Below are 109,576 nucleotides of genomic sequence, written 5' to 3' on the forward strand. Positions count from 1 at the left end.
TAAAGCAAAAAGAGGCACGTTTTAAGAACGTTTTGCTGACTTTTTAGGAGCACGCTTAGGGCCGATCGCACCCTCGCTTGCGGCTCCCGCAGCCCCCGCTCCGCACCCGGGGCCGGTGCGGGCTCCCCGCCGGCCGGGGCGGGGCGGTAGCGGAGGGAGGGGGGGTGAGTCCCGTCCCGTCCCGGCGCTGTCCCCGCCCGCAGCGCGGCGGCACCAGACGCCTCCCTCTCCCCGCGGCGCCTCCGATCCCGATCCCGGCCCCGCCGCTCCCGCTCCTCCTCCGCTCCGCACTTTGCGTCTCTCCAGTCGCCGCCGCTCTTCAGTGAGCGGCGGGGCCGCGGCGCGCAGTGTGCCCCGGAGCCGGGCTCCCAGCCCGCCGAGCCGCCGCGGTCCCCCTGCATGGCGACCGCCCCGCAGCACTAACCCGGGGCCCCGGGGAAGGCGGTGCGGGAGTCGCGGGGGGCGGGTTGGAAGTGGCCCGGAGGCGGTGCCCGCGGCTCTCCCGCCGCGGCAGCATGGCGCGGGGCGGCGGGCGGCTGGAGGCCGCTGCCCGGGGCCGCCGCCCGCGGGGTCGGGGTGCGCTCGGCCTGCTCTGCCTGGCGCTGCTCTGCGCGCTGGGCGCCGCCGAGGCCGAGTTCTCCATCCTGGACGAGGCGCAAGTTCTGGCCGCGCAGATGAGGACGCTCGCCACCGAGGAGCTGGGGGTCGTCACCATGCAGGTACGGCCTCGCCTGGTTTTCCCTCCCTCCCTGCTTCCCTCCCTCCCTCCTCCGCACGCTCTTCCCGATTCCTGTTTTGCCCTTTCTTTCTTCATTCCTCTCTTTTTTCCCCCCTCACAACTCGCCCTCTCTCACGGTTCTTTTCTTCTTTGCGAACTTTCCCTCCCCTTGGTGAGGGGCCGCCGCGCCCCGGCCCCGCTCCCCTCAGCCCCGGCCCCGCTCCCCTCAGCCCCGGCCCCGCTCCCCTCAGCCCCGGCCCCGCTCCCCTCAGTCCCCGGCGGCTCCGCTGAGGGGAAGGAGCGGGGAGGGAGGTAAAGCGGCCGGACTCCCGTTTTGTTCGTAATTTACACAATAGAAACGGGCAGAAAACGCCTCCCCGGAGTCCTAAGGGGTGTTTTCTTAGCGGAGGGGTCCGATCCCGGCCTTGGGGGCGGCTGCGGGGTCGTGGCTCGGTGCTAAACCTGCCCCCCGCCCGAGCATCCATCCCTGTGCCTGCTGGCGGGGAGCTGCGGTGAGTTCAGTCTTGTCCCAAAACACTCCGATCGGGATAAAGAAACGCTTCCTGGCCCGAGCGTGCGTTGGGACAAATATATTCAGATGCTGTAGTGCATCTCGGTGTCGGGGTGAAGGTGGGGATGGGGAGTTGTTTGCATCTCAGCCTTAGAATTGCGTCTTAATGGGGCGTTTGTGTGGGGACTGGTGGTTCTTGCAGGGGGAGCTGGTACCTGCGTTACAGCTATCGGGCTCTCTGGGGGCGGCAGGGGGGGAAAGTGAAATCAGATCCCAGGCGGCTTCCCGGGGAAGGTACGGTCAGTAGCAAATGCACTTTTAAAAGCCGCCCCAACTGAAAAGGAGACACTTTCATAGGATCAGCAGGGGTCTCTACCCAAATGGCCTTTTATCTTCTCTAAACTGGCTTCATTCTCTCACCTCTGAAGCATCATTGTGTTGGCCGGCCTCCTAGGGCTGCGTTTTGTCCGGGAAAACACTGAGCTGTCTCTTGTCCCTCATGCTAAGAAGACGTGGATTTAAATGACTTCACTTAACAAGGTAGATTATTGATGTACTGAATTCAAGGAAGTCACTTTTTTCCCTGACGCTGTGCATATGCATGTATGTATTTTCTTCAAAAGATATGAGCATAATCCTGTAACTGGTGGAGTCTCTGGTTAATGCAAATTAAGTCAGTATAATTGTGTTGCTAAATCTGTTGTGGGTGTTAAAAAAGCCCTAATTCGATCAGCTCAACACATACTGTCTTTAAAATAGCAACTCACAGATCTATGTTGTTACCTTGCTGTGTTACACTAGCTAACCATGGGATGAGCCAGGTTTTCTTCCCACGAATTGCACCGATGTTACAAACTCGGGAACAATCTGAATGCCAGTGCATAGGGATGCAGATAATGTTAAAACTGAGTTTGCTATTAGTTGGATATTTAAGGCCCCAAAGTAATTTAATGCGGTGAAACCGCTAGTTAAACTCCGAAAACCCTTTCCATACCAAGCTCTATTTTTATATGCTTAATATTTTGGCTGTCTTAACTCCCATCAAGCTAATGCACAGCCTGTCCTTTGCTCTCCCCTGTAACATTATTACAGCTGTTAAAGATTAAAAACCGGTGGGAACAAACCTCTCCTGATTTTAGAAGCTTCTTTGCCGACCTCCTACAGTAGAACAAAAAATGTTATGACATGTGTCACTTGCAGCCTGTGCTTCTCACTGGGTTTTAGGGTAGTAATTCCCTAACCCTGCTCAGGCAGGACTGGGTGTAGCTGGCACAGAATTAAATGCCCTTTTCTTGGTATGTGTAGCTGTTGGTGAGGGGTGGTGGGTGCCTGGTGCTGGGTCGTGGGTTGCTTGTGCTGTGGGACCATCAGTGTAGCTGGGATGCTTGAGGTGATGCAGGCAGGTGCCGTGGTGTGGCTGTGCCTGGACAGAAAGGATGAGAAAGAAGAAGAGCGAGAATGCTTTTGGGTTTTAATTGGGTTTAAATCAAGGGGTGTTTTTGGGTTTACCATGGTGACAGGCCCCAAATCAGGACCTGGTGAGAGGAAGTTGCGATAGCGAGAGGAAAGATTAATACCCGACAATTTGGGAGCTGCGGTTTTGTTTAGCTTCGTAAACTGTAGAGGAGGAAGAAGTAAGATTTAATGCTTCTCTTGCATGCTCTCTTCATGCTTTGGTCCTCTCCAGTTGTCTGCACACCCTGGTAATAGGCAGGAGGAGGTGTCGCCAGCTGCCGGAGTGGGACGCGTCTGTGGGAGAGGGCTTTGGAGGAAGGGTAGGTCTGGGCTGGAGGAAGCATCCAATGAGTGAAGGAGCAGGTGGAAACGCTTGAATAGAGTGAAGGTGAGAGGTTGGTTTGGGTGTGTTTCCAGTCTGGAAAAAGAGGAAATTGTAGACAGATCCTCCATAAATGCAGGAAGGGAGGATGAGGTGGAGCCTCCAGAGCGGGCAACAGAGGAGCAAGTGGAAGAGGTAAGAGGAGAACCACGGAATTTGTGAGCCTTAAATGCTTGCGGAAAGGGGCAGGCTGTAACGTATATGGAAGTTGTGAGGTAGAAAATGAAGTAGATTTCTCCTGGAGCAGCCATCAGTGCTATCCATGAGATCCGTCTCCTCCGCGCAGTATCTACTTCCTGCGATACGCTCTTCTTCCACCAGTGTTTCATGTCGTTAGTCCAACAGCAAGAAGGACTTAGTGGTTTTAATCAAATCTTGTTGTTTGCATTCTTGAGAGGAATGAGGTGCCTGTTCATCCATGTTGTAGTGTATAGGCTGAAGGTACAAGAAGAGTGAAGATAAGAGAGATTTCTGATGCCAGCATCAGCCTGACAGTTGTTTTTGGCACTCGCACCACAGCTTTCTGTTTATAGGCTCTTGTGTGAGTGCATTATCTGACTATTACCTTAAGTAATGCTTTTTCTCATCCATGTAAGTGCTCTGATTTCATACATAAATTTATTCCTTGAATGGTACTGCATAGAGCAGTTGAGGATAATGTAGGCAACAACTTGTGAGATGCATTGTTTGCAGAATGCATTAGACAGTGGTTTAACAGTTTCTTATTTAAGTTTCAAATTAGAAAATACACATTTGTATCATACGAAGTATTCACTCGGTGAGAACACGTGTTGGGTGATGCAGGCAGAAGGTTCCTGTGTGTTTCTGTCCTGGGTGTTATTAGCTCCTGTGGGTTACTGTTACCTGTGTGCCCTTGTGTTACTGTCCTGGGTGTTGTTTCTCCAGGAGTGCTTAAATATAGAAAGTTCATTGATAGTTTGACTTCCTCCATTGCACCGTTTAATTATTGTTCCTACTCCAAGGAGAAGCTGCTGGTTGTGGTGGGTGCTGTTCCTGCAGCAGGACACAGGTACTGTACCTACAGTCACCCGTCACCGTTACCTTCTCTTTTTGTTTGCTAGAGCATGTGTTGACAGCGCTCATATCATTACAGGGAGCAGCTTTTGGCAGCGGGCTGCATCCTTGGAAGACAGAGTGCAATCACATCTCCACTTGCCAGTCTGAGCAGCCGTAATACTTGTCATTACTCAGTAGACTACATCTTAAATAGCCTAATATCATTTGCAGAGGAGATGGAGCTTGGTCAATGAGTAGCTTGCATGACAGTTCTGCAATGTATTCTCCTGTGTAGATCAGGCACTCAGCAGCAATTAAAAGCTAAGCATCCCTTTATACTAAAATTATAACTAAATTGGTGGCTGTGGCATGACCTGTCTGCTGGTGGAGTTTCACCATCCTTGTTACCTGGCTGACTGATCCTGGCTTCTCTGACCTGGTTGAAATTACAGAGTAGGTTGTTGGCTGAAATAACTGAAATTCTTTGGTTGGGAGGCAAAGGCAGGAAAAGAATAAATGAGAACTTTTGTAAGCATTTTGTTTCATTTTGGCCAGGTTTAACCCTCTAAAGCTGCACGGGGTGTCCAAGGGGGAGGGCTATTTTGTGATAATGTGGGGCGAGGTAACATTTCCACCTCTAAAACAGAGGGATAATACTTGCATCGAGAGTTGAAAGGATTAAGCAATACTTTGAAGATGAAAAGCATTGTTAAGTGCTTCTATAACTTTCAAAATACATGTTGATGTTTCTAGCCAGGTAGTAACAAAAGTTACAGGCCCAGAGGGCCTTGAATGTTTTCAGAGGCAGCTCTGCCGTCTTAATCCTTTACACTGACTCCATGAAGGAAGCACAGCCCTTTGTCATTGTCTGCTACTGATCTTGGAGCTTGGAAGGAAAAAAAAAAAGGCATTTTAAACCTGAAAACAGTAGTTTGCTGGTGGTTATTTTCCTGTTTGGGTTGGTGGTTGTGTTTTTTAATTATATTAGTACTTGCTCAGGTGATATTGTGATGTGTAAAATAGCAAACAACACAGTACAAGCTTCTCCAGGTTGATTGCTAAGCATATTATTTAGTTATTTTACTAATAACTTCTCTGGCCACATGTTTTTGAAGAAGAACAGATTGTGCACAGACCAGAGTGACACAGAGATGGGGAGATGTCCAGGGAGGAATAGGAGATAGGGAGGAATCTCTGCTGCCATTGTTCTGGAAAATCCACATTCTTTGAAGATTTCTGGGTGATGGCAGAGAGTTGCAGTCATCAGAACTGTCCATTTATTTAATCCCTTTGAAAATGGGCACTGACAGACTACAGTATTTTTTCCCTAATGGAATGGTCTTGTGGCTAATTGCTGGATTTACGACTTAGAAGAGAGAAATCCCATTTTGAGCTGCTCTGCAGACCAGTTGAAATGCCAGAACTGGGGGTTCCACACATTTCCCTGCTGTTTTCTGTGGGTATTTACAAATAAATCTGTTAGTGACTGCGAGGTGCTTCCTCAATGTAAAGCGCTTGGTCTGAAACCTGGACCTCTGTGGATCCTCAGCTACACAGTAGCACAGAAAACTGCTTCCCTTTTCTTGCTTTTCCCTTTATTTTCAGGTTTCTTCCAGCTTGTGAAGCTGAAATACAATAGAAAAATGTAAGTAAGGAAGGCTGATAAATATTTGACTGCATCTTTTTTTCTTTTAATTATTATTTGGCAGTAGTGTGCACTTCAGTAATAATTACAGAGTAGAAACCAGTGGAGTAAACCCTCATCTGTTTTACATGATTAAATCTTGGTTTGAATCCAGCTGCAGCAGCCTTATTTAGGGCGCTCTGAAAGCCCAAGTCTGCAGCAGTTTTTCATCCTGTTCCACACGGATTCTTAGGGGTTTTTTTCTGGCATGAAACATTTCAGAAAGACAGGAGAGATCCTGGTGGAAGGGCAGGGAAATGGCTGCACGTAGGAGACCGAATCTGAATTTTTAATTAGGCTTTGAGTTGTTTCTTCAAAGCATGAGGACATCGTTAGGATGTAAGTCGTGTTGCATTAGCACAGACTGACATTTCACTTCAAACAGGGCGAAGGCAGCTGTCCTGTGCAGATAAAAGTTGCGGAGCGTGGTGCAGCAAGGTGGGATGGCAGATAATTACTTGTCCCCTGCACTGCTGTGACCAAGGACCCTGCTAGTCGTGGCAGGGACCGGAGGGGTTATTAGCAGCAAGAAATCCAAGTATGCTGTGAAGCGATTGAGAATCTCTCAGCTGTGGCAGGGCTGATAACACATGTGTTAAGAAGGTGCAAAAGTAAATGTAGCATGTGTTAGCCCACCTTTTTCTTGGCTAATTCAGCAGAGGAGGAATGGTTCAGTGCCTGACAGCTGAATGTAGCAGAGGGGCTGCTCTGCTGCCGGCAGCTTTGCCGGGGAGCAGAGAGGGAAAAATGGAATGCTTATTGCCAAATACCATCGAGTGCTCCACCTTCCTTCAGACAGAAAGGCAAGATGTGTTTGAGAAGGGAAGAAAATGTGAAGTATTAAAAGGATTTGTGTATGTGTGTGTGTTTATCAGTTATTCTTATATGTCTGTGGATAAAAGGAAGTGTTGACAGATTATTCGTTGTTTGTCAGACTGGTTTGGGTTGGGAGGGAGCTGAAAGCTCACTCAATTCCAACTCACTGCCATGGACAGGGATACCTTCCACTAGAGCAGGTTGCTCCAAGCCCCATCCAACCTTACGGTTAAACATTACTAGTATTTGTGCTTGTTTAACAATGATTGTTTTCAGTTCATCAATTATTGGTGAAAAATTGGCAAAGAAATGATTTGAGCCTTGTCTGCTCAGCACCCTCATGTGTGGAAGTGCCCAGCAATGAGGAAGTACCCCAGATCTCTGTATTTCCCTTGTCTGGGTGCTCCATGGTTTGAACTTCCCAAGGCTGGGATATAGGGCTACTTCAGTGTGAGTCTGGCTCTCAGTGAAGCCTGGGAATGGCAATACTTTGTGGATCAGAGGTTATGGGGGCTTTGCTGGGGACTTCAGAAAGGATTGGAAAACGTCCCAGGAGTGATTTTTTTGTATGTAGTTGGATAGGAAAATACTGACTTCTGGTCTTTTTTCCTGTTTTCTTGTACATGGATAATTACTTACACTAAATTTTTTAAGCTGTGCTTGTTTGATACACCAGCCTTTGTTTTGTATGTCAGAGGTTCTGCTGAGGTTTTGACTAACATCTCTATCACTTCTTGTGTCACAGGCTTACTGCAGAATAAAGTGTAAAATGATAAAGTATGAGGGACTGCATTCTGCAGTCTTTGTTTTCCTGTAGTATATTGTTGCTCAATAACATGCAATGTTAATGACATCTGGAAGGATTTCCTCGTGCTCTCTTTCCCATGGAAAACCGAGTTTAATACCATTGATACTGACCCAGTGTCTGTTGTGAGACATGCCTTTTCTGATATAAACCAGAGTGCATGTGAAGTCATGGCTTGAATCTTGCATTATGTGTGCTCTTCCCCAGAACAGATTTCTGTATGATTCGATGAGTCTAATTTAGCAGAGAAAATCTGAGTTGAATTTGAAATAATGATTTCAATGCCACAAATCAATGATATCCATTTCCAACCCCATGAAAAGTTTTAATGGAGTCACTTTTATCAACCACCTGTAAAGTCTCTGTAGGGTCTCCCAAGTAATTTTGCAAAAGTATATTTGCACAACTACAATCATTAGTAAAAACAAACTGTTACCTCTCCCTTTACCAGCTCCTCAGGCAGAAGCAGCTGATAAACCCAGCTTCTCACTAGTGCTGTTTCCCTTTGGGCGCACGGTTTTACTCAACTTTGACAATGTGATTTGAAGCTGCAACCACTCTATTAGAGCAAAAAAGCCCTGACACCTCTTTGAGAAAAGCTGTAATTTCACTTCCAGCATTTCTGCGGAGCTGTCTGGCCAGTGCTCTCTGTCTGGTTTTGGCCATCTTTTGCACATACTCCTGCGATGCAGAAGGAGTTTTTGGCTACGCTTGTGATCGTCGCAGGTGGGAATGAGGCCAGGGGACAAGGCTTTAAAATAGACACATCTGGAAGTTGTCATAAAAGTTTCTAGAAGCAGGGATGCCTTAAGCAGAATTCCTTGCGTAGGGTTATGTGAGTAGTTTTGTGCTGTTTTCTGTGTATTTCAGACCAGATTGCATGTGAAGGTAAGTTCTGCTTGATGGTGATGATATGATGGTACCACACCAAAGGGATTAGGTGCCCCCATGACCACCCTGCCTCTGGTTCAGTCCTTGCTTCTCTTGCTTTCAGCACAGGAAGTATTAGAATTATTTCCTCTTAGGCTGTACTTTCACCTCAGGAGTAATATTGAGCAAAACCTGGGGAGGTGTTTGTGGTGATGGGAAGGGGAGAAGGGACAGACCCACAAATAGCCGTACTGGGAGCCTGTTTGCCTAGAGCGAGTCCAGGCTTTGAGCCAAGGCTGGAAAGAGCTTCCCAGCCCTTGGGAACTTGTTGGAAAATAAAGGATCCCCAAACTGTGCGCATCAGGAGCATAAGGTTTTATCATAGCAGACCCTCCTTTGGTGTGAGGGTAGCATGTGATACTGAAATGAATGGCAAGTTAGCAAAACATCTTGGTTTTAACCAAACAAACAGCAGTCTTCACCAGTTCTTCCCTTGAAGCCATGTTAGCACAAGGAAGATCAGCTGTGGGATCCCTGCAGGCTTGTGATTGTTTCCTCTCCTTTCCCTATCCCACGTGATGGTGGATGGGGGTGGAATAGTGCTACAGCTGCAGGGAGAGGTGTTCAGCAGCATCCAGATGATGGCGTGGCCAGTGATGACAGCAGAGCTGTTCCTGACCAGGGACCATTCCATGTCTGCTGTGTATCAGGTAGTGTGTGACAGAGTGGGATGGTTCAGCTCATCGATGCATCCCAAACCTTGCTGCTGCTTTGGGAATGGCAGAAAGCCCAAGTCCTCCGCAGAGGCTGGTCATGTTCAACTTGCGCTACTGCTATTTTGCCTCCAAACAGCAAGGAAGAGGAACAACAAATCCTGTCATGCTTTTTGGGCTGAAGTAGATGCTGAGATGTTGTATGTGCTGGCAAACATCAGGTGAGGAGTGATTTTTGGGAATACTCTACAACGGGCACTTTGGTTTGGCTACAGAGGTGTGTGCTGTGGGAGCAATGTGAAGTTTGCCTGAAGTGTTTGCTTGCAGTGGTAGCCTAGTCAGTGCAAATCAACACATGGGCAAATGCTGATGGAAGGTTGGTATAGAAAGTTGTTTTCAGGATATTTTTCTTGTTTTGTTCGTGGTCAGTGAACTGGCACATTCTTTCCCTTGCTTTTTCCAATACGAAAGTCATATGGATTTCTGACTTTGGATTTTGGAGATCTAAACACCGTTTGTGGAGGAAAAGAAAGAATCAGGATCTCTCATCATTGCAAGGAGTGCAAGACAGGAGGAAAGGCCATTTCAACACAGTGGATCCTAAACTACAGCTCAGTGTTTTGATAGGAAGCAGGTGCATGGGCTGCAGGTTCCTCTTCCAGCAGACAACAGCCGGCACGGCCAAGTGGGAGACACAAAGAATTGTGTGTAATGGGAATTTCTTCCTTGTCTTTCATTTGTTTTGCCAGTGGCTATTCAGGGCTCCCAGGTGTGACGTGGGATTTATTCCCTTGGTCTAGCTTGGTGGAGGAAACAGTTTACAGGGAAAACTGCACTTTGGTGCAGGCAGGAGGACAGGAATAAGGACTGGGGATGGCTCGTGTGTCACCTTATCCAGCAGTGCTCAGGCAGCTGTTTTTAAACTCTATATTTCAGAGATCTTTGCTCTGTTAGATTAAAATTAGAAAATGTTATTCCTGGATACACAGTCTCTGGTGTCTTGCTTGTAGGAGGTCATGATTTAAAAAAGGGAAAGGTTAATATTCAAATACATCGCAGGAAGAGGATGAAAACTGAAACTTTTCAAGCTTTTTTAGCTTTAGGTTAGCATCTCTGCCCATGGCAGAGGGTTGGAACTGGATGATCTTAAGGTCCTTTCCAACCCAAACCATTCTATGATTCTATGCTTAGGTTGAAAATACAAAGCTAGCATCACTTATGTAGCCTGCCTTATCCTGTGAGTTACTGCCCAGTAGTGTGATTTGGGGAAAAAAACGAAGTCTATTTTTCATTTTGGATTGAAATGAAGCTATAATTTGAGATTATACCATTCTGTCTATTCATTTTGAATCCTGCTGCTGATGTGTTTTCAGTAGCTGCTCTGAGGGATATGCTTGATAGAAATGACTGATCATTTATATCTGTTTGGTAAGAAACTGAATGCAATGAATTTTAACATATTGATTCACCATGATGTCACATAAAAGTAATTTTGCCTCTCCCTTCATATTTATGCATTTATTCAGTAAGTTGTTGACTGTAAGGCTAGAAATACATTTAAAAAAATAGGTTCTGGTAATTGCAGATTACCAGATTTTGAAATGCTGCTTTTTCATACGTATCCAAGAATAGAAAGTCAGCCTCCAAAAATAAATGAAACCCAACATACATTGCCATGGTTTTTGGTGCTTGGAATGGAGGGTTTCTCTTTGAGGAGCAGAGGTGCAGTGGCTATTTTGAGAAGGAAAGACTTGGAGTCAGGATGAAAGAGTGCAGACCTGCTATGTGAAGGCTCATCTGAAAAGCAAGACCTGCTGTGTGTGCTCTCTGCTCCGAGTGTGTCGTTTGGATGATTTAGTAGGGCCTGAAAATTCCTGCAAAAGGAGAAAGAGAAGCAGCTGAAAAAGGATAATAAAGTCATTAAAAACTGTGGTAGAGAAATGCATTGTTTTGGGATTTTGAGCAACCTGCTCTAGTGGAAGGTGTCCCTGCCTGTGGCAGGGGGTTGGAACTGGATGAGCTTTAAGGTCCCTTCCAACCCAAACCAGTCTGGGATTCTACGAGTCTTCGAAAATGTAGTGAAGGCTGTTGTCCGCTCTGAGCCAAGTTAGATAAGAACTGCTTTGCTAGATGTATCTATAGTGTAGGTCAGGCCTATTCCAGGCTTTTACCTGTTTTTTATGAATCCACATCTTGGTGCAGCTTGCATACAAAATAATGTTATTGTGTTTAAGGCCTTTGACCCTGAACCTTGGCTCATTGGGAAGAGCAGGGGATTCCCAGGAAATTGTACTTTGGGCTCTCTTGTGCAGACCAAAGGTGGAGCAGAACTGGTTTCCAGCATCACTCCACCGTTTCCTGAGCTCTGTTTCGCTTGTTCTGTGTTGGTTTTGCTATTCTGTCTCGTGCTTTCCAGTACTATCAGTGGGCTGGAAGCACATTCTCTGCCCCACTGGCATTGGGCGAGCACTTACCCTCCTGTGTGTGATGTGTGTGGTGCTGAGGTAGCTGGTTCTCAGCTCTGGTGTGGAAGATGGACACTTCTCTCCCATCAGCACAAGAAATAACACAGTTGTAACAGACCTCCTGATATTTTGTGCTTGATGGAAGGTATCCCTGCGGGACTGGCAGGGATCTGGATGGATGCCTAAGGGCTGTGAATGCGGAGAGCTGAAGATGTGCAGAGCACTGTCTGCATGACAAAACCCAGCGGCGTTGCAACCACCCGCTCTTCCTCTGTCTGCAGCGAGGAGCTGGACTGGGGGCTTGCCACTGCTGCAAGGAGGTGACATCTCATTTCCGTACTTAAACCAGATATACAGCCTTTTTGGGATTCTTGCTCTGAAAGAAGGTTAGAACCAATATTAGCATCAGGCTCTAAGTCTGATCATCTGCATGTCCAGAAATACATTTAAACTATTAAAATCTTGCTATAGCAAGTCTGGGGCTGTCAGTGTGGCTTGCTGCAGGTCCTGCAAAGGCTGGTATGTGGAGCTGGCTTTTAGCCATACCCACGCTGGTGAAGATTGTCAACTTGGGGCCTTGTTTTGATGCAGAAAGAAAAAAGGTTCTTTTTTTTACCCCGTTACCTCTCAGTGGACAGAAACTAACTTGCTTTCTCCCAAGGCTGTCGGGAATTTATATCTACCTTAGTTGTTCAAAATCTTGGGAGATGCTGAGCCCCATGGACAAAGGAAAGGGAGGAGAAAGATGTAGAAAGGGGTGTAATGGAGAAAGTGGATGAAGATGCTGTTTACTGCTTTGGTTTTGGTGAGAGCAGGAGCAAATGCTGAGGAATGGCAGCTCACCAGTTCCTCCTGATGCCATGAGGAAAGAGCAGGTTCCGATCAAATTTTATCTTATTTAGTCTTTTCAACTACCTAGTTGTCCTCTGAGCATTGTGTTTGGTGCAGGTCAGGGCTTGAACCATCCTTTCTGTTTTATCCCTGAGCAGTACCAAAGTCAGAGTGGTCATAGTCTGAGGTCCCTGTGTGTCACCTAATAGAGAAATGAAAGCACCGAAACATATGAAATAGAGCTTTGGCTGCCGTTGCGGGTACCAGAGCTATTTGAGTGTTACTGCAGAGGAGCTGTGAAGCATTCCCAGCTACTCATTTTAAACCCCACTTTTCTAGTAATAGACTTTAAAATCTTATTGTGCAGTCGAGTTAGTGACTGAGTCTTCACTTTATAATCTCTTTATAAAAATGTATGCACATTAACAGGACGTATTTAATAGACATACTGCCTAGATGAAAGGGCGCTTTGTGGAAGGAGGCTTTTGTGTCCTTTCTGGATCTCTCAGCAATTCCTGCCGAGCTTCCCAAGTCTGGCTGACACCGAGCGGCACAGGAAAAGACCTTCTCGCTTTCAGCTTGAATGGAGAATAATGGGGAGCGGGATGGGATGGGGGAGGGAACCCCCTCCCCAGCGCGGGGCGATTGGTACAGGCACTCACCAGCCAAGCATTTAACACGTTCAGTTCTTCCTACCCCCAGCTGGGGCTTTGCATTTGCAATGAGCTCTGTGCTACCCTGGCAGCACAAGTGGGGCTGCATCAAACAATAGCTGCTTCCCAGCCCGGTGACATTGAGACAACTTTTCTCAGCCCAGGTAGTCCCTTTAGTTGTGGTTTGGGCTGCAGATCAAGTTTGTCTGTAATGGCCACTTACCACAACAGCATTTGATTATTTATTTATTTCTAAATTGAGATCTGATGTTAGTTTTCATCTTCTGTTTAATCTCTCAGCTGGATTTTGGGTATTACTTTTTTTGTCTGTGGTTCGCCACAGATTCTTGGCAAGAAAAAGATTTTCTTTCTCAAAAGATAAGCTGCAGGGTCGTGGATATGTTCGGTTTGACCTGGGGAATGTCTTCATGAGAATAAGAATCTCATGAATTTTTATTCTCGTGGGCATCTAATTCTCATTCTTGTGGGCATCTAATTAAGTTTCCACTAGCAAAAAGAACTGAACTTTAACAAAACAATTCTGAAGTTCTCTGATAAAGGCATCTCCTTTTGCAGTTGTTGCTGATTCATGTGCTCTGTGAGGAAACAAGCAGAGAGCGCTTCATCTTAGTGCTGTTGCAAGGACCCCAGAAAATGTGTTGCAGTTTGGAAACATCTGAGTGAAGATTCACAGAGGTCATTAGTAACAAATAAAAGGGGAGGCAAAAATACCCAAACTCTTTTCATAAGGATGATAAAGCTGGAGAGATGTGATTGGGATCCTTTGGAGTAGAGCTGCTAATTTGCTTAGGTGGTCTGTCCCTGGTGGGAAGGGTGGATGGACTCTGTGGGTCGAGTTAGTTCTTGCTGGTTGCTGTGCAAATGCTGCTCATGTATTTCTAAGATGAAGAGCTGGGGGCTGCTGGTGGTCAGGTACCTCCAAACAGAGGTGTGTTGATAGCAGTACTTCATCCCTGCTTCTTGCCTTGGAGCCCAGCTGCCCATCTTCACCCTATTCCTTGTATTTGCTGTTGGTTTTTCAGCTGCAGTCACAGCTGGAGACTCCATCACTTCATGAAAGAGCATAAGCTGGTCTGTGTCTGGCTTAAGTTGGGTGTCTGCAGGTTCCCCCTAAGGGTAAAGCACTGGGTTGTGCGGCGGCTGAGAGCGAAAGCTGAGATTTACACCCAGGTACCTTCAAAGAGGATTGAAGGTATTAAACTGGAGAATGTTGCAAGAGGAACATGCATGGCCAAAGTGAATCAGGGGTGAAAGGCAGTGGGCTGGGCTCTCTCCGTGCTCCTGTGTGACTTGAAGACGCTTCTTGCCTTAGGAGAAACCAAGGTGTTATGCATTGATGTCATCGTTCTAATTGAGAATTGAAAAAGGTTTTAGAGACAAATCACTCAACACCTTTTTGCCAGCAGCCCCAGCATGAGCACATAGGATTTCTCTGTATAAAACCAAATAAAGAGCCAACCTGCTTATTTTTGAATAAAGGCTTAATCCCTTTCTAGGTGTGCTTGTAAATGGGTGCATTCCAGGTACCGTGCACTTTGCTCGACCTCCTCTTGCCAAAAAAAAGCTCTCGCATAAGTGATACCCTTGATTTACTTCCTCCCCTAAGAGGACAACTGTCTTTCCCTGGTAGTCGCCACATTTAACTCTGTGTTTAATGAAGTGCATTATGTAGGTATATGTGCAACCTTATGGTATCTTTCTCTCTGCCTCTGGCAAAAGACTAAGTCATTCTTAAGTCATTATCTTTGTTTGCCACCCATCTTAAGGATAAAAGCTCCCTGGTTTGTGAGCTTTCCCATAGTATTTCTTTTTTAGCTTTGAGTACTGCCGTTGCTGCCTTAGATAGAATGAAGCTGGAATTTCTAAGAGCCTGTGGTTGTGGTGTGTTAATTTAAAGAAGAAACAGTTGTGTTCTGCAGGGTTCAGGAACTGGAGATGGCAGCACCGGTTGCTGGAATCAGAAACTAAAAGTTTCCCCAATAATGTGGATAAACATAAATTGACAGTTTTCTACTCCAGAGTGTCCCTGTTCCAAATTTCTCCTGATTGGAGTTCCTCAAAAACATGCCACTATTAAAATGATCACTTGGACTGTGACTCATTTAGTAAATAACTGTGGTGTAAGGTGGAGCTGAGGTTTTACATTCAGAACTTGTGGGGAAAAAATCCTTCCCTGTGAGGGTGCTGAGGCGCTGGCACAGACTTTTCCCAGAGAAGCTGTGGCTGCCCCATCCCTGGCAGTGTTCAAGGCCAGGTTGGACACAGGGGCTTGGAGCAACCTGCTCTAGTGGAAGGTGTCCCTGCCCATGGCAGGGGGTTGGAACTGGATGAGCTTTAAGCTCCCTTCCAACTCAAACCAGTCTGGGATTCTGTAAATAAAATAATTTCAGATTAAGATTAGCAGGAACTTCATCAGGAGCATGGAGCAGGGACTTCCCAGCCATCACCTGAGTAGTCTGCTCTATTGTAGTACCTTGCATGTCGGCTCATGATAAACGTTAATGTTGTTAACATCATGCTAGTTTCAGATGAATATTATATGAGCGCCTCACATTGCACTGGCCCTTCCATGTGCATGGGCTTGTTGCACGGATGTGATGTTACCTGTAACCTCAAGCAGCTGGTTGAAATCTGTCACGTATGTGAATTTGGTGTCTTTCATATGGTTTTTTGTGGCTTTACCAGTCAAGTGCATCTCTTTTCTAATACTGAAATTCAGCAAGCTTGATCTGGTTTTGCAGAAGCTAGACGTATTTGAGGTTATTAGTTTCTAAAAGGAGGTATTTGGAATAGATAAAGACCTGAAACTTCTGTGAGTTGATAGCAATCCCCTATCTAACTATCTATCCAATGCTTTTCTATCCTACTTGATAGTGAAATACCTGGAGAAACACAGTGTCTGCTGTACAGTAGTACTGCTAACTACAAAAAGCCTCCATGTTCTGAAAGCTTGATGGTTTACTTTAAATTCTTCATTATTTCATTGCATATTTGCTGCAGGTTTTGTGTTCTTCACGTTTGATCTTCGCTTTCTTTAGGGGAGAGTTGCATGTTGAATTGAAAATCAAGTTTCAAGTTTGTCAGATGAAGAATTCTCATGAAGAATAGTATTTATTTCTTCTTTAATAGCCCCTGCATGCTTTGCAGCCTGGGATAACAAGTCTTTTATTTTGTTTTCATCACAAAACCCCCACTATTATTGTTATTACTATTTTATTTTTGGTGACTAAAAACCGAAACAGGAAATGACCCGAGACACAGTTTCCATGACACCCTCTCACTTGAATCCAGTTTTCCAGAAGATGAAAGGCCTCAGCAGCCTTTTGATAGTGAGCAGCTAATTGGGTGGCTGATAGAGGCAGGTTTTTCTCTGTGGAAAAAAGAAAGGAGGAAAGAAGTGGAACAGCTGTGTTTTGGTACATATGTATAATCCCAGATAAAACTCTCCAAGGACAAGGCAATACAGCAATGCTTCAGTGAAAGGGAAATTAGGAATCTCTGAAAGCATAAATATGGCTTTTTGGGGGGAGCTTGGGTTTAAAATCAAAATCTACTGGAATGAATGTGTTACTAAGCAATGGATTTGTAAAATCAGAACAGAACCTCTTGCTGTGTGTGCAATGTGGTGGTGGGTTTTGTTTCTAGGCAAATCCCAGGGAAAAGGCAACGTGCTCAGGTTGCTTTGCCATTTCCTTTGCTCAGTGTGTTAGAGAAATTTGTCTTTTTGGAATATAAATTTAAATCTGAGAAGTCTCTTCTGCTGATACTGGGAATGCTGGTCAGAGTGTTAACATGTGTAATCTCTGCCTTCTAAGACATGGTAAAGGTGATAAATATTTGAAATAGAGTGAAATACTTAACACATTTTGATAAATGGCTTACATCCTAGGTAATACAACAGATTAAATGCTGGATATTCAGACAGTTTTAAGTGAAATTGATTTTACTTTCTAGGACTTGACATGATACAAAGTGCAGGTTCCCTGTATCCATATAACTGGATACAAAATCAGAGTACAGATCATGCAGTCCTCCCTTGTTCATTTTTCCCTCTGCCATCCCACTTAGTTTGGGATCTCCAGATGCCTGAACAAATTATTTCTCCTCCCAAAGTGGGTGTTTTAAGTTGATAAACCTGTGCGGCTGTTACTGATTGATGTCTGGCATCTAGTTTTGATTTGAGAGACAAGTTCTGAAGGAATCCTAATGAGTTGGGTCGTTGAATGAGATGTGCCCGATGAGGGTGTGGTTTCTATGTGGTACTGGAACACCTGCAGAGGCTTCTCCTACAGCATGTGTAGGTGTTACAGTGCTGTTGTATTTTATATCTCTTAAAACATAGGCAGTGTGCTTCAATTGATTGCTTTTGGTTTATTAACTGTTTGTAACATTGTCCCATCCAGATACTGAAGTGAGAAAATGTGAGGGTGCTGAGGCGCTGGCACAGGGTGCCCAGAGAAGCTGTGGCTGCCCCATCCCTGGCAGTGTTCAAGGCCAGGTTGGACACAGGGGCTTGGAGCAACCTGCTCTAGTGGAAGGTGTCCCTGCCCGTGGCAGGGAGTTGGAACTGGATGAGCTTTAAGCTCCCTTCCAACCCAAACCATTCAATCATTCCATCATACTAGGTTTTAAAAGTTCTTGGTTTAATTTCATGATGACAGGAGGTGTGAAGGACAGCTTCACTTGCGATCTTATTGAGTACAGTTTCAGATTTTCTCCAGTGAAGCTGTGAAGAGGTGTCTTTGAGCTGTGGATTCAGACACAGGCTGTGGTTAGATGTGGCAGATGATGGCACATCCAACCTCGTGGCTGGCTGCTGTGTACAGAGGAGGTTGTTCTCTGGGCACATCCTCCTGCCGTATCAGGCCCGGGGTTGCAGAGCAACTCATAAGAGCTTGCTTTGTTTTCAGCCAGGATCAGTCAAATTGACTCATCCTACAGCCTTGTGGCTTAGTTCTGATAGCAAACCATGTCATGTATTCAGGAGGGCTACAAAAGTTGTGCTGAGCCTGCCTGCTAAGAGTGTCTTGTTTGCCCCTGTGGTGCCACCAGGCCTGTGGTCCATGCCTTGGGCTCTCTGAGGTGGCTGCACCCACCCATGCAGTAAAACATGACTCCTTTCCCCCATCCTGAGATTAGCCTGGGCTTTCAGGAATAGCTGGGTGGTTTTTCATAGCTTCCTCCTTCTTCAGTAGGTGTTTTTCTGTCCAGATGGAGAAGATAATTGCCTTATCCAGTGTGTTTCTTGCCACTGTGCGGGGGTTACTTTTGTTTTCCTGTGAAGTTTTGGATACCGGGAAGGGAAAGCTGTTGTAGGAATGGTTTCAGGTCATGGTTGGCTTGGGACCTTGTGTGCTCTCCATGGCCATGTGGTACCCCATTGGTCCTGGAAGCTTTTGTTTTCTCCTTCTGAACTTTTAACTTTTAATGCAGAATATGCCATCTAGGTTGGCGTACTTCAAACTAAGTGAAATAGTTATGGTAATAGTAATGGTTTTATTGCCTGAATATCAAAGCAATCCTTTTTTCTTTTGAATGCAGGAGATTAGGTTCTCCCCACTGAAAGCCATCTAAGCCAACAGTTGTTAGTCTTTCACAAAGACATTGGTGGTTCCTGAACCTAAAAATCCACTGAACCATTGGTAAACAACCAACAGGAGATGAGTCTGGAGGAATTTGGCACAGCTCTGGCTGATTTATTTAAGACAGTTCCACCACTACATCATGCACTGGTAACTTCTGCAGTTGTAAGGAAGCTCATTAGCTCCCTGCCTGCCTGTGAGAAAGGAGCAAGTAGAATGAATCCAGGAAGAAAGGGCCATGGTGTGACACTATGGGAATGCAGGTGGGCTGGAATGACACTAACGTGCTAATGGTGCTCTTCTCGGGAGGCTGGCTGCTCTCTGCAATTCCAGTGTTTGCTGCTGTCATAATCCCAGTGCGTTTTCACCAGCTCTTCCCAGCTCTCTCTAGTGACAGAGCCTCTAATATTGGGGTTTATGTGAGGATTTTGAGAAATAGGTGCTCCCTGCTTCAGGAATTGGAAAGTATTTCTTTATTGATGAACAAAGCTCAGTGTTTGTACATGAAAGGCAGAGGGTTGTGTGTTCCTGTGCAGCTCTGACAGTCCGATGGGTCCTGCCACCCCAGGGATCATCCCTCTTTCCCTGTCACTTTCTTGTAACAAATCTGTTTGCTCTGAGATTAAATAAAATCAACCTGCAAATAATTGTGAAATTCAGTGCTAAAAAACCCAAGTATTTCATAGAGATGCTGTTGCCAGAGAGCTGCTAAAATGGATTTATTCTCAGGAGTACTTTATATGTTTAGCAAGCAGGAAATATATACCTTTTTTTAACATTTACCTTCAGAACAGGTGGAACAATAAGTGCTTAATAAGGGTGTTTGTTTTAAACACAGCTATTCAGGGCCCTATAGAACAAATAAATTGGAGACTAAGCAAAATGCAGTTTAGCTACAGGAAAGATAAAATTGAGAGGCAAAAATGAGAACTGAGGGCTCATTTTTTGCTAGTACTGGCCTACATCACTGTAATGGTTTAAGTGCCTCAAGGGGGTTGCAAATGTGATTTATTTACATTGGAAGGGTCTTGTATACTTCCAGCAAAGCACAAAGCAATGAGTAAATGAGTGTTAGGCTTAAAAACTGCCTGAAGGACTTTATATTTCGTCAGCTTTATCATTTGGTGAATATTGTTTTTAGCAGTCATCTTTGTTGCAGTATTGCTGTGTGATGATTTCGGACTCTCTGCATGTCCAGCTGCATTATGCTGGTTTCTAGAAGTTACATTGCACTGTGCCACCTCTATTTCATACCAGCTCATCTCTTTGTGTAGTAAATTTGGGTAGAGCCCACCACTTTCCACAGTGCTGGCAGCACAGTGATAGTTATTTAGTGATTCCTACTGAATATTCAGTGGTCCATCAAACACTTGACATCCCTCAGGCACTAACAATGTTGGTACATACAATGTGGGCTTGGTGTTGCAGCTGCAGAACTTCAGAGGTTTCTTCCTTTGTTGTTTGCTCCATCTCTCCACTGAGGTTTGCCTCACTAATAGTGGTGTTAGTGCAACTATTCGTGGGGCTGTAGTATAAACTGGATCCTTAAAATGAATCCTTACAGGGGTTCAGCTGAGCCCCAGCAGACAGTGGAGCTGGCATAGCAGAAGCGCTAGGGTGAATATTTCTTAGGGCAGGTTGGCTGCTTATGCCCGTGTATATATGACTGCACAATTTGAGGTAAAGAATAATCGGGGTTTAAACTTGCCAGTTTTAAAGACGGGTGATGATTCTATGCCAGCCTTCAAAAATTTGTCCTTCAGAGGCTCACTCTCATTTGTTTTGGTATGAAAAGTGCATTGTACTGGTTAGTGATGACCTTAGAAGAGACAGGTTCCTTCAGAAGAGAGAGCTTCCCCCCCCCAGATATTTCTCTAGCTGAGAGCTGTGTTTCAAGCAGCTGGAAAATCCTCCTCAAGCTTGTGTTTGTTGTAAAAGCGTGAGGTTAGAGCATGCCTTCTCTCCTCGGAGAGATGGAATAAATGCTCAGAACACTTTGGGTTAGTTTTTAAACAATACGTATGCTTACATTAGGGCTTTGTCAGCAGTTGAATCTTGCGGTGTTGGGGTTTTTTGGTGGTTGTTCTGTTTGGTGGCTTGTTTGGTTTGGTTTGGTTTCCACCATATATCTTTCAGGTTTGTTTTGGTTCTTGAACAGGACATGCGAAACTCTTCAAGCAACCCTAATTTTGCAGATTGTAAACTTAAAAAGGCATTGACAATGTAGAAATGGCTTGTCTTATTTTGTGCACTCTTTCGACAAGGAACATGTCACACACTAATCCATGAACCTCCTTTCCTGCAGTTTCATCTACATTTTATGCATTTGATGGTTTTATTGTATCAGTCTCCTTCTCTTTTTCGGTTATCTGTTTTAATTGAGGGGAGCACTGATATTTCCCCTATAAACTAACAGATTAGAGTCGGAGGTAAGTGTTACAGTTGAATTATGTTTTAATAACCAAGATTAAAGATGCTGCGAGGGCTGGAGCAGCTCTGCTCTGGAGACAGGCTGAGAGAGCTGGGCTGGGGCAGCCTGGAAAAGAGAAGGCTCCTGAAGGGGAGACTACTTAGAGCAGCTCCAGTGCCTAAAGGGGCTCCAGGAAACCTGGAGAGAGGCTTTGGCCAAGGGCCTGTAGGGACAGGACAAGGGGAATGGCTTTAACCTGCCAGAGGGGAGATTGAGATGAGCTCTTAGGCAGAAGCTCTTCCCTGTGAGGGTGCTGAGGCGCTGGCACAGACTTTTCCCAGAGAAGCTGTGGCTGCCCCATCCCTGGCAGTGTTCAAGGCCAGGTTGGACACAGGGGCTTGGAGCAACCTGCTCTAGTGGAAGGTGTCCCTGCCCGTGGCAGGGGGTTGGAACTGGGTGATCTTTAAGGGTCCCTTCCAACGCAAACCAGTCTGGGATTCAAGGATTGTTTGCAAATAAAACCCAAGGACACAATAGGTCATTTGTTTTATGGCTGCTTGTTTTATTGTTTGCAGGGAGCTGCATTTTGTACAAGCAAAGCTAAACCAGAAACATTCCTAATAACTTTTGGGTGTCTGAGCAAAGAGAGATGTGTAGAGTGACATGGTACAAGGTTAGGGAGGGTAGGAGGAAAGTACTTACTTTTGGTTTGGAAAAGAGAGTCTCTGAATTGTCAGCACTCCAGGATCAAGCAACTAAACCTTCCAAAACCCTGTAGAGCTGACAAACCAACCCAACCCAAACCAGGACACCATCTGGAAATGATTCTCTGCTTCATTCTCAGTATGGGTAGTGTAATGAAATAAAAAAAATTCCAACTCCTTCTAATTGTAGATTTTATCATGCAAATGTGTTCTAGGCTTAAAAGGACTGTAAAGGTTTTGCTGTGACTTTCATCCTTTGAAGAAAACCTGTGTGTCCTCACTGCTTTGGTTGAACAGAGGAGCAGCTTGCAGCAAGCCATCAACTTTTCAAATCACTTTTACATGAAAAATAGCTCATGGTTGTGAATAGGTGGAAATTGGATGCAAATACATGAAGAAATCTTGGATTAAAGTAAGCAACTAGTGATTGCTGTGTTTATCCCATGGAATACCTTCCTAAACTGTTTTAAAACTGTGTAATTATTCATCTTCAGCTGATAGACTCGGATATTTCCTGGCTGGCTGCTGCATGCCTGGGGAGGATTGTGTTAGCATTCCGCTTTTTTGTAGCTTGATGCAAAGGTCACCACCTCGTAATGCCTACCATGTGGAACAGAGCACATACAGCACTGTGTTTTCTGTCTGGATAATTTACGTTTTTGTTAGATAATACTCATACTGGAAACTTCCCTTTGTGGATGGGAGTGGAAGCTCAATGGAGGAGGGAGCAGGTGGGAGCTAAGTGTGGCACATGGGGACGAGGGACACTGCAAAGGCAGGGATGTTGCCTGGAGATGTGGAATACACAGGTGTGAATTGGTGGCCTTTATTTTCTAGTTAGTGATATTGTTATAATTGTCACATCATGATTTTTACTTATAAAATACATATATTGTGTGAAGGTGTAAATCCTTCACCATAAGATACAGCTGCTTTATATTGCTACTTACTATTCAATCATTTGCAGTGTAGGGAGAAGCAGGAGCACACCATAGAATCATAGAATGGTGACTGGTTTGGGTAGGAAGGAACCTTAAAGCTCATCCAGTTCCAACCCCTGCCACGGGCAGGGACACCTTCCACTAGAGCAGGTTGCTCCAAGCCCCTGTGTCCAACCTGGCCTTGAACACTGCCAGGGATGGGGCAGCCACAGCTTCTCTGGGCACCCTGTGCCAGCGCCTCAGCACCCTCACAGGCAACAACTTCTTCCTTATATAAACACCATATTGTTTAAAACCGTGATTTAATGTGTCATGAGACACTAAAGGAAGGTCTTTGCCTTCCATGGAGATGGGGCTTTCAGAATCTTCAGAAGATTTGATTTTTCTTTATATGAAATGCATTTTTCTCTGACTTCTTCCTAACCCTGAAATTCGTGCCATTACTGCATCTTTATCGTATCTATTCTAGGATGGACATGTCTTTTTGGAATCTTTTGAACTTTTATATTGCCTGATGCTTTTGATTTTATAACATTAGCCTTCTGTTTGTATCCTTGTCATATTAAAAAATGAAAAGACAAGAAAGAATTAAAGTCATGCTGGGGAGGTGAGACAAGTGCTAAGGTGCTTTCAGCTTAAGTCTGTTGGTTCCCAGTGTCTTTGCATAGCGAAAACTGTATTGTGAAAACACACACTTAAATAGTGCCATGGAGATCTTTTGGATATTAAAATACAGATTCCATGGTGAAACAGGGAGGTGAAGCTAATTTGTGGGTATCAGCAGATTATTAATATATTAAAGTTAAAATTTATTCATAAAGATAAATCATGGTAGCAGCATAATGAAAAATCTCCTGTCCTATAAATCTTACCCCCCCTCCCACTTTCTGACAGTCACATACCGACACCAGCGTAGCATTAACTGTGTTTGACAACAGGAGTATTTATTCCCAGAGAACCATTAATGTACTTCAATTCTGTCTACATTCAAAGTAGCATTAATGCCTTTATTTCTCCTCACTGTCTGAACTCGCTAATCCCGATACCAAAGTGGATTACAGTGTCACTTCCACGTGTTCAGCAGATATGCAACACACAGATAATTGCACTTAAAAGCAAAAGAAAGGAATTTATTTAGGTTGCTGAGCTGGAGGTGGTCTCTGTACAGCCTTAAATCCTTAATTCGATTTCAGGTTTGCAGTCAGGCCTGTTGGGCTTGTGTGGCCTCGCTTCAAGCGCAGTTTAACATCGGATGCCCTGCTTCCAACAGAGTCATGTTTTTCTGCCTATTCAGCACAAGTCATCATGTATTCATCAAGATAGTAATTATTATCCTAAAAAGCTTTAAAAGCATTCCATGTTTTAGTAAGGTACTGTTTGCTCTAATGCAGCAGCATGGAGCAAGTATCAGCTTTCCATTGACATTTCGTATTGCTGAATTTGGTGAAATTCAATAAATGGAAGCTTGGCTGATTTACTGAAAATGAAATAAAACCTATTTTGAGGAAGAAGATGATATTAAACATTCTAATTTGAAACCCCCTTTGACTGATACATATTATATGTGCACTGAAGCCTCCTAAAAAATGTAATATGAATGAACAGTAGGGAACCTTGCAGTACTATAAATCATTGAGATTTTATAATATCAAGTGCAAATGTGTGCCAAGAGGTTCTTGATTCTTTTTAATGAAGATGACACTATACACACGATCAGCATGAGTGCTTCTTAAATAAGAGGGTTCATATAAGTAGTATCTTCTGCAGGAAATCTCAGCAAAGATGTATTTTCAGTGAATGAGCAGCTTTTTCTCCAGATGTTCCAAAATGTTTTATTTAGACAAAGTTAAACATCAATTGAAATTAAAGAAAAAGGTCAAATAATTCTCTTCTGTTTTAAAATAGAAATGGTTTTAATTGTGTTTATTTTCCAGGAGCAGTGGAGATTGCTTCATACTTTGTAGATGTTTTATGAAAAAGCAGCTTGTAATAATATTTACAGAAGAAATGAAAAATAGCAATTGCCTCTGTCATTGTTTTAATATTCACAATGTCTGTGTGCACGAGTCCTCTTTGATCTTTTTGGTAGGTACAACCCAACCGGCAGTGACATCATGTCAGGAAAGGAATTAACACTGCCATTATAAATTTCCTGGCTTGTTGTTTCCTGAAAATCTGGTTGCTTCCAGTTCAAATTCCTTTTTCACAGCGGAAATCTGCTCCCAAATTTTGTTGTCCGCTCTTTTCCTCCTGTCTTCACATTGTTGTGCTATGTGGACCATACATTATAAGGTTGTGTGGATGTGCAGGGTCCTGGAAGGTGCGTTTAGGTGTGTAGCAACTATCTTGTGTGGTTTAGGTGGCAAAACATGAATCTGATGTCAGCCAATTGGAGGTTTTCATTCTGTCCTCTGCAGCTGGGCTCAGTCATAGAACCATAGGATGGTTTGGGTTGGAAGGGACCCTAAAGCTCATCCAGTTCCAAGCCCTTGCCACAGGCATGGATACCTTCCATTAGAGCAGGTTGCTCCAAGCCCCTGTGTCCAACCTGGCCTTGCAAAGACTTAAAAATAAGAGCTTGCTGAAGCTCATGGTAGAGCAGATCTGCTGGAGCTGGAGGAGTGTGTCTCTCTCTTGAAAATTCCAGGGCAAACAGTGGCAGATCTGGGACAGCCCCAGCAGAAGACGCCTCCTGCTGTGACTCGGGGGATGCTGAGCTTTCATGTGAAACCACAGGAATCCGACCACATGGGCAAGAGTATCCCATACATTGAAATAGCTGCCAAAAGCTCTTCCGCTGACTAAGGAAAAGGTGCTTATGTGGAACCGACAAAATCCTGCACTGTAATCTGAGGTGTCACCTTCAGACAGGTGAAAAATGCCTTGAGAGATGGTTTTGGGGTGGAATTCTTACAAACTCCAACTGCTAATTTCTAGCATCCATTTTCAAACAGAGGAATCATTCAGATGTTGTTCATCTCAGTATGGTTAATCAGCAGCTCATCAGAAGAGTGTCTACTCTGATTTTTAAGCTGAGGCTCAGCCTCATTTCTTGCTACGTAGTGTTTATAAGTTACTTACAAGAATTTCAGCAAACCTAATTTTTAGAAGGCTGAAATCATAATTCTTAGCTAGGAAATACTCCAGGCTGTTCATTCAGCAATAGCGAATGACACTTGTTTGCATGGTGTGTACTTATTATATTTATTGAAGATGACAAATACTGATTTGCCAATATTCAAATAATGAGTCAGATTCTGTTTTGTGTTCTGATTTTTTTCATAAGCCTTTTATGTTACTTAGTCTTCCCTTCTTGCAACATGATTTATGTTAAAGTTGCTGTTGTGGCAAGAGAAGCGAACAGAGCTGAGGTTGTTTCTATGTTATGAAGCCCCAGTTAAATGACTTACTGAATAATGACAGTGTTTGTCAGGGAGTCTTGGAGACCAGTATTGTCACTACAAAAATTTGTATTTAAATGTCAAATCATCAAATCATAAAATCAACCAGGTTGGAAAAAACCTTTAAGCTCATCCAGTCCAACCATTCCCAGCACTGCCAAGGCCACCACTAACCCATGGCACTGAGGCCTCGGCTACACGGGGTGTGAACACTTGCAGGGACGGTGACTCCAGCACTGCCCTGGGCAGCCTGTTCCAATGCCTGAGCACCCTCTGGGGAAGGAATTGTTCCTCATCTCTATCTAAACCTCCCCTGGTGCAGCTTGAGGCCATTTCCTCTTGTTCTGTCAAGACCACCTACTAAGTAGGAGATAAACAACTGTTACAGTCGAACCCAGGACACCTCTTGATACCTCTTGTCCTGTTTAACTTAAGTAGTTGTACTTACCTGAATAGCCCCACCTGAACACTGCTAATGTTAAATGAACTTGGACTGTGTAGTGTTCTTCATGTGGAGAAATGGACACAAGAGTTGATCTGTAGGCTGTCTATGTTCGGGAGACCTGGTATAGACATGGAAAAGAGAGGTATGCCAAAAAGCCACCTCTCTCCTTTCTTATTGGGATGACTTTCTTTGTAAAGACGAAGTGAGACCACTAGAAAGTGAAATATGACAAAGCTCTTTTGCTTGTTGCCAAGCACACCTCACTCTGCTGCAGCAGGTCCCTCTGGGCCGAGCCCTCTTCGTCTCAGCAGCTGCTTCCATGGAACCATCCCATCCTCTGGGACCCACAGGCAGGACTCTGGAGGCCCGCCCTTAGCTTGCAGCCTCCTCAGTTTGTAGAACAATGAAGGGCAAGATAAAGGGCTCTTCTTTGCAAAACAGCTGATAATTTTTTAGCTCCCAAAGGCTGGATGTATAAATCCTCATGGGATGGATGGCTTGGCAGGAGTGCTACAGAAAACTCTGAGGCGAATTTTGCTCTTCTTCAGTGCCTTCCCTCATTAAATCTGGAGCTTTCTTTCCACTTTCTGGGTTGGAATCCACTCTGCTCTTGATTAACACTGGAGGTTTTGTTTGAGTTTTAGTTGTTGGTTGGGTTTTGTTTTTTCTTTCCTCCCCTCTCTTTCATGTAAATGATGTCTTGCTATTTTGCTTGCTTTTTTCTTTTTTAATTAGAAGAATAAATGCTTGCATTCATGCACAAATTGCTTTGATGTGCTGCAGGAATTCAATTCATGAGCCTCCCCTTAGTCTCAATCTTTAATTTACTCTTTTTTTGTGCACGATAACATCTAATGGCTCTGCTCTTTCCAGAAGATTCCATTTGTTTTCTGCGGGTTGCTCCTATTTCCTTCTGTGTCCAGAGATAACAAGTTAAACATGAGGAAGAATGATCAGCCAGCTCCATTGAGCCTTCCTGGAGGTTTTGTGTCACGAGGGGTGACTCGTGCTGGACCACAGCTCTCTGAAAGAAGAGGGGAAAATAGTCCTCAGGACTAACTGACCTCCATTGAGCAAGAGATGGGATGCTGGATGCCATGGGCCAGCCTTGCTCCTCTGGCCATTGTCCTGGAGAGTGTGGGGGTTATCACTGGGCTTGATGAGCACTAGCAATGCACTTGGAAAAGCAGTTCAGCACTTTCTTCTACAGATTACCTTTTTGCTTTACTGACCTAGCAGTTATTTGCTATTTTGCATCTGTACAGTATTTATTGGGGTTCAGGATACAGCGTTTACTTCTGTTGTAGGTGTGCTTATGCTGGTTGGTAGTGTCAGGTGGTCTTCTGGTTCATGAAACTTAGTGGGGAAAAGTTGTCACATAAATTAGAACCATAGAATCGTGGAATGGCTTGGCTTGGAAGGGATATTAAAGCTCCTCCAGTTCCAACCCCTGCCACGGGCAGGGACACCTTCCACCAGAGCAGGTTGCTCCAAGCCCCTGTGTCCAACCTGGCCTTGAACACTGCCAGGGATGGGGCAGCCACAGCTTCTCTGGGAGAAGTCTGTGCCAGCGCCTCAGCACCCTCACAGGGAAGAGCTTCTGCCTCAGAGCTCATCTCAATCTCCCCTCTGGCAGGTTAAAGCCATTCCCCTTGGCCTGTGCCTCCAGGCCCTTGTCCAAAGCCTGTCCTCCAGGTTTCCTGTAGCCCCTTTAGTTACTGGAAGACTGTAACTTCTGGAAGACTCTGGGTGCAGGCTGTATGAGTTACTGTTAGTAGTGCTGCAGCAGCGCTTGTAGGGGAAGGCTGTGATGGTATTTATCATGTGTATGTTGATGGTTCCTGCTGAGAGATCCTGAAAAATGATAGTCTTTGACATTTAAAGAAAACAGTTCTGTAATTACGTTAGCATCAGCCCATTCATTTAATGCACAGAAGTTTAGTGTTGTGATTTATGATCTATAAATTCCTGTGTTTAAGCTTATCATTCCTGGATATTTTTTACTCTGATTCAAGTAGATCTCTTTAATGGTTCAACTCCAGCTTCAGTGTTCTTTTGCTGTATCATTTCTCCAAACGAACCCAACAGCTTCTGCCTTGATTGTGTTAAATAGGTCAGGAAACAACATTGTGTCTTCTCAGTGCATGTCTGTGTGTATGTCCCTTTGTTTTTTGGTGTTGTTTGCCTTTGCTCTAAAATTACATTAGGTTAAATGCATTTGTTATAAAATAACATTGCCTAGCTGGAAAGTTACATAAATTGATCCATGTTTCTTCTGCATACTTGCTGTATATTACATTCATGACCAAATTGGAAAAGCACAGTAATTACACTAAAATGATACCAACCTCCCCTGGCTATAGGATTGCATCTATTTACATGGATTGCTCTGCTGCTTAAATGTTTCCTCATTTATAGTAAGTCATTTTGACTTGAAATGAGCGTGAAAACAAACCAGAAAAATGAAATCCAGAGTCGTCCCAATAGAATAAAGTTTCAGGTCAATTTTGCTCCTGATAAATGCTCAAATTTATGTTGTTTTTAAAGGGAAAAGGACCAACAAAATGCAGTAAGTTGAAATGTAATCAAAAAGCTCTCAACCTGAAAACACCCCAGGTAAATATTTGAAGTTTCACATCCTAGAGGCTGGAATGGGGAATAAATGTAAGGAGAAAAAATGCAACCTTCTTGAGAGGACCATCTGCTTTGTATTTTAAGGTTGGGTAGCACGACTTTTCTGTTACTGAAAAACTGCCATATACATTGTCATGAGTATAACCTTAGTCAAGTTACATTGGCCAAATGAATAATCATCTTAACATGTGGAACTAATTTTCTAAGGGTATTTTCCCCTCTCTTTTTTCTTCCCTCTTCTCTGGTCCCTTGAAACAGAAGACAAAAAATTCTGCCAGTCCTTGATTGCATTTTTGGCAGTTACTCAGTTTTCCATAGTTTCCTCTCCTTGCAAATGCCTGAAGTTTTCCAAGGAAACACATTTATAAGAATTGTGCTCTACTTTGACTCTTTCCAAGCAATGTCGTGCCTACTTCACCATCTCCCCTTCTGACTCTTAAAATGATCCCAAAGGCTTTTACCTCCCACAGTCTAAGGATAGTAGATAAATTACAAACACTGTGATGCTTTCCACCTTCAAAGTTAAGCTCAAACTTGAATTCAGTTTTTCTGTTGTCCTCTGTGTTGCACAAAACATATTGCTCCAGCGTTGACCTCAGAGTGGGGAGCAGAGGTGCGAAGAGCCACTCAACACATGGCAGAAGATGATGGTAGCTTGGTTTGTAAATAGTGAATTGGTAAGCAGTCTCCATGAAGATAAAAATTGGGAAGATGTTTTCCTGCTTGAAACCATCTCAATATTGAGGAATGTGTACACCCCTGAGGGTACGTGTATGAGCACATGGAGATCCACATCTCCAAATGCACACACGCTTGTGTTTTGAGTGCCAGGAAGTTCACGCTTCACTTTGCTTATGGAAAAGCTGAGACCTGATAGTCTCAGCTTTTTCACAATTGATACTTTTTCTCCACAAATTCCTTCTAATTCCACGTAATCTTATGTAAATTTTGTACGGTGAATAAGCAATATGATTTAAATGAAGCTGCCAAAGGAGTCTTGCAAATGATGATGTGGTTTAGCAGCACTCCAGCACAGACCAGCTTGGCCCATTAGTGACATAGAGAGCTTCTCGGAGCAAAATGTGAATGGTAGGAGATGAGATGGGCCAGAACAGCAGAATCACAAGCTCTGTGAGTCTTTACTTTGGCTCGTTTCTTGATTGAAGATGCAGGTTTTGCTGCCTGCTTTCCAAGGAGAGGCTGCCTGTCCTCTGGCCCCCAGGAAGGCACTGACCCAAGCTCAGCACATGAGCTCTGCATCGCGTTTCTCTTTGTCTACCTGTCCGATAAAGATACCTGCTGCTGCTTGACAAATAATATGATGAAAAAAAGCATTAATTAGTTAAATCCTGAAAATCTGCTGTTTTCTGAGACCCACAGAACGAGGAAGGTGTTTGCTGTATGTTGGGATATTCCTTTTAGACTAGTTGCAGTGTCTGTCGCTGAGCTCAGCAGGGTCTGTAACACCGAGCTGCTGCCATCATTCATCTCATATGACCAAGTTTGCCTTATACTGTGTTTTCCTCCAATTTCCTTTAGCTTCTCATATGTATATTGTAAGTTCATAGAGAAAAAACACGAATTATGTCCTTAATCTTATGGGAACCCACTATTTAATGTTTCTTGGTTTTAGAAAATGGTAACAAAACATAACGTGATATGGCTTCAGACACTGCAAAAATAAACCCCAGACAGAAGCCACAGGTTTCCCTGCAAACAATCTCACTTGGGGAGTTTCATCCCCAAAAGGATTTGTTATATGTTTGTTTGCTCACCACTCTAAAACATTAACCTTTAAAATAAGAAACAGACCCTGGTTGGTAGCTGCTTGAAGTTTAAAAACTATTACAGCCCTGCCGAGCTAATACTGCATATATTTGACACATGTACATTGTGCTACTGCTGTTACACACATCTTTAGTAGTGTTGGGGTTTTTCCTCCTGTCATTGCCCAAATATGTCAGGTAACAGCACTCTGTGTCCTAAATCTGCTGAAAGATTATTTATTTGGTGGTTTGGGGGGGTTACTAAGCCTGTATTTGTTTTTCCTGATTCTCTTTTGTCTCTGAAAACGTTATTTTTGTCGGTAGGGAGATAGATTTGTATCTTCTCTGGTGAATAAAGTGATGTGCAAATGGTTGAGTGCTCTGCAGAGCAGTTGGCGCTTGTGTTTGGTTGGGGACTTTGGAGGTGTGGGGGTGGTGGCTTCTTCTGTTTATGTTGATGCAGTGCTGACAGTCAGACGGGGGCTTTTGAAGTGTTTGCTCACTGCAGTGCATTGTTGGGGAGTTTCTTTCAATCTCAAGCAACTGATGGAACAAGCCAGTTAGTATTTCACTTTTTATGCTGAGCTCGGTTTACAGTCAGTGCCCAGATTTAAAACTGAGTTGCCTTTGGCTTTGAGTTATGAAGAAAATTCTCCTAAGCCTTGTTTTGGCACATGACAGAGCTAAATCTGAGCTACCCCTTATCTCTGGCTTGGTAGAAACCTGACTCCATCCTACCCAGAGGTGCTGTGCCCATCCATCACTGTCAGACCCCACCGGTGGGAGGCATTAGATGGTGATGGCCTGAATCTTCCCCATCCTGGCCCCAAGGACCTCTTGGATCCTCTCATTGCTTCCTGATTTATCTCGCTTACCAAATATTTGTCCTGTTTCTCAAAGCTAAGAGCAAGGCAGGCTGGTGGCACCGGGAAGCACTTGGTCGCATTTGAAGTCATTAAGGGATATATCTAGACTCCATGGAAGAATATTTTTGAGGAAGTTGCAAGTGCTTTGACCCAGACAGGTAATTAAAGAGCTTAGGAAAGCAAGAGCTTAATGTGTTGAAAATGTGCATTTGTAAAGCAAACCCCAGCTTTCTTAGGACTCCATCCAGGCTCTGGTTATCCTCTGGAAGCTCATAGAGACACATCACTCTGCTCTCCTGAAGCTTGTGTGTCTCAGAGCTGTCACAGATCACCAGAAGTCCTGTAGTGGTCATTGCAAATACCATGATTTGCTCTCTCTGGACTTCTGTTCGTGTAGCTAAATGCAAGTGCTGTGTTGGATAAGGGAAGGGGAGAGTTAAGAGCATGAGTGGTGTGCTGAGCATAGTGCTGCAGGATTCAGGTGTCGCTGGAGGTCCAAGGATGCTGGGTATGGTGCAGGGCTTTGTGCTCAGCCCCTGCCAGCCCAACAGAGTTTAATGAGAATATTTGGGGGTTGGAACTAGATGATCTTAAGGTCCCTTCCAACCCTAACTATTCTATGATTCTATGAAGCATCAGGTGATGGATACAGCCAGCCAGACAAGTGTTATTTCTCTCTGAGCATCTAGAATGTTGGAGTAATTTGTAAGAAAATTACACTTTCACACTGACTTTCTAACTTAGACCTGCCTAAAACTGGAATTAATGTAATTTATGAAGTTTGGTTTTGGAGTAAAGTATGGAAAATAGAGATACTTTAAGACTCATAAGTTTTGATGAAGTCTTCCATTTTGCTTACTTCTGAATGTCGTGTTTGAGAACTGATGCTTTGTGCAGGAATACCTGAACTGAATGACGGAGAGTCCTCTTGCTGTGCTGCATAAGCCATTGCAGCACAAAATGGTGTTTTCTACCTCAAATCTTTAAGTTTAATTCAGAGTTAGGATTGTAAAACAAAATTTGCTTTTATTTCCAATAATTTTTTTAAGTCAAAAACCTTGGTGGAAATGTGCTTGATGAAACCAAGCCATTGGAGCAGTTGTGTGCTCTGTGTGCGGGTGTGTTGGAACACGACTGTGAGCAACTGTTGTCAGCCCAGCACCTAAGATAAGTAGTGGATAGTGTAGAGGGTGAAGTTGTCCTCTGCCATGTGCCACAAGAACAAAGATGTTGTCTTTGAAAGATGTGAGGTTTAAAGGAATTGAAGAATTCATGAGGAAATGAATCTTTTTTTGCATAGTTTAACAATGTTCAGCAAGAACCTGGATATTTATAAAGATTATTATACACTTAATAGATCTGATGATAGCAAAAAGGGGGGGGGCAAATGGAGAAAACTGCAATAAAATGCTGGTTTAGGGCTCGAGATGGTGTTGGGAGAGGTGATGGGGATGCAGATAGCTGTGTCTGGTATAGCACCAGCTCAGCAGAGAAAGGCTGGATGCGGAACCAGTGCAGTGGTTGCAGCCTTCGTGCATTGTGAGAGCGAGTGGTGATGGGCTCTGGCAAATGATCCCAGGAGAGCATCTCATTAAACATGTGTGTAATTGTTCCTGTTGGAGTGAACTTTGCCTGCTGCCATCTGCTCAGCAGTTTCAATTAAACATGAGGGGTGGGAAAAATAAAGTACAGATGCTAATGTGCTGTGTAAACCGGGAGGGGCAAGTGCTCCCAAATGTTTGGACTCTTATTGTAAGTTTGTGGAGCTGACTTACTCTTGGGTCTGTGAAGTTCCCTGAACTTCGTATCATAGACTCCTATACTAGTTTGTGTTGGAAGGGACCTTAAAGCTCATCCAGTTCCAACCCCTGCCACGGGCAGGGACACCTTCCGCTAGAGCAGGTTGCTCCAAGCCCCTGTGTCCAACCTGGCCTTGAACACTGCCAGGGATGGGGCAGCCACAGCTTCTCTGGGCACCCTGTGCCAGCACCTCAGCACCCTCACAGGGAAGAGCTTCTGCCTAAGAGCTCAGCTCAATCTCCCCTCTGGCAGGTTAAAGCCATTCCCCTTGTCCTGTCCCTACAGGCCCTTGTCCAAAGCCCCTCTCCAGGTTTCCTGGAGCCCCTTTAGGCACTGGAGCTGCTTTAAGGTCTCCCGTTAAGGAGCCTTTTCTTCTCCAGGCTGCCCCAGCCCAGCTCTCTCAGCCTGTCTCCAGAGCAGAGTTGCCCCAGCACTCTGATTTGGGTGTTGCCATTTAGCTCTGTTTTTTCACTTAAAGTTAAATCACTTTAAGTTAGTGAAATTAGCTTCAATACAACAGAGAGATGTTTCTTTCTGGTGTAATTTCACATAGGAGTTCTTGAATAGGGAGCAGATACCCTGAGTATCTCCTGCTACTCCCTCATTGACATGCACAGTGCTTTTTATAAGATACCATAATGTTCTAAAGAATTTGGTTAAATTATAAATCATCAAAAATAGATTCAAGACCTAGCCCAGTGCCAAAGAAATTCCTGCTGCATGGTGACTCTTCCATAGCCATGTGTAATGTTCCCTGGCATCATTTTGGTAGTCCTTAAACGGGGAGAAAGGGGTCAGCTTTGTGCTGGGGACAGAAAGCTCCATTCTCGGTAGCTGACAGTCTGTTTCCTTCTTGCTCCTTTTGATGTCTGGAGACTAAATGCTGCATGGAGAGAAAAATTCAATTCATTTAAAACATTTTGCATCAAAATGACATGCTTTAATGTAGGTTCTTCTGATGTTTAAATTATCTTTTCATCTCATGGGGGTGGGGGGGAAAAAGCCAACGTGTTTGTAGTTAAAGCGCCCAAGCAGAACTTTAAACAAACGTCTGGAAGAAGAGGAAGTCTCAATGTACAGGCAGCTTTTGAGAGTAGATGCTTTCCCTTCCCCCCTGTTCTTGTCTTCCTGAGACTTGTAAACTGAGGAGATTTATTGCTGCCCTTCCAAATGCTGCTTTAGAATTAAGAGTTCAAATTTTTGACATTCCTGAAGTCCTCAGGAGGGAGAGGGATAAGGGAAAGTGTTGATCCTAAGTGGAGCAGAGTTCACCAAAGGGGTTTCCAGGCTGATCTGGCCAGTTGTAGCTGTGTGTAGCCTTACTAGGGGGAAATCAGCTAAACCTGCACCAAGAAAACTCTTGGAGTCATGGATCAATGATTAAACTGGATTTGGGTGAAATTTAGACTTGTTTAATAATTGCAGTTGTTATTGCTAGTAATTTGGAGAGCTGTTTCCAGCTTATCCTCTTGCTGTAACCGTGAGTCTTGGTAATTTCTCAACTATCACATCAAGGGAGGGACTCAACAGGGTCTTTCTTAATCACTGTCCTTCACCAGATGTGGCTGTGCCTACAGATGTGTTTTCATATGTTTGACTTAACACTGGTATAGAATCCACCCTGTCAGTGCCATTCCAGCTCCCCTTGAGGCTGGTGGAGAAAAATCTCATTGACTTTATGTTTTATATCTCCTTCATAATGTAGGAAGGATTTTGCCCTCTGTTCTTTCTGTTTATATTACTTAATATTATATTTGTGGTATATTCGAAGTTGTAAGATGTATTTCCTTGTAGTGCAGCTGCTTTTCTGTGTCACCTCAGGTTTGGGCTGTGTGCAGTGTGCTGTAAACCCCTGTGTTTTCGATGAAGGGTCAGCATTTCAATAAGGATCTGCTTGGAAAATTATTTCAGCTTCCATACTGGATATCTTGCTTTTGTAGAGGATGTTTGATACACAGATGGAACTGGCTTATTTTCTTATGAAACCTGCAAACCCTCCCTGCCCTTTGGTTACCCCCTAGCTTGCACCTGAGCAGAAGGACGGGAGGAAGTTAGAAGATCCTTCATAACATAATAGGCTTTTTTTTTTCTTATTTTCAATGTAAAATGGCATAAATAACCTCAACATATTGCTATTATGTTTATTGATAATGAATAACTAATGCTATTCTTGTTTTGCATGATGCTGTTCTTTCAAATCTCCATTGCGTTGTGCAGCCACCACATGCTGCTATTAAGACAGATAGAAAAGGAATGGAAAGGAATGGAAAAACATTCTATGATTCTATGAATATTTTAGGGACACTTGTATATTTTCTAGTGGGGATGGCCCCACTGTCATAGAATCCCAGACTGATTTGTGTTGGAAGGGACCTTAAAGCTCATCCAGTTCCAACCCCCTGCCACGGGCAGGGACACCTTCCGCTAGAGCAGGTTGCTCCAAGCCCCTGTGTCCAACCTGGCCTTGAACACTGCCAGGGATGGGGCAGCCACAGCTTCTCTGGGAAAAGTCTGTGCCAGCGCCTCAGCACCCTCACAGGGAAGAACTTCTGCCTCAGAGCTCAGCTCAATCTGCCCTCTGGCAGGTTAAAGCCATTCCCCTTGGCCTATCCCTACAGGCCCTTGTCCAAAGCCCCTCTCCAGGCTTCTTGTAGCCCCTTCAGGCACTGGAGCTGCTCTAAGGTCTCCCCTTCAGGAGCCTTCTCTTCTCCAGGCTGCCCCAGCCCAGCTCTCTCAGCCTGGCTCCAGAGCAGAGCTGCTCCAGCTCTCAGAGCATCTCTGTGGCCCTCCTCTGTCAAAAGTGGAAAGCTGCCCTTGGAAATGAGAAATCCTGAAAGAGAAACTTAGGTATATCAGACAAACTTTTCAGGAATGCCATCAGTGTAACCCCAAATCCTTCCAATCTTTTCTTTCAGTCTGGAAGCAGAATAGTAACAAGGTGTTGAGTGGTTTTTTTCCCTCCATGTAACCGCTGTAAATAAGCAGTGCTGGCAGTGTGGCTGTCACCTGTGGAGGCATTCGTGTCCCTCTGGGAACAGATGGGAAGCTTTCCTAGGGGAGGACACAGCTCCTACTTCTATCATCTGATACAGCCTTTTGCTGCCGGTAGTGAGCTCCGTCTGGTTGTGTTCAGAAGTGGGTCTCATTTTTCTCTTTTCCAGGTACCAAATATATCTACATTTGGCTCACAGCTTCTCGTGTGTTGGTTGGAAACAAGTACTTTTAAAAATAGTGATGTTGAGTTTAGCACTAGAACAGCCTTAGTTTGCACAGCAGTAGCTTTCTAATGTGAAACACTTCTTTTAGCACCTTATGTCAGTTTGGAAACTAATAGATGTTTTGAGAAAAACCCTTTTATGTCTTTGCCTTCAAATCCCAAACCTCTTCAAATCTCAAAATCTCTTCATGCAGATCCACAAACAGGTAGAGGGACGTGATTTCCCTTGGGTAACCCTGGCATTGGAGACTCCCCAAGGGAAATGGTCCTTTTCTGACGCCAATTTCCTCACTCAGGTGCCTTTTGGAGCTGCTTTAATGACATTTTATGGTAAAATGTCTCTTACACATCCTTTTTGATTTGTCTTGCAGAGGATATTCAACTCCTTTGTGTACACAGAGAAGATATCGAATGGAGAAAGTGAAGTTCAACAGGTGAGTCCAAAAGCCCATTCCCATCTCCTGCTGCACACCAGCAGCATTACAAAGGCAGAGTCAGCTTGGAACTGACCGTTCTGTCTGGATTTGTCGTGGCCACTTTCCTCATGTCCAGCACATGAAATAACAATAAATGGAATAGGATATAAATAGAGATGAGGTATATGGGCTGATTCTGTATTTGAGAGTTTTGCATTGCTATGAAAAGGCTTTCCATCTGCTTTGTGTGGGTCTGTCCCTCAGAAACAAAAGAGCAGAGGCAGAGCTGGGGCCCTCATGTAGTGTCTCACATTAATTGCCTGGTTTTCATGTTGGAAGTGGCTCTTTTAAAATGGCTTTAATTCAAAGCAAACCCACTAATACTGTTTATGAATGTGGAAATGGTATCAATTGCTTTGTGTAAATATGAGACAGACTCATGCATAACAGTTGTGGTTGAGGGTTCTTTGTAATTTTGTGGGGGCTTTTCTTATGGCAACACATTTGCACATTTAACTCTTCAGTATAACACGGAGATAGATCTCAATATATGGGCTGTTTGCATTTAATACATGCATGCATTTGGAAAATCAATTCTGGACCAGTTTTAAAAGAGATCAAATCGATCATGTTTTCTTCTTTAAGATATTAAGGTACCAATTCTGTATGCTCACAACTGCACCTTCATGCTATAAACATGACGGGTTTTGGTAGAAAACTGCTCTGTGTGGGCAGCCTGGGCATCTGAACAAAGAACCAGCTTTTCCTTCCAACTTAAGCCTGGACCCACTTGCACAACCTTCAGTGAGTAACCTGACCTTCCTAGACCCCTATCAAACCAGCTTTAATGTTCAGTAGAAACAAAAGTGCCTCAGAGCAGGGCTGTCCCTGGGGAAAAGGGAATTGCTCTTCAGCATTGCAGGTAGCCTGCTTTGTGCATGAGTGCTTGCTGCTGGTTTCCAAGAGTGTATCAGTACATTGCATGCTCGTGTGCATTAGAAACTGGTCATGTAATAGAAACAAATTAACACCCTAAATTGTGTTTACTGTAAATGCTAAAATTTCCCCAAGGAAAAAGTCAAAGCAGAACTGGATCAAATATGGTTGTGAATTGTAGAGTCATGGAATCGTTAAGGTTGGAAAAGATGCTTAAGACCATTGAGTCCAACTGTTCCCCAATCACTGCCAAGGCCATCACTAACTCATGTCACTAATGCCACATCTACACATCTTTTAAATACCTCCAGGGGTGGTGACTCGGTCTCTTCCCTGCACAGCCTGTTCCAGTGATTGACAGTGCTTTCTGGGTAGAAATTGTTCCTAATCTCCAGCCTAAAACTCCCCTGGCACAACTTGAGGCCATTTCCTCTTGTCCTGCCACTTGTTCCTTGGGAGCAGAGACCAGCCCCCTCCTGGCTCCATCCTCCTGTCAGGCAGTTGCAGAGAGCGATAAGGTCCCCCCTGAGCCTTCTCTTCTCCAGACTAAACCCCCCAGGTCCCTCAGCCGTTCCTCATCACACTTGTGCTCCAGGCCCTGCACCAGCTCCGGTGCCCTTCTCTGGCCCCGCTCCAGCACCCCAATGTCTCTCTTGCAGTGAGGGGCCCAGAACTGACACAGGATTCGAGGTGCAGCCTCACCAGTGCCCAGCACAGGGGGACAACCACTGCCCTGGTCCTGCTGCCACATTGGTGCTGCTACAGGCGAGGATGCTGGTGGCTCCTTGGCTGTCTGGGCACAAGCTGCTCATGTTCAGCTGGCTGTCCTCCTTCCACCCTTCTTTATAGATGGGCATCATATTTGTGAACTTCCAGTCAACTCCAACCTCCCTGGTGAGCCAGGACCACTGTTAAATCATGGAAAGGGTTTCGGTTAGCACTTCCACTAACTCCCTCAGCACCAGATCCCGTCTAGTCCCTTAGGCTTGTGTGTGTCCAAGTGGTGCAGCACATCACTGACTATTTCTCCTTGGATTATAGGGGCTTCATTCTGCTCCCTGTCTTCCAGCTCAGGTGATTGCGTACCCAGAGAACAACTGGTCTTACTAGCAAAGGCTGAGGCAAAGAAGGCATTAAGTACCTCAGCCTCTTCCTCATCCTGTACACGGTATTGAAACTTTTGGAGAGCTTGCATTGGAAAGCAGCACTCAACTCCTCTAATATTCCAGAAGAAATATGATGGGTTTTGATGGGATTATGGTCAATATAGGACCTAAATTAATTTATAGAAAGTGGAATAGTTCAGGAAAAGTTCCACTAATGCTGAGTTTCTGTTAAACCAAAATCAAGTCTTTGGTGTAGAAACCTTGTCCCATACTGGCATTAAATTGAAGTGTGTAATGTTAACAGAAAAGTTGGGTAAATATAAGAGCACATATTAATGACCTAGGACTTAAATGAGGCTCAAATTGACATCATACATTTAACATGAGCAATTTAACATCGACATGACATTTTAAGGTGAATCTCTCATGTGTGTTAGAAAAATTACAAAGTTTGTGCTTAGGAAAAAATGAGCCAAGTTCATCTTTGGTATTGCTTGTGTCTGTGTTGGATGTGTGTTCGGTGAGGTACAGATGTGTGTGGGAAACATCAGAAGGAACTGGAGCAATGCATTAATCCTGGTAAATTACCCTAATTTTTGTATTAATGATTGTAGCTGCGGGTAATAGTGTCTCAACCAGAGTAATAGATGTTAGTCTTTACAGGAGGGTTTTTCTAGCTCTGGTTAGTTGGAAGACATCTGATGCAAGTTTTATCTGAAATTTGATTGTTTTATGGGTGTCTGTCCTACATACTGTATTTGGCTGTGGAAACACATTTCTGATTTTCAGTCATCACAGTTGAAATCATAGAATCATAGAATGTTTAGGGTTGGAAAGGACCTAAATCTCATCCAGTTCCAATCTCTTGCTACAGGCAGGGACACCTTCCACTAGAACAGGTTGCTCCAAGCCCCTGTGTCCAACGTGGCCTTGAACACTGCCAGGGATGGAGCATTTACCACTTCTTTGGGCAATCTGTGCCAGCGCCTCAGCACCCTCACAGTAAAGATCATCACCAGTAATACAAGAGCAAAAAAATATGGGGAGGGCTAAATCAGCCAGGAGGACATTTCCTCTTTTAGTTTCAATCCCACTGCCTGTCTTTGTTATGCCACCTTTTCCACGCGGCTTCTCAAGTGAATTGTGCAGAAGCAGCTCTGCTTCGGAGCCAGGCTGAGAGAGCTGGGCTGGGGCAGCCTGGAGAAGAGAAGGCTCCTGAAGGGGGGACCTTAGAGCAGCTCCAGTGCCTAAAGGGGCTCCAGGAAACCTGGAGAGGGGCTTTGGCCAAGGGCCTGTAGGGACAGGCCAAGGGGAATGGCTTTAACCTGCCAGAGGGGAGACTGCGATGAGCTCTGAGGCAGAAGCTGTTCCCTGTGAGGGTGCTGAGGCGCTGGCACGGACTTTTCCCAGAGAAGCTGTGGCTGCCCCATCCCTGGCAGTGTTCAAGGCCAGGTTGGACACAGGGGCTTGGAGCAACCTGCTCTAGTGGAAGGTGTCCCTGCCCGTGGCAGGGGGTTGGAACTGAATGAGCTTTAAGGTCCCTTCCAACACAAACCAGGCTGGGATTATAAGAAGACTTCCCATGACTTGAGTAATTATCTTTATCCTCTGCTGGATTTGTTTGGCTTCCGCTTTATTTTTTTCCTATTTCTATTTGACCACTGTGAACGTCATATGGGGCAGCAAATGTGCCATTAATATTGCTTAGAACCCTTCAATTGCTTTTTAAATCTCCTCTCTTCCAAGAGCATCCCCATATTATTTTTCTATTTTGACAACCTCTAATTGAGGAACACATAATGAAGAAGAGCTTATATGGAACTGTGTCTAACAACATCGTGTTCTCTTCATATAAGTGGTACCTTTTTCCCCCTGGAGGTCCAGATACTATGGCTGTGTATTTCAGTAGTTCATTTTGTGTCATTGTTACTAATTTATACAATTCTGATGTGTGTCCTGCTACTCATTTGGGCAGATGTTGGGGTTTTTTTTTTAATGTATCAGTGAAATATTGTAAATAAAATAAAAAAACCCCTAATATTGGATGCCAAATTATGATCCCATGGAAGAAATTTCCTGCTTGGAAAGGTATCATGCAATTGGTGATACCAGGTGGTTGGTTTATGTGGTGCCCAAGGTTGGATCTGCACAAGTGGTGGTGCTTCAGTGGTGCAGACAAGGTATGGGTGCTGGAGCCCACCATCCTCCTTTGGGAGACTTCTGCTTCCCTGTAAGCATGCACAGGTGGGTGTTTGGTTGGAAATGGACCACAAAAGGGTCATTGTCGCCACCTTTAAAAGTTTAAATCTGAAACCATCCCAACATCCTAAAACCAGGGTTTGTTGGCTTTGCCATCGCACCAGGGTAGCATTTTCCTCCACTGTTTCTGGGTGGTCTGCACACCGTGAAAGGGCCATGTGGGCTACATTATACATATCAGATGGCCTTTGGAAAGGCAAAAGTGTTTTGGGGAAACAAGAAACTGGATTAAAACTTCTTTGAAGTCTCAGCTATTGATTCTCCACTTAGGAAAAGACTCTGCTTGTTTCCCAGATGTACCTATTCACCCTGAGTAGATCTAAATAACTGTCTAAACACTGTAGGTAGTGTGATGAATTCGGAGCTGTCAGAGGAGAAAAACGAGGCCCCGGTGAAGCATAATTACTGTGGTTAAAAGCTCAACGGTGAAGTGGATAGAAGAATAATTGAGTACTTCTGTTTCATTAATAACCAGCTCTTTTAGACCTAATGAATCACAAGCAATATAACCAGAGTTTTATGAGTAAGAGTAGTGCATCTAGCAGCATCGTCGTGAGCAAATGCAAACAAATGTAAGCAAATTAAATCCCCTGTCGCTCATTCCTGGATTTGTCATTCATTAACATTTTCTTAGCAAGTGACACCCAAAGGCAATTAATTCCCATTCTCTGTCAGCTGGGATTTTGTTCTGGCAGACCACTGGATTGTTGGAGGGGTGCTTTTTATATATCCCAAACTGTGTAAATAAGGACTTTCAGTTTGTTGAGAAAGTGGAAAAACTACAGCTGTTGGCCTTCAGGCCTATTTAATAGGTTTGGCTCCCTTCATGCCACACAAAGAGTGGTTTACCTTTTGGTGTTAAACTGCTTACACTGTAAGGTCTCTAGTCATAGGATTACTATTGTATGTAGCAGATAAAACTTTTTCTTGCACTGAATAGGTTATTAAAGATTGGAAGGTGATTGCCAAAAAGAACTTGGCTTCCGTTCCTGGAAGTTATTTCAATATCAGAGAGCTCACAATATGAAAATGTAGTGGTGTGAACTAGTGATGTAAATAAAGGGGAAGGTGGTTAGTTTTATTAGGGGGAAATCTAGATTAGCTGTTTTCAAGGAAGTCAGCGTGTGTTCAGCATCCTGCCAGACATCTGGTGTCTGCAGTACAGAGAATGAGAAACTGGTCTCCAAGGAGGAGAGGGGATACACACTCCCTCTCCTCCTTGGATAGTGGTACACACTCGAGGAGGAGCATATTGACCAGAATAGTTTTGATATATTGAACTCTGGCAGAGAAGTTGGAGCACAGCAACCGCAACATCTCTGCAGATAGAAATTCATAATTTCTTCTTGACAGGCTGAGAGAGCTGGGCTGGGTCAGCCTGGAGAAGAGAAGGCTCCTGAAGGGGACACCTTAGAGCAGCTTCAGTGCCTAAAGGGGCTACAGGAAACCTGGAGAGGGGCTTTGGACAAGGGCCTGTAGGGACAGGACAAGGGGAATGGCTTTAACCTGCCAGAGGGGAGATTGAGATGAGCTCTGAGGCAGAAGCTCTTCCCTGTGAGGGTGCTGAGGCGCTGGCACAGGGTGCCCAGAGAAGCTGTGGCTGCTCCATCCCTGGCAGTGTTCAAGGCCAGGTTGGACACAGGGGCTTGGAGCAACGTGCTCTAGTGGAAGGTGTCCCTGCCCGTGGCAGGGGTTGGAACTGAATGAGGTCTAATGTCCCTTCCAACACAAACCAGTCTGGGATTCTACTAACTAAACTCTTCAAGGTGTGAGCCATACTCTTCAAGGAGCCTGGCAGTGTTAAATCCCTGTCTGTGAGTCCGTTATGACATCCATGCCTGTCGACCTCACTGATACATAATTTATACACAATCTTGAAAGCATTAAAAATACCTTGGCTTTCAAGCTGCAGCCAGAAAGAAAACCTAACCTTGGAGCTCTGCTTTCCCTCAGTGCTCCCTGGAAAGGGAAAACTTCAGAGCTGTGGAGCTTTGAGGGGAATGAAGCTTTGTAAGAAGAAAAAGCTCAAGGGAACTATGCAAATGAGGAAAAGCTCTGGGAAAATTAGAGCAAGTCCGTGACGTTGTGATGAAAGGTTGTCAGTGGAGATGGTGACAACTGAAGTGCATTACCCATGGGTGCTGCTGTAATAGAAACAGGTGTTGCCGTCCAACCTGTCTGCAGACTGAAATGCTCTGGCTGCAATCCAGCTGCCACAAAATACATTAAAAATGGAGCTCATGGCTGCATTGTTTGCTCCAAACACTCATTTCTTGTTATCTGGGTCCTGAAAATTAAGGAGAAAGCTGAAAAAAGACAAGAGGAAGCAAGGCTCCCCTGCTTGAGGTGAAGAGTACTTGGAGAAGTGACCTGAGGATAACAACATTTTATGTCAATCTCAAGTTATCCAGATTTATTTTAGTCTCTATTAAAATGGGTGAATTTCTGTGGGAGCAGGAGATGTCTGTCATACTTGGTACCCACCCAAAGGTATACCTGACTGTGGGATGTTGGCTACCTTTTATGTGCCTAATTTGGGATACAACTTTCCATTTTGCCTAAAAATGTTTTAAACAATGATGTTGGGATAGTTTCATAGTCAACGCTCTGTTCTTTCATTATTTTTTCTCTCTTTCTTTCTGTACCTCTGAGGTCTTGTAACCAGCGTGGTACAGGTCTTATATCCATCCATGTGCAATGGCTGCTCAACTCTGGGCAGAAGAAAAAAAGCAGGGTAGATGTTGGGAACAAATAGGGATCTTTTGGGTAAAGGCTTTAGGTTTCAGTTTAGAAAGATGAGGAGCTGATTTAAGCCTGCAGCTTTTATTCTGACAACTGAGTGCATCGCTTTGCAAACTGAACAATGTTTCTGAGCTAATCGTGTGAGCGTGCATGCATGCATGGGCATGCAGGCATAGATGAGGAGCTCAGAAGCATGTAGTGTTTTCTGGCTGTTGTTTTAATCACTGAGAGCTGGAATGCCTGCTCGCTGTCATGGATTGTTGTGCTCCAGTGAAGCCCAACTATGGAAGAAAAATTAAGTTAGGGGCTTTATTTAGGCTTCTTCTGGATTATACTTCTCAATTTGGTGAATTAGAACCATTCGTTTCTATTAACTTCGAGCTGGATGGTGTGTTACCCTTTGGTTCTTAACATGGTTTAGTCATTGTAATCAATTTTCAATGAAAAATGGCTTTTGAATCATCTTGCCATCCAGCTTTTTTGAGTTAGCTGTTTTTAAAGTGGTTTTGATTGTTGGGGGTGTTCTGTTGTTATCAGAGGGCAGCATTTTTGGGGTTCTTCAGATTAGGTTCTTCCAACCAGGCTTGTGTCCATGGGCAGGGAGTAGATGTCTGTGTGGCTCTGGGAGGCTTCAGGTCCCTTGTTCCTGACATGGACTTGACTCTCTGCCTCAACTGAGTTGTTGGATCCCATTTAATAAGAGTAATGTAATGACTTCGAGCTGTTCAGAGGTTTTTCAATGGGAGATGCAGTTTAGGTATTAAACATTTGCTTCTTATCAGTTTTGTCCGATCTTCAGGCTCTGCACAGTAGGATAAAATTCAAAGGCTGTGGGGTGCTTTTATTGGTGAACCTGGTAGGTGAAAACTCTTTAACACCAAAATATCGTCATTATCAAATCCTGAAGTGGTTTGGGTTGGAAGGAACCTTAAAACTCATTCAGTTCCAATCCTCTGCCACGGGCAGGGACACCTTCCACTAGAGCAGGTTGCTCCAAGGTCTGTGCAGCCTGGCCTTGAACGCTGCCAGGGATGGGACAGCCACAACTTATTGTAGAGTATTCATTTACTGGAGAAAAGTGTGATTCCAAATGTGAGTCCTTTGGCTCTGATGCTCCATGTTAGTTTTGTCACTGCTAATGATGGTTTTGTGGTCCCTTTTTTCAGCAAATTTAAGCTTTCTCCTCTTTTTGTAATTTCAGGTAGGGAAATCAAGAAAGAAGTGTATAGACTCAAGTATCTGGTTTACACAGTGCTTAAGCACAGGTATTTCATTTGCCCTAACTGAAAGGGGAACTTGGTAACCATGCAACTTAAAGGCTTTGATTGAGGAAATTTGGCTTGAGACCCTGCAGAAGAATCCGCTTCTCAAGGACACATTTGAGCAGTACAGTCAGACAAAAAGTTTACCAGAAAATAGAAAAGGAACAACCCAGCAGCTTATTATTTAACAACTGGGAGTAATTTAATTGTGTTGGATGCCTAACACGGGGGAAACCATTAGTAGTCCTCTGGTGCCTTGGCAATAAATCATTCTGCAAAACTAATTAGGTATAATTCTGCAAGTCATTTGAGCAAGTTCCTATTAAAACCTGTGCTCCTAGGAGACCTGTTGTTGAGCTGCAGCATTTGCTGGGAACAATGGAGGCAAAGGCAGTGCTGTTACCAGCGTGGGCCTCGTTATTCGCATAACGAAGTAAATCATGATGAAATGTCCTGTTAATAATAGTTAGGAAAAACATTTGTCAGTCCAGGGGATCTGGAACAACCTACTGCGTTTCTCAGCGTGCAAATGTAGCGGCACTGTTAAATCATCCCCATAGAGTTTGGGGTGTCCAGGGAGCAGGAGAGATGAGTGCTGTGAATTAATGAGCTGACTTCAGCCTGGAAGAAGGTCTGCAGAAATGCAAAATGCATATTTCTGCCTATTCAACACCACGGTATATTGTTTAGAGATCATCCTGTTTCATTTAGGAGGCATCTGGCTGATTGATTAAGTGTAATAGGTATGTTGGTGTGAAAAGGGTGCTGAATGTGCCAGAACAAATTTTGTATGTGCCTGATTTGTTTCATTAATTTCTCACTTTGAATAAAAGACCGGGAGCAAAAGTCTTAGTAAATGGTTCTTGTCAAACCTCTTGCTTCTACCCTTCATAATACCATGTGCCTTCAGACTGCTTCCAATGTGGCTGGCACTGAGAAGCATTTAAAGAGAAGGGCTGAAATGCCCAATTTGCTGTTTCTGAAGTTAGGCTCTCTTAATTTTTTTAAAGGCCCGAGAATTGCTGAGGAGGGATGACAGTCTGTTTGTTTTCACTTTCTGAAAGGAGACAAATACAATCATCTGCTTTTAATAGTGTAACTGCTAAACCTTGTCCTGATTTATAAGTGGCTGCCTTCATTGTAGAATCATAGAATCCCAGACTAGTTTGTGTTGAAGGGAGCTTAAAGCTCATCCAGTTCCAACCCCCTGCCACGGGCAGGGACACCTTCCACTAGAGCAGGTTGCTCCAAGCCCCTGTGTCCAACCTGGCCTTGAACACTGCCAGGGATGGGGCAGCCACAGCTTCTCTTTACAACCTGCTCATCAGACCTCTGGCAACAAAAGGCTTGTGGAAGAGTTTCACCTGTGTAAGACATTTGTCATTATTTTCTTTCAGTTACAATATAATGGGGTTGTCTGGATCCTGGGCTTGTTCCCTTAGATAGTTTCAGTGCACTGGCAGATGTGCTGTTGGTTGATTGCTCCTGGAGCAGTAAAAGATTTCTCTGTAGGTGAGGTCTTCTGTAATACTATTATTTGGGTTTTTTTATAGAGCTTCTTGAAATTGACTTGTGGCCTCTTTATTTTAGTCTCCATCATGCCCTTGCCAGGCCTTATAAGAGCATTGTATCAGAGTGATTCAGCGCTAAGCCACTGTTTAGGTAGAATTAATTAATTCCCTGTAATTAATTCTTAATTAAAAGGAAGTCTGTTCTAATGGAAATCTCACTTTTCATATACGCAAAACTCTATATTCAAGTACCCATTGCTAGATGGTAAATGTAGCTTATCTGTTTGTATAGGCTGCTTTCTGTGGCCAATATTATTAATTACTTGACTGGATAGTGCTTAAGCCACCAAAACAGAAGCTCAATGAACAAAGCAGGCAACTATTACGTTTAACGTATGCAGTTTTTGCTCTCATTCAAGTTGTTAATAAGGAATGGGGTGATACAGAGAAACTGGCTTGATTTTAATCCATCTTCTTTTTCTTTTCTTCAGTTGGCAAAAAAAATCCGTGAGAAATTTAACCGTTACTTGGATGTTGTGAATCGGAACAAGCAAGTGGTGGAAGCATCATACACTGCTCATCTCACATCGCCCTTGACTGCAATCCAGGACTGCTGTACTATTCCCCCATCTATGATGGAGTAAGTATTACTGGAATTACTTGCTGTCATTTAATACGTGAAGGAGAAAGATGATCTCTTTGCAGAATAGCCTGTATTTTCTGTGAGTCTTGATAACTCTGAAAAGGGGAGAAGACGGTACTCCAAAGGTGCTCCTTTTCTTGTCCTCGTATTCTTTTCCATTTTTACTATGTACCTGTTTAATGAGGAGCACTAAACAAGAACTGGGTCTCTGCTATGATGGATTGTAAAGTGCAACAAAAAGGATAGAAGTTTGTTCAACCCTAAATTGCATGGAATAGTCTTCTATACAAAATGAGTCTGTCCATGTCCAAGACACCACCTTTGCATTGAGACACTGCTTGCCCTGAATAACTGAATAACTCCTCTGAAGCTGGTCATGGGACTTCTTTTTTCTCCCTCCCTTTGAAGTTCAGTAACCAAAATCACGAGCTGGTCAGTACATCACATGCTGAAAATATTGCATTGCAGTTTAATCAAGTTGACCTGCTGCTGTTTGATACACAGAGGTTCACCCAAATTGAGTACGTTGCTTGGATACTGAATTTGTTCATTTAAAGTTTGTTTTGTTTTAAATACAGAAGTTTTCAATAGTCTAAATCCAGGCAGTTGGTTGTCCTTAATCATGTTATATTATGCTAAATAGTTGCAGAAACTTCTTTGGGCTTCCTAATTGTAGGAAGGTGTAATGAAGGTCTGATTTGTCCAATAAACATGTAATAATTTCTTTTAAATGCTCAACATTTTAAACATTTACTTCCATATGTGCTAGAAAAGGAGTATTTTCATTGTATATATCTGTCTGATTTAACAACATTTTGGGGAGAGGAAGGTAAATTGGTCAATAAATATTAAAAGCACTTTCTGCAATCTGACTATGAGACAGCTCTTCTCTTAACGACAGTGTGCTTTCATCTTTCCTGAAGTATGGAATTAACCTTTTTTTCTATAAGAATTTAAAATATTCACTGCATTCAAATATATGGATTCAAACTTAAACAGGGGAAGTTTAGATTAGATATAAGGAAGAAGTTCTTTACTGTGAGGGTGGTGAGGCACTGGAACAGGTTGCCCAAAGTGGTAAATGCTCCATCTCTGGCAGTGCTCAAGGCCAGGCTGGACAGACCCTTGGTCAACATAGTCTAGTGTGAGGCATCCCTGCTCATGGCAGAGGGTTAGAACTAGATGATCTTAAGGTCCTTTCCAACCCAAACCATTCTGTGACTCTATGACACAGAGGTAAGATATCTCAATAGGGTTAAGCCTCAGGTGACTCCAAAGAAATGGGTACCTTGCTGTTGGGTTGTGTGTAGATGTGGTGGTCTTGGTGCAGTTCCTACTCACAAGTTGCCCACATAAAATGCTGGCACATCTGGTGCTCAGTGGCCAGGTATTTGGCAGTGTTGGTAGAAAGGTCAAGAATTAGTTCAGGATGAAAACCTTCCTGCCCTGTGATCTCTGCATGCAGGAACAGCGAGCTTCCTGCATGGGCTTCCAAGCAAGGGCTGAAGAGAAGGAAGAACAAGAAGATTTATCATCCCCTTGTCAGTAATGCATAGTTTTTCATTAAAAAAATAAAAAGAGAAGTTTGCTCTGGAAGCTTTCACGAGTTTCCTTTCACTTTGTCCTCCAAATTTACTCGGTTTTGAAGTCCTTTAGAAATTTCCTTCCCCATGGTGGACTTGCATAAGGGTTCTTCACAGGAAGTGGTTTTAAAAAACAAACTGGAGGTCACAGCTGGCAAAGTAAAGAGGTGAATTTTCTATTTGCAGAGCTCCTCATTCAGGCTCTACAATATGATTCTCATTATTTAGTTACTTGGGTTGATAATATTAAATCTGCGTAAGTGGTTACCAGACCAGTCTGTCAGTTTGCAGGATCTTTCAGGCATCACTTTGGCAAGACCTGGTTGAGTACCTATGGTTGAGAACAGTGAATTATCAGGCCATTTGGAATATACCCACTGCTGTCTTTAGGAAACTGTCTGTGAGTCACACAAAGAAAGAATGTGAAAACATGTTTTCCTTTAGAAACTTAACTTTCAGGGTGTTAGCACCCTGCTGTGTTGTTTGATTTGTCTAAATGCTTCTGCCATCATTTCAGTTGTTGTTTCTCCCCCTTCTGCTGTTCTTCCTTTAATTTTCTTTCTCTGTGGCATCTCCCTTTTGGGAGAATCTTCATTTTGATTAAAATGTCAGGGGAAAAAGCTGATGTTGATACCCAAAGGGTTGTTATTAGGTTTTATGTTTGACACAAGCCTGCTAAAGGGGAAAGTGAAACAGTTCACACGGGCAGAAAGTGGCTGTTCCTGAAAAGCCAGTTCCCCTGTTTGAGCTACCTCAAAACCTGTCCTTGTCTCCCTGTCTCTCCAGAAGAGGGATTAGTTTTTAATAGAAATCTCAAAATGAGATAACCTTCTTCTTAAGCAGGAGCTTTCCATTGAAATTAAAAGATTACATGCTCCTCAGGATCCCCCTTGGGCACCTCGAGGCCTAGTTAAAAGGGGGGGAAATGGCCAGCAGTCAGATTTTGGAGACTGGAATACACGTGTTGGTGTTTGAACATGGATTGAGGAATCATTTTTAAAACACAGACACAAATATTCCCAACTGGATATTTTGATTATATTTTGAAGGCTACTGATTTACTTGAACTCTTCCACCTGTAATTTCTGGACTCACTTGGTCTGGCTTTGAGGAGACCTGCACTTGTGAGAAGTTGAGTTAGATGTGCTGTTGCTGGTGAAAGCTTATCCTTGATGCTTAAAAGATGTGTGTTAGTATTGGGCAGAAGAGTGCTGGTGTTAGAGCAACAATAATTATAATAGTTTGGTTTAGAGCATTTAATAGCTGCTGCTATAAAAGAGGTCACATGAAAAAGACACAGATCTGTCTGTGCTATTTGTCATATCCAGGAGATGGTTTGGTTTAGATTGTACCTTAAAAATGTGTGTGTCCTTAGGGCTATGGTTTTCCTTTCAGGAAGGTTGTGAAATATTTGTGTTACAACTACTTCATTCTGTGTATTCTCTTTCTTGGTGTAGGGAGGTGTTTCATCATGTGGCCTTTTCACTTGAGTAAACATTTGGTGCAAGAACAGTATCAGCAGCATCTTAACCTCAGGGTATATTTTTAAGGTAGATATAAAGGCATGTCCCACAATATTTAAGGCTGTTTATTACATAGTGATCGGCTTCTAAATGCAGGGTGATGTTTGAAAATCTGAGAGCACTTCGTGCTCTGAGGTGATTCTTCCATCAGCCTTTTACATTGTGTTGGAATGCAGCAAGTTTGGATTGGTTTTGGAAAAATTACTTGGGAAGGAGGTGATGAACTTCTACGTAGAGAAAGGTTTATTAAGGATTTTTTAATGGTTTGGTATCTTTAGATTATATTTGCTGTTACTGTTAACAAAATTATCAATATGTGGCCTTGTGTTTGCTTGTATTTATTTTGCAAATCTGAGCATTTGCTTTGAAGATACTTTGCCATGTTGCTTGAGATAAACCACACCTGGCAACTATAAATAAATGATGCAAAATAGAACTAACAAAGCACAAGCTGGGATATAAAATAAACCTGGCACTTAAATTGCTTATTTAGTTGAGTAGTAAGTTATAACAGGGAAAGCAATGTTTATTGCATTGCCATTATGTGGTGAAGAGCCCAAATGAGTAAGTTTCCATGTGACTGGAAGAAGTTCTTCCCTGTGAGGGTGCTGAGGCGCTGGCACAGGGTGCCCAGAGAAGCTGTGGCTGCCCCATCCCTGGCAGTGTTCAAGGCCAGGTTGGACACAGGGGCTTGGAGCAACCTGCTCTAGTGGAAGGTGTCCCTGCCTGTGGCAGGGGGTTGGAACTGGATGAGCTTTAATGTCCCTTCAATCCAAACCAGTCTGGGATTCTGACTGTGATTCCAGTCCACAGTGACTAGCTCTGAATTAAAATTAACAGTCTGATTCTGCTTTTGGTTCTTTTGTTGTACCCAACATGTACTAGTCTAACAAGTACTAACAATTACGTATTTGTTCTCCCCACCAAGGCAGCTTTGTGCAGTGGAACTACCTTGTTTTGGAAGGTGGTGGAAACAACTAAATCAGAGTATGCAAACACAACCTGATGAAGCAGTGCACTTGGTGGCTGTTGAGTGGTTTTGGCTTTTCCATAGGCCTTAATTCAGCAAACGTTTCATCATATGCTTTTGCTCATCTGGTTTACCAAAGCATTTAAGTATGTGCTCGTGTAAATGGAAATTAATCATATGCATAAATATATATGCAATTACTGCTAAGTAGAGGTGGACTGCTAAATTGGAGCAATGGAGCCCGGACTATGTGTTTTCCTTTGTGTTTTGCTGTTCCTTTCTTCATATACAGCTGTGTGCATTTTCAGTTCTGCTTAACCAAGGGTTGGGAATAGAAAAACCGTGATGGCAATGGAGTGACAACAGTTGAGAAGAGTCACCAAAGAGGATAGCTTTCAGACAAGCTCAGAAGTGGATGGTACGAGGATCTGATACCTACCCCACCATCCAGGCTGTGTCTGTGTCCATGGGGTCAGAGCCTGGAGACTTGCTCCTTTTCCCAGGGCCATGTGCTGCATTGAGGAAGTGCCCATAGCAGTTGAGAAGATGGATTGCTCCAATGAGACAGAGTTAATATGGATAAAGTGCTCCAGGCTCTTAGCAAAATGGATGGGTAAACTGATGGGAGATAAGGAAAATGGATGTCGAGTGATTCTAATCCTTAAAGAAATCCCTGCTGAAAAAATAAGGCTTTGTGTTTCCTCACTAATAAAGGCTGATGAAGAAGCCATGAGAAACAGATTCTCATGCCATCTCCAGACATTCCCTATCAGGAGTGAATTGTGTGGTTATTTACAAGACAATGTTTTAATTAATGTATCTTCCTTCTCAAGAGGATAAGTAACTCTGTGTGCAAGAGAGTGTCTCTTGTTTGTCATGCCTGAGATGCTTCATTCCCAGAAAAGCCCTTAGTAGGTCTTTAGGAAGTCTTGTAGCTGAAATGACCTGACGTGTGTGGGGTGGAGATGGGGCTATGGAAGAACGTCAGAAAGAGGGTAAGGAAATCACAAACAGTGTTTAGTTATCAGAAGTACTGAGCACCTGCAGCTTCCCTGCATCTTCAGCAGGAACTTACAGAATACCTGTTAGTTGTGAAAAGTGTCTAAATAGGGACTAAAGACATGAGTTTTGGGACAGATTTGGAAGCATTAGCTTTGGTGGGGTTGGAACTTTGCAGGCCTGTGTGGTCTGACTTGTGAATGACAGCTGAGATAGCTTTCTAGATAAAGTTGATGTTGAACTAGATGGCAACGTGTAGATCAAATATATGTTTTATATTGCTTATTTGCAGATGAAAGAAAATCACAAAAATCAAACTCTGCACAAAAAAGAGTTTATAACCTCTTACTCAGATGCATTTGTGAGGAACACACAGCTGCCTGTGCAGCTTTTCCAGCAAAAAACCCCAGAGATGATGCTTTTAAATGGAGACAAAAAATTCTTCCCTAACTCAGTCTTGATTCTCTTCCTCTTCTGTCCAGTTTTAAAACCCATCATGCTCTGATGTGCTACAGCATTTCACATCCTTAGGTGTCTCTAAAAGGAGGTAGGAAATGGTTTCCTTGAATTGCCTGCTGGGACCTGAGCAGGGAGAGAAGGGCAGAGCTGGAAGCTGCCGTATGTGCCTTGCTGCTGCGAGGGGTGGCATGGTGTGACCACCTGTGGTCCCCTGATAATGCTGCGCCTGCAGATGGGGTGTGAATACACACGTGTGCTGGTGGGAACATCTCCTTCTCTTTGCCTCAACCCTGGAGGATGGAAATGAATTTCACTGCTGGTTTTTATGAGAAGTTGTTATGGGCCTCCAAAAACCCGCAGGTTTAGAACCATATTGCCATTCATCAGTGCTATTGCTTCTGCTGCTGACACATATGTTTGAGAGGAAAATACTAAAATTTCCAGAATGCTGGAAATCATAGAATCCTAGAATTGAAAAGGACCTTAAAGCTCATCCAGTTCCAAGCTCCTGCCACGGGCAGGGACACCTTCCACTAGAGCAGGTTGCTCCAAGCCCCTGTGTCCAACCTGGCCTTGAACACTGCCAGGGATGGGGCAGCCACAGCTTCTCTGGGCACCCTGTGCCAGCGCCTCAGCACCCTCACAGGGAACAGCTTCTGCCTCAGAGCTCATCTCAATCTCCCCTCTGGCAGGTTAAAGCCATTCCCCTTGTCCTGTCCCTACAGGCCCTTGTCCAAAGCCCCTCTCCAGGTTTCCTGGAGCCCCTTTAGGCACTGGGAGCTGCTCTAAGGTCTCCCCTTAAGGAGCCTTCTCTTCTCCAGACTGAAGTCTATTCTTGTTCTTTATTTAGCAGTGCTGATAAGAGCTTAGGGAATGCATTTATCTAAATTTGTGAAGGGAAATGGAATGGAGAAATATTTGTTGGTGAAACATACTTCTTGGCAGTGTTGTGTTACAGACATTAATAGAGCTGTTTGAATAAGTGAGTTTACAAACCTATATTTGAAAATCATTTACTCCCTGCCTGTAATATCGCCTTCAGAAGTGCTCTGTTTTTTTTTCTTTTTTAAACAGATGGTTAAATATTTGCTAATGCAGTTCAATTTTATCGCTGCTCTTTCTGTGTTTATCTTTCCTCTCTGGAGCAGTTAAGTGGGAGATAACGGGAATCCCATTCGGTCCCTTCAGTTGCTGCAATATCTGAAGAGCTGCACTTCCAAAAGAGAAGTGGGTGGGCTGCACTGGGTGAAATTTAAGATGTATTTGCTGTTGTTGCAGAGTATCAGGCTACAGTAATGCATGTGGGTTGCTAGAAAATGTGGGGAGTGTGTCTAAGTGCTGGTCTTGGCATGACCTTCTTCTGTCCATAAACTGTAGCAGGTATTTAGGAAATTGCTCTCTTGGACTGTTGCTTTTACATCGTAAATGTGTCCACATTCCTAGTGAAATAGTGGGGTTTGGAATAGTTTGTGTTACTGGGTTGCAGCCCTCCTTTCAATAATATGCTTTCTTTACGTCCAAGAGTAAGTATACTTTGACTGTTTCAAGCAGTAGTTGAAATAATTGGAGCAACTTGTATGCCTTGCCAGAAGAAACTGGTGAACTGAATCACCAGTAGCTTTTTGATTGTTGAATTTATTCATAAAAGCATTGTTTTCCAGCATTCTGTTTAGATGCAGGGGGAATATTTCAGCATTTATGTAAAATAGGAGTGAAAATCTTGAATTTCAAAGGAAATACTGAATTTCCAATGAACTTATGTAATTTCATTTGCATACTAAAATCAGCTTTAAATTTGTATGGATGGAAAGGGAGTGAAAGGAATGAACCTTAAAACAATGAGAACCCCTCAGTAGCTGCTCAAGTGTCATTTTTATATGCAACTCCTTCGTTTTTTTCCCTAAACTGAAACTGTGCAAAAGAGGTTGATTTATACTGTAAATTCAGGCTGAACAAAATCCAATTGGGGCTCACTTGAGCCCTGTTTTGATGTCAGATTCAAAGCCTCTGCAAATGTATTTTATCTTCTACGCTTGCTGATCTCCTGCTTGTAAATCGCATTGAAGGAGAATAAAAATGAGTGCAGCCTGATGGGAATTTAATGTCTGAAGTTCAAAGCAGTTTTGCACATCAGAGCAAACGTCAATCAAATGAACATCTTGCAAGCTAGGCAGGGAGCGCGTTTCTCCATGGGGAAGAGATCAAAGTGGGAGTCGCAGCTCTGTTTGCTCCCTCGGGATGCAGTTTCGATCGGTTCTTCATTAAGGTGAATCCAGAAGGAAGGGCTTTTTAGAGAGAGGCAGGGAAAGTGGGATGGAGTGAGGGGTCCTGTCTTGACACTGAATTTCAGCCAATGTCTTTTTCCACCCCCGTTTAAGTAAGTACCAAACCTAATTAGTATCAAAATGCAGGTTTTGATGTGTTTTTGTGGTAAGGATTCTGGAGGACTTCCTAAGTGTTGGTTGTGGTGTTACCGTATAGAACATTTTGGGCCTAATCCCAGTGGAGATCTCAGTCAACCACCGCTGTTATCCACCTCATAGTCTTGCTGCTGGCAAAAGTGGGAAACACCGGTAAAAATTAAGTCTTCTTTATGCAGAGGAAGGGTGGTGATCAATGGTTGCTAAATCTTTAAAGTTTTGGGGGTTTTAACTTTTTCCAAAGAGATGGGAAGGTTTGTATGGGTTGAAACTTGTGTGGAAAGCGTGCAAGGTATAAATACGTTGTAGGGAAGGTAGAACCAGTAGACACAGCCAGGAACATAAGCATTGACTGGTAATGCCACATGGCAGTGTTGAGGCTTTAGTTTCAATGGTGAAGATTGCCAAATAGGTTAGTAGCACATTCTTAATTGAAACAACTTAAAGGCACCCAAAAGAAGCGCATTGTAGATTTTCCAGTGTGATTAAAATGATGCAAGTATTGCAATGTCAGTGTGCCACAGTGCTGCCTTTGCCCAGTTTCTGGTCTTGGTTTTCTGAGGATGGACATTTGCAATGGGAGCTGGTCTAGTCTCAAGGTTTTTGTACTATGGAACCAGTCACACTTTAAAAATACACCCCACTGCAAGGTGCAAAAAGTCAGTTTTAAGACAAACTGCACCCAAAAAGAGATTCGATGTAGACATCCCACGTAGCTCAGTCTGGAGCAGTCCTTGCTGTAGGCTGGCAGGTCTGTCTGATGGGGTTTAAAAGAATTCTTCTTCTGCATATTTTATTTAGATCATTTTCCCTTTCACTGTGTGCACTTTTTGCTACTTGTGTGCTGTTGCAAGAGAAAGGAGGGCTGGGTTGGGCGACTGTAAATTTTTGCTTTCCTTCTCCAGCTCTGCTGCAGATTATTTAGGCATCTATGTCTTCATTTTCCTGCTGGGTAGCATAATACTTGTTTGGTGAGAAAAACTGGAGGACGTTGTTGATTTTTGCATTAAAATACTTCGATATGCTCCAGTAAAACCTGCAATGTAAATAGGGTGTTTATAGCCGAAACACAGATCCCCTTGGCCTGTGGCAATCAGTTTGGGGCTGTAGGAGCACCCATGGTGGGGCAGTTGAGGAAGACAGCTTTATTTTTGCCTTCCTAGAAGGCATGCCAGAGTTGGACTGGGTGTTCATCTGCTTGAAACCCCAGGTTAATATCTGTCATGGTTGAGAGACCTGAAACTCAGTTTGGCAGCTTTGTGTGTAGGAAGAAGTGGTATAGCAATGCACTCATCATTTTAAATCAAGATACATACAACTCCTCGGCCACGTAAGGTAAAGTTGTGGTGGTGTGGGAACTGCATGTCAGGATGCATATGTGACTGAGCGTAAGCAGTAACTTTTGGCACAAACTAAAATCAAGGCAGAGGAAGATTCCAGATGATTTTGAATTAAACCTCACCGATTACTGCCCATGTTCTGAGACACGAATAATGCTAGTTAATAACAAGGTATGCTGTTGCCATCACTAATAGATTTAGATGGGAGTACTGGGATGGTTAGCTAACATCCTGAAAAGTCATTATTTTTCCCCTAAGAGTTTGTTCTTTAGTATTGCTTGGAAATCTTTCTTTAGCATGGAGATGTTTAATTTGCAGACTCCAGCTCTTCTCCATCTGGTTTTGCCCAAAGATAAACATGTTTTTTGTGAAATCCATCCTTTATCAATCAGTCTTAGTCTGGAGGTTCTTTAGCCAACAAAAAATCAACAACATTTTTGCTTGCTTGGTAGGAGCTGTAATTTTTTGAAGTGGTTACTTTCTAATGGGGGTAGGAAAAGCCATAGCCTTGATCCGAGAACCATGCGCCAGTGAAATGTCAAGTCTTTTCCTCAATGGAGAGGACTTTGGGGAATTCTCAGGGAGCAGGTTGCCAATGATTTCAGCAAGCAGCTCTTGGCAGAGTGGATGAGCCCACACCATCTGTTTTTGGTGTTTGACATAGCATCCCTTCCTCATCTTACATCCTGATGGTGGTGGGGTCTGATCAAGAGGACAGGAGACCTTTGTATCTATCTCTCCATCCATTTTCTCTCTTTTCCTTGCCATGAAGAGTGAGGATAATGCACAGGATGCCCAGAGAAGCTGTGACTGCCCCATCCCTGGCAGTGTTCAAGGCCAGGTTGGACACAGGGGCTTGGAGCAACCTGCTCTAGTGGAAGGTGTCCCTGCCTGTGGCAGGGGATTGGATCTGGATGAGCTTTAAGGTCCCTTCTAAACCATTCTATGATTGTATGAAATGACTTCTGTACTTGAAGGGCAAATTTCTAGACTTGTGAGAAGGCTGTGCTGTATTCTTCATTTTATAGTAGAAATTAAACCTCTGCTTTCAGCAAAAATAACTTCTATTCAACCTAGAATATGGTTATATTGACAGGAATCATGAACAAAAGGTGAACTTGTGGCCTGTGTATGTAACAGCAGTGCTGCTCACAGTGAGCTCCAGCATTCCTCTCAGGAGCATGTATGGTATCAGAATGCTAATATTTCTGGAAGTGGATCCAGTCACCTACAGAGGTGGTGATCTTTAGCCTACTTAACAAATGTTTTTCTTATTCTTAGTTAGTTTTCACTTTCAAGCCATAAAAGGTTTTCCTACATCCCGTGTGAGAGGACCCCATAAACTGAGAGATGGAGGCTCTCAGCAAATCCTGCATCTGGGCTGGGGCTGCTGCAGCTATGTCCCTATAGAATGAAATTATTTTGTGTTTGGCTTAGGAAAATATATTGGATTAGGAGCACTTCAGTTTGCTTAAAAAGGCTTGCTTCCTGTGGTCATAACTTGAAATTTCCTTGTGTAACCAATTCCATCTGTCTGTGGTTTTTGTTTCTGCTAATTGTTGTTATAAGGGGATGATTTAGAAATGCTTTGTTTTATTGTCTGTTCACGTCTACAAAACCAAGCCCATATAGCAAGCACTCTGTAAGGAAAGAACAAAAAACCTCATTATTTTTCCATCCTTGCTGGGCACCATATTTGTTGAAGTAATTGCAACTTACTGGATTTCAATTTCTTAATCAAAATCTTCATCCAGAAGAATGGTTCTTGTTTTTCATACTGCTTTTGCTTGCAATATTTTGGGGCTCCACTATGTGATAGCATATATACGTGGGTGAGGGGAGATTGAGCTGAGCTCTGAGGCAGAAGCTGTTCCCTGTGAGGGTGCTGAGGCGCTGGCACAGGGTGCCCAGAGAAGCTGTGGCTGCCCCATCCCTGGCAGTGTTCAAGGCCAGGTTGGACACAGGGGCTTGGAGCAACCTGCTCTAGTGGAAGGTGTCCCTGCCCGTGGCAGGGGGTTGGAACCAGATGAGCTTTAAGGTCCCTTCAACCCAAACCATTCCATGATTCTATGATTCTATGAAATAAAGAACCTTAAGCACAAATATAATGTACTTTGAGCAAAATAGCATTAGAATGGCCCTGGGTGAGTGGTGTATGTAGGCTTGTGATGGATGTGCTGTCAGTTTGAAGTAATTTGGTCGATATCTTTTGGTGCAGCATGATTTTTTTTTGTGTGTAATTTGCTGTTTTAGTGTTGACAGTATCAAACAAACCCCTACTCTGCTCAGTTTCTTTCCAAGACTTGCTTCCTATCAGCTTTCATGCCAGAAAGGCTCCTCATCCAGCATGCGATGTTATGCAGACCTCGCTTGTGACTTGTTGTCATTTCTGTGGAGTTGGTTGATAGTAGAAAATTTCTTTGATAGGAAGTAAGTAGTTTTTTGAAGTACTAGAATACTCATGCCAGAAGTCAAATATCAAAATGTTCAAGGTCACAAAAATGTTAACAAATAAAATTGGCCTAAATGATATAAAACTGCATTTGAGTCCTTGAAAGCTTCAGAAGTATTTCCAGTTATTTATCACCCTTTAAACCCTTTTTTAATTTCTGTTTTGTTAAGGCATTGGTTTAATTGTATTTTATTGTCACTAGAACTATTGCAGTAGAATAATTTTTTCATTAGAGTTATGAATATATTTGAATTATTTAACCAAACCAAAATGTAACAAAACTTCAGACTGTCGAGTTCCTTCTGCTGTTTGGAATGTAAATCCTCGATTTTTGGGCCAGAAAATGGGTTTACAATAATTCTGTTAGATCTTTGTTGTAAAGACATAAAAAGGATATCCTCTTCATGCAAGACACTGGGAATAAAGCTTTTAAAAGTGGAAGATGAAATAATGGTGCTGGTGACAGAGTCTCTAGCAAGAAACAGTTTGGTTCAACAGCAGGTGGAAACACTCTCTGATGGCAGGCCTGGATGCTGTGCACATTTCCCAAGCTGGAACCTAAATCCAGATGAAAGAGCACCACTCCCTCATGATCTTTCAAGGAATATTGTGGAGGAAAATGCAACATACCACTGTATAGAGCAAATACAGCCACGATGAGCTTATCCCCCCCCTAGTTTTGGTTTTCACAGTTTTTCCTGGGCCCTTTAAATATGTCTGATGTTGGATTTTCCAAAGTAATTATTTGTCATTGAAATTCCAAATGATGCATTTCCATTGTAAGTGCTCTGTAGGTTGAGTAGATAATGTTAGATTGCTAATCCTGGTGTTGTCATTTCAGGTTTGATGGGAATTTTAACACCAACGTTTCTCGAACTATCAGCTGTGATAGACTGTCTACCACTGTCAACAGCAGAGCCTTCAATCCTGGTCGTGACTTAAATTCTGGTAAGTTGTGTAGTTCTGCTTTTTTCCTCTGGTCTAGGGGTTTTTTTTTCCAGCATACTTTAACATTTCCTTGGCATAGGGAATTAGCATTGATTGCCATAGCAACAAGCTTTTCTTTCTCCTTCAAACTGTCACACTGCTCTTAATTTGAGATTTCATGATGGAAAGATGATACCTAAAGTAATGCCCTTAGTCTAAGTACTTTATGAAAATGTCATGAAGATTTTATTCCATCCTACCATGGATAATTTTGTTGTGGTTTATGCACTTTTTATTTCTTCTTCTTTCTTTTATTCCGAGGCACTTTCTTTCCTAGGCCTGTCTGCTTTGGCATTCATAGTGTCAGCTGCTGAAGGGGCTGTGCAGAGAAGTTCCTCTGATCTTCTTAGCTCAGTTCAGCTAATGTGGGGCTGTGTTTGCAGCGATAGGCAAAAGCTACAAAATATAAGGACATCCTGAAATACTTCCTTTCTTTGTCTTGTCAGGTCATTTCCATCTCGACACTCAGTGCATTTGCGTGACACACTTAAAGAGCTAGAAATACGAACCAAAATACATGACTTATCCTTGAAAAATACAGCCTTTGGTCCTCCAGTGCAGCAAGGTTTTCTTTTTTTGAATTAATACATGGATTTCAGTCTGGAGAGAATTTAGATTCATAGAATGGTTTGGATTGGAAGAGACCTTAAAGCTCATCCAGTTCCAACCCCCTGCCATGGGCAGGGACACCTTCACCGAGACCAGGTTGCTCAATATTTTTCATTATTATTTTAATTTTCATGTGTCTTTTGGAATTAAATCCTGGTTTTTTATTTCTAACCTGCCTGATGAAGTGGCAGACCTGCCATTCCACCCTCACCATGCACAGAGAACTTGCCTATCTCGCAACAAATAGGATGAAAGAACCCCAAATTCCTCTCTAGCCTCCCTTACTGTGTCCCTTCTTGCAGCTTTGCTTTCTGGGTTTCTAATGAAATCTAAAAAGTACAAACAAAAAGCAAAACTGACAGTCCCTTTAGGTTCCTTTCCATTCCATCCTCTGTATGCCCCATCTTGAATGCAGGTGCTGGCCAGACAAGCTGATTTCCTGACATACATCTCATCACTATAATTTGTGTAGCTTTTCCATCCTAAAGCTAGGCAGTCTTTGTTCACTTCCTTGGGTTTGCTGAGCTTTGTTTTACTCATAAGCTATATTTCTACTAAAAAAACCAACTTATTTTTATTAAAATAATGTTTAAAATCACATGCAGCTGTTGCTTAATCAGAATAATTTTTGAGAGCAAGTCTTCAGACGCTAGCAAAAGCAAAGCATTGAATGAATTGATGTTTTTTATTTCATTAAACCCCATCATTTTTCTACTGCAGAAGATGGATGTAAAAAAAGGATTAAAGAAATAATCCTTCTTGAGTGGTGGAAAACAAATAAACTGTAGTTTCCCTTAAACATTTCCCATATTTCTGGTTTGGATTCTCACAGAAGCATGTTCAAGCTTCTTGTTGTCCCAGCTCCACAGTGAGACTTGAGTCGCCTCGTCTTCCCTTGCCTCCGGCTTGAAAGCTTCCTGATGAAAGGATTGCCTTCAGAAAATGGCATTGGCAGAAAAGAGCAGCAGAGGAGAACAGGGAATTGGACTGATAGTAGGAATAGGGAAGTGCTTCAGGATATATTGACAGCAGAGTCTCCTCCAGCTTTCCTGTTAGCAGCTCTCAGAAACACAGCCTTTGGGGGAGGTTTTTATTAGTGAGGAAATGCCTGTAAGAGAGAAATGGAATAGGAGGAGTGGATTGATGCAGAAAAGTGAGATGGAAACAGGTTTATTTGAGAAACAAAACTTGATACTTGGTACTCATCTAGTGAAATTAGTTTTCTACAAGGGATAACCTTAGTCCTGGGGGTGTTGGGTGATGAGAAGCTCCCCATGACCCAGCTTCAGTGTGCTGTTGAGCACAGAACCCCCCCGTGTGCTGGGCTGCACCCCCAGAGCGTGAGCAGCAGGTCAGGGAGGGGATCCTGCCCCTCTGCTGCGCTCTGGGGAGACCCCCCCTGCAGCCCTGATCCAGCTCTGGGGCAACAGCACAAGAGGGACGTGGAGCTGCTGGAGCGAGGCCAGAGGAGGCCCCGGAGCTGCTGCGAGGGCTGGAGCAGCTCTGCTCTGGAGCCAGGCTGAGAGAGCTGGGCTGGGGCAGCCTGGAGAAGAGAAGGCTCCTGAAGGGGAGACCTTAGAGCAGCTCCAGTGCCTAAAGGGGCTCCAGGAAACCTGGAGAGGGGCTTTGGACAAGGGCCTGTAGGGACAGGACAAGGGCAGAAGTTCTTCCTTGTGAGGATGGTGAGACCGTTCTATGATTCCTTGTGTGAAGGTGCTTGAAAGTCTGCAAGATGACAGTTCTGTGGTCCTCAGCTGAGAACATCTAGACTACGTGAGTTCCACCACTCCAGCCCACAGAAGCAGGAGACTGCTGTGGCTTCAGGAAAGGTTCGCTGAGGGGAGGGTCAAGCAGAATAATGCTGGTGTGGAGCTAGACATCGGCCATGTCCAAAGCACTGTCCGTGTATCACTGCAGAAGTATTTGGGTTTTGGAATAAACTGGATGTGGGAAGGTTTAGGGGCAGGAGGCCGGGTGTTTATTTTGTGGGTGGAGGGTATTGTGTTGGTGGTATCTGTAACATTTGCTTATGTAGTCATGGGCCATGACCTGTTGTGCCAGAAAAGCAGTCTGTGCCCAAAGGAATTCATGGGCTGAGACAATAGTTGGCTTAAGACAGACTGAGGATAGGAACAGACCAGGAGGCAGTTTTGGTTAGAAGGACAGTGCTGCCAGTGCAGCAGCATCCTTAGAGCTGTGAAGATGTCTGTCAGGTTAGAAATGGTTTTAAAGAGCACTTAATGTCATCTGTTTCTAAACTCTTCATGTTTTCTTAGTTCTGCAGTGTCCTACTTCTGTGAATCACTTTCCTACGAGGATACTCTTAGGACAGATCACTCTCTCTGCATAGAACCTGATTCTCAATGAATTCACATGTGTGTATTCATTGATCTTAACTAAACCTCCTTTGAAAGAGGATTAAGATCAAACAAGAAAAAATTTCCTCTAATCTCATATATTTCTTACTTCTCTTATAAGTGCCCTCACATAGAGCTAGTGAGAAATACCTGTTGCACTTTGGATTCAGACTGAATTGTTTTCCTGCTCTAAAAAGCCTGAGAGTTGTTGGTAGATCTGGATATTTTAATGGTGGTTTTTCTCTCCTGCCTTGCTTTCCTTGTTTAGACTTAGAGGCAGGATGTGAAGCCACAGCTTCCCAAAAATCATGTTATGCTGTCTTTCCCATTTGATGCACAGTGTTGGGGAGGACCCAACAGAGAAAGGGTTTTGAAAGGCCTCTGTTCCTCCAGCCCAGAAGCAGGAGCTCCTGTGCTCTTCCCTAATATGCTCAGTTTCAAAAACCAGCCTTGCCCGTCCATAGAATGCTAGAATCTCAGAGTGGTTTGGGTTGAGAGGAACCTTAAAGCTCATCCAGTTCCAACCCCCTGCCACGGGCAGGGACACCTTCCACTAGAGCAGGTTGCTCCAAGCCCCTGTGTCCAACCTGGCCTTGAACACTGCCAGGGATGGGGCAGCCACAGCTTCTCTGGGCAACCAGATTATCTTCCCAAATGGGTTGATCATTTCATTTTTAATGTAGAAAAAAAACCCAATTCCCATGAGTATCTCTTTTCCCACATCAGTTTTGCAGTTTACATAATCCAGCCTATAAAAAGCTCTCAGCAAAACATAAATTTAAACTCTGCTCTGTTTGCCCTCGATCTCAATTCTTTCCGTGTTAATCTTGGCCCAGTGTAAGAAAGTGGTATCAGAGTGGGGAGCTTGGAGGTGTTGGAAGGGAATGGAATTTGCACCGCAGACTCCAGGCAAACCACAGGAGCAGTGCTGGGGAGAACCCTGGGTGCACATGTCAACCTCAGCTTCTAGGCTGAACAATGTGTTAGGAAGGGTAAGTGTAGCTCATAAAACTTTCAGTAATAAAGAATTTGAGGGTTGGGTTTTTTTGCAGTTTTCTATTGGATTTTTAATAATATAAAAAGAAAATAAACATTAATCTTGGAGAAGGGAGGAAGAAGAAAGCAACAGATGCACATGTCTCTCAACCCTTAAAAGTTAAAGCTTTGACACTTTCTTGTCTTGATATTAGGTGACTTTTTTAATGTCTTGAAAAGGTTTAGTTTCATCTTGGCTTGAGTTTTCCATTTGGATTCCTTTTAGCCATTACTACAAACTAGATAAGGAAAGTCTTTATTGTTCAGATGGAATCACAGGCTTTGGTTAGTTAGATTAAGAGATCTGTCCTCACTGGGATGAATAGTGCTTTATTTATTAGATGACAAAACCTTACCTAGAGCCAGTGCATTATGTTACCAGATTCCTTCAGGTTTTTTCTTTTTAAATAAATAAGGAACCACTAAATCTTTCTCCTTCTCATCCTTCAAAGCGCCGAAATGCCTGTTTCAAGCCAGGCAGCTTTAGCAGATGCCCTTCCCCAGCGATACGCAGAGATTCTACCAAGTTGCTCAATAAATTTTCTCTCTGCCTTATTTGAGGTGTTGATCACTTAAACGTGGAGTGCTTTGGTCATGTTCCTTAAAGTGCTATACTGCTAGTTCGAGTGTGTTATAATAGTTGGGAGGTATTGAGTAGAAGAGTTAATTCCCCCATTCCAAATCCTTTTAATCAAGAAAGCTGGGCTCATTCCTTAAAATGAAAGGGTGTTTTACTTCTTTCCCCTTCAGAGTCAAAAGAACTTCCAAGGAGGGAGCTGGGCTCCATCCTGGCTCATGCCATCAGCAGAATTTTAATTGGGTTTGAGCTACAAACCCTTTTATTCCTGGTGAAAATGCACGAGCCAGTTTGACTCAGAAAATCCTGGACCAGATTTGGAGGTCTGGAGAGTTAGAGAATGTCTTTACTTGCAGAATGAACACATTTGCTTTCTGCTGTTGTTAATGGGGAGCACTAAAGTATCTCCATGATGGTCATTTCTAATGGAGATACTTTTCAGAGAAGAAGTGCAGTATGTGCATTGCACAGAAAATTACACTTCTCTTTTTGCAGGCTAAGACATGGGGTCTGCAGCTCAATAAATGTAATGCTAAAAGAGAGAACTGTAAGAAACACTTTTATAATGAGCAATTATGTTCAGTAGTTCCCTTTTTTATTCCCACTGACTGTGCTGTTCTTTGAAGATCAATTAGTTAATGATTTGAATATGCTTTGAAGATGTAAAGTGGTATCTAGAAGTGCTAAGTGTTATCATATCGCATTCCCTTTGAAGTTTATAAACTCTATCACATAGGGCTTTCTTTCTAAAGGTCCTTTTTGCCTTGCGAGATATTTATAATTAGAGAGAATGATCATTTCAAGTGCTCTTATGTTAATACTTTCCAACTTCTGTCTGCAGCAGAATTTGGGGTCAGATGGTGCTGCATTGTAAAAGGGGATGGAGGATGCAGTGACTTGGCAACACTCATGGGCATCTCCCAGTTGGCCATTTGTATCCCCAGTCTGTGTCTGGAATTAAGGGATTCCACTAAGATTTCTGAGTTCATAAGACTTGGGCTCTTGGCTTCCTCCAAGTAGTGTGATATCAAGGCTGGGTCTTTATTTAGTGGTAATGCTCACTTAGAAATGCAAAACCATTGCACATACTGGGTAATACAGTATATATTTATATACTTTATATGTATATTTATATATATGTATTTATATACAGTATATATGTTTAATACAAATGACAAATACTTTATGACAAATACATATATACAGTATATATGTTTAATACAAATGACAAATACTTTGACAAACAGGGAGATGGGGACCACCTTGTACTGGCAAAATCACTGAACCTGACCATTACTTTTTGGGTTAAAATGTGTATCGCAGGTCCCCAAGTATATGGGGCCTAGAAGAAAGCTGGAGAGGGGCTTTGGACAAGGGCCTGTAGGGACAGGACAAGGGGAATGGCTTTAACCTGCCAGAGGGGAGACTGAGATGAGCTCTGAGGCAGAAGCTCTTCCCTGTGAGGGTGCTGAGGCGCTGGCACAGACTTTTCCCAGAGAAGCTGTGGCTGCCCCATCCCTGGCAGTGTTCAAGGCCAGGTTGGACACAGGGGCTTGGAGCAACCTGCTCTAGTGGAAGGTGTCCCTGCCCGTGGCAGGGGTTGGAGCTGGAGGAGCTTTAAGGTCCTTCCAACCCAAACCAGTCTGGGATTCTATGATTCTATATAGGGCCTAGAAAGTGAGTGCCAGTGAGATGCCCTGCACACATTTCTGCTGGTGCTGTCAAGGGTGTAATTCTGACAGATTTAGTCCTTAGCTATAAGCTAAGCAAGCAACTCGTCTTGCAGCATGGTTTTTGTTGGGGTCTTTTGATCGTGCAACCTTTCCAGAGGCTGGCTTTCCTGGAAGGAGGAGGTGAGAATGAAATACAGACAGGCAACTGAGGGAGTGGAAAGTTTGGGCTAAGTGAGTTTAGGCTAAAAAAAAAGCATCTGCTGGGTGTCCTGGCAGGAAATATCTGCAGGACATTCTTACAGCTTTAGTGATGGAAAATAAGAGTGCACTTAAAGAAGTATGTATTTCTCAGCCATGGCTTATCTGCTGGGAGATTGTCTACTGTGCTCATAGGAAAAAGAAAAAAGAGAAGAAAAAAGCCAAGAGTTATGATAAAACTGGTAGTCTCTGGGGAGGGCATTAGTGAACTAACACACTGGCTGAAGGAAAACATGAGCAGAACTCTTCTAGAAGGAGGAAGAGCAGCGAGAGGCACTGAGGCTGTATGGAGTGAGTTTGAAGTTCAAAACCTGTTGTTTTATGGGGAAAATAAGCACTTTTAAATCCAAATACTCTCCTGGGAAAAGAAATACAAACCGTGGCCTTGTGGGAATGAGAAGTTTATCTTTAATATGGCAATGATTAAAACCCCACAGCTTCTAACTATAAACTCCTTTATTTTAATGCTGTTGGTGAAATTAAACTGAACAAGTTATTTCCTCCAGGCTTTAACTGAGCGTTCATGTGTCTGATTAGAAAATACATTTTTCAAGTTCTGTAACCAATAAAAAACCCTTAAATACCAGAAATTCAACCTCTTTATACAAAACAACTGCCATACTTCACCCCCAGCACTATGAAATCCTGGTGGCTACACATAAAAAGTAGGATTTAAATGTTAGATAGAATCATAGAATCACAGAATGGTTTGTGTTGGAAGGGACCTTAAAGCTCATCCAGTTTCAACCCCCTGCCATGGGCAGGGATACCTTTCCCTAGACCAGATTGCTCAAAGCCCATCTGATATCTCAAGTCTCAATGTCTCCCTGAGAACTCCAGTGTCCAGAAGAAGCACCCCATGTATGACAGTCTCTTCTGTCAATGCTCCATGCCTGCACCAAAATAAATCGCCAAAAACTTCAGTGATTTGGTCACTTGCTGCACTGTGCCCATCACATGATAGAGTTGTGAGGTTCTCCTCTGATGTCTGGACCTGGACATCAAGAAAACCAGGAATAACCTGTACATCCCAAGCGTTTTGCTGCGCAGTGGTGGTGTGCCTGGACTTTGGGGGCCTTATTTATGTCAAAGTGTAACTGCGTTAGCTTTTCCTAAGTTAGTGGTATTACAGTAGGATGGATAATGATGATTGTCATACTCTGCAGAAATACAGTGTTTAAAAAGGTATTTTTAAATATCTCTGATTTTCCTTCTTTTATTGTTTCCAAGATTTTGATACTATTAAAGGATTTTTTTCCCCAGGTTTCTCTTTCCAGCTTAATAAAAGGTTATCAAATATTTTCCTGGATTCCCACAGCTGTGGCTGTGCCATGTGCTCCCATGCAGGAGAGCTTGTGTGGGCTGTGAGCACCAGTGCTGCACATTCTCCAAAGGCTCAGGCTGCCAAACCCTCAATGAGTTCAGAAATCAATCTGGGTTTTCCCAGGCAAGATTTCAGAGGGGAAAAGAGGATGGGTGCTTTGGAGAGAGGAATTTCTGGCAGTCCTGGCTATAAAAGCTGAAAAATCTGAATTAGTTTTACTTTGATTTTACTTAAAAATGATTTTTGCTATAGTTTTCCATGATACTGAAATTTGGCAATGTTCAAAGTTCAAATTTTGTGTCCCTGCTACAACAAAAAACATTGTGACCAGAGAAATCTGCTTTGTACAATCACAAATGGTGCTGCTGAACTGCTATCGTATCAGGTGTAAAAGCAAAAGGAGGAGAGAAATTTAGGGGGAATTTGAGTGAAAAAAACAATATTCACAAGCTGTGGCTGCCCCATCCCTGGCAGTGTTCAAGGCCAGGTTGGACACAGGGGCTTGGAGCAACCTGCTCTAGTGGAAGGTGTCCCTGCCCGTGGCAGGGGTTGGAACTGGATGAGCTTTAAGCTCCCTTCCAACACAAACTGTTCCATGGTTCTATGAAATTTGTTTGACATTTTGTTGCAAGATCACATGTGCTTTCTTTGAAGGTGTCAAAATTGATGAGACAAAAGATTCCTGCACCTGAGAGCATCACCAGGCTGGTTTTACCTGTGAGCAGGAAAGAGAGAGAGAGAAAGAAGCTTTGGCATCTCTGTGGGAGTTGAATTGGTCTTTTTTGGAGAAGGATAAGAAAGTGAGAGGTGTAAGCAGAGTGTGGTCCTGCTTCCCAACTGAGTCATTAATGCACTGGGAAAACCCTCATCAACCATTTGAGTATCTTGTTCTTATTTCTTTCTCAGTCCATTGAGGCACCGAATTCTTCAAAGCCACAATTGTGCAAAGGTGCATCTTTCTACAGAGCCCAGCAGGGATCAGCCAGGACTTCCACGGGGACTTTTAGGCACTATGGAAATACAAAAAACTGTAGCAAAAAGCAAGGGAAAAAGCCCCGTGATAGTGGTTTTTGCAGGGTAATTATGCTGAACTGAATGTGGAGAAAACATCGTGGCCACAGCCAGTCAGGGAAACTTGAGTAAGTGCTAAACTGTTGAGGATGTTGAACTTAAACTGTACTCCATGTGGATGTTTTGTTGTAAATGTCTGGCTGCGGTTTGAAATGTGCCTTGTGGTGATTTCCAACCCAAATATTGGCGTATTCGATAATGAATGAGATCCAGGAGATGAAACCATCTGGTCTATTTTCAGTGTCAATCCTAAGGGAAGTGCTCAAAGTAAATGCTCAGGAAAAGGTGAAGCACTGTGGATCTGTAAATCAGAGTTCCCCTCGGTTCTGGCTACTTTTGTAATCAAACCTGGAAGGAGAAATGGCAAGGAAGTGCCTTTTACTTAATGCATTTTAAGCTGATATGATCCATCTTAACTGTTAGGTAATGCTAAAGAATTCAAGTTTTATTTTCAGTCTGCTGCAAGCAGACACGATGATTGGCCTTGAGTAGAATATAACCCTGTTACTGCCGTGGTGGTGAGAGGGTTTGTGCTTCCCATGCTGATGTCTTTCTGTTCTCTCCTTCCCGGGAGCAATTTTTTTCTTGCTTTAAGGGTCTCAGCAAGCCTATGGCTGCCTAATGTCCGTGGCATGGCAAAGCTGGTGTTTGCATGGGATGAGCACTGATCCCTTCATGTCTCCAGCTTGCAGGAGGAACAGTTGAGATGCATGGTCCAGTGGCAGCAAGGACGCTGCATTTAAGACAGAAGCTGTTCCCTGTGAGGGTGCTGAGGCGCTGGCACAGACTTTTCCCAGAGAAGCTGTGGCTGCCCCATCCCTGGCAGTGTTCAAGGCCAGGTTGGACACAGGGGCTTGGAGCAACCTGCTCTAGTGGAAGGTGTCCCTGCCCGTGGCAGGGGTTGGAACTGGATGAGCTTTAAGGTTCCTCTCAACCCAAACCAGTCTGGGATTCTATAAGGCACAAATCCCAATGCCACCTGTGCCTCAGGTGATTCCAACACCGTTGTCCCCACCTTTGTCCCCACTGGGGCTCAGAGTGCTCAGGATATCCACAATATGTGTACATTCTGTTGGCTTGGTGTATTAAATATCTTTATAAGTTATTAGTGCAGATGGTCTCGGCCCTGAGGTAGCTGCTTTATTTGGTTATTGGTATTGGTGGTATTTTGTGTTTTTACTAATGTGATCGGTTTTATTAATATCACTAAGCTGTAGCTTTTTAATTGCTTTTATTGTTAGTGTTAAGAAGTCCTTAGAGATTACAAGCACACTTTAAAGAGAATGAATGTAGCCTGTAGATGACAGAAAGGTTTGAGATTGGTACCCTACGGTTATGTTCTGAGCTCAGTTCCTGCTTGACTACACCGCTTGGGAACATGTCATTTATCTTCTTTGTTCTTCACTTTTTGTCCGTGCAATGACTAACTAATAATCACCTGCCACAGAGTCTGAGAGACTTGGGGGGAAGTTGCAATATAGTTCCTGAGAACTGTTTTTGTCGTTCTTTCTGAATTTTATGCTCTTGAAATGGCAACGTGGTAGAGATGTTCACGGTGAGGATGGGTGGAACCAGCATGGAGCCACCACCCGCCAGCTAAAAGATTCTCCCTTTTGCTTTTTATTAACCTTTTCAACTGTTTCTTTACAGCGAGTCTTTCCTTGACCCGCAATTGCTTGTAAAACTATCTGTGCTAAATGTTCATGTGGACGTTTTATACAATGGGGGGGTCAAAATAGGGGATGTTAATAGATTGGGTTACTGAGCTGTGAGCAGCAAACCTATCAAGTATTTCAGGTTAGATATAAGGAAGCTCTTCCCTGTGAGGGTGCTGAGGCACTGGAACAGGCTGCTCAAAGAAGTGGTAAATGCTCCACCCCTGACAGTGTTCAAAGCTGGGTTGGACAGAGCCTTGGGCGACATGGTCTGGTGTGGGGTGTCCCTGCCCATGGCCGGGGGTTGGAACTGGATGATCGTAAGGTCCTTTCCAACCCAAACTGTTCTGATTCTGTGAGTATTTTGGTGTTATTTCACTAGAAAGAACACATGATCATTATTTTTTTTTTAACATGATGGATTTTTCTTTGTGAAAACTATGTGGGCAATATGTTTATCATTACATGTAATGTTTGTATATATACATATTATATGTAATTGCTTTAATTTCTTCCTTCCTTGCTCCTGCCTTGGCTTCCTGGGACCAAGCTATACTTCAGAGATTCAGGAATTGTTATCACATATTAAACAAAACCTGCCAAATCCAGTGTTGAGTTTCCAAAAGACTTTAACTGTTTGTGAAGCTCTATCAGTCCTTAAATAGAGCTACTTGTATCTTGTATTGGGACCCTGGTTATTCTTCTCCAAGCATATATGAGAGAGGCCTTGAATAAATGTGCCTCCAGTTTGACCTCCTTTTATAACTCTACTTCATCTTTTGTTTTCCTTCTCCAACGTCCAGTTCTTGCTGACAACCTGAAGTCTAACCCAGGAATTAAGTGGCAGTATTTCAGCTCAGAAGAAGGCATTTTCACTGTTTTCCCAGCCCACAAGTTCCGGTGCAAAGGCAGCTACGAACATCGCAGCAGGTAGGATTTGTCTTCTTAAAATTCACTGGATTCCTCAAGCACTGATTTAATTTCAGCATTATTCTTTGCCAAGATGACAACATTCATGAGTAACTTTTAGTGGAGTCCCTTGGGTTTTCTCAGGTTTGGTTTTTAAAGCACTAATATTCACTTTTAAGAAACTTTGAAGTGAAATAAAATTACATATAGGTTCCTCACTTCTCCCAAATGCAGTAAGTTGTAAATAGCAGCAACTTGTAAACTGTAGGTCAGCCCATAGGCAAAATTTGACTTATATTTGACTCATACTTGACCCCTGTTAATTTACCTGTTAATAAAGTAGCGAACATGGTTTCTACTGGTTTGGCAGGTACATTGCTTTGGTGAGGGGGGTGGAAGGATGAAAGACTGGAAAGGGCATTGGTAGGAGCATTTTCCCAGTCTCCACCCCAGCTTCAAGTGGCACATTGTGGATAGTAGGGATGCAGCAATAGTGGAAACTTTCTATTAAAAAAGAACCGTAGAAAAAAGGATCAAAAGGTGACAGGGTTTTCCTGCACAAGGGAATGTTTCTATTCTGTAGGCATGCAGCAAAGCAGTTGCAGGGTAGTACTTTTTGCCCTGCCTTTGATGTCTGTACTGTGGGACTGATAAAAGACTCAAGGGTGGAATCTTCTAAGAATGTGCAGTGGCTTTAGTATCTCTGGTCACACAACAACTAATTGTACCAGCTAATCAATCTGTGTGGAGGAAGTATCAGCACATCAGGTACGTTTCCATGTAGCTGAGTGCCCAGAGACTAAGCAGTGCTTTGGTTACCCATCAGTGTTGAGCAGTCAGATGTTTACAGATATTATCTTCTCTGTGTCATCAAAGCATGAAGTGTCTGGGCTTGATTAAGTTTTCTGTGGTCTTGGAAAGGTGCGGTCTGAAGACGTGAGAACTGAGGGTACCCCAGTCTTGATCAGAGTTTTGACACTAAAACCATGGGTGATTTCATCCAAAGCACTTATTCTGGGTCACAGTTTCTCCACGGCTGCATAAGGGATCTCTTTTTGCTAAGATTTACTTTTGAGGGTAGTTTGGATGGATTAATTAGTTAATACTTAAGTGCTTTGAAGATCAAAGGACCTATTTAAGTTCTAGGTATTAATACCAGTATAGAGCTGCAGGCTGTTTTACAATTAAGAACTTATTTGTGCCAGTTGTTTATTGCTGTGCCTTGTCTAAAGTCTTCTGCATTTCCTTTACACTTAATAAGATTTCTGTGGCTGACTTTGATATAATAAAACTTAGATCCCAAAACTCACACTTGACTCTTAACTAGTTTTTGGTCTGGACTAAAGAGGGAAGAGTCCTCTCTTCTTTTTAATCCTTCCTCCTCACTGAGGCTCTTCCTAATTTGTTCCAGGTTGAAACTTTGGCACAAGAGCTTGTGAAATCTCTCACACATCTCTCACAATATTGAACTGGATCTGAGCACTGCTTCACTGGAAATGTGGGGTTTGATGTTAGCACAGAGAGACATATGGCAGCACTGAGAACCTTCACCAGACTTAACTCAGATGGGCCATGCAGTTTAAAACTGCGCAGACCTAAGGGGTTATGGAGAATGACCCATGTGAAATGTGTTCCAGGGCTCCAAGAGAAAGTTTGCCCAGAAGCTTTCCCTTCTTGCAACAAACCAAACAGCCTATGCTAATGCAACCCTGAACATACAGGTTTTTACTTGTCATGTAACCAGCAAATAACCCACTATTGCACTTACTTTTGCATGTGAGTAAGGTTCCCAGCTCCCAACATCTACCATGAGGCACTTCTTGCTTGTCAGCTCTTAATCCAAAACTTGATGTGAGCTGATGCAAACAGTAATCCCAAACACTGCTGCTCCATCAGCAAAATTGCTTATTCCTGACTTAAAGTGGTTGCTGTAGCAGAAGGAGGAAGATTTGACACCCGATTTGGGTTAAAATGTTAGAGATTGAAAGCGAAGGCCTTTTCTGTATGTTCAGCTTCTCAGCTGGTCTTTCCTAGTGGAAGTTTTTCTAAAGGCAAAAGTTCCTCCTATAATTGATTGATTGTCTCTTTGTGGGGTGTGTTTTTTCCTTTTTAATTCTTGACTTTTTTCACTTGTAAACACTTTGGTGGCAATGACAAGATGACTCATGATGGTGGTTTGGGTTTTGTTCCTCTTCAGGCCTGTCTATGTTTCCACTGTTCGACCTCAGTCCAAGCACATTGTTGTCATTGTGGACCATGGGGCTTCGGTCACAGAGACGCAGCTTCAGATTGCCAAAGATGCAGCTCAGGTTATCCTGAGCTCTATAGATGAACATGATAAGGTATGATTTCTCCAAGTATGAGCAGATTTTCATTGGTCTCAACCATACACAGTGTTTTCAGTTTTCATCCAAAGCTGTGTTTTTCACTTGTGGTCCATGGACTCGCTGGGATCTGTGGTCTACCTCTAATGGGCGATGAAGACTTGAACTGGCTTTTGGAAGTCTGTGTTACAGCAGAGGAAGCATGTGTGGATCCACAGGCATTAAAAAGAAGTGAAAACCAGTGATCTGAGGCAAAATCTTGTTTCTGAGTAGTCTTTAAAGGCTCCTTCATCTTGGCAGAGACTTCAGGTGATGGTCAGCAGTGTGATACAGTGTCCAGTTAGGAGAACCATGCTTCAAGCCTCATGGCTTCAGATTCCTTTGAGCAACTTATTTTACCTGTTTTTTTGCTTGTGAAAATGGAAATGATTTATTCTGCTGCTATACTGGGGTCAGCTGAAACATAATCAGTGGTTTGGAAGATTCCCAGACAACTGTGTGTCCTGGGTTCAGCTGTAACAGTTATTTTCTCCATTTTAGTAGCTGCAAGGAAAGAATAAAGCAAAGGACCAAGAAACCTGGATTTTATTTCTTGCTCTGCCACAGACAATGAGGAAGTCACTTAACCTATAATTTTATGTACAGATTACACCCAGGGGCCCATAAAGTGCTTCTGTAGAACCACAAACAGTCCCCAGTTTTGTCTTTACTTCTAGTAATTCTCTGCTACTGGGACCTTGATCATTCTTCCTGCTTGGTTTTCCTTTTTTTTTTGAGTAGGAAAGGAGTTTCAATCAAATCAAAAAGGAACTGTTTGTATTCTTTGCCGTAAGTCTTCTCAATAATAGCACAGGAAAAACCCTTCTAACTTCTGTGCTTTTAGAGAGTTTTGATACTGTAAAATGATACTTACAGTTTAGCAGAATTAATAGTACTTAAATTGAAGTGTCAAAAGTGTCTGTCTTAATAGAACTCTAAGGAAGAAAAGACATTTAGGACATTTATTACTTGGTCAGTAGCGCAGTGGTTATGAAACCTGTTATAGGGGTGTATAATTACTGCTTCATTCTGAGGCTGTCTTGCATCAGTCATAATTTCTAATAAAGTATGCCACTCATTTAATAAGGCTGGTATGTTATGTGTATATTCATGCAAGTGTTACCACTACATGCCTTAACTTATAGGCTAAAAATTGATGGTAGATTTGGCTTGCTTTGTCTGAGACGTTCAAGCAATGTAATGTTTCGCCTGTGAAGAGCTCTCAGAGCTTATTTCCTTATTTGATTTCATTTTCTGTAGGCACTCCACTTCTCTATAGGCACTCAAGGCTTTCCTGCAAATGCTCTCTGCTGATTTTGTTCCCGGTTATCTCTAGTTCACTCAGGCTTCTGCCCGGAACAGTGTATTAACTATTATGTAGGAGCAGAGTGAAGCTGACTTCATCTGAGAAACAAAGCCTGAAGTCTCTTTTCCTTGAATTCACCAGAAGTCTAATCCTTTTCAAATTTGATGGACTTATGCCTCGAGCATTTAGTTTTTAACAATTGAATTTTAAACCCACGGAATCTCTTCAGTTGGCTTAGCATTGTGTTTTCTGTATCGGTGCATAAAGAACTCTAAATGGGAAGGTAATCCAATATAGTTTCTTCTCTTTCAAGATCTCTGTGTTAACCGTGGCAGACACAGTAAGAACCTGCTCCCTGGATCAGTGCTATAAGACATTCCTGTCTCCTGCCACTAGTGAGACAAAAAGGAAGATGTCCACCTTCGTTAGCAGTATAAAGTCATCTGACAGCTCCACGCAGCATGCGGTGGGATTTCAAAAGGCTTTCCAGTTGATACGCAATACAAACAATGGCACAAAACTCCAAGGAAGTAAGTCTCTTGTTGGGCAATCCCGAGTATTTCTCAGGCTTGCAAATGTATTTTTATTTGGGATTTTCACTTGGGCAGAGGCCAAAGGAGTGCAGTGTCTTGAATATTAAAAAGGAGGGGGGGTGGGAAGCACATGCTTTTATTTAGTAGCGTTTACTTGACCTGGAATCTGCATGAGTGACTGTTGAATGTGGCCATTCCCTTTTAATTCATTTCACTTGCTGACCTGCCTTTCTGTTGAACTATAATACAAAATTGGAGGATTCAGTTGTCTGATAGCTGAATTATTTGCCAATGATGTGAGGGAATGGGGTCTCTTCAATGAATATTACTGTTGCTGCAGGTTCATTTAATTATTGCTAAAATATATGCGTACGGGTAATGTGCCTAACTGGAATCCTGCCTGTGGAATTGGCCCTTGCTTCTCAGGGAAAAGGGTTTTTTAAGAGTCCCAATTATGGGTGATATTTTATGGAATGTGGGGTTGGCCTGGCTAAATTTTCCTTCGTCTAAGAATATCTTTCTGAATTTTGGTGCATATATTATGGGCTTTCTCCTTTCCCATTGCCAAGACTGGGGTTTTCTGTAATGAGGATGTGGTGAAAGATGTGGAAAAGATGGATGTGAAACTGAGTGGCACGTTGCTTGCCAGGAAGCTGTGGAAGGGAAATTCTTGAACCTGTGCTCTGAGTGTTCGTTGAGCAACATTGCCAATGCTGCAGCAGGGTGGAGAAAGCAGATTGATCTCTATCCGTTTAGTCATTTTATGTAACAGATCCTATAGCTTGGTCCTGCGCCTGCTCCAAGAAATGCAAATCCTTCAGTGAAGGGCACCAGTGCAGATGCTGAACAGAACAGAAGAAAGTGAAAAAGAAAAGTCCAGGAATTAAAGTGCTCTGGAAAGACTGAGGAAATGTGTTCCTACTTCATGTGACTTTCCTTCAGTTTATAAAATGCTGCTTTGGGTTTGAGGGGACCCAAATCACTTGGGTTGGAGGGGACCTTAAAGCCATGGGCATCTCCGTGGCCTCCTCTGGACTTGCTTGTGCAGGTCCATACAGAATCATAGAGTCATAGAATAGTTTGGGTTGGAAAGGACCTTAAGATCATCCAGTTCCAACCCCCTGCCATGCGCAGGGCCACCTCGCACTAAACCATGTCGCCCAAGGCTCTGTCCAGCCTGGCCTTGAACACCGCCAGGGATGAAGCATTCATCCAATATCTCTCAGGATATTACATACTGCAGCCAGGCACGATGCTGCAGTGTAAGAGCTTTGCGAGCAGGTGTAACACAAGACAGTCCTAAATCTGCATTAGAGACCAGTCTAAACAAGGCATTTATAATTCAGTAGGAGATCATTCTATGGTATCTGAAATACTACCCTTCTGATAGCTAGAAAGGGCCCTTATATTTAGTTTATACTGCATTTATCTATCTATAGCATATGTGTTTATATCATATATATATCTACATTTGCAATTTTATATGTGTGTGTATATATATATGAAAACACACACAGACACACACCCCACTACCTATTTACCTACAGCTTTCTGGGAGTGTTGGTGCTCAGTGGCAGTGTTTTCTTACACTTTGGGATGAGGACCTGCTGAGCAAGACTGCAAAAGGAACCAGCATAAGGCAGGAAACTCAGACGTGTTGAACAGCACAATTCTTCCATCTCATACCAACAGTCCCCTTCTAACTTTTCCACTGTGCATTCAGGAGTGAGGCTGTATCTCAACAGCTTCCCCAACACACCCACACATTGTTCTCTGGGAACAGGATGTTGGAAAACGAACAGCGAAATGAATGATATTTTTTTTCTAGGTTTATTTTTCTTTATTTTTTTAAAAGATGAAAAGATTATTTACAAGAAAGTGAGACACGCTTTATAAACATCCTCTTCTCAAACCTATTGTGTTTCACCCTATGAATTCTGGTATTTGCTATATACACATTAGGTCTTCAAAATCTTTCACACTTAGAGAAAACCTAAATCTAAAGCATTTGCCTTTCCTTTTAATTTTCTATACTTGTGCCCCAAAATAGCTGTTTGGTATGAAACCCAGTAAAAGTATGTATTTTCACTTAATGAAGAGTAAGCCAAAACTTTCTAACCTTAATACACAAACAGTGCCAAGCAAAAAAGCTATGTAGGAGGATGCTGCAAGACTCTACAGCTGATGTTCTTGGAGTAACTACTGATGACTAATGCATTTCATCTCAGTCAGTGTCAGCAGCACTGGATTAGTTTTGTTATTATTATTTTATAGAAAGTTGCACCCTTTTCATCTTACTGCACAAGGATGGTGAAAACCTGCCCTTGACAACCCTATGTATCACCTGAGCAGTGTGCAGTCAGATAAACCTTTCACTGTATCTAAAGCCTAAAGTTCAGAAGTTGACTGAATGTTTGATAGTAGATGTTGTTTGCCCCCAAGACAAGAGGGGTGTGGAGCTGCGGGAGTGAGTCCAGGGGAGACCATGGAGCTGCTGCGAGGGCTGGAGCAGCTCTGCTCTGGAGCCAGGCTGAGAGAGCTGGGCTGGGGCAGCCTGGAGAAGAGAAGGCTCCTGAAGGGGACACCTTAGAGCAGCTCCAGTGCCTAAAGGGGCTCCAGGAAACCTGGAGAGGGGCTTTGGACAAGGGCCTGTAGGGACAGGCCAAGGGGAATGGCTTTAACCTGCCAGAGGGGAGACTGGGATGAGCTCAGAGGCAGAAGCTCTTCCCTGTGAGGGTGCTGAGGCGCTGGCACAGACTTTTCCCAGAGAAGCTGTGGCTGCCCCATCCCTGGCAGTGTTCAAGGCCAGGTTGGACACAGGGGCTTGGAGCAACCTGCTCTAGTGGAAGGTGTCCCTGCCCGTGGCAGGGGGTTGGAACCAGATGAGCTTTAAGGTCCCTTCCAACCCAAACCATTCCAGGATTCTATGCCATAGCCTAGGAAACACATACACAATTTTCCTAAAGCTGCAGCCAAAGCTGTATTAATGCCTGGCTTTGCTTTTTTCCTCATTTTAGCTTCTAAAACAAGGAAAAATAAGGCAGAAATTCCCCCCACATTAACAGCTTTTACTTGTTTGTATCAAAAGCCAATGCTGGCTGAAATTCTTTTCAAGCCATGATGACAAAATGTATAAGTCAAAGCCTTCATACCTATTAAAAAGAAACCCGCAAAAAACAGCCCGATGAAACAACAAAGTCGGGATGTAACCAACTAACCTCATGTGCTTCAGATTATCTGGTGGTGTATGATCCCTACAAGTGCCTTAATTATATGCATAAATCACTGAGATAGAATATGATGAAACAGGTTGGTGTGTAAGGATATGAATGTATGTGTTCCAAGGCTCTGAGGCAGGCCTTTGGCCACGAACATACTCAGCTTGAAAAACGTGTTCATCTTCATGCCCAACGAGGCCTGTGATGATGGATGGCAGTGTGCCGTGTCATGTTTCTCAAGCCTTACACTCTACAGAATCATTAAGGTTGGAAGGGACCTCTGGAGATCATCCAGTCCAACCCCCTGCCAAGGCAGGGCCACCCAGAGCAGGTTACACAGGAACATGGCCATGGTCAATTTGGAATGTGTCCAGAGAGGGAGACTCCACTACCCCCCTGGGCAGCCTGTTCCAGTGCTTTGCCACCCGTAAGGGAAAGAAGTTCTTCTTCATGTTGATGTTGAAACTTCTTGTGTTTTGTTTTACGACCGTTGCTCCTTGTCCTGTCGCTGGGCACCATTGGAAAGAGTCTGGCACCATCCTCCTGGCGCCTTCCTTAGAGATATTGATCTCCATTGATGAGATCCCCTCTCAGTCTGCACTTCTCTACACTCAACAGGCCCAGCTCCTGCAATCTCTCCTCATAAAAGAGATGCTCCAGACCCCTGATCACCCATGTGGCCTCCACTGGACCCTCTCCAGCAGCTCCTTGTCTTTCTTGTACTGAGGAGCCCAGAACTGGACACAGTACTCCAGATGTGGCCTCGCCAGGTTCAGTAAAGGAGCAGCATCACCTCCCTTGATCTGCTGGCCACATTCCTCCCTGTGCATCCCCGGTTACTATTGGCCCTCCTGGCTGCAAGGGCACACTGCCAGGTTCATAGTCAGCTTATCATCCAACTTGTCATCAACTTGTCTACCCTACACCATGGGAAAGTGCCAGGTGCCTTTCATCCTGTAGTGTCCTCCAGCTATCGCACTGTACGGCATAGACTAAGTTGCAGCAGCACTAATGTGGGTGTGAAGGAGGAGTAGTGGGTGAGAAGGTCTTTTACAGGGATTTGGGATTTCTCACGTACAACTTGGGTGCCTGGCACTGTGCTACACCAGGGGCTGATGGCGTGGCCAAACCTTACTGGAAGGGGGGATGAGGAGGACTCCATGCACAGCTCTTGCAGCAGCAACACTGGCAAAGCACCATGCTCTTTTCATGTGGGAAATACAGCCGGATGCTCCTCTGGGATGCAGTGCAGCTTGGTTGTATGGAATTGCAGAATGGGAGAAGAACAACAGGCCAGGAGATGAAACTTGCAGGTTTTTGACTTTTGTTAAGCTCTCTCCATGGAGCTAGAGCAGCTTCTGCAGCATGCTCTGTGCTGGTCTTGCATGCTCCTGCCTGGTTGCAGCCAAGCCAGTGATGTCTGCTCAGGAGAAACAAGCCACAGTGCTTCTGGGTGGCTGGTAGGTACCAAATCAAACCATGTTTGTTAAATGCTATAAATGGAAGTTTAATAACAAATCATGTAATTCATAAGCCTGCAGTGTGTTTATCCCGTCAATCTCACAAATGAACCTGTTGGCAATACACAGTTGCAAGCAGATGTAAGGGCTCTACCACATGACTTTCCTGAATTTAAGTTCTAATGCACTTTCTGCACTCTCTGTATAATTCTTTTTAGATACCGATATGGTCATAACTTACCTCTCGGCTGGGATTACATCAAAAGATTCTTCAGAAGATGATAAAAAAGCTACTCTCCGTGTCATCAATGAAGAGAATAGTTTTCTCAACAACTCAGTGATGATTCTTACTTACGCACTTATGAATGGTGAGAAGTGTTTTTGTATTTCCAGTGGATGAAAATTCCCTTTCATTGTAGTTTATTAAGCTCTTTCAAATGTAATTCCATGCCTTACTGGGAACAGTTTGTTAATGATTTTGGCCTTTGTAATCCAGAGGCTGCATCCAGATGTTTACTACTTCGGTATAAAAAACTCAGTGCTTTAATATGCTTTTATATCACAGTGCAGCTGCTCAGGATATAAAGTGTTGTTGCCTGAATTGTCTAGTGGCAACCAGACTGAATTAAATATGATAACTCTTGCAACTGTAAACCTTCCTGACACTGCCCATGTTTCCTGGTGCAGCAAAATGAGAGTATACCTGACTTCTATTTCAGTCATCAGCCAAGGAGCATGAATGTGACATCAAATGTAATCTGAAATGCTTTAGTTAAATATGAAGATCATGGATGTAATAGTTTGGCATCCTGTGTTTTTTCCAACAAAGCATTTTCGGTAAGCAGGCTATATGATGTATTACTGAGAACTGCACATTGACTCTGGCCAAGGAAACTAGTGCTTAAGTTAATGTATCATTTGACTGTAAATGTAAATGCTCATTTGAAACCTAATATATACAAAAGTCTTTGATTTGCCTGCAGGAATTGAGCCTGGCACTTGCGTAAAATGTGAAACTGTGATGTTTAAGCTAAAGAACAAAGCCTGTTATCTCCAAGAGCAAGTAATATGCTCCTGGTCCTTTATGTGGACCAGCCACTGGTGGAGAACAAAGAGCTGTCCTGTAGATTTATAGGTCACATAAGTCTTTGTTAAAAAATCTTTGTTTAAAGCGGCGATGTGAACAGCATGTTAATTTTTTCTGCTGTGCAACAGTATGTGAGAGGCAATCTTATTGAATTTTGTACTAGCTAATTACTTTCCTAAAACCATACTAGTTTTTCAGCACTTTACCTTATTGCTTAAATAAGTCTACTGCATATTCAGCCCTACAGTTTAGTATATGTATCACTTTGCTTTTATTTCATAGTACCCCAGACTGGTTTGGGTTGGAAGGGACCTTAAGCTCATCTAGTTCTAACCCTCCACCACAGGCAGGGACACCTTCCACTAGAGCAGGTTGCTCCAAGCCCTGTCCAACCTGGCCTTGAATTTATTGTACTTTGGAGTAAGATACAGAAGTCTTGATGGAAATTAAGCTGTTTTTATCTCCTTCCTTCTACTTCTTACATCTCTGTTTCAGAGGGAGTGACAGGTTTGAAGGAACTGGCCTTTCTGCGGGACCTGGCAGAGCAGAACTCGGTGAAGTACGGGGTGCCCGACCGAACGGTCCTGCCTGTGATCAAGGGGAGCATGATGGTCCTCAACCAGCTGAGTAACCTGGAAACAACAGTCGGCCGATTCTATACGAACCTCCCCAACCGAATGATCGACGAGGCAGTCTTCAGTCTGCCTTTCTCAGATGAAATGGGAGATGGTGAGTGCTTACATTGAATTTAGCTACAAAAGCATAAGAGATTAGGTTCTCTTTGCTTACATGTTCTCAAATATACTCTAGTCTTATAAGATGACGCTTTTAGGTGTGTTCCCAAGGCAAATGTTAAATTAGCCTTTCATGCCGGTAAGTTGTTTTATCTGCAGGAGGTCTAGTTATGAAAAAAGTGGTAATAAGACATGGAATAGACACATTTAGGTTGGATTCTCAGGGGTGAGATTTGTTCTTGTGTACGTGTACATATACAGAATCTATAATTTAATTTGTGGAGAGAAATTCTTTGTGCTTGAGGGAAGCAATCTTGTCATGTTGAAATGACAGCCACCATCATGCTGCACGGCTACAGGGTTCATCATTTCGGTACTTTATGTCTTGAGGTCTTACAGGTAGACTTAAGGGATTGCAAGAGGGGGAAGGCAACCACCTTAGCAAATGGCACAAAGAGATTATTAGTTACTGTACAAAATTCACTATCCTTAGCTCTTCCTTTAGCTTCAGCACACTTGGTCTGCCCCAAGCACTGGGCAGAAGAGCTGGTTGGTGGTTGCCTGGCCAGTCAGGAGAGAGTGATATGCTGAATTTAGTGGAAGCCTGGAGACAGTTTTTCCACAGACTATGAATGCATCCTGAAGAATATCTTATTGCAGCTGAAGTCTGGTTCTCCCATCAGTACCTAATTTATGCTGATGTGGTGGGGAAGTGCATTGGTCTTCCCTTTTCCCTTAAAATTAGATGCCATGTTAACAAAAACTGTGTGTTCAACTTGATCTGATCTCACACTACATCCAGTAATGGAGAGACTGAAGTTGTAGATATCAGTAGAGACTTCTGGGAGTGTACCAGCATGTCTGTGGGATGACACGTGTAAGAAATGCAGAAATTAGATAGTTTCATTTGTGCTCGGGGTAAGCACACACTGCAGGGTGATCCTTTTTGGGGTTTGCTGTGTACAGATTCAGGAGGTAGGGAGTGGACTTGGGCAGAGCTCCCCTGGCTGGACATACACCCAACTGTGGGTCATAGGATCATAGAATCACAGGATGGTTTGTGTTGGAAGGGACCTTGAAGTTCATCCAGTTCCAACTCCCTGCCATGGGCAGGAGACACCTTCCACTAGAGCAGGTTGCTCCAAGCCCCATCCAGCCTGGGCTAATACTTGCTTAAGCATCATCAGCTGTAAGATGCAGTGCTTCTGCTCCTTTTATATTTGGGATCTGGTGCCCTTCCTAAAGCTCAGTGTACACGTTTGGAAAGTCGAAGGTGTTGGCTTTACCCCTGCCAGTTCTTGGGCAGCTCAGCTGACGTTTCTCTAACACTGCTCCAGTCCTTTGTAAAGAGATGTGACATCACAGTGGTATTAGGAAATATATTTAATGTGATTTTATATTGCTTTAACAATTGAGCAAATCCTGTATTTCTTCATTCAGGACTTTGCATATTCTTAGTCTTGGTTAGGAGTAGTAGTTCAGGGGTATGCTGAATAGTTTTCAAGGGCTGCTGAGCTTAGGTTGCAATTTTACTGTCTGAGTTGAGTCCCAAAACAAACTTAAGACTATTTCTGAGCACATCTCTTCGGAGTCAGAATGCTGCTTTCTGTGTTTCATAACCTTGGTAATTAAGCTGTCTTATTACTCTCTCACAAAGCCATATCCAAGCATAATGGAAACTTTGAGCAACAGAAAGATTAGAAATGGTGCAATAGGGAACGTTGGTCTTACCTAAATTTCAGTGTAGTTAAAAGCTTATACAGGCAAATGAATTTTATATTGGTTTGAAGGAAAAGAGTCATTGAGTTTGCAAGTAGCAGTGATGTAGAAAGAAAAAAAATAAGATATTACTGAGAGTTCTTACCTCAGGCACAAGATGCATCCCAAACTGTTGTGTAATTATGGGTATGATTCCCAATACAGTGGCCATACTGGGATTTAGTGAAGCAGAGCAATATGCAGTTAGATGAGCAAGAATTCATCCTGTTGTTGCTTTACAAGTTCAAATGCTCTTCCTCCCTCCTCCCCCTATTTTTTCAATTGCCTTAAAAGATGTTGAAAGAGCAAAATACTACCTTAGCTTTTGAGGCAAATGCATTTCTTATCTGTAAAGCATCCACTTGTAGAATCATAGAATGGTTTGGGTTGGAAAGGACCTTAAGATCATGTAGTTCCAACCCCCTGCCACCTCACACTAGACCATGTCACCCAAGGCCCTGTCCAGCCTGGCCTTGAACACTGCCACGGATGGGGCAGTTACCACTTCTTTGGGCAACCTGTTCCAGCACCTCACCACCCTCACAGTAAAGAACTTTTTCCTTATAGACTTCCTTGTAGACTGACAACAACCTTAAAACATCAATTGTGTATTTTCACAAATGGATCAAATGTACCTTAGGTCACTATCAGAAATTAACTAACTGGGGAGAGTAGTTAACAACAGCCAGACATGACAGATAACATGCTCAGCTTCCCTGTAGCCATGCCAAGTTTTGTCCATATTCCTGCAGGGAATGCTCTATAAAAATTTAACTGCATAACATGTTGAAATTATAAAGCATGTGCTCTGTTTCCTCTAAAAATAATTAACTAGATATTATTTCTGATGGTTTTATGTTATTTCTCTCATTCTAAGGCTTGATAATGACTGTGAGTAAACCATGTTACTTTGGAAACCTGCTGCTGGGGATTGTTGGAGTAGATGTTAATCTTGCTTATATCTTGGAAGATGTCACCTACTACCAAGACTCATTGGGTTCCTACACTTTCCTCATTGATAATAAAGGTAACTTTTGGCTCAGATAATCTCTTCTAGTCCCACTGAGGTCAGTAACCATCAAAAGGAAACTCTCAGTTCTAATGTCTCTCAATAGTTGATAAGTAATGAAAGATAATATCCATTAAAAGATTAATTCCATGTTGTTTGCTTAGTTTTGCCTGAGAGGTGCTGGAAACTGTAGGTGGATTCATGACTTGAAATTTCTGTGCTGGAGTTTTGATGGGAAAATTCTTGCTCACATTTGAGATTTCCTACATGTGTAACATCTGAGGTTTTCTATTTGTGTTAGGGCAAAAGGCAAAACTGGTGTATATGTGTGTTCAGCTCTTCTGATCCCAACCTCTTTTTACTGCTTGGTTCTTCAAGCTGCCTTTCATTTACACCTTACCTGGTTCTTCATTTGCAACTTCTTTGATGATAATATTTGCTTGTTCACTGACATCTGTTAAACCCTTGCAAAAACTGTATTAGTTACTGTATTCTTTTCCCCTATAAATATTCATCCTGGGTTCAGTTGTTACACTGCACTCAATGGATGGGTTTGTGTCTTTCAGGTTACACGCTTATGCACCCATCCCTTACCAGGCCCTACCTGCTGTCTGAACCACCACTCCACACAGATATTATCCATTATGAGAACATTCCTAAATTTGAGCTGGTGCGCCAGAACATCCTTAGGTATGTTGGAATTGGGATACAAGGCCAAACATTAGCAGTTTTTGGGGCACTAGAAGTATTTCTAGAGGACTTTTAAGAGAATGTAAAGTTCCTTTTCCTACAATATCTGGATATTTTTATGCAATCTTTCCTTCCCCAGTGGTTCTGGTTTGTTTTTATCTTCAGCTTTCTTCATTTTATCATTTGGTGAAGTAAGCAGTGGTTTCCATAACTGATCTGGGAGATACTCTTTCTAATCTCTCTTCCATGTCAGGAAGATTTCCCACTATTTGGTCTGGGTTTTTCTTCATCCTTTGTCTAATCTAAATATGTCTTTTAACTCAAAATGTGGTGGTACACGAGTGTGTTTTCAGCATACATGCACTTTTTCTTCTCCTAAGACAGATGACAGTTACTCTCATCATATCTTAAGGTATTTTTATAAATGCACAATAGATGAATTTTGCTTAAGCACTTACTCGGTGTTTAATACAATGTTGAATGTTTTATCTGCCAATGTAGCATTCCCCTGGGCAGTCAGATCATTACAGTTCCTGTGAACTCCTCACTCTCTTGGCATGTGAACAAACTGAGGGAAGTTGGAAAAGAAGCCTACAATGTCAGCTATGCCTGGAAAATGGTAAGGAATAAAAGCAACCCTGTTGTAGGATGGCACAGACTAAGTTCATATGTTGAAGAGTACATTAATATAGTGAAGTAGTATGATCCATGCATTAATACAGTGGGGAAGTGTCAGCTCATTCTGACACTATCTTGTTGCAGAACTGTATCAGTTGCCAGTGATGCCGTTTGCTGTAATTTAATGCTTTTCTTCAAACATTAATGATATTGAAGCTCTCATTGAAACTGAGCACAATGTGTATGCAACAGGCTATATTATCAGTTGTAAGAGTTTTAGGAGAGCTTCTAGCAGCTGTCTTCCTTTCTTTAGTATTGAACATATCTGAACACTAGCCTTGACACAGACATTAAAATGGAATCTAAAGTTAGATATAATCCAGGTGAATCTCACTGATGCCAGAAATAATTGGCTACTTCTTTGTGCCAACAAACTCAAGAGGGTACTTGTGGGTCATTTCACAGTGTTAAGTTAAATCTAACCTAAAAGATTAAGCTGAGCAGTTTTAAGAGATTACATCTGTCATTGTGTAACAGAAATTCATATAGGAAGGTGTCTGGAGCTAATTTTCTAATGTTGTAATGCTACATTAAATATCACACACCCTTGCAGAGCAGCTGGGCAACTCCAGGCTTTACAAGTCTGATGTACTATAGGAAATTTAACATACGCAAACCAGTAAAGCATGTGACACATGCAGCACACAATTAAGAGTGGTGATGATAAAATCTTATTTTGGAGAGTTCATTTGTCTGTATTCTTCATAAAGGGAATACCAACGTGGTTTTATCAAGTCTGAACCTGAAACCTCTCCTCTACTAATGACACTTCAAAAAGTATTCACAGAACAGTATTAGAAGTTATTGCTAATAGAGCAACAAAATGAAGGTCTTAGTGTAGTATTTTTTCCTAAAAACTAAGTATTTTATCCATAGACTATGGAAAAGTTTGAGATTTTTTTAAAGCTTAATGGATCTGATCCATACAAGATGATTACAGACTGGAAGGTGGCTGTATGGGACTGAGTTGCAGTTATCAGACCACGGGAGACAAGTGTCTCCATTGTGCATGGAGACCTGTGTAGCTTGAGCAGACTCCTCACTGTTTTCTATAGGATCAAGTCCATATTAGCTTCTTTAAAAAGGAGTTGTCTGTTTTCAGAGAGTGGGAACTGTGATCTTTGAGAGTGTGGCCAAGTGCGGTGCTGCCTTCCAGAACTGGACAAGAAGAGCAGTTAAAGAGAAGAGTGAATGTTAAACATAATATAAGTTCTGTAACTCCTCCACCTTTTTGTTTCTGTTTGATGACTTGCCCAATGTTTTTCAGGTCCAGGACACATCCTTTATTCTGTGTGTGGTGGTAATACAGCCAGAAATACCTGTTAAGCAGCTGAAGAATCTCAACACTGTCCCCAGCAGCAAGCTCCTGTATCATCGCCTGGATCTGCTGGGCCAGCCAAACGCCTGCCTGCACTTCAAGCAGCTGGCTACCTTAGGTAAAGCCTCCTCACAGCTCATCCGGACCACCTCGTGTGTTTCTGTAGAGTGTGGCAGCAGAAAGCTTCTCACAAAACCCTGGAAATACTCTTCTCTGGAGAGGCTTTTATTTCCAAGGCAGATTCTCTAATCAGCTGTTACTTTCTTATAGCTCTTCATTGATCATAGCACCATGAGTGCATTTATCTAACTTGATCTGGGAAGTCCATCAAGTTCCCAGAAAGTGGAGTGCTGAGAGTGAGAGATGTCTCACCAAGCTTAAAACTCAGTTCTCTGCTCTCAGCTGTAAAGCAGCTTATTGACAAATAACCTAAGTAGAATGAAGTCCCAGCCAGTCCTGCAGGACTCCTATTCTGACTTTGGATTTGTGCAGCTTTTTCACTGCCATAATCATTTAATACCATTGATCCATGTGAAGCCAGAAGTTAAGTCTGTTGGGGGAAACAGAACTTCAGTGGTGTGATGGTTTCCAGACCCTCCTTACCTGCATAATTTTTGGGTTACTGATGCATTCCTGCTTTTGATATGCTGAACTGATTCTGCTCTACCTAAGTTCAGTAGTTGCTCAAGCATTACTGGAAAGAGGGAGAGTCTCCATGGCAGTGTAAGTTCTAGTGTCTGGAAAGGATAGAGATCTCCAAATATAGCTTAAAAACATAGATGGTTTTTATGTAATCATCATAAGTTGCAAGCTTTCATATCTAAGTACTAATCTTTGGGAGTTTGGTAAAATCTGTGCTATATTATGAGAAATTCTCAATTAAATGCTTTTATTTGTAGCAAGGTTTGAAGGTCTCATGATGGACTTTCTTAGCTATATTGCAGTGCCACAAATAGCTAAGTGAGATTAGACTGGAGGAGTTATGGCAGAACTTGACAAACCTTGGAAATCGCTTTGCCAATCATTTAAAATACAGGTATTTTTCTTTCTTTAATGTGGTGCCTAATCTTGATTATCTTCTATCCAGAAAGACAAGATATAAATGGAAAATATCCAAAAAACCTAGCACTAAGCTGACAAGTGGAAAAACTTCATGCAAAGCAAAATGCAGTCACATCAGGGTATTTGGTCTGGGAAGCAGATGAAGGACTGTAATAGAAGTTTGTAAGTGATGACTGCAGTACATCTGGTTGCTGGATGTATGGTGATGTGTTTTAGAGGAATGTGAATAAAAGCAGAACACTTCACATAACTCCAGCGAAATTTTTCCTCTGGAGACCATTACACATGGGGAAATCGGATTCCATGGGTCAAATATTCAGAAAAGGAGTTCTTCTCAACCTCCAGCCCTGCCTCATCATCGTCATTTTTCTTTTTAAAAAGAAAAAGCTGTCTAGTACTGCAGTTTGTGCACAATGAAAGTTCACTTTCTAGTCTGTCTGAAAATCACCCAGACAGCTACACTGTCATTGGTAAGCTCCCTCTTCTGTGCTTGTAATTCTCCATTTGTTCATTACCTGTAACTGAAATTTCAACTGAAATGTATTTGTTTGTTACCTGTAACTTTGGCCAAGGGCCTGTAGGGACAGGACAAGGGGAACGGCTTTAAACTGCCAGAGGGGAGATTGAGATGAGCTCTGAGGCAGAAGCTCTTCCCTGTGAGGGTGCTGAGGCTCTGGCACAGACTTTTCCCAGAGAAGCTGTGGCTGCCCCATCCCTGGCAGTGTTCAAGGCCAGGTTGGACACAGGGGCTTGGAGCAACCTGCTCTAGTGGAAGGTGTCCCTGCCCATGCCAAGGGGTTGGAGCTGGAGGAGCTTTAAGGTCCCTTCCAAACCAAATCATTCTATGATTCTAAGTAAGTGGACTGGCTTTGTGACTCCTGTATTTTGAAGCAAGCAAGGTTATTCATGTGCAACCTGAGTTTTGTCCGTGCCTGGTGAGGCAAGAGGTGAGTGCTCTGGTCTGGGTGGAAAACCTCACATTTCCTGCCCTCACTCACAGCCCTCCCATGACCTGAAGGAGCTGTGTGCTTTGCGTGCCGAAGTGTCAGAGAGTGGAGGAACAGGCAGAGGAGTGAACAGTGCATCAGTGTAATTCCTTCCATGTGTCCTTGGCTAGGACACCACGTCACATACCTTGTAGTGCAATGTGTTTACTATGCAGTGTGTACAATCAATTGTCCTTAACTTTCTCATATTTTGCTGTTTTCAGAAAGCCCCACAGTAATGCTCTCTGCGGGCAGCTTCTCTTCTCCTTACGAACACCTCAGCCAGCCCGAGACGAAGCGGATGGTGGAGCATTACACCGCGTACCTCAGCGACAACACGCGCCTCATTGCCAACCCTGGCCTGAAGGTATGTCCTGGTGCTGGAGGACATGGTTTACTCACATCCCACTCCTTCATCAAGAAGGAACATTGGTCTCCTGATGCTCATAGGGTTATAGAGAGGTGGTTTGGAGTGCTATTCCCATGCCTGGAGAGGTTGCTATGGGTTTCAAGGCCTAGAAGAGTGGAGAGAAGAGGAAGAGAGCTTCCTCCCCGAGAGGGGGGAAGGAAGTTGATAAGCAGCTATTGAAATAAACACTAGAAAAACTAAAGCTGCAGTAAATTCTTAGCAGAAAAACCTTTGTTTTCATAGGCACACAAATGAGAAATGTCTATTTTGTGTGCAAGCCAAGCAGTATTTCTATTTACACGAAGTAAAAAGGCAAACCCTAAAAGCCTCAGAGATAACGACAACATTATTTCATTATAATAAGCTTTCCCTTTGCTTGGAATGTGCCAGATCCGTCTGGTGTGAGAAGACTTGAAACAAGTAATTGAGTTTAGATGATCTCCGATCGCTCTTTAGGAAACCCCACGAGCAGCTTATTATCCTTTCCTGCAAGTCTTAGAGGAACCCTGCCAGGTCTGCCTTTGTTTTGCAGTTCTCTGTCAGAAATGAAGTAATGGCTACCAGTCACGTCACAGATGAATGGATGACACAAATGGAAATCAGCATCCTCAACAGTTACATTGTGCGCCGTTACATAGCAACCCCCAATGGGGTGCTCCGAATTTACCCCGGTTCCCTCATGGACAAAGCATTTGATCCCACCAGGAGACAATGGTGAGTTTTTAGGGTCCCGTTATCAAAGCTTTGGATAATCCCAAAGGGCAATAAGGGAAATAGTTGGTATCCATTTCATAGCCTGGGCTTGTTCATGGCCAGCTAATAAACTACTTAACTAGAAATGTTTTCATCCTTGGTGCTTAAATACAGCTTGTTAAAACCTTCCTTGTTTCTAATTTCAATCCTTTTTATTTTAAGTGATAGTTTCTGTTTCACATCCCTGCCATGGCAGATGGGACTATAAATATTCAGAAAATGAGCATCCCCTTTAGGATTAGCCAATTCAGGAGCATTTTCAGATCCTTGTGCCATTTTTTGGTTGTGAATATTTTAGCTGTTCTGTTTGTTTACAGCGGGTTTCCTTGCTCACTTAAAGCAGGAATTTGCTGGCTTGACTGCACTATTAATTATGCAGTAGCATCTGATTGGGGAAAATATTTGTATACATTACAAATGAGAGCTGGAGACATGAGAGTGCTCTGGAGTGTGTTTTGACGTGTGCTTTGTTGAAAGGAGCCAGCCAGGTACTTCCACACCATGATGCTGGGAAAGGCATGAGCCAGTGGCTCTGGCTGCACAGAGGGAAGGCTTTGAAATGCTCCTGGCATTGGCCACGCTGTATTTCTTCTGACACAGGTTTTCCCTGAAAATACCATTACCATGGCTACTGGTTAGGTTTTCTTCAGGTTTTTTTTCCTTTTTATTTCACATAAGGTGATGGAGTTTTGCTCTTTCTTTGGTAGTGAGATAAATGGGGTGCATTCATATAGATGATATATATTCATATATATCATAGTGAAAAATTTCTTCCCTGTGAGGGTGCTGAGGCGCTGGCACAGGGTGCCCAGAGAAGCTGTGGCTGCCCCATCCCTGGCAGTGTTCAAGGCCAGGTTGGACACAGGGGCTTGGAGCAACCTGCTCTAGTGGAAGGTGTCCCTGCCCGTGGCAGGGGTTGGAACTGGATGAACTGAAGGTCTCTTCCAACCCAAACCATTCTAGGATTCAGTGATACTGTAAATTAACTGAATGTAACTTTGCAATCCCTTGCCTCCATTTTAAAAGCTCCCATATTATTTTCATTATTGTTTTGGGGTTGGTTTGGGGTGGAATTTCTTTTTTGCTTTTACATTTCACCGATGTTCTCAATCCATGATTTTGGAAAAGCCTCCATGTGCAGCATGAGATGGTGCCCTGGTTTTTATATAAAGCCAGACAGTAGCATTGTCTAAAGAAGATGCAAGTAAAACACTAGAAATAAAGTAGAAGTCAGTCGAGCTGCTTGCACAGCCCAGTGCAGACTCATAGGTTAGTATACGGGGTAGAGAAAAGCAAAGCTTTTTCATACGCAAAAGTGTTTAGAATGTTTTATAAAATTTCTTACTACAGTAAGAAGATAAATGGCATGTTTGTGGCTTATTTTGTGTTGAAAGTAAGTTTTAAAAGAGATTATAATCACTTCCTGGCATATTTCTGAATTTTCTTGCCTGAATTCTGTTTATAGGATGTCGTTTCTTCTCCATTTGCAACATATCAATTTTGCCAGCATTTACTTTGAGTTTGAGACTCTACTGGCACTAAGTCATAGGTTCTTCTAGGGGAAAAATGTCTAAAATTACATTAAACATATTCTGTGTAGAATAAATAGAGTTCTTTTTAATGCAGTTGGATGCACCGAGGAACCATTTATTGAGCTAGTCTGGTTGAAGTCTGAGTCCTAATCATGCTAAGGTATCTGTTTACTATTAAGAAACATCAATTTGGTAGCACATTGTTCACAGTGTGCAGAATTCAGTGTCTCTATTCCTGCAAGATCAAGGATACTGTCTTAAAGGTTAAAGTAATCATTTGTCACTAACTATGATCATTTCTTTTGGCTTCCCTTAGGTACTTGCATGCAGTGGCTAACCCAGGGCTAATTACCTTTACTGGTCCCTACTTAGACGTTGGAGGGGCTGGCTATGTCGTTACGATCAGTCACACAGTCCATTCGTCCAGGTAAGCGGTGTTTTGAGGTTCATGCCAAGCAAGAATACTCTCAATGATCAAGATTTGCTTTGGGTGGGAGAGAAAAATACTGGGTGACTCATATGTGTTCAAGAACTGAAACCCAAACCTGGTTTTAAAGTGCTTTTGGTGACATGTAATATAACCGTATAATCTTAGAGCAGCTTCCAGTGCCTAAAGGGGCTCCAGGAAACCTGGAGAGGGGCTTTGGACAAGGGCCTCTAGGGACAGAGCAAGGGGAATGGCTTTAACCTGCCAGAGGGGAGATTGAGATGAGCTCTGAGGCAGAAGCTCTTCCCTGTGAGGGTGCTGAGGCGCTGGCACAGACTTTTCCCAGAGAAGCTGTGGCTGCCCCATCCCTGGCAGTGTTCAAGGCCAGGTTGGACACAGGGGCTTGGAGCAACCTGCTCTAGTGGAAGGTGTCCCTGCCCGTGGCAGGGGTTGGATCTGGAGGAGCTTTAAGGTCCCTTCCAACCCAAACCATTCTGTGATTCTATGTTTAAAGGAAGTCAGGTTATGAAGTATGTACTAAACCTTTCATAAGCTCTCCCTTGTTTCAGAAATAGCAGTTACTCATTTTGGTTTTTACACGGAGTCTCTTCCAAGACTGTCACTGACCATGTGGCTTCTGCCCACTAATACAAGGGTAACTTCTAACGTGCTGGTGAATACAGATCACAAAGCCAGCAGAGCCCAGGTCACTGCTTTTCTGCTCTGCTCAGAGACATCTCGGCTTTGTTTGGGATTTCCCACCACGGGACATCTGCCTGTCTCTTTTGCCAGGAGCATTATGAGGCCGAACGCCTGCGTGGTGCTTCTCACAGAGGAATTTACTCAAGGGAAAGAAGCGCTTTTGTAAGAAGAGAAGTGCAATTAATCAGAAATCTGATTTTTATCTAGTAAGAGATGGTTTACTTAGCTTTAAGAACTTAAAGCTCATGTGGGTTATTAGAACATGATTAAAGAGCGGTTAAACAAAGTTTGGCAGATGTGAGTGTGATTCCTGTGTAAATATGACCTCTAAAGCTTATAGTCACATGTGGTTATAATCCCCAAAGAGGTCTCAGTCTGAAAAAAAGAGGGCTGGGGGAGGAATAAGGGGAGTTAAGAGGCATAGTCGCATTAGAAACTGTTCTCTGGGTTTAAATAACAATATTAGCTTCTCTGGAACTGAAGCTTACCTCTCATTCCCATCTTATGTACATCTTATTTCTCTTTTGGAGGCTGGGAATAGAAGATCTATGCAAGAAGTTACTTAATGCAGCTTGCATCAGTAAAGCAGAAGGATTTAATGCTTAAAAATGAAGCCACAATATATTTACAGCGTTCCTAATGGCTTTTTGTCTGTTAGGACAGAGCAGTAACTTTGTAGCTTGATGCCTTGTCATATACAGTTAAATGTATCCGTGCTGCTTCACTGTCACCCTTTTCCCCTTCCTTCTCCATGAAATGGGTAATGTGAAAAATAAGTTGAAATGCAGGTTTTTAAAAACTATATTAATAAACCTAGAAATGAGATTTGTCTGCTTCTTCACTGCACCTCCTTAAAAGCCAACCAGCTTCAGTCCAGTAAACAGAGTTGGTTTTATATGATAAGAGGTTGCCAACAGCCTCTGCTTTGTATAGTCCAGCTGTGCCATTCGGTATCTTCTTTTTCTCAGCATTTTCGTTCCCAGCTTCAGAGATAAAATTATTTAGAAGAGTAAATTTTAAGTAGTAGCAAGTCAAAATTGTCTCCTTTGCCATCAATATAAGGCCCATGTAGGAGCACAATAACACACCAGGCCATTTGAGGATGAGCTGACCATCTTGCCTCCTTCAGGGATGAGAGATAACTTAGTCTGGCCGTGCCATCCCAGTGCCGCAGGAAGCAAATGTTGGGTGTTAGAAACAGAAGTGATAGAGATTCCTTCATCATTTGGTCCAGCCTCAGACTCCTGCACACCACCACATCACAGAACCACTTTTTAACCTGCCCTAATAAATACTGTTTTCCTCTATTTTCTGGCTGGAATTCATAATCACTCCTACACTTTGGGATTTTAGGGATTTAGCAAAAGGTCTATGGCAGCTTCATTTTCAGGTCCTGACACTGGTGTCTGAGCAAAGAGGAGCAGTGAAGAACATAAACACACCGAGGCAATGGGGGTTCAGGTTCTAGAAATGCAGGAGCTGCATCCTGCATTCACTTGTGTGGGTAGGGAGTTTTAACCCTAATGTCTGTTGCTAAATATTAAATGTGTGTAGGTAGTAGAGTGTATGGAAAAGTGGAGGGAGAACAGCCCATGGGGAGATGGGTCATATCATGGATGTGATTGAGGCCTGGGCTGGCTCCTCCACACGCTGGTTGGATGAGGTGCAATTTATGTGGAGGGACTTCAGGACTTGCAGCAAACAATGAACACTGTAAGAGACCATCCTTTCCATTTACAGCTATTGCAGCTCTTCATTTCACACTTCACATCTTCATTCTTCCCTGTGAGGACAGTGAGGCATCCTCAGGGATGCTCAGAGAAGCTGTGGCTGCCCCATCCCTGGCAGTGTTCAAGGCCAGGTTGGACACAGGGGCTTGGAGCAACCTGCTCTAGTGGAAGGTGTCCCTGCCCGTGGCAGGGGTTGGAACTGGATGAGCTTTAAAGTCCCTTCCAGCCATTCAAGGATTCAATGATTTAAACACAAACAGGGTGAACTGAGCTTCAGCGTGGAGGTGTGGGTTTGAGCTGGTCGTTTATATGGAAGGAAGCCAGTCCCCAGTCAAGTAGGGAACTGAGTAATTAAAGTATCAATTATTAATAGAGCCATGAAAGCCTTTTTCCTTTTTTCCTCTCCTCTCTGCAGCACTCAGATGTCTTCAGGACATTCGGTGGCAGTGATGGGCATTGACTTCACCCTGCGATACTTCTACAAAGTCCTCATGGACCTGCTGCCAGTTTGTAACCAAGACGGAGGAAACAAAATAAGGTGAGCTAAGGAACTCCTGCCAGGCAGGAAATACCTAAAACTGTTTTATTTTCCTTTCTTTTTCTTCAACCAGGTGACCCAGAGGTACTTCCCAACTTCACTTATTTTAGGATTCTGTTCCTTTCAGTGTGTGTTCTCTGATATCCACTAAAACTTGTGATTGTTCTTCTCATAAAGGTTATGTGGACTTCATTCAAACTGTCATCAGCCAAGCAGTCAGGCTGCAGGAGGACAAAACCAGAAGAGAACTATATTTAGACATCACTGAAATCCTGGGCAAAACCCCCAGTTCTTTATTAAATGAACACACTTCCCATTCTCTTCTGTTTGTTTTCATTCTGCTATTTAGTTACTGTGAGCATGTAATGATGATGTGTTATCTCTAATTATTTTAACTATGATTATTAAAATATACTTTTGATATGTTTTTCTCACAAATACGTAGCACAGCCCTAGGCAGAAGTAGTCTGAGTTTATTTAACCCTATGTGGAACTTAACTGTTCCTCTCTAGCCATGAGCGGGGCAGGGGTAGACTCTGGTTTGGATCTGGAGTAACTTGATAACATGATTTGGGCATTGTTGTTTCTTTGTTTACTTTTAAACCTTAAATTTGGGAAAGGAAGTGGTTTTCTGTCATCCTCCAATTCTTTTCTGGTTTGGTTTGGGTATTTTTTAATATATTTTTATGGTCTACCAAAAAAAATGAGGATTTCTGGTTTGGCATTCCTTCCCCCCAGTTAAAAACTGCTAACAATCAACGGGGTCAGATGCTTTATTCTGTTTCCTCATTCCCTAAATGAGGAATTTCAAGCATATCGTTAAATGTTTTGTTAGACCATTCTAATGTAGAAGCTGGATCTAATGCTTACAGCCTCTCTATACATACATACAGGTAAGAGACAACTCTTCTAACTATCTGGCAGGCATCTGGGGGTTTTTAATGTATCTCTACTAAACTTTTTCTCTCTGGATTCACTCTGGTGATCACAAGCCTACTCCTTCCCATTTCCTATAGCATCTTTCAGGAAAAAAGAGAAAACACAACATTGCTCCATGAATTTCTAATGCAAAACCCAGTTTGGGGCAGTAAAAAAATCCAACTGAAAGTTTTCACTACTCCATTGTATACCTAAAGTGTACAGTCCCATCTAGTGAAGCCGATTGCTATAAGTTATACCTGGTTGCTCCCTCCATGAGCCGATGGCAGGGGGTTGGAACTGGATGAGCTTTAAGGTCCCTTCCAACCCAAACCATTCCATGTTTCTATGCAGGCAGAGCTTTACACAGCAGACTGCCATGGGAATCACAGACTTTCAAGCGTTGCCCGGCCCCAGGCAGGAGGCTGCCACCCCGCTGGGCTCTTCGGGAGCATTGAGTGGTCACATTAACCTCCTCCGTCCCCCTTCTGCAGCCCTGATTCTCTTGATCTTGCCTTCCCCAGTGCAGCTGTCTGCAGCTATGGAAACGGGAGATGCCCAAAACAGCACGGATTAAATCCTTGCAGCACACTGGTTTCAGGATAGGGGCACAGATCCGACATGATTTCCCTGAGATCACATGGGGAACTAATGGGATGAGGTGAAAAGGGAGAGGAAGGGATGGGAAGGCTGGGGGTGAAACAGGAGTGATTTATCTCCCTGTTAAAATGGAATTCTAAAGCAGGAGGTCATTAAAGGAGAGTGTGAAATATCTGTTTAATTACTAACATAGTAGATTAATAAACTGTCAAAGCTTTCCAAGTTCATTATGCTGCATTAATCATAGAATCCTAGAATAGGTCAGGGGTGGAAGGGAACTTAAAGCTCATCCAGTGCCAACCCCCTGCCACGGGCAGGGACACCTTCCAGGTTGCTCCAGGCCTCATCCAACCTGGCCTTGGTTATACCTGGATCTTCCCTGATCAGACAAGACAATGCACTGACCAGTTTTCCTTTCTGTTTCTAATCCCTTCCCTTTTCAAGTCCTTGATGGTCCAGGCTTGCTGTAACAGTAACAGTTTTAAAAGCTTCAGGGAAATACCCAATATATTCGTTAAAGACATTTTGCAGTGAATTTGTGGAATGTTATTTCAATAATATGAAGCCTTTAAAAATTCTTCCTCTAGATGTAAAGTTAAGATCATGTTTATTTCCCTGAGGAGGTCTAATGGGAAGCTCTCTGCTTGCTTTGTTGTGGCAGGTGCTTTATCATGGAGGACAGAGGGTACCTTGTGGCTCACCCAACCCTCATCGATCCCAAGGGACATGCACCGGTGGAGCAACAGCACATCACACACAAGGTCTGCCTCCTTTTCTCTGGGTTTATTCCTACCTTGACCATTTTCTGAGGTGGTAAGAACTGTAGAGAAGCTGCTGCTTGTGTCTGATTTCAAAGGCATAAAATCCTATGTTTTTCACTTAGGAGCCTCTGGTAGCAAATGACATTCTGAACCACCCCAACTTTGTCAAGAAAAACCTCTGCAACAGCTTCAGTGACAGAACAGTTCAGCGGTTTTATAAATTTAATACCAGCTTAGTGGTGAGTGTGTTTTTCTATTTCATTTTGCTTTTGAATGTACTTTGGTTGGGTTGGGTTTCTTTTGGAAAGCCTTGCCAGGATGGGCAGACGAGGCTGGAAGCCAGCCCGCCGTGTGGGTTGGCCTCCATTCACCCTCCCCAAACACAACATCAGCGATCTGGACTGCACAGGCTGTGTTTGCACGAGGAGTCAGTTGATATACAAGGGATTATGGATGTGAGCGTTGGCCAGCTGCGGTTGGTGCCTGCAAAGGCTCATCCAGCATCATGAAAATAAGAGCAGTTCCGTGGCTTTAGGTCAGGCCTTTCCAGCAGTAGTTGGGATTTTTTTGCTTTGGATCCTCTGACCTGACCTCTGGCTTCCAACCCTGACCATTGTCATGTCCTCCTGTGACATTGGTAGTAAATGTCTCTAAGAATTCACCTTTTAGTTGGGTGTCCAAATAAACACATTTACTGATGCAATGTACATGAGGAATCACAGGCTGGTTTGGATTGGAAGGGACCTTAAAGCTCATCCAGCTCCAACCCCCTGCCACGGGCAGGGACACCTTCCACTAGAGCAGGTTGCTCCAAGCCCCTGTGTCCAACCTGGCCTTGAACACTGCCAGGGATGGAGGGATGGACATTTACAACTTGAACAGCCGGGTCCATTGCCTCACCACACTCACAGTAAAGAATTTCTTCCTTATATCCAACCTAAATCTCCTGTTTAAGTTTAAACCCATGTCCCCCTTGTCCCATTTAAGTTTAAACCCATTCCCCCTTGTTCCTACAGTCCCTGATGAAGAGTCCCTCTCCAGCATCCTTGTAGCCCCCTTCAGACACTGGAAGCTGCTCTGAGGTCTCCACACAGCTTCTCTTCTCCAGGCTGAACAGCCCCAATGTTCTCAGCCTGTCTTCATATGGGAGGTGCTCCAGCCCCTGATCATCCTCGTGGCCCTTCAACAGTTCCATGTCCTTGTGTTGAGGATGTCCTTCTCATGTTGGGATCCTCATAAGGTTACAAGCCAAGAGTATTTTTTTCTACCTTCAACAGTCTTTCCACCCAGCAGTAGCTCAGAAGCAAGTTTATGTGAAGGCAATTTTACTTGTGAAGGCAGCACTCCTGCACGTTTGTGTTCTCTCAGCTCTGTGGGTTTCCTTGGAAGGAGGAAAGTCTAAAACAACGAGTTTCTTGCTATGCTGTTGACACTACTTGTGTTGTTTTCCCTAGGGTGACCTGACAAACCTAGTGCACGGCAGTCACTGCTCCAAGTACAGGCTGACACGAATCCCAGGTACCAACGCCTTTGTGGGAATCGTCAATGAGACCTGCGATTCACTTGCCTTCTGTGCCTGCAGCATGGTAGACAGGCTCTGCCTCAACTGCCACAGGTGAGCAGGAGATGGGAAACGAGGCTCCAGGCATTTTCTATTTCCCTCTTTCTTGGTTCAAGGTTTATAAAAAGCACATTTATTTTATAAGCTAAATGAAAAAGTGCAGGGCAAAACTGAAGTGAAAATGAAATAGTTACTTCACCTCCATTGATGGTAAGAGACACAGTGACTTAGCACACCTCTAGTCCTTTGCCATAGTGTCAGTGTATTAAAACACAGGGTAGTTTGTTCTTGACACGTGAGGAAGAAATTCTTTACAACGAGGGTGGTAAAACACTGGCACAGGTTGCCCAGAGAGGTGGTGGATGCACCATCCCTGGAGACATTCAAAGCCAGGCTGGATGTGGTGCTGAGCAACCTGGTCTAGTGGAAGATATCCCTGCACATTGCAGGGGGTTGGACTAGATGAGCTTTGAACGTCCCTTCCAACCCAAACTATTCTATGATTCTATGTTAAAATGCCACAACAGATTTAGTTTCTCAGAGCAGTTTTTTGTGGATCAGGCCCTTTGTTCAGCATATTAATACCCACAATTTTCTGTGGCTTGATATAGTTTTCCTGTTGAGGGATCCTGGTGCTTGCAGGAGGTTTTGACTACACCAGCATCATTACATGTTTGTTGCACTGGCAAAAGGATCATAGAATAGTTTAGGTTGGAAGAGACCTTTAAGATTGATTCAACCATTAACCCAGCACTGCCAGGCTACCCTGCTTTGCTGTAGCTTCTCCTCTTCCTGGGCTGGCTGTGGGGAGTAAGGACAGATTTGAGACTTGTCCACGGCTGAAACGTCGAGGAGTGAGTAACAACAGACCAGGGAGGCTCTGCGACTGCGTTATCCTCAACCCCAGTGCAGAACAGAGCAATCTCTGTGTTCCTGTGAGAGGGAGAAAGGTGACTGAACAGCCTTCTCCGCGGTGAGCTGCTGTTCACCGCGGGGTTCACACCATGGTGCGATGCCTGATGCATTTTCTGTGTGTTTTCTTCCTGAAGAATGGAGCAGAACGAGTGTGAGTGCCCGTGCGAGTGCCCTCTCGAGGTGAATGAATGTACCGGCAACCTCACCAACGCCGAGAGCAGGTGAGACCCAACCTCCCTCATGCACAGCTTGTGACAGTTACCTCTTTGTTCGCACTAACTTACAGGTGATACAGGATGGAACAGGCAGTAGTTTTAGTATAATCAAGCAGATGACACTTAATAGGTAAAAATGATGGTTTTCATTGACTATTTCTATAATAGAAGGCTCTGTTTTTTGCCCTGCTATAGGAATCCAAGTTGTGAAGTTCATCAGGAGCCAATGACTTTCACAGCAATCGATCCCAGCCTGCAGGATGCTCTCCCACAGTGCATTAACACTCAGTGCAACCAGAAAACAGAGAGCGGGTAAAGTGGCCTTCTCCATCCCTCAAAATACACTGTGTACTTGAAACAGTTGAATGATAATAGCTCTTCCTTGCACATTATAAAGAAATAAAAAGGTCTGATGGCAGAATGAGATCTAATAGCACACACCAGTGATGACCTTATGCTGCAGTGCAGAAACAGAAGACCTCAGTATTCCCGTTTGAGTTGCATGACACCATTAACAGCAACCAAATGGCTTTCCCATCACACTTTGTGACTCTGAGAACTGAGGGTTGTGCAAGTGGAAGATTTGCTGTCAAAAGGACAACAAATTCTTCCTTTTTAGCAAAATGGATAGTGCTGTGATGTTTGTCTGCCTGCTGGAGATATGTGTGGGCTAAAGTGTTCATGGAATGTAGACAGTACTTTGGCAGTGGTGACTTTGGAACATATCAGAGATGGTAGATCCCTGCCCACTTCTAGCTTCTTGCTTCTCTGTTCTACTCCAGCACTACATAGAGAAGCTTGAGGGCTATTTTTTTTGCTAGCTGAAAGAAGTCTCCAGGGAACCGAGATTGCTGGAACATCTCGTGCTCTGACCAGACTTTCCAAATCCTTTCTTCTGTCTTCCAAAGGACTGCAGAAAAAGGGTGGAACCATAGTCAGACCTCACCACACTGAGGAATGTCTTGCTGGAGGGGTTACAAGTAGGATTTGCTCAGGCCGTGTGTGATGGAGGGAAAAAACAGAGCAAACAGACTTGGGAAATGCCTGCTGAAGATGCAGCTTCCCTGTATAACTTCCCTGGTGGTACTTGAGCAGTTTAATGACAAGGTTTTGGTGGCCAAACATTATGTATGTGAGGGTTTATGGATAATTTGTCCTCCCTCTGCCTCGTGATGCTAAAATACACTGAGCTATGCCAAACAAAAAGTGTTGAACTTGAAAGTAAATACAGTCTTCTTTTGATCTTAATTTTCAGGGATTGCTTTGGTGTGTTGGACTGTGAGTGGTGTATGGTAGACAGCGATGGGAAGACCCATCTGGATAAGTCCTATTGTGCCCCTCAGAAGGAATGCTTCGGTGGCATTGTGGGAGCCAAGAGCCCCTATGTGGATGACTTGGGAGCAATAGGTAATTCTGCCTTTCTGAATAGGTGCTGCATTTAACTGTGCTAAATAACATGTGCTTTCAGTGTCAGAGCATGCTTCTCATAACATGTCTGTATATATAATACATATATACTATACATATAATAATATAAAAAATATATATATATGGGATATAAATATAATGGGAGAGGGGCTTTGGACAAGGTCCTGTAGGGACAGGAAAGGGGAAATGGCTTTAACCTGCCAGAGGGGAGACTGAGATGAGCTCTGAGGCAGAAGCTCTTCCCTGTGAGGGTGCTGAGGCGCTGGCACAGGGTGCCCAGAGAAGCTGTGGCTGCCCCATCCCTGGCAGTGTTCAAGGCCAGGTTGGACACAGGGGCTTGGAGCAACCTGCTCTAGTGGAAGGTGTCCCTGCCTGTGGCAGGGGTTGGAACTGGACGAGCTTTAAGGTCCCTTCCAACACAAACCAGTCTGGGATTCTATGAGTGGATAATTTTCACAGATGTTCATTTAAACCTTTCTGCAGAGCATTTATGGCTTTTTTTCCCCTCCTGTTTTGTCCCTTTTGATGTAGGAGATGAGGTGATCACTCTGAACATGATCAAGAGTGCACCAGTCGGCCCGGTGGCTGGAGGCATTATGGGCTGCATTATGGTGCTTGTCCTAGCAGTGTATGCGTATCGCCACCAGATACATCGGAGGAGTCACCAGCACATGTCACCTTTGGCTGCTCAGGGTGAGCTGATACATCTGGAGACAGAAATAGGAGGGTGGGAATTAAAAAAACAACTATAAAACAAAACCCAAACCCAACCAACCAAACACAAACAAAAAACCCAACACAAAACCAACTAAAAAGATCCAAAACCTCTTTCCATGGCTTTGTTTCAGCGTTTCACCCCATTTTATTTCCCTTTTGCCAACCCTTACAAAAGCCTGGTCACATCCAGGTCACTGTGTATTGCTGCCCTCTCCTGGGTGCCGCCAGCCCTGCTGCCACCCGAAAACCTTAACATGCAGTTCTCGTCAGGAAGCTGAACTTAGGCTTTTTCTAGAGCTAACACAATAAACCAACTTCCCAGCCTGCTGGCCCTTGTCATAGCACACCAATGACATATGTTTATTTCTGCACAAGAGTGGAGCTTGTGGGAGAGTTACAGTTTTCACACTCTTTCTGCTTGGGCTCCTTAAGACATGGGTTTTTTACTCGTGTTCCTGCCTCTGATCCATGTGATGTTGATGGAATATTAACGCATAGATAGATAAAACCACTGATGTTTGAGAGACAAAAGTGTGTTTGGGAGAAAGGATACTCGTAGATGCAGAGGTGAGAAGTGTGATCAGGGCTGATGACCTCTCTATTTGGTTATACCCCAGCTCTATTTTGTATCAGTTTGCTTTCCTCAGAGCTTTTAAAGCCCGCTCCTTTTAGGGGGAGGTGGGTTGTATCCCTGGCCCCATCTGCCTTGGAACAAGAGCACACCCAGCTCAGACTGCATCTCCTCACACAGCCACGCAAAGTGCTTCCACTGTCCTACCAGGGTGACAGCCCTTAGTAAGATGATCCCAAATTTTTCTCTTTAACAGTTGCATTTTTCTGTGTTTAATGGTGTGTAGAAATGTCAGTGCGTATGTCCAACCTGGAAAATGATAGGGACGAGAGAGACGATGACAGCCACGAAGACAGAGGAATCAGTAAGTACCAAATCACTTTTAGCAGTAGAAAATGACAGAACGATGTTCTAACTTTAACTTCCAGTGCACCTTTAGTCTCATGCTGAAAAATTACCGGTTTAACTTTTAAAAGACTAATTTGATTATGTGTGAAGGAGGTCTGCCCCTTATGCTCCTTCATCATGACCACTTCCAGAAATAGCTCTGATCAGCTTAAAAATTACAGTCATGGTAGAAGAGAGAAACTCCTACCTTTGTTCAGCCTTGGAAAGCAGAGGCCAAGCCTGGCATGTACATTTAACAAATGTGGCAGTAAATCTTATTTGCACTGATTTGGGATGCTTGTACTTCTTTACCACTCAGTAAAACCGGCACTTCGAATGTGGTACTGGTGTACTGTAAGATGAGGTGGTGCACCTAAAGTGGGAGAGGGCCAGAGACAGACCAGATCCCTGTCTCTGGGCTCTCACTAAGAGCTGAAATGAAACTGTGTCAACACTCAGACTGAACAATAAGCATATCTGAGTTTCACGGCTTGCATCTCTGCTTCTCCAAGTCGGCGTTCAGTGCCACCACAGATTCTTCAGTGTTGGCACAGTACTGCTCTATCTTCTATTAATCCAAGCAGATGAGGTGAATGGGTTTGGCTGAATCTTGATCTATCCCACACTTAAACACCTTCTTTTTACTCCTACTCCTGTCACTTGACAATCTTCTTAAATGAACTAGTATCTGAGAAGAATTAGTTTGCAGAAAGCCTATCCCCTGTGCTGATTATCCCACTGATACAATTCAGTGACAGCCCTCCCCTCACAACCAGTTGTGTTGGTTCCTCTCTCCCAGTCAGCAACACCCGGTTCATAGCAGCGGTGATCGAGCGGCATGCCCACAGCCCGGAACGCAGGCGCCGCTACTGGGGGCGGTCGGGGACGGAGAGTGACCACGGTAAGAGCTGAACCACTGCCCTGGCCTCAGGTTAATGATTGTGCTCACTCGGTTTCCTTCAGGTGTCTGGCACGTTGCAGATAAGGCTGCCAAAACCAAACCAAAAACCTTTGCTCCTTATTGCTTCACAGTTGGACAGTTCTGACACCCTCTAGCAGATGATACTTTCTGGTGAGGGTGCTGGTTTTGTACAGCAGCAGCTCAATGCTCTGCTCCCCATGTCTGATTTTGGGCTCAGGCAGCTTCACTGGGAGAGCAGAACTGAGACCCACAGAGAGGGCACTGCAGCTACCATGCTCTTTTTCCATCACCAACCCTAACAAGCTAAATGTTCAGTTGGGATAATGGAACTCTCATACTTAAAGAGAGAAGGCAAATCACTTGCAGGCACATCAGCATCTCTGCTGCTCTTCCATGTACTCCAGCAATGTGTGCTGACACTTGAATTTCTGGGTTGAAGTAAGAGTGGATTTAGAGACTAATGTGTCAGGTGCCTCCTTAGCCTTTCTGTTGCACATTCAGTCCATGCCATCACCACAGAGAACATCTTGCATCACCTTTAAGCAGACAATGATCAACATGAACTGTGTACATGCATAGCAATGAAGGGTGTTCAGCCATGCGTGTTTGCCACACACACACACTTCAGTCCTGTTTAGGTTCAGGGAGTGTTGCTGTGTCTCTTGTGCCCTGAGACTAAGTCTCCTTAAACCTGGAAAGCTGTTAGAAGGGTGTAATGCTGCTGACTCAGGAGGCTTAATATAAATTAAGAGGAGGGTTGGACAAGGCAGTCTGCCACAGATGTCAGCTCTTAGCTGCATGTTGTGGGTGGGTATGTTACAGCAGAGCTCTTCAATTATTAAGATGCTGGTTGCACTAATGGAATTGCTGAGGGACAGGAAATCTGAAGGCCAAAGCCTTGGAATGGGGATGAACAGATGTCTGAGAGACAATCTTGGTCTAGGAAGAATTACCCCGGATTTGGGGCCAGATGACCTGTGCGGAGGCAGATTTGTTAGAGTCATGTTCCTTTTCCTCCATTTCTTGTAGTCCTAGCAAATCCTTCCCACCTTTGGAGTCAGCACGTCAGGGTCAGCCGGGGAACTGTCTACCTATTCCTGAAATGTGCCCTTCTAATTTTAGTTTCTGTAATTCCATCTTCTTCAAAGGGCTGCCGAGTCGTCTTCCCCAATTCGTCTCTGTCAGCTTGAAACCATGACTCAGAGCATGGGAAATGAGAACCAGCTTTGGGTCCTCAGCATGATATTTATAACACGCTTCTTTTAGGTGTCTCGAGCTGAAAACCTGACGGAGATGCTCAGAAGCACTGGTGGGTTTTCAGCTATAGCCAAAGTTTCCTGAGAAGGATTATTTTGTGAATTAAAACAAGATCTTTTTCATTTCTAGTTTGTGTTTTTGCATTTAGAAACAGTGAGGTGGTTTTGTTTGTGCTGCCAGCTGGATTTGAGTGGTAACAGGTGGTTTCAGTGGTAAATCCACATCTCGTAGTAATCTCATAGTAACTCCTAGCATCTGCTTCAAAAGGAGGGGACAGAAATCTCCAGGGGACCTGCTTAGGAGATGGCTTCATCACTGAGAGAGCACGATCCCGTCTTGTGAGGGTTAGCTGTTAGATGGCTGGCTGGTGACATCATTTCCTGAGGATATCCCAGTGAATGCAGCATCTCAGTACTCCTACAGGCAGCTGATCTGGGGGGTTTTTAACTCAGACTCCAGTAGCAGCTACTTTAGCCAAGGGACAGCCTCGAGTTGACTGCACCATGCACACGTGCTCAGCTGGAAGTGTCTGGGCTGTTTGGCTCAACAGGCCTGCTGTGTGAAACATTCCCATGTGGATTCAGTAGATTTCTTTAACTAACGGGAAAGCTCATTAAAACCATGTGCATGGGTTTTGCAAATAGACCCTCACGGGTGAAAAGTGCTCTATTCCTTTTAAAGATATAATACTGTGATGATACAGCAAGATGATGTGAAGAAGTTTTGTTGCTTCCAGATAGAAGAGCTGGGGAACCTTCCTAGGAAAGACATTGTTTAATAGGAACAGAGGTACCAGAGGTGGATCACACTTATTTCTTGTCTATTTGTAGAGATCTGATTAGTATCTTAAAAGATACCATCCCTCAAAAAAGTCTGGTTTGTTTTTAGAGTCAGTACTAGTATTTCTACCACAACAAACTGTAGAACATGTGGTGGTTTGTTACTGTTTGGGGTGGTACAGACCATAGGTCCCCAAAGTTTATAATGGTGCCAGGGAAAGGGATCCATTAGGAACTTAGAGGAGAGAGGATGGCTTTGTTTGTTTCTTCTTCTGTTAATTAAAAACATTGTTTTATTCTCTATAAAGCACTGATTGTGTCTGATGCCCTGAGGGGTGCAGCAGTCAGCACTGTGGAATATCACAGGATACCAGACTGGTTTGGGTTTGAAGGGATCTAAAAGCTCTTCCAGTTCCAACCCCCTGCCAGGGACACCTTCCACTAGAGCAGGTTGCTCCAAGCCCCTGTGTCCAACCTGGCCTTGAACACTGCCAGGGATGGGGCAGCCACAGCTTCTCTGGGTAAAATATTGACCTTTTATTCTTGCTTTAAATTCTTAGTCCCGCTGATTTATTTTCTAGGCTACAGCACGATGAGCCCTCAGGAGGACAGTGAAAACCCTCCATGCAATAATGACCCACTGTCGGCTGGTGTTGATGTTGGAAACCACGACGAAGACTTGGACCTGGACACCCCACCTCAAACAGCTGCCCTGTTGAGTCACAAGTTTCACCACTACCGGTTGCACCACCCAACTCTCCACCACAGCCACCACTTACAGGCTGCAGTCACGGTACACACTGTGGATGCAGAATGCTAATGAACAACAAGGAAAGGAACATTAACTCCTGAACCATGATCCATGCAGCCAACGGGCAGTTCTGTTTCTGTGCTTTTCACCAGGAATGATTTAACTGACTTCCCGACTAAACTGTTAGGAATAAAAGCTTTACATTTTTATAAATGTAAGGTTGGCTCTGGAACGGAAGGAAAATGGGTTTGATGGATGGACCTGCCATAACATTTAATAAAATGGAGCAGGAGGAACGTCAGACCTCCAGAAACAGGGACGCGAGTTTATACAGCAGCTGAAGCTTTGGAAGCCCTGTTATGCTGAGCCAAGAGGAGAGAGCGTGGAAGAGCCAGAGATGATTTGGTTTCCTTAACTGGAAGAGCAGGAATCTGTGCAGCTGAAGACTAAAGAAGTGCCAGATAGAGGCACGGGGGGGGGGAAGGCTGTTGGTTTCTCTGCAGTTCGTTTCGCACGTCGGAAGGTCACTGCTCCGATTGCTGTATGGAACCTGGGACAATGCATCTCAAGATTTTTAAGTAAAGGATTATTTTTCTACTATTTATTGAACTGGAAACTTTGGGGGGAGGGAAGGGAGAAAACATGTTAGCAATTCTCAACAACTACCACATATATTCTGTGATGGTGAAGTGGTTCTTCTGAGGAAGACATCTGTTTCTTATTAGCTGATATTCATCCACTGCCCCGCTCTGCAAAGGGGAAAATGAAGAAGTCGTTTCTGACGTGTTTACATGATGAATGCTTGCTTTTCCACAATTGTTTTCTGTAAATACCACAACCTGATTTATATTACAGTATTTTCTTCCTATTTGCAGAGGAGAAATCCTGTACTCCGTTACTAAAATCCTGCCCATAAACCTCTCCATCTTGACCTCTTCGAGCATCCTTAAAGGTTTCCTGTGTGGAAGTAACAAAGAATTTCCTTAGCATTAGTTAGCAGATAATTTCAAATGAAATCTGGGCCATTCTTCTGTTTCTTTAGGACACTGTCACGATCAGAAGTAGGGATAAACCAGTGGGTTTTAAAACTTGGGTTACTGTGGAAGATCTCTTTTAAAATCGTAATGATAAGCTGCTGCTGCTGTTTGTCTGCAATTTTAACACTGCTTGGTGGTACAAACCAAGATTGATTTGTCTACAACACAGGGCATCATCCTTATAAATTAGTTTGAAATCACAGTGTTGTATTTTAGACTCACATGTTGTGATTACAATGCTCTAAAAACCATTCTTGCACTGTGCATATGATAAACATCCATTTATATGTAGGTTTCTTTTAAAGATCACTTCTTTTAATTAATATGGTACTTAATACTGTATTCTGTACAAAAAATTGGTTCTTAAACAATACAGTAAAATAACTATATGTGTGATATCAGGATACCCCTTTATACTATGTATAAAATTAAAATCTCTAGTGAAATAAACTGTATATAAAGTATAGTTCTGTGGGTAAGTGGCTAGATTGAAATGATTCTAAGTTTCCTTCCGTTATCTGCCTGATTGTGTGCTATAAAATGAAATATTTGGTCATGTTCCTATAGTTTTTATCCACAATCTTGAAAGATCTAAACTTTAAGTGACAGTATTGACATGTTATAAAGCTTTTTCTTTAGCATATGGTCATTACATGGGAAATGAACATTGCTGGAAGTGCT

The 109,576-nt window shown here is 43.4% G+C and overlaps 1 protein-coding gene across 2 annotated transcripts; it reads left to right on the forward strand.

Annotated features, from left to right (window-relative positions):
- The first annotated feature begins 309 nt into the window (after positions 1 to 309).
- CACHD1 (cache domain containing 1) lies at positions 310 to 109,359 on the forward strand. Of its 2 annotated transcripts, XM_030495711.1 has the most exons (27): positions 310 to 719; positions 37,079 to 37,141; positions 47,431 to 47,579; positions 60,170 to 60,276; positions 71,678 to 71,804; positions 73,981 to 74,125; positions 75,766 to 75,982; positions 80,882 to 81,031; positions 82,246 to 82,479; positions 85,120 to 85,269; positions 85,818 to 85,941; positions 86,443 to 86,560; positions 87,887 to 88,055; positions 90,210 to 90,352; positions 90,927 to 91,108; positions 92,996 to 93,106; positions 95,954 to 96,076; positions 98,256 to 98,355; positions 98,478 to 98,594; positions 99,810 to 99,970; positions 100,966 to 101,052; positions 101,242 to 101,358; positions 102,302 to 102,453; positions 103,006 to 103,167; positions 104,049 to 104,126; positions 104,949 to 105,050; positions 107,689 to 109,359. In XM_030495711.1, exons 1-27 carry the CDS (start codon positions 516 to 518, stop codon positions 107,925 to 107,927), a joined length of 3,831 nt encoding a protein of 1,276 aa, XP_030351571.1. In that variant the 5' UTR covers positions 310 to 515; the 3' UTR covers positions 107,928 to 109,359. The 2 variants fall into 2 exon arrangements, with proteins under 2 accessions (XP_030351571.1, XP_030351572.1); XM_030495712.1 differs by lacking the exons at positions 104,949 to 105,050; positions 107,689 to 109,359 and having other exon boundaries at positions 104,019 to 104,105.
- Positions 109,360 to 109,576: the final 217 nt, after the last annotated feature.

The sequence above is a fragment of the Strigops habroptila genome, chromosome 8 (assembly GCF_004027225.2).
Source record: "Strigops habroptila isolate Jane chromosome 8, bStrHab1.2.pri, whole genome shotgun sequence".
NCBI lineage: Eukaryota > Metazoa > Chordata > Aves > Psittaciformes > Psittacidae > Strigops > Strigops habroptila.

What these genes read in the sequence shown, in the direction of transcription:
- CACHD1 (XM_030495711.1), top strand. Translation starts at nt 516, where the DNA reads ATGGCGCGGGGCGGCGGGCGGCTGGAGGCCGCTGCCCGGGGCCGCCGC. An exon ending in AGCTACGAACATCGCAGCAG is followed by an intron (nt 71,805 to 73,980) that starts GTAGGATTTGTC and finishes GTTCCTCTTCAG; the next exon opens with GCCTGTCTATGTTTCCACTG. An exon ending in CTATAGATGAACATGATAAG is followed by an intron (nt 74,126 to 75,765) that starts GTATGATTTCTC and finishes TTCTCTTTCAAG; the next exon opens with ATCTCTGTGTTAACCGTGGC.